Below are 144179 nucleotides of genomic sequence, written 5' to 3' on the forward strand. Positions count from 1 at the left end.
AATTTGAGGTAGTGCAGTCTGGTGCTAAACAACACAGATTTTGGACTTCAAAGTTGTCTCTCTCTTTTGCTTATTTTGGGAGCTTCAAAGCTCTCTGAACTCACATTCATTTTTGAGACAGCTCTTTTGAAACAACTGTACTTTCACCACCAGATATTAATACCTGGGGCTCATCCTCAGATTTTTCCTCTCTTTAACAAGGTGCCAATGTATTTATTGTTTTCCATTTCCAGGGTCACTGCTTTAACAAGAGACTTTTTAAAAAATGCCTCTAATTTTATTGAATGCAAAGACAAGTCATCCCATCTACATTATTTCTTTCATCTTAAAAATTTTCCTCACTCTTGTGAGACTGGTTGATCAAACTTCTTCAATGTCATTTTCCACTAGCCCCACTGTGAGATAATAGAAAATATATGTGTATATTAGTCTCTGCCCCCAGTTCCTGGCACAGGGCTCCTAAAACTCCTGTAAATTCCTAAGTGGTAAAAGCACTAGGAGCATCTTTTACTCTAATGAAGTGACCCTAGGTGGACTTAGTGGTGATTTCTGGATGGGGTCTGGTCACCAGAAAGACCAAGCCATGATTACAAGCCTGGAATTTTCAGCCCCATCCCCCATCCTCCAGAGACAGGAGAGGGGCTGGAAATGGAGTTAGTAATTGATCATGCTTACATGATGAAGCCTGCATAAAATCCCAGTAGTAGGGGTTTCAGAGAGCTTCCAAGTTGGTGAACACATTCACACCAGGAGAGAGATGCACCCCAACTCCAGAAGGACAGAAGCTCCTGGGCTCGGGACTTTCCCAGACCTCACCCTATGTATTTCTTCATCTGGCTGTTCGTCTGTATCCTTTATCATATCCTTTAATAAACTGGTAAATGTAAGTAAGTGCTTCTTTGAGTTCTGTGAACTGCTCTAGCAAGTAATGGAATCCAAGGGGCAGGAGGGCATGAGAACTTCTGATTTGTGGCCAAGTTGGACAAAAGTTGTGGGTAACCTGGGGACCTACTACTTGTGATTGGCATCTGAAGTGGGGAGCAGTCCTGTGGACCGAGTCCTTAACCTGTGGGATATGACGTTATCTCCACATAGATGGTGTCAGAATTGAGTTGAGTTGTAGGACATCCATCTGGTGTCAGAGAATTGCTTGGTGTAGGGAAAAACCTCCACACATTTGGTGACCAGCAGTGTAAAAGGTGAAGTGCTCTGTGTGCATAGTAAAGGAGACACACAAGAACGAATGACATAGTAGGGAAGAACTGGGCTTTTGCCTGCACAGGAGGCGGAAAACTGAAGTTTTTCCGACACACCCTCATATATTGTAAGTTTATGAAAGACTATCTCCTTATCGCCACCCGAGCTAATTCTCAATAGGGTTATAGGCAGGTTCGAGTGACTTTTCTGTTAAGAACTTGCTCCTCAGCATTTTCTTCAGGCCTGTTCCAAATATTTCCTTCCTAGGGCCTTCACAGATTATTTCAGTCAGCACTGATCTCTCCTAGGAGCACGTAAGATCTATTCTCTTTATTATACATTTTGTTTCTTGATTATATTTGAAGCTTCTGTTTATATAAAATGGTCTGTAATAAATGCCAAACTAGTGTATAATGTGTTGCATGACAATACGATCAGGTACACCACATCTTTGATGGGGGGAATAAGAAATTTTTTGTGGAAACAGGACCTTAGAAGACACTTGGGTTTAAACATGTAGAGAGATTGCATAGGGAAAACTACAGAGAAAAGAATGTAGCTTAGGGAACCCAGAAGCACTGCTACCAGGTGCTCAATATATACACCTCAGTTAAGACCCTTCTAGAAGAAGGAACTCTATAAAGCTATGGTCAACATAATGCATTGCGTTTAAATTTCTAGTTTCCAGTTGAGTTGCCTAGTTTCATTTATCTAGCCATTTCCCAGCTTTTCTTCAGCCACCTTTTCAACATTCTAAGTTTCTTTTAAGTTGTTAGAGATTTTATGTTTTTTTCAAGCTACAGACTTTCTTTTAACAGGTACTGCAATAAAAACTGACTAAATAGCTTGAAAGAGTGAATGTTGTTTAGAAAGCATTCTGAAGGCTTTCTTAGTGCATTTATATCCTCTGAGAATTAACATAATTTAGCCTCAAACTTTCAGTATAAACAGTTAAAAATGAAATAGGAAACTACAAAGTCTAATAATATGAGTTCCAGAATGTATGCTTAGTTTGATTTACTATTAAACTCCATTCTTTCTAGAGTTATTAATATTGTGTATAACATCCACTACATGCATTTGATGTAAGAAGAAACTTTATATTCATGAATTTCAAATTACGACTCATTGCAAACCCACAGAATTATAAAGGAAAGAGCCTTGGGTCCAAGCCTTTCTAACTGGTCCACAAATAGCGATATCTTCTTTAATGGTCACTCCACATAAGGTATGGAAATTTAATTATTCCCTAGGGTTTTCTATAGTTCAGGCATCCAGATGATATGCTATAAAATAGCCCATATTGGCTCTTTGCTGCAAATCTTTCTTCCTTGTGATTGAGTTGGTCAGGACTGCCTGTAGATACATTATTTTTCAAATCTAGATATTGTGTAGAAAGTTTGAATACAAAAATGTATAAATATCCTATCAAAATTTTGAAAGATTTAAAGAGCTAGGACTTCCTCATAAAAAATAGAAATAGGTAAAATGCAAAGAGTGCTTTAGGTAGCTAATGATTTATTCTACTTTTAGTACTATCCAAAGAATTTGCATAGGATGCACAGAATGTTGTGGAAATTAAATCAATTTTATAGACCACATAATTATTATTAGCATGCAGTAACAGAGAACATTTTGGTACTTATTCAGTTGATTCTGCTCATTGTCATTTCCCACTGATACTGAAGCCCTTTATGAAAGATACTAAATCATTCAGGAACACTCGGGTCCTGGCACAGAGAATATATGCTGCCCAATAACACCCATTCACAGAATGTTCGGGAGAGTTCTAAGGGAGAAAAATCTTTTCATTAGGTAGCATTTGCATTTAGAATTAAGTAAGTGGATTCTTGGCAATGCTAATGCATTGGCCACTATGCTTGTAACCATAACACGAAGCAACAAACTTGAGCAGAAAAAAGGGTGAATGAATGAAGCAAACTCACCTCTAGGGAGACCATATCCCAATCTGTAACTGTCATGTGGAAGTATTCTTGTTTAGATATCTGGGTACAACAATACACTTTGACTTGAATACTTGTTATTATTTTTTTAACCTACAGAATATTTTATTTGAAGTTAAATTAATTCAGAATGAAAAATACTTTATATGCAAACTAGCCAACTTTGCAAATATTGCACCCAGAAAACTAACAATGATGTTAGTTGTAATTCTGATTTTAATCCCCCAATTTTCATCTCCAAAAACCTGGACAAAACTTTGTCAAGTATAACTTCATGAACTGCTTCTTTTCTGGTCCTTTAGAACGTCTCCCTTTCTTCATTCCCTCAATCTTCAATTATCTTCTGCTTTTCCTTTAAAAACAAAAAATTGGAGAGAAACAAAAAACCCAAAAAATCTACTAAATAAAAAAAATTATTTTTTTGCAAAATAATTAATACTTATTCTTTGAAGATTCATGAAATCAAAAAAAAAAAAAGAAAAAAACAAGTGATACATTAATATATCCCACTACAAGGAGATAAGCATTATCAACAGTTGTTGAATATCTTATACTTTTTTTTTTTGCTGAGGAAGACTGGCCCTGAGCTAACATCCATGCCCGTCTTCCTCTACTTTATATGTGGGACTCCTGCCACAGCATGGCTTACCATGCGGTGCCATGTCTGCATCCAGGATTTGAATCAGTGAACCCTGGGCCACCAAAGTGAAACGTGCACACCTAACTGCTGTGCCACCAGGCCAGCCCTATCTTATAGATTTTTAAAAACTCTCTTTGTGAGTCTCTTCCATAACCCTCATTAATTCCCAAATTGCATTTGTTGCATTTGCAGAGATATTTTTGTCTCTCTGCATTTCTCTGGCTCTAGCGACTGCTGTTTTTAACAGGTAATAAGTACATCTGGGCAATCAATCCTAGGACATAAAGCAGTCAGCTCTCCTTCAGGTATACTCCAAAATGTGCCCACTGCAATTGGTTTTTGCCTCAACATTCTCAATCTGTGTACTAAATCCTTTATACTGGTCCCCTTCTCTGTGTAAGTGGCACTGTTTAACGAGTTCATAGTCAACTTCACCTTTTGGCAGGAAAAGAATAAATTGAGGCTGAGTATAGCATGAAAAAACTCCTAGCCACATGAAGTCATTGATTTTGTGTTACTTCATATGTCACATCACACATTATCAAACATCGCTGCTGGCTGTGGCAGCCCATGGCTGTCATTCAACAATTTCATATCTGCTGTGTGAAAAATTCATGAACTCTTTGCAGTACATTTGCATATCTTTGCTACTGCCATTGCTATTCCCCAAAGTATAAAGTCACATCAACACAAAATATGGCCTGAACCTCTGTGTAAGCCTGTCATTTGAGTGTGAGGGGAAAAAAAGTGTTTTATTCTTTCTTTCATATTTTTAATATTGTGCTATCCAGTTAGTTAGGTCATATTTAAGTAACTTAATTGAGACTTTGGAGAGTAGTAGAGTAAGGTAGACATTAGTGGCAACCAACAGTAGACAACCCATACTGTGGATGGAAAATCACCAGTGTTAAAAATTTGAGTTATGGAAAAGGAGTGTATTACTCTTATTTTTAGTGTGACATAAGTGGCATGGTTGGACAATAATTGAGTGATGCCATCTTTTCCTGATGGTATAAATTCTACCGCATCCTTTTTATTGTTAATTGTGGAGCACAACTGAAGTCTTCAATTTGGAAAAATAGTGCAGTGAGTCATAGAGTTCTAGGAACATATCGTCATTAAAGAGATCACAGATAGTATATTAGGTGAATTAATGAGACAGAGTCATGTGTATTCTATGGAACTCTATTGACTAGTTAGTGTATTGACCCCAACGTATTTGAAGCAAATAATGGAATCTGCATAATTTAAATCATAATTTAGCATTTAAATCCAAGATATCTAACTGAACAAATAAGATCTCATCCATTCCAACATCTAATGGAAGTTGTAGATGACCTAGAGGAAAAAAAATAATAAATTCAAAGTAGCCATTGAAAGAGAGATGAAACCAGCAGATCAGAATGATAACTTTCTGAAAGTTATGAAGCAGAGAGAATGAAGAGAAAGCCCATGCAAAATGAGGAACACAAAATTTAATAGAGAAGAAGAGAAAGAACTCAAGGATCAAACTAGTGGTGAATGGTACAAAATCAGCCATGGGAGACCAACCAGCCAATTAACTGAATAATGGAATGTTGATGTTCTACGAATCTGCATATTCAAAGAAATGGAATAATGTCTTCATTTCTGAAGAAATTTTTTTCATTTGAAATTCTTATTCGGTTGTATGATTTAAGTTAGAGGAATAAAATATGGCATTTTCAGACATAAAAGTTTACCATTAAGAAATCCTGATAGAATTATACATAAATGTTCTTAAGCAAAATGAAAAATAACTCCAAAGACAGGAAGATACACAAGAAATACTGTTGCATACAGAAACATACAAAATTTATAGCTAAGTTAATTCTGAAAAATCTTGTAAATTTAATATTTTTAAACTGGAATTATAATTTTAGATGATTGCAGCAAAATATAGGAGCTAATTTTGAGAGGTTTGAAGAGAAAATATGGAAAGTAAATTGCATTTTGAGTAAAAATAGGTGATAGGCACTTAGCTTTAAAGGAAATCACTAAAGAAACGTGATGCATATCTTGCTACATAATAGTTATTAAAAGAAATATATATGTGTATCACACAAATTTATACATGCATATATAAAAATCTGTACTATAGTTAAGATAGGAAAGGTTTAATTAAACAAAAATTTCAGAAAACATGCAATATATGTGTGAACTCTTTTCTTCTCTCTTCAGTATCTCATACACACATAAAGAAAAGATAATAAAAATCTCAAGGAACTGGGAAGCTTAAAATTCAATAAAGGGAAAACACAATTCAAAGTTCAAAACCAGTGGTGAGTAGGAATTTTATACCTGTCTATCTATCTATCTATCTATCTATCTATCTATCTCCCATCCACACATATCCAGAACTGTATACACTGACTTTTAATCAAATCTACTTATGCGAGAAAGAGAAATGTGAGATTTGTGTGGGTTGGGGGTAAAGCAGGGCTCTCTTTTCTTCATACATACATCCAATTGTGTAAGTTTTGTTTGTACTCATTGGCATTAATTCACGTATTACTTTTATAACAAAAATTAATATCTAATGGGTATAAATGTTATCTATAAATTAAACTTTTTGCTCTGCATTGCTAATAATTTTTATATCTCTTCTACAGTTTGTATAATTTCAAGGATTAATACATTTTTTAAGTTTAGATTATCTTGAAACTCTAGCAATAAATCATAGCAGTAAGGAAAGTGGATTTTTGATGGAGAAAAATCTGAATTTAAATTAGAATATTTCACTTCCTAGTTTTTTAATCTTAGAATTGTTACTTAACCTCTAAATCTCATTTCCTTAATAGAGTTGCTGTGAGGATGAAATCAAATCTCGTCTGTAGAGTTCCTGTTTTACCCACATGAAATGCTCAAATCATGGTGGTGCTGATTAAGATGATACTGAGGATACTGAGGATGTAAGCATCTCATAATTCAAATATCAGAACCAAACTCATGATCTTTTCCCCAAAGCCCATTCTTCATTCTAACTTCAGTATTTCATTCATTTATTTATTTAATATTCCTATAACATTCATTTAATGTTCATTTAATATTTATTAACTGTGGGGCTAGGTTCTGGATACACAAAGTGGATATAGACTACTTTAAAGTGAGTTACAGGCAAGTAAGGAAGATAGATATTGTTAAAGTAAGCATAAATATAAACAAATGGTTACAAATTAGGGTAAATATTGAGAAGAAACAAAATGAGATATCTGGATATGAGAAATTTACACTGGGTGAGCAGGAAACCTATCTCTGAAAAAGCAACATCTAAGCTAATATGTGAAGGATGACAAAAGGACTCTGAGGAGAGAAGGTAGGATTCCAAGCTCTCCTGACAGAGAGGCCAGCATGTCAGAAGTCCTGAAGAGGGAAAGATATGGTCCAATCAAGTCCAGGCTAATATCCCTGGACCTTGTGTATATGACATGAGGTTGGAGAAGCAAAGGCCATAAAATGCAGGGTTTTATTCTAAGTGCAAAGGGAAAGGACCATATGATTTCAATCTGGGCATTATTATGATACTACTAAAGCTGAAAAGAAACAAAGCAACAATGAAAAACTCCGACTGTTATGTGAAGAATTGATTAATGTCATCATCCATCCTAAGGACTAAAAGGACTATTGGAATCTGTGACTTCTTTTCCTTTCCACCTCCACTGTGCTCTTTAAACTCTTATTCTCTCAGTTCTGGTCTGCTGCAATGTGTTCTTAAAGTGTGTTCTTGCCCTCAACATCTCCATTCCTTCCTTCTCCTAACCAAAGCCATCCTGCACCTGGTCCCCAAAATGGTTCTTCTAAGGCAGACTCAGATCTTATTGCCCTGTTCAGAATAGCCCCAGACACTTACAAAAGTTTGGATTCCTCATTATGACGATAACTGTTCTTAATGTGTTCATGTTCTCTCAAGCATTGTCTTCACCACTCGCTTTATTAAATGCTCCAGTCACACTGGGAAATTTGTTACTCCCTGTACACGCCACACAGTTCATGACACGGATAGGAAGCCTTCTTTTAATTCATGTTTTCTGTTCTTCGACTGCTCAAGATCAAATGTGCCCTGTTCTTTAAACTGTAACTTCATTTCTCCATTCTGAAGCAATCTCGCTCTTTTCAATTTTCCCGTAGTACTTATATCTACCTTTCTTAGAACAAATCTGAATTTGTTACATTAAACTCATTTTTGTTTATTTTGGTATTTTGCAAGCAAACATCTTGCACATTCACCTTTGGATCTTCAATGTCTAACATGATGCCTTGAACCTATTTGCTTAACTAATGCTTGTTTAATTAAATATGAAAATTTATTTTATTATAACAATGAATTAACTCTGTGCATGTCCAGCCATAAAAATGTGTTTTATTAGACTACGTATTAAAAACTCATCTTTTTTTATGGCCATTTTTGGAATGTAGGTTGCTTGCAGGCTAAAACTAAGTGTCTCAGGATAAAAGATGGCTAATTTTGAATGTACAATGCAATAAAATATATGAAGTGCTACAAAAGGTTTAAATATATAAAATCTAATACTTTACTATGTAAATTACCATACTTGTTTTAAGTAATATAATTTACAGTATATTTGGTGAAATTTTTCTTACTTGTTTTGAAAATAGGGGCAAAATATCAGTTAGCTTTTTTTCAGGTTACTAGTTTGTTCTCTACTTTCTCTGGGTATCAGGATGTCTGTCAACTTGCTCATTATAATTCACCACATGATCAGCTTGCCTTATCTAATACATAGTCTGCATATGGTGATGATATTTGTGGGAAATGCACTGAAAGAAATTCCATCTCGCCCTCCCACCCTTATGCTACTGAGTCCTTCAAATAACATGATAGCTAGAGCCAAAGAACAATGCACCAGCTGCTCACCCTCAGAAATCCACAGAGAAAAATATTCTAAAATACATTCAACAATATAATCTCGATTTACGTTCAAAATAATCATTATGATAAATAATAATCCCATTACAGGAAAATGTCACAAATGGAGAAACAACAGGCATTCCTCATTTTAGATGGAAATCTATACATTGCACAGTCCCAGGACTTGGGTCAGAAATGTGATAGCTGGCAATGTAGTGTAAATGCCACAGGAAGAGAGAATAGGAACAAAATCTAGAGAACTTGTACCTCAGAAGGTGAGACTAAACTAATTTAGATGTTAGAAGGAAATATAAAATAAAAATATCATAATTCAAAGTATACTTTTTAAGCACAAAATATGAAATAAATTATGCAGGATAAGTAATATGTATAGGAATATCACTTTATTCATTGTGTCATTAGGTCATTCACTCCACAAACTTTTGTGAATTTTTAAATTCTGGGCACCTTGCTAGGTACCTGTGTAACAAATCAAAAGAGAGGTGTATATGCCTCTTTGAGTCTCTTAGTTTAATGTAAAATATACAAAATATCAATTTAATAAAAGGAATATAACAAATTTGGGGGCAAAATAAAAATATTGAATACGTTTGCCCAGAGATTAGGAAGAGAGAGTCAGTGGAAGCCTTCAAGAAATATGACACATTTTACTTGACTCTTTTTTTTATTATTTATTTATTTATCTATTTTTGAGGAAGATTAGCCCTGAGCTAGCATCTGCCACCAATCCTCCTCTTTTTACTGAAGAAGATTGGCCCTGAGCTAACATCTGTGCCCATCTTGCTCTACCTTTTTTATATGAGGGACACTGCCACAGCATGGCTTGATAAGCGGTACATGTGTCAGTGCTGGGGATCCGAACCAGTGAATCCTGGTCTGCTGAAGTCAAGCGTGTGACCTTAATCACTGCACCACCAGGAAGAACTCTTTACCTGACTCTTGAATGATGAATATGAGCTTGTTAAATAGACAAAGGGAGAAGGACATTTCAGACAAAAAAAAATACAAATTTTCAAAGTCATCACAACGTTTGAATGTGGGATAAGTGCTAATAGTTTATTATGTAGAATCAAAGTATATGTTATAATTAAGATTCCCATATTGAGGACAAGCTTCTCAATGAAAATTAGAACAAGTTTCTCTTTTTGTTAAAAAAATACACATGTGTGCATGCACACACACACACACACACGTATGCTATCCCATCATTTGGGCATATATGCATGCCATAACTTACTTTACAGTCATGGAAATATCACTTATTTCTGAGTCTCAGCTACTTTCAAAATGAAAATTATATAATTCTCAATCTCTTCATAGACGTTTTCGGGTATCAGAATTTGAATGGATTTTACCAACTATTAATGGAAATCATCTAATTCTGGAATCTCTCATGAAACGTCTCTGCCTCATATTTAGCCAGTTGTCACGGGCTCTAAAAACTCCAATAACACATTACCTTCTGAGATGTTTTTAGTAACTCTATTACTAAAAACAAAAACAAAAACAAAACCTGTTTGGAAAGACAGTCTCATGTGTGAGCAAGCTTCCCCCCACTCAGCTGCATAAGAATGGGCCTTGGTCCTAGGATGCTTCCTTACCAAGAGCTAAAGAACCCACACAGCCTGTGCTGGGTTTATCACCTTGTATGGCAACATCTTTCCCCGTTTTAGGCTAAATGATTGCCCTCCTGTCTCTTCATAAAGCTCTGTGCATCAGGTGGCACCTGGCCAACCCCACTGCCGAGTCTCTCCTTAGCAGGGAGGTGACAGGGCTCGTTCCATTGTAGCATGAGTGGTGTGAATTGTCCTGCAATGGCTGCCGCAAGAGACCTGTTGGCCATGGAGGAATGACGCTCACCTTTGAAGCTGATCTTGCTGTCTCTTCTTTATGTAAGTAAAGCATTTTTCCATTCAGTGCTTGGCTGTAGGTGTTTTCCTTGGTGACTCTAATAACAAGACACAGTGAACAGAGTGTTTAGAGTCCTCCCCTGGGATTGGTAACTGGTACACGATGTTCTACTCCCTGGGGATTGATAACTGGTGCATGATACTCTGCTTGACAAAAACCTTGTTAGAAATGTTAAAAAAATAAAAACAATTCTAAGTCAAACTGTCTTCCTGTAAATTCCACTTATCATTCATAATTATGCCTACTCTTCACCACCATGACAATTAACTCCAGCTCCACGTTGAATATACAGAAGTAACCTAATTCCTCTTCCACATGGAAGCCCTCTGAATATATTCCTGTGCTCTCCTTGAGTCTTCACACTCAGTGAGTAAGAGTGAAGTCCTATGTTGAAATACCTGATATCAAATCCATTTGCCTGGATGTTCTTAGACAAGTTATTCATTCTCTCTCTTCCTCCTCCTTACTTGTCAAATGGGGATAGTAACATGTACATTACAGAATTTTTATGATGATTGAATGAACTAAAATGTAAGAGTACTTAGGAAAATATCTGGCTTCTAGTATACATTCAGTAAGTGTTGGCTATTATATTAAGAGACTGAAATCTCTTCATTATGTACTATTTTATGGTCATTGCTCTATGAGTTAATGGGCTTAATTTTAGTAACTCCTCAAAAACTGAAAAATATTGTGCACCTATTTATACTTCGTTAATATTATTGATATCGGCCCTGGTATCAGTTCCCCTACGTTAAACCCAGCATATATGGGGTTAAAACCAAAGCACTCATTCCTTGCTTACTCCCTGGCTTCCTGGCTCTAGAATCCACTATCTTCCATGGAGACAAACTGCCAAGGACACCTACGTGCAAATTCCCTTATCATCCTCGTCCCTGTAAGCAGCTTCCCAAGGCCCAATGCAGGCTGGTGGGAAAGATCTAACCAGCAAGGCCACAGATTACACCCCCCCTCCCCCCCCCCCCCCCCCCGCAACTCGCTCCCACCCTACAAGCAGGCACATTCCTTGCAACCTTTAAAACTCCTGGCCTCTCATCTTTTGGAAAGATGAGACAAGATGAGATGAGGTGAAACAAATTTGAGGGCTCACTGTAGACTCCCAGCTGACATTGCCCAAAATAAAAACCCTTTCCTTGCCATAAGCCTGGCATTCCCGTTTTTATTTGGCCCCTCTTGTGTGGCAGGTAAAGAACTTCTGTTTGTGTCCAGTAACGTTATTACCATAAAACCTAGGGAAATTCCAATAGAGTTTAACTGGCTAGTAGCTCTACTCTGTACAACACTCCATCCCCCTTTAATAATGAGGATAGAATAAAATTCTTATTTTCTATAGAGAGAAAGGCAAGGTTCAGAAGAGAAACTATAGCAACATCCTTATGGGGATCAGGGAGTCGTGTGGACTCCTTGTTCGTCTCTCTCAGCTTAACTCACCCCTAGAGTGCCCAACAAATAGTCACAAATCAGCTGAGAGATTACTGGAATTACTGCCACTGTCACGGAAGTCCAGTTAAAGCAGATCACAGTATTGTACCTATATATATTAAACCAAAAAAGAAGGCAATCTAACCAGGAGACGCCCAACACCAGACAAGACTAGATGGATTTGAATTGAGTGGCAGGACCCCTGGAAACAAACCAATTAGCTTTGCAAGATCATCCTTGTCATTTCATTAACCTCACAATAGTATTCTTACATATTGTATGAGAAATTTTCATCTCCATTTTTTGTATTTGGGAAAGATTTTGCCATATTTCTGCTTTATGCATGAGTTTACAGAAGTTGTCTAGGATCCCACAGAGTCAGAATATTACTCCAGTCGTGTCCGACTTGAAAGCAAATTTTCCTTGAAGAGCAATGTGCTTCTTTTTTACTATTGTTGAGCAGGTTCATCATAATCTGTGCTTCGGTGGGCTCATACAGAATGTGAACTGAGTAAATGGTATTTAAGAAACATTCCATGTTCAGAATAATTTGACTGTAAAACTCAATTTAGAACCATAGTCTCACAGAGCATAAAGAGGTTCCCAAGTTATCCTGTAAATGCGCAATACTTATTCTCAGGACCTCCAGCTTTTATTGCTGGGTTGGAGATTTTTAGTATAGTTTTATTTTATTTAACATGTTTTGGATTCCTTTACAATTCTGGGTCATCTCCTCTAAATATTCTTCTTAAATTGTGGCAAAAAGAAATAAAGAGAAGTTCTATCAGCCACCTTATTAGAAATACTACTATTTATTATTAAATAGTATTATTTATTTATTCATTATTTTATTTATTATTATATTATAATTATTTGTTTTTATTAAAAAATAAAAGCTATTAGCTTTTTTTTGCTGCTGAAAAAAACTACTGAATTATATGACCTCTAATGTACCTTAGCAATTAGAATATATATCATTTGTCCACAAGTACAAAAATGGGTTATATTTGCAACACCATCTTATACTCGTCTAGTTAAATTATTTAATTTCTATTGAACGATTTACGTATCTATTGTCTCTCAGCTACTTGCTGTTGGTTCTGTGTGCTGATCATTAACACTAGGCAGAGCTAGGAGGCTGCAAATTGCATTTCTGAGGCTTCTTTGCAAATGGCTTTATTTGAAAGGAATACACTGTTGAAAAGGAACAAACTATTTATAGAAGCAAAAAAGATGGATAATCTCAAAGCATTATGCTAAACGAAAGACAGCAGATTCAAAGGTTACATACAGAAAGATTCCATTTATGAAGTTCTCGAAAAGGCAAAACAATGGAAATGGAGAACAGATTAGTGATTGCTAGGATCTTGGGGCAGGAGTAGAGTTGAATTTAAAGGAACAGCACAAGGGGATTTAAGAGGCAAAGGAACTATCTTCTAAGACAAATGAGAGTCATTCCAAAGGAATAATTTTTTTTTTTGGAGGAAGATTAGCCCTGAGCTAACATGTGCTGCTAATCCTCCTCTTTTTGCTGAGGAAGACTGACCCTGAGCTAACATCCTCACCCATCTTCCTCTACTTTATACTTGGGACGCCTGTCACAGCATGGCTTGCCAAGTGATATTAGATCCGCACCTAGAATTCAAACCTGTGAACCCCAGGCCGTCAAAGCAAGAATGTTCGAACTTAACTGCTGTGCCACCAGGCCAGCCCCTAGAGGAACAGAATTTTAAGGAAGAGTTTTCTGAATTGGTTCTGGAGTTTCTGGAATTGGTGTTCTAATCTGATTAGATTTAAAGATGCTAATGAATCTATTTCCAGTAGGAAAAAGAGCACTGATAGTCCATGGGGTGAACTATTTATATATAGCCATAGAGATACGCAAAACATCTGCATTAGATACTCCTAACCTACCACTTATAAGAAGCAAGAAGCTGGGCAACTTTATATATGATACTTAAGAACATTTTTAGGAAATTAAGAATATAACGACTTTGATTGGTTGCTTCTAACGTCACTGGACAAAGGGGTGAAAGAAAAGGATGAGCTCAGGAATTTGAATTCCCACCTCGAGCACTTAAATACATGATTTAAGAGCTTTTAGGTGTGCCCTTCAGGAGAGTCTTAACTCCTACAGTCACAGAGATGAAATTACTAAAAATCAAATGCAGAACCCCATCCTGTGATTGGCTGAATAATAATGCAAGTTGAATTCTCAGCCTCAGTGGGTATCAACTGTTAAAGTAAGAGCATTGACTGGAAAAGAATAGGATCTTAGAGTTGTGATCAGGATATGTTGAAAGACTCTGACACAGCTGGGGACATGGAGCCCCTAAGATCTGATGAGTCTTATTTGCCAAGAGAAAAGGCCTTCCAGCTCCCAGCAGTACTCCCCAAACACAGGGGCATCAGCCTTTCCACTCACAGTGGTATAGGCTTATCCAACTCCATCTCATGGGAATTAACCCTGCATTGATTGAGGAAACTGAGATAGTGGCTTTCCCTGAGGCAGTCACCATGTAGGACAATGCCAGATCTTCTCAGGACCCACCCCCACCACCCTCCTTTGATTCTAGACCTGTAACTAGACTCAAGTTCTAGTAGGCCCCTAAAGGAAAGGTATAAAGGGTGACCCATGAAGGGGAGGTATGCTACACTCCAAAAGAACTCCTTGAGTTTTCTAGTTTATACAAGCAGAAATCCAGGGAGCATGTGTGGGAATGAACATTAAGGGTATGGGTTGATGGTGGAACGAACATAAAGCTGGTTCAGGCCAAATTTATTGATATGGGTTCACTAAGCAGAGAAATGTTGCAACTCAGGGATCTAGAAAGAGCTCTTAGAGTTTGTTTGTTTGGTTGAAACATGGATCAAAAGATGGTCCACCTTATGCAAACTAGAAATGCTGGACTTTCCTTGGGTTATTATAGAGGAAGAGATTCAAATGCTTAGGGAGACAGGAATGTTAGAGTGGATTAGTCTTTTGAGATCTACTCATTCACATTGGGATAGTCCAGAGGACATAGCTTTCGCCAACTATTTGAGAAATAATTTTGTGAGGAGAGCTCCAGAATCGTTGAAGAGCTCCTTGATTGCTCTTCTCTATAGGCCCAATGTTACAGTGGAAACTGCAGTCACTTAACTGAAAACCTGAATGCTATGGGAGTAATTGGATTCTAGGATGGTAGGGGCCAAGTGAAGGTTGAGTGGCAAGGTGGACACAGATACTGTAACAGACAGCAGAGTCAGAGCAGCAGTCAGAATAGTCTGACTTGTGCAGACCTGTGGCCTGGGTGAGTTAATCACGGTGTTCCTAGAGCGAAAGAGATAGAAAGCCTAAGTTCTTACTTGATCGGTATAAGCAGAAAAGTTCTAGGTCAGGTAAATGAAAGTCTAACTCAAATTATAAAACCAGAGAGTGACTGCCTCTCAATCAATCACCAGACTTGAGTCAGTTGACAGACCCAGTACTCCTTGAGTGAAGGGGAAGGCTGGGTCCCATGGAGGACAGAAACCACTACACTAGCAAAAATTTATACTGCTAATCTTTCTCCCAGCCTTCTCCAAAAGGACCTATGGCCTTTTACCAGGGTAACTGTGCATTGAAGAAAAGGAAATAATAGGAACTTTCAGGGATAACAAACACTGGCTCTGAACCAACACTGATGCCAGGAGACCCAAAATGTCACTGTGGCCCTCCAGGAAGAGAAGAGACTTATGGAGGTCAGGTGATGGAACTTTCACTCAGGTTTATCTCACAGTGTGTCCAGTGAGTCCCCAAACTCATCCTGTGGTTATGTGCCCAGTCCCAGAATGCATAATTGAAACAGAAATACTTAGCAGCTGGAAGAATCCCTACATTGCTTCTCAGGCCTATAGAGTGGTGGGAAAGGCAAAACAGAAGCCATTAGAACTACCTCTACCTAGAAAAATAATAAACCAAGAGCAATACCACATCTCCAGAGGAACTGCAAAGATTAGTGATGCCATCAAGGACTTGAAAGATGCAGAGGTGGTGATTCCCACCATGTCCCCATTTAACTCCTATTTGGCCTGTGCAGAAGACAGATGGATCGTGGAGAATGACAATAGATTATCATAAGCTTAACCAGGTTGTGACTCCAATTGCAGCTGATGTACCAGAGGTGGTTTCATTGCTTGAGCAAATTAACATATCCCCTAGTACTTGGTGTGCAGCTGTTGATCTGGCAAATGCCTTTTTCTCCATCCCTGTCTGTAAGACCCACCAAAAGCAGTTTGTTTTCATCTGGCAAGGCCAGCAATCCACCTTCACTATCCTACCTCAGGGGTGTATCAACTCTCCAGCCCTATGTCATAATTCAGTTTTCAGGGATCTTGATTGCCTTTCCCTTCCAAAAGATATCACACTAGTCTGTTACTTCGATGATATTGTTCTGATTGGACCACGTGAGTAAAAATTAGCAACTATTCTTGACTTTTTGGCAAGACGTTTGTGTGCCAGAGGGTTGGCAATAAAGCTGACTAAAATTCAGGGACCTTCTACCTCAGTGAAATGCCTAGAGGTCCAGTGGTATGGAATATGTCTAGATATCCCTTTTAAGCAAAATTTGTTGCATCTGGTCCCTCCTATAAGCAAGAAAGAGGGGCATACCTCGTGGGCTTATTGGGATTTTCTAGGCAACATATTCCTCATTTAGGTGTGTTTCTCAGGGCCATTTACCAAGTGACCCAAAATTGCTAGTTTTGAGTGGGGCCTAAAATAAGACAAGGTTTTGCAACAGACCCAGGCTGCTGTGCAAGCTGCTCTGTTACTTGGGCCACATGACCCAGCAGATCCAATGGTGCTTTAAGTGTCAATGGCAGATAGGGATCTATCTATAATCAGTTGACAGAGGAATAGAAGACTCAGGTCTGGTATACAGATGGCTCTGCATGATATGAGAGTACCACCCAAATGTGGACAGTTGCAGCACTATAGCCCCTCTGTGGGACATCCCTGAAGGACAATGGTGTGGGGAAATTCCCCCAGTGGGCAGAACTTCAGGCAGTGAACCTGGTTATGCACTCTTGCTTGGAAGAAGAAATGGCAAGACACATAATTATATTTATTAATGGGCTGTGGCCAATGATTTCACTGGATGGTCAGGGACTTGGAAAGAACATTATTGGAAAATTGATGACAAAGAAATTTGGGGAAGAGGTATGTGGATGGACCTTTCTGAATGGACAAAAAATGTGAAGATATTTGTGCCCCTTGTGAATGCACATGAAAGCATAAACTCAACAGAGAAATACTTTAATCAAGTGGGTAGGATGATCTGTTCTATGGAAACCAGTCAGCCTCTTTCCCTAGTCACTCCTGTCATTGCCTAATGGGCTCCTGAACAAAGTGCCCATGGTCATAAAAATGAATGTTATGCATGGGCTCAGCAACATGGACTTCTACTTATCATGGCCGACCTATCTGTAGCCATCACCAAGTGCTCAATCCGCCAGTAGCAGAGACCAACAGAGTCCCCAAAATGGCACAGTTTCCTGGGGTGATCACCCAGCTACGTGGTGACAGATTGATTACATTGGAATGTTTCCATCATGGGAGCAGCAGCATTTTGCCCTTAATGGAATAGACACACTAGATATGGATTTGTCTTATCTCATGCAGTACTCCTGCCCAAACTATCAGCCTTGGGCTTACAGAATACCTATCCATCATCATGGTATTCCACACACCATTGCTTCTGATCAAGAAACTCACTTCACAGCAAAAGAAATGTGGCAAAGGGCCCACATTCATGGAATTCACTGTTCTTACCACGTGCCTACCATCCTAAAGCAGCTGGCTTGATAGAACAGTGGAATGGCCTTTTGAAGACTCAGTTACAACATCAGATAGGTGGCAATACCTTGCAGGGCTGGGACAAGTTTCTCCAGAAAACTGTATATGCTCTGAATCAACGTCCAATGTATAGTGTTTCCATCATAGCCAGGATTCACAGGTCCAGGAATTAAGGGGTGGAAATGGGAGTGATACCACTCACTATTACCTCTAGTGACCCACCAGCAAAATGTTTGCTTCCTTTTCCCATGACTCTATGTTCTACTGGTGCAGAGTTCTTAGTTTCAGAAGGAAGAATTCTTCCACCAGGAGACACAAAGATGATTCCATTGTACTGGAAGTTAAGACTGCCACCCAGCCGCTTTGAACTCCTCATGCCTTTCTTCTTTCTTATTTCTGTCTTTTGGTGTGGGCATGCCTCTCCTTTGCCTGTCACACCATCATATTTTGGAACCACATAAGTAGTTTAGATTTTTGAGATGATGCAGGAATGAGTTAAGACTTTGGGGTTTTTAGGATGGAATTAATGTATTTTGCATTAGAGAAAGACATGGATTTTGGAGGACCAGGGACAGATGCTGGATGTGTCCCCCCAAATTCCCATGTTGAAATCTTAACCTCCAAGGTGATAGTATTAGAACATGGGAGCTTTTGAGAGGTGATTAGATTATGAGGATAGAGACCTCATGGATGAAATTAGTGCTTTTATAAAAAAGGTCCCAAAAGTTCCTAGCCCCTTTCACTATGTGAGGTTGCAGTGAGAAGAAGGCCATCAATAAGGAAGTGAGCCTGTCACCACACACTAAGATAATGGACTCCAAAAGCAAATGCCTTGATTTTGGGCTCCCCATCCTCCAGAACTGTGAGAAATAAATTTCTGTTCTTTATAAACCAGCTGGTTTATGGTATTCTGTGTAGCGGCCCAAACAGATGAATACACACTACTCTACGAATTTGTCAAATTACAATATTAGGCAACAAAAAAATAGTAAATTTTACTGGATGTAAAGGGTAAATAAAAATTAATGGTAAAAATCCAGGTGGCCAGTATATAGCTGTTTACTATAAAAGTCTGTTTAATCTGGTATATGTTTTAAAATGTGTATCATAAAACATTCTCAAGGAAATATGAACAAACATGGAGAGAACAAATGAGAAAGAGATAGAAAGAGAAAGGAGGCAGAGGGAAGGAGGGAGGAGAAGAGAAGAGAGAAAACATTTAGAATATTATTCCAAGGGTGTCAAAGATATTATTCCAAGGGTTATATATCCAAGAGATATATGCATCCTATGTTCACTGAAACATTGTAATAGCCAAGATATAGAAGTAACTTGTGTCCATAGACAGACGAAGGGATAAAGAAGATGTGATATATTTCACACACACACACACACACACACACAATGTAATATTACTCAGCCATAAAAAAGAATGAAATCTTTCCATTTGTGGCAATATGGATAGAGCTAGGGGATGTTATGATAAGTGAAATAAGTCAGAGAGAAAGACAAATATTTATATGTGGAATCTAAAAAATAAAACAAAATATTTAAAAAACAGAACAAAAACAGACTCATAGATACAGGAAACAAACTGGTGGTTATGAGATGGGGGAGCAGATGGGGTGCCTGGCAAAATAGGTGAAGGGGATTAAGAGGTACAAACTTCTAGTTATAAAATAAATAAGTCACAGGCATGTAATGGACAGCATAGGGAACATAGTCAATAATACTGTAATAACTTTGTATGGTGACAGATGGTAACTAGATTTATCATGGTAATCATTTTGTAATATATATAATATTGAATCACTATAATGTATACCTAAAATTAATAGGATATTATGTCTCAACTATACTTCAATAAATAAATAAATAGAAATTTCCCCTTTAAGCTATTAAAAAAAAAACTATAAGATCTACAGAACATTAAATAATTGATTGATGCTGTAGCTGCAAAATGGTGCTTATTTTTCCTAAAATATTTCTGTCTATTTTTACTTCATTTGGGGAATTATTTGTTTAGTTCATCGTGGGATTTGCCACCCAGCTTCTCCATTAAGCCCTCCGGAATTGCTATTGCTGACAAGGATCCCCTCTCCCAAGGTCACTTCTTCTTACCAGGACTAGTTCATTCAATGACTGCTCAACATAGTATAAAAATCTAGTCTCCTCATCCCAATTTGAGATAATTCTGAATGCTCATCCTCACTTCCAACGGACCAGCTGAGATCTTCATTGAGACTACAGCATAATCTGTTTCTTTCCTCTCTGTCCACTTCTGCTTTTGTCCTTTTCTACAGCTGGTGAATACAAGAGCATTCCTAATAAACTTTGTACACACTGATCTAATATCCATCTCAGATTGTACTTTGGTAATCCAGTCTATGACAGTTCCTCTCCCTAAGTTAGGAAAAAGAAAATTACTTCCTTTATAGTGAATTGAATAGTTAAAACTATAGAGCTCCTCCAAAAACAGTGGAAAGAAGAACATTAAGAACATCTGAAAATTATAAACTACTATCATTTTCTGTAAATAAAAAACACAATTATGCAAAACCATCAGCTTAGTTCAGTTCTCAAAATTCCTCTTAGTTCTCAAATGCTTAGTTCAGTTATTGGATAAAAGGAAAAAGATTTAATCAATTCATCCTCAATTGCATTTATGACTTCATCATAATTTCCATCTGAAAGAATTTTTTTTAAATGCAAAATACCAGAGAATCCGTTAGTTGATTGTAGTCCTAAATTTATTTCCTGAGAAAACTCACAAATCATTGAATAAAATTTCTACTCTAGCTAATATATGATATTGAAAATCTGTTTAAATTATAATTTTAATTTTTATCAGTGCATAAAAATATTGGAATTAAAAAAAAAAAACCCAAATCTGAATGAATGATTTAGCTTACCTTAGCAACAATCCCAAGTGTTTGATATTTCTGCTAAGTAGAAAAGGAGATATCCCCCTTCATTGGAGATTGGCTTATTACTGTAGTTGCAATGTAAGTATTTGTATGTGAAGAATTTTAGTCTTGAAAAATATACTGTTTGCGTAATTAAGATATACTAAAATGTCTAATCTTTTTGAATATTCATAATGAATGGAAACAAAATAAAAGTGTTTATATAAAAAGTTAATAGTTTTGATCATGAGTTGAGGTGGGGCAGAGAATAAGGAAGGCAACATAAATAAATTACTTGGGCAGAGAAGAAACAAATTCACAGAGAAAGGTGGTAACACTTGTCAGGAGATAGCTTGGTAACACGTTGTCAGGAGATAGCTTGAGGCAAAATAGGTGAAAATCACAAAGCAGAGACCTGAAGCACAGAAAGGGAAACAAAATTGCAGAGGAGTAGCAAAAGCAAAGGCTTAATAGTTATTCTGAGTGGGACATGTTGACAGTATGCCAAAAGAATTAGGATCTAATCAGTCTGGAGGCCAAAAGACTGTGGAAGAGGCAGAATCAGATAAATGGAGTCTATAAAAAAAGTCAAGGGAACAAACTGATTTTGAAGGGAATATTATGTTCCTGCCAAAATCCCTTGACTCAGAAAAGGAAAGACAGATGATCCCTCCTGTTCCATGACAGTTGGGTCATAATCTCTGTTTTATGCACAGATAAGAATGACACCATTTTTCAGTCAACCATAGAAGATCTAGACACCATCTATCTATCAAGGGAAAAATTGACTATTTACTAAAGAAAAAGTCTTGAAATAGTAATCATGGACTATTTCTTCAGAATTCAAAATATATATATACATATATATAATTAATGCAATAATTCTACATACACAACATAATGTATTGTATATGTGGTTTAAGCAACGTTTCTAAATATTTGAATGAATGATGTGACTTCTTAAGTTTTCAGATGCAATAAAAGCTAACTGACTTCCATCGAACTGTCTCACCTGATGAACCGATGCTTCGTTCACTCAGAACAGCTGACTGATGCCCGTGGTTCACCTTTTCTCAAATAAATCAACACATTTCTGCTCCTATCAATTCATTCTATGCTTACCAATTTTAGTTGTGTTTGTTCCTCAGTTTGTTTACCACAGTAATACCTAATGCTGTAACCATACAGTAAAATTGTATTATTGTAAACATACATGAAGCTGATGGGTGAAATACAAGGCTGTAAAGGAGAGTTGTTTTATAACTAAATATCGTGTCTCATACTTCACTCTATGAGAATCATTTACACAAGGATCCATGAAAACGGTGTTATTATTACTCTCAATGTTAATACAGGAAACATAATAAAATTTTTAAGGAAGTCATCTGTATCTAGTAAAAACCATATTTAGGTCTACCACTTGCTATACTTTGTGATCTTGGGCAGGTTGCTTTAAGTCGCTGAGTCTCTGTTCCCTCAATTAATGAGGATTTTATCTTCTTCATACGATTACAACATTCTCTCTCTTCCTACATGCTCTTCTTACAGGATGACTTGGTCTTCCCCTCATGGAAGGGTGAGTTCAATGACCTCTCCCCTTGAACCTGAGTGGATCTTTGTGATTGCCACAAATATATAGAATGGTGGACATAACAATGTGTAACTTCTAGATTAGATCATAAAAGCTTCCACTGGTTCTTCTGGGGCTCTTGCTTTTGGAACCATATCCCACCCTGTGAAGAAGCCAACACCAGCCCTTGCAAGAAACCCACATAGAGAGTCCACGTATAGTGAAAGGGGGCCTCTGCTCTCAGCCCTGGCTGAGTGCTGAGCCAACAGCCCTCAGCAATTTGACAGCCACGTGCATGAGTTAGTCAGTACCCAGTCAAGCTGCCCCAGATGCTGTGTGGAACAGAGATGGGCCTTCCCTTCCTATCCTTATTCAAACTGAGGCTTCATGGGAATTATTAATGACTATTTTACAGGTCACTAAATTTTGAAGGGGTTTATAATGCAACAAAACTAAACTGAAGCAAAAATAATAGTCTTACCTACTCCAAAGGAATGTTATTAAGATTGACTATAATGATAAAAGTTAAATTTGTAGTACAGAGCTGAGTCCATAGTAAACACAGCTTGTGATCCTATGACAAATACTAAACTTTATTCAGTGCCACAGTATATTCATCCAGAACTTGATTCACTTTGCAAAATAGATTTACAGGCATTTGATTTTCCGCTGACAAAATGTTAAAAAATCATCTCAAGGACTAGCGTTACTCTGATAACAAAACCTGACAAAGACTACAAGGAAATTCCTCATGGTCTAACCACGTGTGATAGTGGATGATTCAGGGCTGGAAAACTTCACCCAGAAACAGACTATACATAATAATGACATAATGGGAAAAAATGACGTTCACTTTGTTATCAGATTTGCTAGGAGATGAAAACAAATTTAAATTTTGCTAATATATATGAAATATTAAAAAAGTTAATCATAACTTTTATTGTTTTTCTAAAAGGAACTTAAAAAAATCAAAAGAATATAATTAAGTGTGTGAGAAATTATCATATCAATTCAGATTCTGTACTTTGCACCCATCTGTCAACACATGTTTTGGTGTATTTGAAGATAGCTTTTGGGGCAAAAAATCTTTCCACCTTCTTCTGTTTTAGAAACCAGTATTCAATTTAATTAAATAAATTTAAAAACTAGATTTTTACTTTTAAATTAAAAATTGCATAACTTTATTATGCTATATAAAACGCATAAATCTTTGAAACCACTGATGGGTTTGCACTGAACTAAATTAGTTTTCTTAAGAAATTCGAACTTGATTAATATGTAATATATTCAATTTTCTTCTTCAAATGTTCCAACCTAGAAAAATACCCCAATTATTTAGATACATGCAGTTTATATAGTCAATTATCATACAAATATGGATAATCTAGTTTCTCTTAAATGTTTCAATGCCTGGTTTTTGCTACTCTTGGCAGCTAATATGAGTACATCACGTAAGCATTAAAAACACTTTAAATACTAATGTAAATTACTCCTAACACTCAGCACAAAACTACTGATGTTTTGTGTTTGAGTCACTTCATTCAAATTCATCATTAATTCTAAGAACCCAAATTTAATGATGTCCACTAAAGAAATGGAAGTCACTATTCCAAAATTTTGTGGGCTAATTTCTCTGTGGGCTGAAGTTGTTTATTAACCAGACTTAGTCAAGAAGGTAGATCCAGAAATACATATATCCAGCATAACTGCTCTTCTTTCTCTTTAAGTAACATGCTGATAGAGACTACTAATCTATTCCTTCCAAATGGGAAGGTCTCTCAGCATTCATACCCTGGGATCGAGTTTTGCATTATCTGCACCTTCCACACAGATTGATTTACCACTTCAACTGATTCAGTTAGCCTATTTACCAGGTGACTATCTTGAATTACATTTATAGCCTTCCTATTAAGTCGAATCTTAACTCTTACAGACTTTTAAAGCACACAGAATTTAAGGATCTCTCAAATTTTTGTCCGGTTTTACATGAAATTTTTCTAATGTAGCTCATCACACTACTCTTTCAAACATCTTTGAAGCATTTAGAAAAAGGATATTTCAAGTTTTTGTAAGAACATGTAAGATTACTAGAGAAAAATGCACATACATACATTCACAAATATATGCACAGACACATATGAACATATATATACATATAAATATAATTTTTATTTATAAGTATAGTTTTACTTCATAGAGCTAAGAGAAATGTGAAGAAAGAAGAGACTCAACATTAACGAGGACCTAATATGAACCATTCAGTGATCATTATACATATCACCTGTTGCCGTATACATTTTACAAGCGAGGATATAAGCCTGAAGGAAATTGTCATCTGTTCAAAGTCACACAGTCAGCAGTTTCCTTGATATTTGACACTATATCTACAGATTTCATATGCTATGATTTTTTTCATAATAGCATAATTTTATGAGAAAAAAATAAGATGAATATGGGGCCAGCCCAGTGGCACAGAGGTTAAGTTCGCATGTTCTGCTACGGCAGCCCAGGGTTTGCTGGTTCGGATCTCAGGTGCGGACACGGCAAGCAATGCTGTGGTAGGTGTCCCACATGTAAAAGTGTCCCACATATGGGCACAGATGTTAGCTCAGAGCTAACGTTCCTCAAAAAAAAAAAAAAAAAAAAAAAAGATGAATAGGAGACCAGCTTTGTATACAGACTCAATACTAACTAAAATATGATCTGAACTAAATTATTTCTCTAATCTCCAAATTGTTCACTAGGAAAATGGGAATTCATAAACACTCCTCCCTCTTTCAAAGAGGATTTTTGGGAGAGAGATTGACATTAAATGTAATCAAATGTGTGAAATGTATATTAAATATACATCTATGTTTAAAAATCTTTACTAATATTAAATCTAAAAATGTTTATATATATACACACACATATATACAATGTATATGTATACATATATTCTCACATATTAAAGTATAGTATTAATATTTACCCATTTTAAGGATTACTGAAAGTACTGTTAAAAAGACTCAATAACTCCAATGGCTGTAAAAGCCTTTAGAAAACACACAAACAAAATTAGGAATAATTAAATAATCTACTCTCTGGCCTCTTTTTGCTGGGGGGGGCGGGGGGAATTAGCCCTGAGCTAACATCAGCCGCCAATCCTCCTCTTTTTGCTGAGGAAGATTGGCCCTGAGCTAACATCCATGCCCATCTTCCTCTACTTTGTATGTGGGACGCCAGCCACAGCACAGCTTGACAAGCAGTGCCTACATCCATACCTGGGATCCGAACTGGCAAACCCCAGACTCTTGAAGCAGAGTTCATGAACTTAACCACTACACCACCAGGCCAGCCCTTACTTTCTTGACTCCTTCCGTGTCCAGCCCTTACTCTCTTGCCTCTTTCTGTGTCCTTTATATGTCTGTGAGTGTGCTAGAACTAAACCAATCAGTTAAGTATCTGATTTTAAATTGGATTGTTCAGTATTTGAGCTATGAGTTTTGGAAAAATTTCAAAATTTACAAATTTTCAAATTAAATGGTCTTTACTTAAGATGATATAATTAATATTGCTTCATTAAATCTGTTTCCACTTACCCTCTGGATTTCTGCAATATCCTGCTATAACATTTCACTCAGATATGAGGGGAAAAAAAACGTATTAGGCAAATCATTTCAGTGCTACAATAGGGCCAATCGAAGGAACTAGAAATTCACGTTAGCTACCTACCAGCCAGGGACTATGCAGAGTATTTTCCCCTAATAAGTAACAAAATTGTTCTCTGTCTTGTTTGCATCATTCTTCTATATTAGTGTACTTTAAAATATAAACTATGTAGTGATTTTATCAAAAATTAATTAAAAGTCCTGACAAGCATATATTAGTAATTCCCCAACAAAATTTAGATACGAAAATTTCTTGATAAGCAAATAACCAATTATTTTTTTAAGATTGTGCTACAGAAAAATTATTTTAAAATGCATTTAGTCTTTATATTTAAATCTAAAATATTCAGTTACATTCTTTTTTAAAAACTCAAATAGAGACTTTAATATTTTCTTTTGAAAATTCAAAATATTTATTCTAGGATTAAATAATCATGAAAAATATCTGACATTTAGAGTGTACTGCAGTATGAATGTCATCACCATGGAAAATATAACTCTTTTAGAATTCACTTATGAGAAACTCATTGCCTTGAACATGATATTCGTTCCATTTGAGGTAAAAATATCTTTTAACAAGTGAAATACTTAAAACAAATAACTCAAAATGCCTCAGACTAAAACGTGTTTAGTATCTTTGGTGGCTAAATGAAGTAGTTTAAAATTGAAAAAATAAGAATTAATATTGTGTTTCTTTACAGTGTTTCATATGTAAGGAACACATGGTTGTAGAAAATAAAAATATTAGTGGAAGTTGTATATCTTTTATATATATATGTGTATGTTACATAAAATCACCAGTACTATCACATTATATACATTACTCAATGAATTTCTTTCTCACTTAATGATACATAATGGCTCAAATTCTTAATTCATAATATCTGAATATGTTACCAAACAACTCATAGTAGGAAAACTAACTTGAGAGATACATTTAAAGATTCCCAGATTATGCTTCTATTCTTACTTTATATTTAGCCTCTTATGTTCATTTATCCATTAATTCAATTTAAAAAATCTTCTTCCTTGCTAGATACCAAGGACAAAATGGTGAAAATGTATAGATTTCACGATGACTTAGAGGAACATACTTTTGAGCTTGTCTCCCTATATTCATACCCCAGTTCTACAATGCTATCTCATGTTGAAAAGATTATTGAACTTTGCTAGCCATCTTATTTCCCATATGTTAAGCAACAAAAATAATAGCGTAGTCAGTTCTCCTCATGATGCAACCTATGCCTCCTAAAAATCAGGACAGTATGGGGGCCAGGGTGGCCCCATGCCGAGTGGTTAAAATTGTGCTCCGTTTTGGGATCCCAGGATTAAGCCAGTTGGGCTCCTGGGTGAGGACATGGCACAGCTCGTCAGGTCATGCTGAGGCAGCATCCCACGTCGCACAACCAGAGGCACTCACAAGAAGAATATTCAACTATATACTGTGGGGGCTTTGGGGAGAAGAAGAAAAAAAGAAGAAGAAGAAGATTGGCAACAGATGTTAGCTCAGGTGCCAAAATAAAAAAAAAACAAATCATAACAGTATGCAAAATCACACAGTAAAAACCATAGAGTTTTTGGAATAAGTGAGGTTAGGACACAACATTCAAAAATCTTTTCAGTGATACATAAAAAATAAAAATGCAAGAAGGTGGTAAAAATGGTAGCACAATTTCACACCTGTTAAATGATTGAAGGACTGCAATAAATGTAGCACTTTATCCTGAAAAAGAACTGAAGTTTGCTGTGGAAGTGGAAGTTGGAAAGATTGCAATTTTTAAGTTGTGCTTATGAGCAATTGTGAACTGGAGGAAGAAAGGTTATTTGAAGGAGAGTTATTGATGCATTTAAAATGTAGGGTAGAACATTGGAAAAGCTGTAGACATCAACTGGGTCTTGGAAGTTGGGAAATTCAATGCAAGGTTTCAAAGTTAGAGGTGTAACTAAAGAAAATGGGAAGCACTGATTTCACTTGAACACTAGAAAGATTATTAGGTACGTGGTGAGAAAAATAGATTAATTTTGAGAATCTGTATAGTAGGAAGTCCTATAAGAGAAATAATATAGAACTAGGTCAGTCATAAAATATGCGATTTGAGTCAAGATGGCCACTGAGTTGATGGATGTAAGTGGAGAGATTTGAACCATGTTTAGGAAAATACAATAGAAAAACTGTGATGGATTATTTACATGAGCTGGAGAAGTAAAAGATGGAGTGAACAATGAGACAGATTTCATGGGCAATTGAGTGGACAGTAAATTAAAATCACACGGAAGGGAACTGACTTGTTGGGAGTGGAAAAACTCAGGGCGATATCTTTTTTAAAGTTCCTTGGGAACCATCCAAATGGAAATTTCCAATATGTGATTAATATATGACTATAAACCAGGAAAGTGTGCTGTGACAGGAGACAGGGTATCAGAGCATGAAGTGCTAGTCAAGAATATCTCAAATGCTGCTACCAGGAAAATTGAGAAAATGACTGAAAACTTCATACCTAACTAGTAATATTGAGATCTTCTTTTTTCTTTTTTTAGAGGAAGACTGGCCCTGAGCTAACATCTGTTGCCAACCTTTGTCTTTTTGCTTGATGAAGATTGTCCCTGAGCTAACATCCATGCCAATCTTCCTCTATGTTGTATATGGGCCGTGGCCACAGCGTGGCTTGACAAGCGGTATGTAGATCTGTGCCCGGGATCTGAACTTGCAAACCCTGGGCTACAGAAGCAGAGCATGTGAACTTAACCACTATGCCACTGCACCAGCCCCAATATTCAGGTCATTTTTGATTCTTGCAAAAATAAAGTTAAATTGGTGGCACAGATCTCAGAGTACACTGAATTTTGTTGTAAGTCAAGGAGACAAGGAGCGTAAACAACTGTCTCAATAGTTATGATTGTGAATGTGGAGAGATATTTAGTTGGAAAGAACATAGGATGAATTTGTTTTGTTGCTGTTTTTTGTTTGTTTAATGGATTAATCTATATCTCTTTAATTGTTAAAGAGAAGGAATCCCTAAAGAGAAAGAATTGACTGTATATGAGAAAGTTTTGTCCATGGTGTGCCAAAGAAGGAAATAAAAAGTGTCGCAAAACACAAATAGAGAAATTACTTCTGACAAGGGAGGTAATACTTCTTTTATAATTGGAGAAAGAATGGAAGGGGCAGATTGACACACATGTATTTCACTGCTACAGTAACAGGAAATTGAATTAGGTCTCTTGTGATTGCCTGACCTAGTGGGGGGAGACATATTGTTAGACAGTAAGGGAGAGGGGGTAGGGAATTTTCTGCTGATTTTAAACAGTTTAGAAGACTCACATATGATCTTTATAATGTCCTATACATTTTTGACTTAAGTCATATATTGCCATGTATGTCTTCAAGAGAGTGCAGAATCATTTTTATTTACATCTCTTTGTAATAGACACAATTTAGAAAAAATGTATACCCTTGAATACCCCGTCTTTTCCTAGATGGTAAGGGGCATTAGACACATTCTGAAAAATAGTACATTAATTTAAAATCTTACAATAATAGGGAGACATAAATCATAAATAAATATTTCAAATAATTGAATATGTGTAACAAATATCAGTCACTTAAAAAAATATTGCTTTATGGTGCCAGCCTGGTGGTGTAGTGGTTGAGTTCGCACCCTCCCCTTGGTGGCCCAGGGTTCTCAGGTTCAGATCCCAGGCACAGACCTATTCACCACTTATAAACCATGCTGTGGTAGCATCCCACATACAAAATAAAGGAAGATTGCCACAGATGATAGCTCAGCAACAGTGTTTCTCAAAGAGAAAGAGGAAGATTGGCAACAGATCTTATCTCAGGGCCAATCTTCCCCACCAAAAACAAAGGAAAATGCTGCTTTGTCTTCCAGGTAATGCAAATACATTTTTCACTACCCCAAGTTAATTGAATATTTTCATTCAATTTCAAACCTATCAAAAGATTGTTATAATAATGGCTGCAAAGATATTTAAAAAGTCAGAGGAACTCAGTTTATTGTAGTGCAATAAACAATAACTTAAGATGAATTCTGAAGGCTGCTGTTAGAGCAGTTTGTAAAACTGTCAAAAATATGTGACAGAAAAAAGATAAATCCTCCTGCCTAAATTGTCTTCTGTGCCCCGTTAGACAAGGTACATGTATTTAGACACTTTCAATGAGTTATCATGGGATCATATCCTACAGTCATGTGTTGTTTGGGAATTCAAGCAGAGGGACCTGATGTACTGAGTATTCCGATTTGGCTAATGAGCAAAATCTCAGGAAGAAAATCTGGTCTATCAGCTCCTTGATTTTGAGAGTGTGACCTAAGCTCATGTATGCCAAGGTCTCTATAATGCCAGGAGGTATTTTGGGGAAATTTGATGCCACAGATACAATTATAATTAATTTGATTTAGCCTTATTAAGTCTTCTAAGTGCTCCTTTCCACGTTTGCCTACGTTAGAATAAACTAGTTCAGATATTTGGTCTGCATGTGAGTGGATGTATATAGAATTTTATACGTGTGTATATGTTATTTATGTATATACATTCCTTCAAGCATTTTCCTCTTTAATCTTTGGTAAAGTTATAAGCTTAAATAAACCAAGATAATTTTACAGCAAGAAATAAATAGTAGAATGATTCTGTATAATTTGGTTCATTTTAGAGATTTGATATTCAATTTCCAGTTTGCCAGAAGTCCTTAGCTACTCTGCAGTAATAAATAAATGATGTCTTAGCAACCCTGCTGAATACTACCTGCCGGCATTATAAATGTTCTTCATATTTTTGTAGTATCAGTAATACTAATATTTCTACTATCACTTTGGAATACCTGGCTATAAAGCTTATATATATAATATAAAATAATATAATAGAAGTAATATAATAGAAATCATACATATGATTGATATATACGTGGTATAAATATGATATATATGATTTCTATAAAATAGAATGTCATAACTGACTTCCTAGCTAAATACCAGATTTCCCAGCCTCCCTTGGAACTACGTATGGCCATGTGACTGAGTTATTGCTAATGAAATGTGGGTAGAAGTAATTAACTCTCAGATTATTTGCTCTGGGCCTCCTCTTCTTTCTTCTTTCCTGGGGTCTGGAATATGTTCATGGTGGTGTCAAAAGGCTTGACTGTGTAGGGCAGCACAATTAAGGAAGATGGTGCAATAAGATTGAAAGACTGAGGCCCTTAATGAGCTGATGAAGCTACAGCTTCACCTTTTCTGAACTAAGTGAGAATAAAGATAAATTTCTGTCCTATTTAAAAATCTATACTTTAGATTCTTTATTAAGGCAACTTAAACTGTACTCTAAATAATACATTTGGTTTCAAGAGAAATATGGGAATAATATATTACCTCAGATAATTTGCAAAGTTCTCTAGGAAATACGAATAGAGGGATCATGCAGAGTGTCTTGTGATGATAGTTTTACGACTTTAGTGTCTTAGAGATTGTCTAAGAACCTTTACATATCTGAGAAAGATGTCTGAGACTCATATATGTATCATATTGCTTTTATTTAGTTTTATTTAGATCTTTTTCAAAGTGACGAGCCAGTATAAGTAAAGAATGTGAGTTTTCAGATAACTTTTGCACAATTTTAATTCTTTTTCCAACAATTTAAAAATTTTTCTATTATAATTGTACAATATTTCTAATACCTAAAAACTATTTCTATTAAAAAAGAGGCATAAATAATAAGTCAATAAAGTAAAATCATAAAAAATGCTCAATTAATAGGTCCGGCCACATGGCAGAGTGGTTAAGTTTGCATGCTCCACTTTGCCGGCCTGGGGTTTCGCCACCTCAGATCCTGGGCACAGACAAGGCACCACTTGTCAGGCCATGTTGAGGTGCCATCCCACATGCCATAACTAGAAGGACCCACAACTAAAAAAAATATATACAACTGCATACTGGGGGTATTTTGGGAGAAAAAAATAAAAAAGAAGATTAGCAACAGTTGTTAGCTCAGGTGCCAATCTTAAAAAAAAAGCTCAATTAAAGCAAAAGAAGACAGAGAAAGAGGAAAGCAGAAACCTACAACTAAAATCGTACTTAATTGTGAGAAACTAGGCTCTCTTCCTGTAAGATTGGGAACAAGGCAAAGATGTCTTTCTCACTCTTCTGTCTAAAATCATACTGCAAATCCCAGCTAATGCAAGAAGACAAGAAAACAAAATAAAAGGAATGCAGATTGGGAAAGAAGAAATAAAACATCCATTGTTCACTGAAGACAGATTGTCTAACTAGAAAATCTCAAAGAATCAGCAAAATAGAGCTCCTAGGGCTAATAAGAGACTATAACAAGGTTGTGAAATGCAAGTCACTATATATTGAAATTAAAATCAAGTATTGTTTACATTAGTACCAAACTAAAGGAAATACTTAGGTTTAAATCTAACAAAATATGTACAAGGAAAACTACGTAACTCCAGTGAAAGTAATCAAAGAAGATCTAAATAAATGAAGAGATGTCCAATGTTAATGGATAGAAAGAATCAATAGTGTTATGCATCAGTTTTTCCCTAACTAATCTGTAGATTTAATGGGATCCCAATGAAAATCCCAGTGGATATCAACCAACTTATTATAACGTTTATATTGAAAAGAAAAAAGAATTGCTATCACAATACTGAAGAAGAAAAAGTCAGTGACTGACTACTCAACTTCAAGACTTACTATAAAACTATAACATCAAAAATGTGTGGTATTAGTGAAAGAATAGACAAACAGATGAATGGAACAGAATAGAGAGGTTAGAAATAGAGCCACACATACATATTCAACTAATCTTTGACAAGGGAGCAAAAGCAACTTAATGAATAAAAGATAGCTTTTCAACAAATGGTAATTTAGTTCATCCAAAAAAATGAGTCTAAACAGACCTTACACATTTAACACACAAAAAAACTCCAAGCGGATCATAGACCTGAATGTAAAATACAAAGCTATAAAACTTCTAGAATATAACTTAGGAGCCTATGTTGGTGACTTTGGATTCCATAATGACTCTTTAGATAAAACAACAAAATCACAATCCATAGAAGAAAAAATTGAAATGTTGAATTTCAGTAAAATTAAAAACTTTTATTCAGTGAAGACACTATTAAGAGAATGAAAAGACAAGTGACAAATTGATGAAAATTTTTGCAAAACACATATCTGGCAAAAGACTAGGATCCAAAATATACAAAGAACTCTAAAAGCTCGGCAATAAGGAAATAAACAACCCAATTAAAAAATGGGCAAAAAATCTGAACACTTTACCATAGAAGACAGACAGAAGGCAAGTATGCATATGAAAAAGTGTTCAAAATACGTCATCATGAAGTCATTTTGAATTAAAACAGCGGGATTTCATTACACATCTATTAAAATCACTAAAATTCAAAAGACTGAAAATATCAATTGCTGGCAAGAACGTAGGGCAAGAGTAACTTGCATTCATCTCTGGTGGTAACGCAAAATGGAACAGCCACTTTGGAAGACAGTTTAATAGTTTCTTACAAAGCTATTTCTTACCATATGATTCAGCAATGGAGATACTAAATATTTATTCAATTAAGTTCACAAATTATCTCCACACAAAAACCTTGAGACACAAATATTTATAGCATCTTTATTCATATTTACCAAAATTTGGAAGCAACCAAGATGTTCTTCAATGGGTGAATGAATAAACAAACTGTGGTAGATCCATTCAATGGAATATTATTCAGCAATATAAAAAATAAGCTAACAAACTATGAAAAGACATGCCTTAAATGCATATTTCTGAGTGACAGAAGCCAGTCTGAAATGTTACATATTCTATGATTCCAACAATATGACATTCTGAGAGGGCGAATATGTCAAGATAGTAAAAAGATCTGTGGTAGCCAGGGGTTCAGGGAGAGGGGAAGATGGATGAATAGGTGGCACACAGGAGATCTCAGGCTGTGAAAATATTCTTTCTGACATCTTAATGGTGGGAACGTGATGATGCACTTGTAAAACCCAAAGAGTAAACACTAATGTAAACTGTGTACTTTAGCTAATAATGATGTATCAATATTGGTTTATCATTTGTAACACATGTTCCACATGAATGCAAGATGTTAATAATATGGAGAACTTTGTGTGGTTGAGGATAGAAGGGGTATCTGGGAATCACTACTTTTTGTGCAATTTTTCTATAAAACTAAAAATATTCTGAAAAATAAAGTACCTGATTTGTAAAATACTAAAATGTTTAAAATATTTTTAATTGATTCCTTCATGTATTTGATAATTTTGGTATTTATATGTATCTTTAAAATAATGATAAGGAAAAGTTAATATTTTCTCTTTCACTCTTCTTGGAAAACTTAATGACCTTTACTTCTCACTGACATAATGACTAAAATACCGCTGTCTTCAATTATTTTTTCCTTTCCCACAATACTAATAAAAGACAATATTAAGCAGAGGAATAGCCATTTCTGAGGTTTTAAAAAAACAGATAGAAGCATACTTAAGGAAGGTAAAACAAGAAGAGATTCAGCTCCAAAATGAAATACCTATAGGATGAGAGTTGGAGGTAAAAACATACAGGTAAAATGAAAATTAAAATGTTGGATGTAATACCTTGCTCTTAATCCAAGGGAATCCTCAGGGAAGAACATTTGATTAATTTTAAAAATATTAGGCATTTACAAATTTTAGAATATGGCATGCAAAAGTAAAATTTCTTCTCTGAAGTGTCCTTATTCCCTCCCACTGATAACGCCTCACTCTGCGCAATTTTTTCCATCTATCTTACCTCCCTTCGACCATGCTCTGCTGTTATTCTCTCTTTCTATATTAACGTCAGAGTCATAGTTCCTTCTGGCTTTATTATTTTCTTGCCTAAAATATTCTAAAATCTGCTATATTCTAAGTCCTTGGTATACATCAGGGTAGAAGAAAAATTGGGGGGTGAGGTGGAATATGAAACTTCTTCTAATACTTTTTTTAATACTTCCCTTGTGATGGGTTGGGGAAGTGAAATGGGAGGAGAATGTCTGTAACATTTGGGTTGAACCGCATCTTTAAAGGTAGTACCAAGGACCTCTGGCTGAAAACGGATGTGTGCAAGAGACATGGAAAATCATTTCCTATGGGTGCAGGCTCAAGGAATGGAAGTTTAAACCAACCTGATTGCCAGTGAAGGGGCCTCCGTGTTTTGAGCCAAAATCCGTGAACAGAGACTGTGTTTGGGTAGTTACCTTTTTAACCATTCTTTAACACTAAAATTTACCCTTATGTGAAAATTTAGATTTCTAACTTCTAGCTGGATATTTCTATATAGAATAAACACTGTCATCTAAAAATTAAATCTGTTCTTCTCTCCATGAACCCTCACATTCTCCCTTTCTTTTCTCTCAACTCAAATATTACTCCTTAGTCATCTTTGCAAGAAGCCAAGATCTATTTATTTATTATTTCTTCATTTTCCTGCTCTTATGTCTAAATTATATATTGGACCAAGAAATACAGTATACTCTGATTTCAAAAAGTGCTTTTTAAAGGGGGCTGGCCCCGTGGCCGAGTGGTTAAGTTCGCGCGCTCCGCTGCAGGCGGCCCAGTGTTTCGTCGGTTCGAATCCTGGGCGCGGACATGGCACTGCTCATCAGACCACGCTGAGGCAGCGTCCCACATGCCACAGCTAGAGGAACCCACAACGAAGAATACACAACTATGTACCGGGGGGCTTTGGGGAGAAAAAGGAAAAAATAAAATCTTTAAAAAAAAAAAAAAAGTGCTTTTTAAAGTTACTGGCAAGGGGACCCAGGGGGAATGACTCTTTCTCATTAAAAATTACCACGTCGTTTTCTTTAATACTTAGTTGAAAGCTCTATTTGGGCAGGAGCCATATCGTCTTTGTTTGCTAATGAATTTCTAGCATCACACACAATGCCTGGCATATTGTGGGACAAAAACCTTTCTGGAAAGAATTATCAAGCTAATTAAACATTACTGAAGAGCAGGAAATAATCTCCATCCCCAACCCAAACCCCTATGGTTAATCTGGGTGATAGATTTAGGAACTCCATCTAAAAAATTCATCATGTTAAAAAGTTACTATTGCTAATGTCTGCAAATGGCATAGAAATTTCCTACTGAGGGTGGAGATCTGCTTTAGATGGTCTTTAGTTTGGTAAAGAACTTTAAATAGCATTTTGATATTGAAAGATAGACCTGAGGTCTAGTTTGGAAAGAACAAAAGGCAGAAGTGCTAATCTGCCCTGCACAGAGTGATAATGAAATGGGGGGCTTGAGGCTGGCCCACAGGGAGAGGTCAGAATGGACTCTAAGAATATCTCGTTTGGAAGAAAGCCAAAATTTAAGGAGGGATGTCCCATAAGAAAGTTCCCATAATAAGAGACAACCGATTGGAAGAATGAGGGTTCTAATTTATATTCTATGTAGTAATACCATTATATTACCCAAAATTCTATCCTACCTTCAGCCGTGTGTTAGCTGTATTTTAGATAATGAAGGACCTGTCAAGCACCCAAAACCTACATCTCTATTACATTGTAAATTTTTGATATAATTTAAATTTTTTACATAATTTAAATAATTATAAATTATATAAAAATTAAAAATTGCATATTTATATATTAAAATTATATGTATTAAAAATATGTCCTATTGACTTATTTATAGCACATGGATCTTTTAAAATCATAAAACAACAAAAGTTATCTGGAAAAATAGAAATTATATATTTAGTAAAAACTAAAATACATTAAAAGTTTATTAAAATTTGCTAACATTTCTTAAAATTTCAGGCAAAAAACTTATTTTATTTAAAGATTCTCTGTGCAAACTGTTCATATTACAGATAATTCTATATTAATTCCTAAACAAAGACCAACTAATATCAAAAATTTACTTTCAGTTTTCAGACAAACCTTTTGACTATTGTAATATAGCTCAGACAAGTTACAAAATGTCTCTACTGTTAGATTATTATAAATTTTATTTATTATAATTACATAAAGCTTTGATTAAATATTGTGATTTTCATGATATATTTATTAAGAATTCAGTTGACCTCTGGTTATTAATATAATATTTCTACAGAAATCCCAAAAAATTCAGTTTCCATTTTAAAGACTGCTATTTAAATTTAAGTATTTTTTTAGAAAACAATCACACATATGAGCCTTATATAATAAATACCATGTAAATTATGATATATAAAATGGTTTCTTCTATTAACTAGATAAAATTGAGTCTACTAACCCCCCAAAGTGTTTTAAAACCAATTATGGCAGTATCCGTCTCTCTGATTACCTGTACATAATGCTAGCTTCATAAAAGTGTACTCCTAAATGTGCAGAAAAAACGTAAAGGAGGATCAAGTAATGTAACAGGAAAAAGTGGAAGAAAAACGGAGCAACTCTAAAACTAAAGGAACTAATTAAAAGTTGTAGGAGAACAAAACGAAGCAGAGAAAAGAAAGTGAGGGCTATATATAGCTTTACAATTGGCCACTTACCCGCCTCTGCAGCATGAGTAATGATTAATTCTGATTGAAGAACAAAGACTACTGGCTTGATGTGCTTAACTAGCTGAATTCCTCAGAGGAAAAAGAACTGACAACTAAAAAGAGACTGATGATTTTAATTTTGAACAATTTGAAGTATAACCAAATTTTAATAGTGGTAAAACTATTAAAATATATATGTTTCTTTTTTGTTTTCATATTAAACATAGTATTTTATTGTCATTAGTGCTTTGAAGCTATGGTATTTACTGATTTCTCAAATTAATCTTATCACAATTAGCCTAAATCCATTAATTGATCGTAAGTAAATGCATATTTCCTGGTCACTGTCATAGACTAACACGTTTTCACAAATACAGTTTTTTTCTGGAATGAATTATGGCAATTTTGGAGATGAACTGTGGCAAAACTTCAAGGAACAGGTATTTTAAGAAGGGATAAACAACAATGAAACTAAAAGACAATCATATGATTGCAAAATGAGGCAGCATCCTAAACAATATAGCATACCCAGTAGAATGTTAAAGAATGATATTTTGTTAGGTAAGAATCACATTTGAAGTTTCTGAAATTATAATGCAACTTGCAATAAATGTCCAAAGAAACTGTAGCTACTAGGGAAAAGAGGACATTGTGATTTCAGATCACTGTCATTATGTATAGATGAGCAAACTTAGCAGTTATTAAATGATCCAACTCACCTAATTATCAACTTTGTTGAATTATTTTTATTGGAAGCATCACAAGCAGTTTGATTTAAGCCAGGATCCTTGTTTAACTTGAATTGTCTTAAAATGTATTTAGTGAAATTCAATATTGGACACAATTTTTTTTGACACATGCTAGACAATATGAATAAAGGCAGTTTTAGATAAACTCTAATTTAAAATAACTAGAACAGACAGACAAAATATTATGGAATTATTTAGATTTGTTTGGTTTACAAATGATAGGAATCATCATTAAACCAATCACTAGATATCTTGCAAAGAAGCTTGGAAAACTCAGAGACATGGCTCAATCAGTTATTTGAACATTTGAGAACATCCATTTGCTTGTATCCTTTCTGCTTTTCTGTGCAATTGGTTAATTCTGTTCTCTCTTTTCATGCTGATTTCCTTTACTCCTCAATCTACATTTAAAAAATATGAGTACGAATATCTTTTTTACCAGGAGAAAGAGAAAGTTCCAAAACTCAATTTGAAACTTAAAATCCTTAGGGATCTCTTTGGTCTATCTTAAGGCAAGTATCCAACTCTAGATCAATCAACCGTGACAAAGGCAAGAGGGCTGTGATTAGCCTGACTGAAATCAGGTACCATCCTAAGACTAATCAACTCTGGTAGCAGTCAATTGACATTGTAAACATGACCATTCTCAGGTTAAGCTTTTTGTTGGAAGGGACAATCATAACAAGAGCTAGAATGAACAGATAGCCAGTCCCATAAGTTTTAATGTATCCTGTATTTACCATATGCCTCAAAATCATACTGTCAACCAAAAATACTAATCATGACAAAATCTTATGATTATTGTGATTATTACTATGGGTTACAGAAAGCAACATGTTACTGGAATAACCTGAGTAAGCTCAGAGAGTTTAAAAAGATTTAGAAAATTCATATTCTGAATATGATAAGAATTAGACACAAAGTTGTATTGAGGCACTAAGAAAAAAATAGCATGTAACTTTATGAATTAATGAATGCTATTTATTGACTTCCAGAACAAGATGGCATAGAGAGGACATAATGAAACCTAACTCCAGAAATGATGAACAGACTATAAAAAAAAATTTATGAATATAAAGCTTTGCTAAAAAAAATTGAGAAGATACATTTTGCAAGAAGCAGAAATTTAGATTCATGTATAAAAAGAACATACAGTCAGAAAAACACAAAAGTCGTTTGGTCCCTCACCCTGCTCCTATGAGACCGGATAGGGAGTTCTGTTCCTGGAAGGTGAAGCAGAAGCCACACTAACTTAAGGTGAGAACTGATACTGCCATAGATGCTCTACATATACAATTTAATAATGATCTTGAACTGGGCCAGAAAGGAGATGCAATCATCACTTTTTTAAACATTGCATAAAATTTAAAAAATGAAAATCGATAAAATAAAAAAATAAAAGTGGGCCTTGGAGTGATGTCAGCATCATGGTGGAGTGAGCTCTCCCAGTGATTTCTCTCCTCCAAGGTACACGAAAATGATATTCATACTCCAACAGAGGACATCCACACAACACAAAAGATGTTTGAGAGACCCACACAGCCATATGTCAGAGGGTGGACAGGTTGGAGCCCCTCTCAGAGGAGGTGTAAGAGGGTAAGAGAAAACTTTGCTCCCTCCCCAATCTGGGACCTCATGTGGCCTCCAAGAGAGAAGGAAGGGGAGAAGGGGTAACCCTTTTGGGGAACATCAAAGATTCCCAAGATCCCTCACAGACTAGGGGACATTCCCCTACTGAAGTGAGAGCTATTGTGGAAGTGGCTTCGTCAAACCAACACCCCAGGAGAGCAGGTAGTGTAGTGAGAGCAGAGCAAGTAAGCCCAAAAGAGCATGCAGAAGAAAGTACCCCTTCCCCATAGCCCCCCAGCACCTGGGATCCTGGCGGAATGAAGAGGCCTCAGACTATGCAGCTCTTGACCCCCACCCAGTGGTGAGAGGTAGTAATAGTGATCAATAAAACCAGGATGCAGAAGAACAGAGCTATGTCCTCCAGCAGTATCAAAAATTATGTTAAATCTCCAGACCAGAGAAAAAATGATGAGTACCCAGAAATCAGTCCTGAAGACACAGAAATATGTAATCAAAATGACACAATTCAAAATAACTATCAGGAAAAAACTCAACAAGTTAAAAGAGAATGTAGAGAAACAATTCAATGAGTTTAGGAGCTACTTCACAAAAGAGATTGAAACCATAAAGAAGAGTCAATCAGAAATATTGGAAAAGAAAGACACAACGGATGAGAGAAAACAAAATATGGATTCCCTGAATGTTCAAGCAGACATCATAGAGGAGTGAATCAGCACAATCGAGGAGAAACATATTGAAATACTCCAGATAGAGGAGGAGAGAGAAATAAGACTAAAAAGAAATGAAGAAAATCTCGGAGAAATATCTGACTCAATTAGGAAAGGCAATATAGGAATTATAGGTATTCAAGAGGGAGAAGAAAAGGAGAATGGAGCAAAAATCTAGTTCAAAGAAATAATAGCAGAGAACTTCCCAAACCTAGGGAAGGGCATGGAAATCCATGTGAATGGGACTATCAGATCTCCTAAACATATCATTGTAAAAAGATTTACAGCAATGTATGTAGTGGTGAAACTGGCAAAAGTCGATGACAAAGAAAAAATACTAAGAGCAGCAAGGCAGAAGAAAATAACCTACAAAGGAACCCCTAGCAAGCTTTGAGTGGATTTCTCAGCAGAAATATTATAGGCTAGGAGAGAATAGAGAGATATATTCAAATCTTCAAAGGACAAAAGCTTTCATCCAAGAATAGTCTTATCCAGTGAAAATATCCTTCAGATATGATGGAGAAATAAAAATTCCCCAAGTAAACAAAAGCTAAGGGAATTCGTAGCCACAAGATTCCCCCTACAAGAAATCCTCAAGAAGGCCCTGGTACGTGAAAAAAAAAAAAAAAAAAAAAAAACAGGGAGAAAGCGGTTACAAAGCCCAAAGTAAGGAGTTAAGCAGGGAGACAAAGTCAGAAAATTGTAGCTATCCATCAGAACAGGTTAGCAACTACTCAATTATAACATTAAAATAAAGGTAAGGAAAACACCAAAAACAAAGATAATCTTGTCATTTTAATCACAAATTCACAACACAAGACAGAATAAGATGTGAAAAAAACATAGAAGGGGAAGAGGATGGGGACTGAATTGGTTTAATGTAAGGAAATAAGAGGCCATTAGAAAATGGACTATTTTGTCTATGAGATTTTGCATACAAACCTCATGTAAACCAATAAACAAAAAAACAGAACAGAGACACAAATAATAAATAAGGAGAAAACAAAGAAATGCAACATAAAAACCTGCATAACTCAATTGGTAGATCAAAATACATGGGGCTAGAAACAAAGGAAATGCAGGAGAAGCAGAAAAAGAGTGATAAAATGGCAGCATTAAGCCCTCATATATTGATAATCACCCTAAATGTAAACGGATTGAATTCTCCCATAAAAAGACACAGAGTGACAAGATGGATTAAAGAATAAGAGCCAATGATATGCTGCCTCCAGGAAACACATCTCAGCTCCAATGACAAACACAGGCTCAGAATGAAGGGATGGAAGATGATACTCCAAGCTAATGACAAACAAAAGGAAGCAGGTGTCACAATACTTATATCAGAAAAAGTAGACTTCAAGATAAGACAGGTAAAGAGAGACAAAGAAGGGCAGTATATAATGCTCACTGGGACACTCCACCAAGAACACATAACACTTATAAATATCTATGCACCCAACACAGGAGCACCAAAGTTCATAAAGAAACTATTAACAAATCTAAAAGGAGATATTAATAATAATAAAATAATATTAGGGGACCTCAATACTCCACTCACATCAATGGATAGATCATCCAGACAGAAAATCAACAAGGAAAGAGTGGAATTAAATGAAAAGCTAGACCAGTTGGACTTAATAGTCGTATATAGAACACTCCATCCAAAAACAGCAGAATGCACATTCTTTTCAAATGTGCACAGAACATTCTGAAGGATAGATCATATGTTGGGAAACAACGCAAGCCTCAATAAATTTAAGAAGATTGAAATAATAATAAGCATCTTTTCCAATCACAATGCTATGAAGCTAGAAATTAATTACAAGAAAAAAAACAAGAAAGGGACAAAGATGTGGAGACTAAACAACACGCTATTGAACAACCAATAGATCATTGAAGAAATTAAAGGAGAAATCAAAAAATATCTGGAGACAAATGAAAATTAAAACCTACCATACCAACTCATATGGGATGCAGCAAAAGCAGCACTAAGAGGGAAATTCATTGCCTAACAAACAAGAAAAATCCCAAATAAGTAATCTCAAACTACACCTAACTGAATTAGAAGAAGAGCAAACAAAGTCCAAAGTCAGCAGAAGGAGAGAAATAATAAAAATCAGAGCAGAAATAAATGAAATTGAAACAAAAAAGGCAGCAGAAAGGATCAATGAAACAAAAAGCTGGCTCTTTGAGAAGATAAACAAAATAGACAAACCCCCAGCCAGACTTACAAAGAAAAAAAGAGAGAAAGCTCAGATAAATAAAATTAGAAATGCAAGAGGAGAAATAACAATGGATACCACAGAAATACAAAGAATTATAAGATAATATTGCAAAAAGCCAAATGCCAACAAAATGGACAACCTAGAAGAAATGGATAAATTCTTAGCCTCTTACAACCTCCCAAAGCTGAATCAAGAAAAAATAGAGAATCTGAATAGACTAATCACAAGAGATTGGAACAGTAAACAAAAGCATCCCAAAAAATAAAAGCCCAGGACCAGATGGCTTCCCTGGAGAATTCTACCAAACTTTCAGACAGGGTTTAAGATCTATCCTTCTCAAGCTTTTCCAAAAAATTATGAAAAATGGAACACTTCCTAACACATTCTATCAGGCCAGCATCACTCTGATCCCAAAGCCTGACAAGGACAGCACAAAAAAGGAGAACTGCAGGCCAATATCGGTGATGAACATAGATGGAAAAATCTTCACCAAAATATTTGCAACCAGAAGACAGCAATGCATCAAAAAGATCATACATCATGATCAAGTGGGATTCATACCAGGGACACAGGGATGGCTCAACATTTGCAAACCAATCACCGTGATACACCACATTAAGAAAATGAGGAATGAAAACCACACGACCATCTCAATAGATGCACAGTAAGCATTTGACAAGATCCAACAGCCATTTATGATAAAAAAACAAAACTCTTAACAAAATGGGAATAGAAGGAAATTACCTCAACATAATAAAGCCCATATATGACAAGCCCACAACCAATATGACACTCAGTGGGGAAAAACTGAACACCATCCTTCTGAGAACAGGAGCAAGACAAGGATGCTCACTATCACCACTTTTATTCAACATAGTACTGGAGGTGCTGGCCAGAGCAATTAGGCAAGAGAAAGGAATAAAAGGACTCCAAATAGGGAGTGGAGAAGTGAAACAATCGTTGTTTGCAGATGACATGATCTTATATATAGAAAACCCAAAAGAACCCATCAGAAAACTATTAGAAATAATTAAAAACTATAGTAAATTTTCAGGGTACAAAATCAACTTACAAAAATCAGTTGCATTTCTATACTCTTAACAATGAACTTACAGAAAGAGAACTCAAGAATATAATTCCATTTACAATAGAACAAACAGAATAAAATATCTAGGAATAAATTTAACCAAGGAGGTTAAGAACTTATACAATGAAAACTATAAGACATTATTGAAAGAAATAGATGATGATGTAAAGAAATGGAGAGAGATTGCATGCCTATGGATTGGAAGGATAAAAATAGTCAAAATGTCCATACTGCACAAAGCAATCTACAGAGTCAGTGCAATCCCAATCAGAATCCCAAACACATGGAAATAGAACAAAGACTCTTAAAATTTATATGGGGCAACCAAAGACTCTGAATTGGTATAGCAATCCAGAGAAAAACGGAACAAAGCAGAAGGCGTCACAATCCCTGACTTCAAAATGTACTACAAAACCATAGTAATCAAAACACATGGTACTAATACAAAAACAGGCACACAAGTCAGTGGAACAGAACTGAAGTCCCAGAAATAAAACCACACATTTACGGACAGCTCATCTTCGACAAAGGTGCCAAGAATATACAATGGAGAAAAGATCGTCTCTTCAATAAATGGTGTTGGGAAATCTGGACAACCACTTGCCAAAGAATGAAAGTAGACCATTATCTCACACCATACACAAAAATAAACTCAAAATGGATCAAAGACTTGAAGGTAAGTCCTGACACCATAAAACTCTTGGAAGATAATATAGTTAGTACACTCTTTGACATCTAACTTAAAAGGATCTTTCGAATACCATGTCTTCTCAGACAAGGGAAACAAAAGAAAAAATAAACAAGTGGGACTTCATCAGACTAAAGAGCTTCTGCAAACAAAATGAAATTAGGATCAAAACAAAAAGACAGCACACCAATTGGGAAAAAATATTTGCAAATCATATATCCAACAAGGGGTTAATCTCCACAATATATAAGGAACACACACAACTGAACAACAAAAAACCAAACAGCCCAATCAAAAAATGGGCAGAGCATATGAAAAAACATTTTTCCAAAGAAGATATGCAGATGGCTAATAAGCACATGAAAAGATGTTCAACATCACTAACTATCAGGAAAATGCAAAGTAAAACTGTGCTAAGATACCATCTTACACCTGTTAAAATGGCTATAATCACTAAGACTAAAACTTACAAATGTTGGAGAGGGTGTGGAGAAGAGGTAACCACTGCTGGGAATGCAAACTAGTGCAGCTACTATGGAAAACAGTATGGAGATTCCTCAAGAAACTAAAAATAGAAATACCACATGACCCAGCTATCCCACTACTGGATATCTACCCAAAAAACTTGAAATCAACAATCCAAAGTGGCATATGTACCCCTATTTTCAGAGCAAATCCCAAATCCTTAAAATTTCTGGCAATCTCCTATATAATTTGGATGACAGTTTCTCTCTGACCTCATCTCCTATGTCTCTCCCTTTCCTGTAAGCCACTGCAGGCTCACTAGAACCTTGCTATTTTTCCAGAAAGCCAAGCATTTTTCGGCTTCAGATGTTTTACATTTTCTGCTCTTTCTTTCAAGAAATATTGTCCCTGATACTTGCATAGTTTGCTTTCTCACCTCAGGTCCTTGCTCAAATATCATTAAAGATTTCCCTCACCACCCTATATTAATCTGCAGCCCCAAATCCCCACCTTCACCTTCTCTATTTACCATACCCAGCTGTATTTTTCTCCATAGTAGTTAAAACCGTATACCGTGTTTTCTCTATTGTGTCTTCCCCATTTGAATGAGCTTTGTGAATTGAGGGACTTTTTTGTTTGTTTGTTTTTCTTTTCATCTTGTTTTGTTTCCCACACTTATATCTCCAGTACCTAAAAGAGTGCCTGATATGCCTCAGGCGCTCAGTAAATATTTGTTTAATAAGTGAAGGAATGAATATATGTGAAATATATATATTTATATGTGTGAATATATGTGAAATGTGTAAATATATGTGAATATGTAAATATACGTGAAAATATAAAAAGTCTAGCAATAGAACAAAACAAAAATATATAAGATTGTTATAAATAAAACTATAACTTTATTAAGATTTTTAAAAGAGCTGCAAGTTTGGAGAGGCATATCATATTTATTATACTGTAAATACTTCAAGTCTCTCCAAATTAATGTATAAATTCAGTGCAAGTCCAATCAAAATTTCAGAGATTATTCATGGAAACGACATACTGATTGTAAAATTCATATAAAAGTTTAATGTACAATTCTAGAAAGAAAAAAGGGTAGGAAATTATCATACCAAATATCAAGACATATTAAAATATCTAGCAATTTAAACAGTGTGATTTGGCAGAGAAAAAGACATATAGATCAAAATCTTGAAAGAGGTTCACGGGCATGTGGGTATTTGGCTTTTTGCAGGTGTGGCAATTTAAAAAGAGACACACAAAGGATAGACTTGTCCATAAAGAGCACTGTGAAAATAGAATTCCAATCTCAAAACATGTATGCAAAAAAATTCCAGATGGTTCAAAAACACATAGTTAAAAGCAAGCTTTAAAATTATTACAGAAAATATTAAAGAGTACTTAAAAAAAAACCTCTAGTGGGAAAAATCTGCTTGAGGAAAGAAAAATAACACAAGGAGAGCCATGAATTTCACTGTATCAAAATTAAACTTTTCAAATATTCTTTATGTCAAAATGCAATGTAAAAAAAGTGAAAAGGCAAATGACAGTCTGAAAGCAAACATTTGCAGCATTTATAATAGAATAAGTTTTCCTATATAAAAACCACAGGTATATTTAGCTACAAGTATCAACATAAACAAAGTATAACAACAATCTTTATACTTAATGGATGTTATGGACTGAATGTCTGTGCCCCACCCTCCAAATTCATGTGTTGAAATCCAATCCCCAAAGAGATGATATTTGGAGGTGGGGCCTTTGGGAGAAAATTAGGTCATGAGGGCCCAGCCCTCTGAATGGGATGAGTGCCCCTTTATAAGATGAGACAGAGAGCTAGCTTGCTCCTTTTCCAAGTGTGAGGATAGAAGAAGTCAGTTGTTTGTAACTCTGAAGAGAGCTCTCACCAGAACGCAACTAGGCTATGACCTTGATCCCAGACTTCCAGCCTCCAAAACTGTGAGAAATAAATTTCTCTTGTTGATAAACCACCCAGTTTGTAGTATTTTGTTATAGGAGCCAAGCCAACTAAGACAATAGAAAAATAGTCAAGGGTATAGAGTAGTTCACGGAATAGAAAATCCAAATCCAAATGCTCAATTAACGTGTAAATAAATGTGACACTTTGATCAACTTTACTTGTACAGAGGAAGATGTCATATTAGCAAGAAGGAAAAACTTAGTAATAACAAGTGTTGGCAAGACTTTGTGGGAAGTTCTTTTTATAGCAGGTGGACGTGTAAATTGGAGCATCCACCTCAGTGGGCAATTTGACCGCCTCTCTTAAAAGCGAAAGTGTGGATGCCATTCACTCTGTCCACAGAGGTACCCATATTCATACATAAGGAGACACAACCATGGAAATCCTGTTTGTAATAGCAAAAGTCAGGAAACCACATAAATAGTTATCACTCAGGAAATAGGTAAAGAAAATGTAGTATAAGTAAATAGTATTTAAACAGAGTAAACTAGATCTATATGCATCAACTTGGAAATAGAAATACATTCAATTATAAGCAGATGTAAATGCATCTATACCTGATATGCTTATGAGTTATGTATGTATTATTTCAATTGTCATGCAAATCAAAAGTCTTTATTTTATATGAAGGTAACATTATAGATTCTTTTTAACTTGGCAGTTTAGTAATTAAATTTATAATAATTATCTGTGGAGACAACAATAGCAGAAGCTGGTCCAAATTTGGTATATGATCTAAATTTGTTAAAGCCATTGAATTCATGTATGACAAATTATATTTCTGTGCTTAAAATTAATTTTCAAATTAGTGATGTGTGGTGGGTTAATAAAAAAAGGTATATCTTAATGTTTAACATAGTATTCCTCTTTTTCCTCCAAAAGTGTTATTAAATTAATGGTGTGTTTTACTTAGAGTTGATGACATTTAAAATCAATGAAATATGAAATTTTCACTTCAAAAGTGGCATAGTGCAAAATGGGAGTAATCATATCAGAGACTCCTAAAGAAAGATTAGAGTTATGCTATTTATGGATGAAGATTTCTAAATATCCTACTACCAATATATTACACTGATGTCCCAGCTTATGGAAAGTTTGGCTTTAAAGTCAATAAGTAAACCTAATACATTGTTCACATTGACTCCTGAAAAATTCGTTCTTTAAGAGCAATACATTAGAAACAAGCATATTTCGTCTTCATAAGCCCAGTGCTACATTATATTTTCCCAGTACTAGAACAGACGGCTCTTTTTTTTTTTTTTTTTAATTTTTTTTCCTATCAGGCTTAAGAAACTTGTAAAAAAGAAAAAAGAAAAATATCACTCATTTAAACACTGAAATCTCCCTCATCCCATTTAGATGTTCCTGCTCTGAGAGGTCTAGGAAATGAAGCTGACACAAGAAACCAGAGGTTCAAATCTTGTAAGCATGGTTTCACTGCATTAAATAAAATTATTCAAATTATTTTTTCTCATTTTGGTTTTTATTATTGTTATATTGTAGATTTATATTTGCTATGGCCAAATGCAGTTAATATGAGAAACTATTCAGACTCCAGACATGGAGAAACATAAAGGAAGATGGCACACTCACTGGAGAAGCTTATCACCTGGTTGAGAAAGCAGTATGCCTGAAACAGCTTGGAAAAACAATCATCAGCACAAAAAACAACAGTTGATGCTTTTTCTACTCCTTCAGAGCTCAAACTCCTTGCTTTTCCTTAGCACACAGCAGTAAAGGCATAGTTTTCACAATTGCAAGCAATATTCTAGGGGAAGAGGTTTTGATATTCCAAGTCCTGAGTTCCTTCCAGAAGCTATGTTGTCTAAACATGGTGGTGGTGGTGGTATATGGGCAATGGGGAATCCTTAACACTCAATTTCTTTATGGTCAAGGAGTAGAGGAAGTATATCTTTAACATCGAAGAAATGAACAACTGACAGACTATGCAATCCCTTTCATTTGCATCCTAAGTTCATCTCCCCATGATTCTGATTTGCTTCACGCAAGACTCTCTACCAAACTCCTCCTCAGAACTTTCTCTAAGGCCGAAATACGTATTCCATGTGCTAAATTCCTAAGTATAGTTTGCTTTGACTTCACAGGATCTTTGCCATGAAGAACTCTCATCCAGGACAACTTGAACCAGTGCTATTCAATTAAATTTAAACCTAATCTTCCTTTTTTTGTTTGCTTGTTTTCCATGCATTGGCTGCCTCCAGCTCAACTGTTTTATTTTTACTTTTTAATATTTTTATTGAGGTATAATTGACATATAACATTATGTTAGTTTCAGATGTACATGAGTTGATATTTATATATATTGTGAAATGATCACCACAATAAATCTAGTTAACATCTGTCACTATACATAGTTACAAAATTTTTTTTCTTGTGATGAGAACATTTTTGTGTATGAGGAAGATTGGCCCTGATCTGTTCCCAATCTTTCTCTTTTGACTTGAGGAAGATTGTCGCTGAGCTAACTTCCATGCCAGTCTTCCTCTATTTTATGTGGCATGCCACCACAACATGGCTTGATGAGTGGTGCTATGTCCACGCCTGGGATCCAAACCCATGAACCTCGGGTCACCGAAGCAGAGCTCATGAACTTAACCACCACACCACTGGGCTGGCTCCATGATGAGAACTTTTAAGATTTACTCTCCTAGCAACTTTCAAATATGCAACACAGTACTATTAACTATAGTCACCATGCTGTACATTACATCTCCGTGACATTTATTTTATAATGGAAGTTAGCGCCCTTTGACTTCTTTTATGCATTTTGCCCACCCCCATCCCCACCCCTGGCAACCACAAATCTGTTCTCTGTATCTATGAGCTTGGTTTTTATTTTTTAGATTCCATATATAGGTGAGGTCATACAGTATTTGTTTTTCTCTGTCTGACTTCTTTCACTTAGAATAATGTCCTTAAGGTCCATTCATGCATTCATGTTGTTGCAAACGGCAAGATTTTATTCTCTTTTAAGGCTGAACAATATTCCCTCATATATATATACACACATATATATATATGGATAAAGAAGACTTGGTGTACATATATATATATATATATATATATATATACACACACATATGAGAGTTATATATAGATAGACATATATATATAGATATTTTTAATTTTTTGAGGAATCACCATACTGTTTTCCATAGTGGTTGCACCAATGTACATTCCCACCAACAGTGCACAAGAGTTCTCTTTTCTCCACATCCTTGCCAACACTTGTTATTTGTTGTCTTTTTGAGACCAACCACTCTAACAGGTGTGAGGTGATATCTCATCGTGGTTTTGATTTGCATTTCACTGATGATTAGAGAAGTTGAGTACATTTTCATGTACCTGCTGGCCATCTGTATGTCTTCTTTGGCAAAATATCTATTCAGATCTTCTGGCCATTTTGTAATTGGATTGTTTTATTGCTATTGAGTTGTATGAGTTCTTTATACATTTTGGATATTGATCCCTTATCAGATATATAATTTGCAAGTACTTTCTCACATTCAGTAGGTTGCCTTTTCATTTTGCTGATGGTTTCTCATCTTGTGTTTTAATGATTCTTCTGCTTGAATGGTTCTTCTTTTCACTCACATATCTGATGATATGGATTCCACAGTACTTTCATAAATTTTCTTTCTACTTCTTCTATGAAGAATATGTCTAAATATACATAACTACATAATCATAATTTTACAAACCTCTTACCAAGTATCTTTTGGACACATTACAAAATCTAATACATTTTCCTTAACTAATTTGAGTCCTCTCTTCTGGTCAACAAAACTGAGAACTTCCCACATGATGTATACACAATTTAATTCCAATATAACTATAAAAAGAAGCACATTTCTGTATTTCCCCATACCCTTCACCTATCTCTTGGAAAGATGTATTTACATTCCAAAAAGTTAAAGTAAAAACGCAGGATACTTTTCATATTCTCAAAGGAACAAAAGTGGGGATTTTCCCCTTTTATTTTCAGAAGGGAAGGATGACAGCTATCTCTTGTCTATAAATGGAGAAAAAACATTATTTTGTGTTCCTCACTTATGATACAGATGTTATATGCATACAACATTTGAATGGGTTTCATCATACTACTCCAGGGGTAAGACTTTGGGTGTGGGGAAATATTTGGTTATTATTTGCTTTTTATGTGAATAATGACAATCTTTCTCTGATTCAGAACATTGCATGTGTGCACATAGGTTGCAATGAATAAATATAAACATTAACAACCCAGTGGTCCTCCCAGTGGGTAAGATCTCCATGGTTCCAAGTTCTACCAAGTGAACCTGGGTCCTGACCACCTGTGACACTGCCCTCTCCCTTTCTCATTCAGCATAGGGCTGGTAGCAGCTTCTTGATTCTAATCTCAGTTCCTAGGTAGCTACCTGACAAATTTTATCACCTGCATAGCCACTTACTATGTTAAATTACTCTGTCCTAAATGTTCTTTTTCATGTTTGAATCTTGATGATACAGCATATCCCTCTCTGATATTCTTTGTACTTCTGTGACTCCTTTTTCAGTCTACTTCCTAGTTATTCCTAAGGCCACCAGAGAGTGGTGTGCTGCATGTGTGCCATACTACTCTATAGGCTGGATTTTACATCATAATCCATGTCTCCAACCTGTAAATGTCAGAGTGCTCCAGCAATTAAGACATAGGGATCACACATCTAAAGTCTTTAAATACCACTTGTATGCCAATGGCATCCACATTATATCTCCAAACTGAACAACTTCAGGTTCATATGCTGTTACTTTCCCCTTGCTTGTGCTATCACAGCAACACTTTTCATAATTCACTGAAAATACCTGATAAGCTCCTTCCTCTGGGCCTTTGCATTTTCTGTTTCCTCTGTGTGACATGTTCTTGCCTATGACTGTTTTTATCATTGACCGGCGTCTACAAAACAGTAGAGGGCTAACTTATTAGCTTGCAAGTAAGGCAACGTCTCAAACCCTTCATGGTTTTTGACGGTTTTGCCAGTGAGGGTGCAATGCTGGCAGAGATACTGCTTAATGGAAGAGAAAAGACGAGGGTCCACATGAGCCATGTTAGAGAATATGAGAGGGCTCTCCAGGATCTGGTAGTGAATTCGATCACTTAAATGGTAGGGGGTTAGGTGAGCCAAATATGCCACCTGTAAATGAATGTTTATAAACTGAGTGACAAGAGGTAAAATTTTAAAAATCTGTCTAAATGACATTTTGGTGATGCTTATTCTCCTCTAGGTGGGAGGAAGGGATGTCATTGTGACACTGGGGCAACAAGCCTGTGTGGTCTCAGCGAAAAAGGCAATATGGCTGTAGCTGCTGAGTAAAGAATTCTCCAGATATGGGAAAAAAAAAAAAAAAAAAAGGTTTGGCAATAAAGAGAGAAGCTTGGAAGGGACTAAAATTGGAAGTATGTTTGGTTGAGCCATGCAGATGGCCACTCAAAACCAAAAGTAGATGCAAACCCTTATTTATTGGCCTGAAACTAGTGTCTCTGTCATCTTATCACTCCATTTCCTCTCTCTGACCCTCAGCTATTTTAAGAATAAAAACATTGAGCATGGCACCGGGGTATTCCTGTCCCCAAAGGGAACCAAAGTCCATAAACACCCATATGAGTACTTTGGGGAGAATTGGGGAGGGAGGGAATCTAAATTTGGGGGCCTGCTGGATACAGGTATCCAAGTCACCATCCTACCTGTAGCACAAGTGAAAGAGTGCCTGAATTCAATAAATGGGATTTCTGCAAGATTCAAAGCAGAGAAGGGAAAATAATGTGACCTTGAAGCTGGGTACCTGAGGGTTACTATAAATGTTCAATAAGAACATAATTATCTTTTGACTTTGTTCTCACCATAGACATAGATGAAAAGAAGTTAATCTTGTCAATTTGCTGTTTTCTTCTTTAACCTGAGAGTTGGCTCAAGAGTCACAAGAATTTATGAATTTGTTTTACAGAAGAAAAGGAATGCCTTCAAGGAATTTATGATCACCAGATAACTGGTCCTCAGCTGCCATTGATACCCAGATGTCAGATTGCTCAGGGGCTCATCTGGAGTGAAAGAAACATGGATCACCCTTTTGTTTCTCCAAAATGCCTCCTGCAAAGCCCTTTAGTTCTATAAAATCCCTGCTTTCTTCTACTCTTAAGGCAGATTTGAGAAAACCTATCCTCTTGGCTTCTCATTTTGGTCAGTCTGGATAAACCTTTCTCCATCTCCAAGTACCGATGCCTCAGTGACTACCTTATTGTGCATCAGGCACATGAACTTAAGATTAACAGGTCCTGTATCAATTCTTGTGAGTCAGCTAGGAGTCTTGTGTTGGTGACTGAATGGCCCCAGTGAGAGTTTGAATAGTTGGTGGTCCCCAGCAGTTCCTCGGTGTCTTTACCTGAGGGATATCCCCTGCCACTCTCCACTTCCTGCCGATATCAGCTGCCCTTGGTTCAACACTTGTTTGGAGTGGAGAAACACATTGTACCTCGGTCTACTTTCAGTTTTGCATTTGCCAGGAGTTGAATTTTGTCCTTGAGTGGATGCCTTTGTGTTGATGTGAATATTTTCAGTTTTTCTTTTGCTGGATGAGTCCCACAACACTCTTGGTCATGAATTCCCTGTCTCTGGATTTGCATTTTGTGTGATTGAAAGGAGGGACCCTCATTTGGGAGAGATCTAGGGATGATTGGACTTCATCTTCTGTTTTTGTCCTGCAGGAGTCAGATTTTTTCTGTGATTTTCTTTGTGTAGGTGCTCTTGTCTTATGTGTGAATCAGCTATGGGGAATATTAGCTTGATCTGCACCCTTAGCCCCCTGGACTACATTCTCCAAAATTGGGTGACTTTTAGCTAAGAGCCCATGAAAAAGGAAAAAGGTGATATTCTTTTATAACATCACATGGCCATAATATTCTTAGACTCTGGAGAAAATGGCCAGATGAGGGATCATTCAGCAACTCTGGGAAATCTGGCTTGAGTATTCTTGGTTTATTGATCCTTATCCTCTGAGAGATGGTCACTATTTTTCCCTGCCTCTATCTTTTCTGTCACTTGTCATAAAAAGGAGAAACTATAGGGCAAGATGCAGGCATTTCTACAAGCCTGTTTCCTGGGATGGTCCTGCGGCAAACTTTGCTGTGGGTTAATATGCACATAAGGTGAAAGCTGTTTCTAAGGGGCATCTTGGAAGTCAAAAAGGCTACAATAATTATGGGCACAGGTCAGTCAGTTAAGAGCCATTAGGCCTCTAGTCACCTCAAGAAGACTGCCATGATAGAATAAGTTGGTCATGGAATAGGGTAAAATGGCACAGGTCACCTGCTAATGTCAAGAAAATGTCCATGCAATGAGGTACTCTATAAAACACACATAATCCCCAACCTCACAGTGCCTCCTTCCTAGGTAGTAGTTTTGCTCTGAGAGATCCAAGGCTTAGCTAAAGCTTTTAACGTACATGTGAGATAAGCGGCATTTTTTTTTGTCTTGCTCTATGTCTTGAGAGCTTGGCTTTATGACCTCTTTGGTTTCTGCCATCTGGAGGATGCACACACTGGTGTGTATTTTGGTAGCCAGTTGATTAGACTGGCGTTCTGAGATTTACTCTCTTTCTCTGGCTTTATAAGCTCTCAGGGGAGTTTTCATGAGGGGTCCCAGTCTGCCAGAGGCCTTTGTCATCTCAATCTTCATTGCTTGTTAGAGCACTACCACCTGTGCAACACAGCCCTTAGCTTTCTTGGACTATTTTTTTTTTTTCTTTTTAAAGATTGGCACCTGGGCTAACAACTGTTGCCAATCTTTTTTTGTTTTTTTGTCTGCTTTATCTCCCCAAACCCCCCCTGTACACAGTTGTATATCTTAGTTGCAGGTCCTTCTAGTTGTGAGATGTGGGATGCCGCCTCAACGTGGCCTGACAAGTGGTGCCATGTCCATGCCCAGGATCCGAACCCTGGGCCGCTGCAGCAGAGCACGTGAACTTAACCACTGGGCCACAGAGCTGGCCCCTGGACTATTTTTGAAAGTGAAATTTCTGGATCTTGTGAGGGATGCTTCTTTTGCACTTTCTTTTGGGGACTCCTCTTTTATATATGGTTAAGCCATAAAAGGCTCATTGCTTTGAGACACTATTAAGAACTTAGTTGCCAATGGCCAGGAAATGGATCCTTAAATTGGAAAAACTTCTAAATTGGGAAAACTTATAAAGAGCTCTCATCATAATTGTTTTATTGGTACCTATGAAAAGACCAAATTAAAAATGAAATGCTAAAAATGATGACTAGCCTCAAGACCCTGACTCAGGTTACAATTAAATTGAAAAAATAATTGTAAAAGTATAAATGTTAAGATTATAATGGTTGGAATGTTTTATATGAAGCTAATTTTATATGAAGAGGTTGTGTCAACTTTGCCTGAGTGTGTTTTGAAAATGGATGTTATGTCTGGCTAGAAATGTTTCCCCTTCCCAATATTATAAGACCAAGACTTGTTGATAAACTCCTAATCAAAGCTATGATAAGAAGTATAAGAGTTGATGGAATTCAATGATTATATCTCTTTTGCATGATTGACTTCTAAATCGTATGGTGGGGATAGACATTGTGTCTCACTGGGGGAAACATTACCCCAGTATTTATATTGTAAAACAGTATGAAAATCTGCCCTTCAGACAATGTTAATTAAGCATACTAAAGGAAACCAATAGGGTTTCCTGAACCATACAACATGAGATTTTTTTCTACCTCCAGATGGTATGGCTAAAATTAAGAGCTCTATTTAATTGGTTTAACCTAAGTGCTTATATAAATTAAATATGGGTTTGTCTACTTTTGGCTTCTTATTACAAAGAAGCCAAAAGATATTTGGTTCTATTAGTAAACATGTCTTTTGTTTTACTAAAAGATTGTACTATGAAATAAGATGTTTCTAGAAATTATAAGAAATATCTATAATTTTGCCAAGTCACTGAATGATAATATAAAATACAGTTTATAATTGCTTACTTCATAGTTTTCACCATAAATTAAGTTTTCTATGGATTAAAAATTCAAATTACCATATGTGATTATAGCTACTAAAATTAGTAGGGGAATTATCTCTGTATTCTAGGAAATTAAGATGTATATTTTCAGTAAAAAGGTATAAGAAATAAAGGTAATTTTGTTTGTTAAAAAAGGTCATAGAAGGTTTATGGAAGAAAAACTCTGAGAAAAGAATTTTGTACATGGTCACATTGGCTAAGACTAAAATGAATTCAGTTAAATGAATGAATTTTAATATCAAAAGTAAGTTGGTGCAAAATTAGAATTTGGATTTTCTTACCAGAAGAGTATGGATTTTATGTTTTATCAAAATAAATTTTATCAGGCCTTTAATCACAGGTGCTAAGTTTTTTCTTACTGCTTTAATTTTCTGCATTTTCCTGAAAATCATTCATTGCCACCATGGTTAAATGGATAACTAAGCATGGTTTCATAGGGATCTATGCAATTGTGTGGGTAAATGTTACTGATATGTGTTTTAAAAATTAAATAACATTCCTAAAATTCTGATCTGTCCTGATTGTTAGTTGTAATTCTAACTCTGCTTATGCAAATATATTTCATCTTCAGTCATATTCATGGAGAGGACTCTGACACTTACTCTAGAATACAGATTTCTGATAAAGCTTTCAGATCATACAACTGAACTGGGAAAGAAATTACAGAACTCTTACAGATAAACTGATGGCTTCATGAAATTGCTGACAAAAGATCAAGAGTTTATTACTTGGGACTAAATGAACTGATGAGGATGATTATAACTTTTATGAACTTTTTGTTTGAAATATTGCTGATTTTTTATTGTTTTGTTTTTTCAGATTTAAGAAAACCTTTTTTGCTTTTCTCTTAAGCTAACTATGGCTTATAGCAGTTTGATAAATTATACTTTTGTAAGCAGAATTAAAACGTTTATCTTTTTCTCCATACCTGATCCCTCCAGAATTTAGAAACTCTTAGTGATTGAATATTCTTATTTTCATGGCAATATAGTTATTTGCATAAGTTTGATAAGAATTTCTTCTCCTTATAACGGGACACAATTTGAAACACTGGTTATACTACCAAAGCTTTGACTTGAATGTGATATTTGAGAGAAATATGCAGACTCAGATATGACCAGTTGGCAAGGAACACAGACTGACTTTATGAAATAAAGCCACTTGGAAATAGTGGCCTGGTACCTTGTTTGCTGAGTTCCCAGAAGACTTACCAGGTGAGTAAAGAAGGTCACTTCCCTGGCAGGTGCAAAGAACTTCAGGATACTTTATGGAACCTTAAGAGAAGAGAAGAATTCACTTAAATCTTTAGGTATTGTAGGTGGAATCTGATGACAAGTCCTTGGTTTGGCCTTGCCTCAAGAGGCCTTTAAAGTTCAATCTGTGATTCCTTATAAAAAGTTCCAGCAAAGCAGACTTTTAAAAAGCCTATGTGATCAACTGCTATTCTTGCTGTACTCACATAAATAATTGGACCAAGCCAGCCAGTTAGTCTTAATTTGGCTATGTTTGGTAAAAATGATTTTGGTGATTGGTGATTTTAGAGAGAAAAATTGTGTTTCAGCAGAAATTATAATACACACTTGTGGGTATTAGATTCTACTTCTGTAAATTCTCTTTGAGGCTATTGTTTTCTATTTGTAAACTGGCTATAATGTTTCCTTGTTGACTTTGACCCCCAAGTTGGGAAAGACAATTGGATTATTAGCATTTCTCAGATTTGGGCAAGAGCAAGTAATCTTTTTAGAGGTTGGACATGTCATCCCAAATTGTATTCAGTGCATGACCATGAAGACCCCTTGATAATTCCAGTTTATAATGTCTAGACTGGTTTTCAGGGCCGTTTTGGATTCTCCAATGGATTAGATCTATTTTTCAGTGACTATTAAAATTTGGGTTGTCTACACTTCTTATCCTTTTCATTGGATATTTGATGATAAAATGTGCTTTTAGATGTTTTACTAAAACTGTTGAATGAGGTACAAAAATTAAAATTCTAACAATGCATAATTCAAAGTGCAAAATATAACCCAGTACCTGAGAATATTTTCAATCTCAAGTTGAAAAATCTCACTCCTCAGTTACCCCATCTTCATTCCCTTTCAGCAGGAAATAGCCAGAATGATCAATGCCTTGCTTCCTACAAGAATGAGGAAGAGAAAAAGGACAGTGGTAATTGAAGCCAGTTACCTGAAGGTTACTGTAAATATTCAATAAGAACATAACCTTTCAACCTTGCTCTCAACACAGACATAGATGAAAAGAAGTTAATCTTGTCAATTTACTGTTTTCTAGTTAAACCTGAGGGGTAATTCAAGGCTTACAAGGATTTATGAGCTTATTTTACAAAAGAAAAAGAATGCCTTCAAGGAATTTATGATCACCAGACAAGTGGCCCTCAGCTGCCATTGATTCCCAGAAGTCAGATTGCCCAGGGCTTATCTGGACTGAAAGAAACATAGATCACTCCTTTGTTTTTCTGAATCACCTCCTGCCAAGCCCCTCAGTTGTATAAAACTCCTTGCTTTCTTCTCTTGTTAAGGCAGATTTGAGAGAGTCTCTGATCCTGCCTTCTCATTTTGGTCAACTTGAACAAACCTTTCTCCAACTCCAAGCACCAGTGTCTCAGTGGTTAGTGTACTGTGCATCGGGCACAGGAACTTTGGATTAAGGAGTTTGGTATCAGCCTTGTGTGTGTAGCTCTTGGGTTTATTCACTATAATATTGTTGAGACTTCCACAGCCGAAAATATGTTTGTGTTCATATTTTACATCACTGCTTTATGAATGTTCATAAGCATCATATGCATCAGCCCATTGAGAAAGAGCCACATATAAAAAAGTGCTGATACCTTTGGGACCTCACAACCCTAAAACGCTTTTGAGTGACAAGTCTCTATGACTAATGATTTTGCTGATTGGAGCCTCTGTTAAAAGGAAGCAGCCATTCTCCAACGGTACCCTTTAAGGTTTTCAGCTTGTTGCTTCTCTATGGTTACCAGCTCCACTCCATTTTACAAAGCAACTATTAGCATGTTAATATGCTTTTGTTAAACCTAACCTTTTAAATCAAGAAAGCTTTGGAACTCTTGAGGAGTTCGGTTCCTAGTTAAAAAATCTTTGTGTGATTTTTTCAGATGTGACCCTAGGCAATTGCTAAGACAAGCCTCATGGGGAAAAGCTACCTTCCCCATACCAGACTTTGTCCATAGCAAAGGTATTATGGCTCTGAAGAGAGTTGCATCAAGGACTCAGGCCCTGCTGGCTTGTCATACTCTTTGCATATTTACATTCCTAACCTTGGCACCTACATTCCAAGATCAGCTTTTCTGAGGCCTTGGGCAGAGGTCTTCTTCAGGCACATCTATGGAGGCCTCTTTGGGGTGAGGAGGGAGTAAGAACCTTGAAGACATTTTTCTCCCACTCTGACTTAGTGATATATTCCAAGAACTCAGTATCTATCAGCATCTTGACATTACATAAAAAGTAGAAGCTATGCTATTAAGAGGAGCTTTATTCCCTACTCCACCACCTAAAACAAATCTCCTATCTCCACTGGAACCTTGATTCACAGAGTTCTCTTAAATGTCTGGGACATGGTTCACTGATAGGTGAGTTAGGCTGAAATCGGATGTGTCCACTGTATTCCTGCTGATGTTCAACCTCAGCACCAGCTGTGCAGAACTGACAAGGCATATAGTCACTCTGCTCAGTGAGCAGAAGTCAAAGCAATTCTGATAGCTGTGATAGATTCTTTCTTTGCTAAAACTTGCTACATTTCTACTGACACAAGCTATTGCCTATAGCCTGACTGTTTGGTATGCCAATTGGAATATAACAGAATGGCAGATTAAATGCATTCATTTTTGGGGGCCACAATCTGTGGAACCAGATCAGACACCAAACCATCGGAGTAACTCATGTAGTGTCTGTGTTAGAGACCCATTCTCTGAGGAGATGGACTGGAATCAAGCTGATAACCAACATTGTGCTGCCCAGATTGCCACCCTTGTTTTTTTGATCTTCATGGCAATGCATTCATTATCATAAAGTGTGCACAAAAGGAAAGAATTCTGTGTTCCTGGAAGAGGGGCTATGACTGCATGGTAGATTTGTGATGCTTACCAAGTTGATCTAGTTGCTCATGGTGAGGGAGGTCAAATAGTACAGAGTTTTGCTTCTGCTCACTCCTGGCAGAACCAAGGTAGAGTCTGTGTACTTGCTAATACATCCTCCTGTACCTGGGTTAATGCCTCAGGCCAAGTAAAAAGGTTAATACAGAAATTAAGGAGAAAATTACCTGGCTTTCTAAGATCAACTCTGATGATTTGTGGGATTTTTAGAACTGATTGGGTCAGGTCATTTTGGGGCATGACTGAAGATAATACTGCAGGTTGGTCACATCTTGCTGCTTGAAGTCCTGTTCATAGTAGCCTCAATTAAATGAGACAAATTGGATGGATTTCATCTCAGCTTCCTTCACAGAGTGGCAGACAGAATAATGTGCTCATCAAAAGTGTGAGACACCAAGATGAGGTATAAACAAGGGGTGGTTGTAGTTGAGAAACAATACTCCATGTGTCTCTCATATTTCTACACATTTCATGAGCAAGGTGCTAACTATACTTTTGTTCCAAATTATCTTTTCCAAGATTTTTTGTATGACAATTAACCTTGGAAGATAGAGATAGTGTCTCCCTTCACAGCAAAGGGCAAATTTGCTTTACTGTCCATTATAATAAAAATAATGTTTACCTCTGGGAAAAAGGATAGCTTTGCTTGAAGCCAATCATAAAAGATTTGAATTTCCTAAGCTCAGAGTTCCTTATTTATAATGTGTCCTTCTGCATGTGCAGGTGCCACCTGGACTTTTTCTCTTTTAGTGGGAATCAGTCCTCTAAGAACTGGTGCATAAATATGTTGAACCTGTGATGACTGCAATTGCTGTGAGTAATAAACTGTCCTTTGTCTCTGACCCGAGATTCTTGTGTCTTCTACTGGAATCCTCGAAACTATGGCAGGCTGATGTGTTAGATTTAAGGAGGGTAAATTGTCATATATTTCACATTTCGTGTCTTGTTCTTCCCTGTGCATATCATGGCTTTCAACATCACCTCTTTGTCTTTCTCTTCTGTTTTTTTTTTTTTAATATTATCCTTTCACTGAATCTATAGCCAACTTATCTAAAATTACTCCCCCATACACCAACAGTTTCCAAGCCCCTTCCCTGATTTTCTTTTCTCAGCACTTGTATCTAGCAATCATACTGTATTTTACTTATTCATATAGTTTATTGTCTCTCACCCAAAGAGAATGTATGCTCTTTGAAAGAATTTGTCTGTTTTCTTCTTTGCTAAATTGCCAGTATCTAGAACTGTGCCTGAAACATAGAAGGAGCCCAATAACATGCTTTGAGTGATTAATAAGATAGCCCAGCAAGGGCTGTTAAAGTTGCTGAGGAGAACAGGGAAATGAATATGTTTGGAGGCAATGGGAGATAAAATGTGCAAGATTGATACATGCCAAATTATAAATGTCTTTGAAAACCAGACAGAGAACTGCAGATTCCTCATCCTGAATTCACCATTTTTTGAGAATGGAACTACCAGTCATAGTTTTATCATTCTAGATAAGCTAGAATAATCTAGAATGACCTAGAATAATCTGTTACCCTTCCACCTCACTTTGGTACAAAAAATCCACAGATCCTATCAATTCCACCACATAAATATCTCAAGAATTATACCCTACCCCCTAAGATTTACTACAAATCCTTATTTTCCATCTCAAGCAGCGAAATACTCTCCTAATTGACTGCTATGATAAAAAGCCTTGACCTTAAACACAATTCTCAATACCAATCTTTGACATTTCTCTCCATGAATCTGGCACAGAATTATTATGACCTTAACAGCACTTCATGATTTAACCCACAGTTAATCTCCAGTCTCATATTTAACCACTGTTTTCTGTCTATGCTTTGCATTCACCAACAAATTTAACATGTTTATTCAAACGTATTGGTCATTCAAATCTCCTTGTGGTTTTCCTTAACCTGGTAGTTCTCTCCTCTTCACCCTCTTGAGTTTGCTATCTACTATTCATTCTTTAAAACTTAACATGAATGCATTCTCCTTTGGAAAGCTGTGCTGAACATCTCCTTCACTTATCCAGAAATATTTATGTTACTCAATATCATCAACAGCCAGATGCTTAAATCTTCCATAGAAATAATTAATTTAAGCTGGAATTGTCTCTTATTCTTTCACACGAGTGCTAGAGCAGAAGACCCTTGAAGAGCAAGAACAACATTTTATGTGTGTATGTGTTTTTAAATGCAGCTGTGATTCTCATACCAGTACCCAGCTCATAGCAGTAACTGAATACAAACAAAGTCAAATTTACTGGTGTAAAGTATTAAGTACAAAACTACAATTAATTTTAACATCAAACATATTTATACTTACGGTCTACCTGAAGTGAGTTTTGTTTTTGTTTTGCTGAGTTTTGTGTAAAATATCAACATGGCAATAATAGAGAAGTCATGATGAATCTGTGAGTTAAATCATAAGAATAAATGAGATTTCTGTGGAAGACAAACTGTGCTCAGTGTGCTCATTCTCTGTTCTCAGTCTTGTTTTCTTTACATAATTTATCACTATCTGAAAGTATCCTATTAGTTAGTCTTTTTTCATGTTTATTGTTTCTCTTCTACCACAAGAATGAACGCTTCAGGAGAGCAAAGATCTGTCTGGGTCACTGATATATCCTCCATGCCTGGAAGTGTGCCTGTCACTTAAAAGACACCAATTAAATATTGGTGTTATTTTTCCAGTTACTTTATCATGCCTTAAGAAGAATTTGAGTTGATACATGATATTGATAATCATAGAGAGTCTGATATTAATTATGAAGATTTTTAAGGATTCAGCAAGCTTTTTCTTCCGTCTGTTAAGACAGGGTAAGCTTTAAATAGCCAGTACACATTTTCTTATTCTTTCTAGAAAACTGAGGTTGAAACCTCTTTTAAAAGCATGGGCTATTTATAGCCTTCCTAGAACTCTGCTGAATGAAAAGTTAAACATGCATTTTGTTCTTATAAATGGCATGTTAACATGTAGAAAATTTTAAATGGTGGGTGTTTTTCATGGCACCCCAGTGATTCTAAATATGAATTATTTAAAATGTTGAAGAATTAGGCACCGGCAGTGAGAAGATTGGAGACCTTGAAGGATAAAATATAAAGGTTGTAGCAATATGCTAATTTATACAGCCTCTTCTGATAACACTTCATCTACTCACACTTCCTTCACGTATGCTCGGTGGAAGGGATATTTAGTAGCAACATGCTATCAAATTTTTAACAGCAAACACACTATGGAAAAAAGAAAGAGCCATGATTTGTATCATTTACCAATTTTTGTGGTGAAAATACCACCACCATAGTTGATTTCAAACTATTGGTTCACAAAATTCCTGAAGACTTGCCAGTTTTCCTGAGTCATTAGGAGATGGCTCAGGAACAACTGATTATGTTTGACTAACAGGGTCAGAGGAAATTAAGCCTATAAAATTTTGTTAAAAATTTATGTAAAACAAAAAGAATCATGTTTTACTAGGGATTTACCCTTACCTGTCTAGAAAGATGGTCACATGTGAAATAATTGTAAGATTTTGCTACCCAAACATCATGAATCTTTTACAAGATTGACATTTCAAAAGTGTCATGGCAACAGGGAGGATGAGTTCTAATAGTTTTAACCAAATGATGATTAAATAAGTAAATTCTATATTGTCCTTTGTTTCCTGAAATTGGATAGAACATCATGGAATGGAAAGAACCAGTAGTTAAGAGACTTAATTTAAATTCTAGTTTTACTCTGTGAATACCTGATGGTTAAACTTGGTCCAAGTCACCTAAAATTGTATAACTAGGTATTCTTAATAAATTTTTTTTATGTACTTGACTGAGAATTTTGAACTACATGCTCTGAAAATTCATTTACATACAAAAGTTTAATGACTCTCTGGATACTTCACTTACTGAAAGGAAATTAAGAACATGGGGGAATAGAGTCCAAAATATTTTTATTAAGGAGATAACCGTACAGATTAGAGCATTGTTAGAGTTGGAAAATCATATGAGATATAAAATTTACAGTAAATATTAAAAATCAAACTTTTTTAAAAGAGGAAAGATAATCCAGGATCCATTCTTTTTATACGGACATGCTACTATATTCAAAAATCAACTGTCTCATATTACATTAGAAACAACCTATTGTTCTATAATAATAATTTCACAACATGAAAGTGTTATATATAAAGAGATATAGATATCTGTATGTACAGTCATGTGCCACATAACAACATTTTGGTCAAGGATGGACCTCATATATGACAGTGGTCTCATAAAATTTGTACCATATAGCCTCAGTGTGTAGTAGGCTATATCGTCTAAGTTCATGTAAGTACACTCTATGATGTTTGCACAAAGTCAAAATCACCTAACGCACATTTCTTAGATCAAATCCCTGTCATTAAATGACATGTGACTGTATCTGTGATATAAAATATCTTTAAAAGAATCTTAATCGTTCCTTTCAAAAGCATTCTAATTATGCTAGAATTTATCTCATTTGATATTTTTATTGGTCAGTATAGAAGTTGGTTTTAAGTAACTTATTTATGTTTTAGTAACAGTACTCCAGAAATTAAGGTTTTTTTCTCCTTTATTGAGCCTTTATCCAAGGAGTAATATTCTCCATAAAGTTATTTAATAAAGATTCAATTCTCCCCACCCTTTGTGTAGAAGGGTAAACAGCAAATCCTCTACACATGAAAGTAGAGACTGCATGAAGAGGCTGTTTTGTGAGAAATGCTCAGAGAATAAAAGAAAACAGATGGCCAAGAGTTAGGTAAAGAAGTGAGTTGATTGAGAGCAATATTTAAAAGTTAATGTGCAAAATAAAATAAAATGTGTATTGAATCATATACAATAGGGCGAGCTGGTTTCATGGATTCTGCTTTCAAGCGGGTTTTTCTGATTGGAACTCTGTTAGCAACTTGACTTTCATCAGGAAAGCAACTGGTGCCTTTTAAAACAAGTATTTGTTAAACTGTAACTCATTTAAGAATGAAAAAGAAGAATGTTTTTCTTTTTGCTTCAAAAATATATGTGGGATTTGTAGGCCACCAAATGTGTCACTTACGTCTGTTTTATTAAAGCAATAGTATGCCAATAAGAAAACTATATTAAGAAGAATTTTAAAAAGGATTTTTCTTCATTAAAATTGTAACTTGAATACTTTAGAGGGCAAAAAAAAATTGCAGTAGTTTTCTCTGCTTGCTCTGTGCAGTGATATTAAGAAAAAGATAAAAGAGTGCAGCATTTCCTGACTTCAATCTATTTAAAGTGAAAAATATCAAGAACTCAAAAGGTTCCTACCTGCTATGATGACATCATGTAATTTGATATCATAATAATTTTTATGCAAATACTGGTGATTTGAGTAACATCAATAAAATTATTGTAATCTACTCATATACACATATAAGAAAATCTATATATTAGAAGGAAGCAAGTACAGATTATTCTGTGTTAAGAACAAATTGTCTTCAAGATAATTTCCATAAATATAACATGTATTCAAATGCATGATATTATTACTTTGAAATACATTTTTAACCATCTGTATTAATCACAGAAATCACCAGAAATAAAAAAACAAGCACAATTATATCAATACTCAGAAATTAAGTTCCAATTAATTTTGAATACATTTGTAGGAGCAATGGTACAGCAGGAAGATTAGTATTAATACGTATAAATTCTCCTCTTTAATTAAGGAATCTTTAGGGTAGATATAGAAGTAGCAAAAATGAAGGGCATAACAAGGGCAGCACACTTGATCCTGGCCAAGCTTTGAACATAAATCTAGCCTGAAGAAGCCTAAGTCTAATTTGTGCCAGCGATGTATGTAACTGAATGTCAATAACTGAAGGTAATACTGCCTATTGAGATCAATCAAATAATTGAAGAGGCACAGACTTCTAATGCTCCTAATTGAAGAAAAACTAAAATTTTCTAAGAGTTGTTCAGTAATTTTTCTTTAAATCATTTTATAACTACTTACAGAATATATTCAGTGACAGCATTCTTATTTTTTTTGTCGTTTTTAATGTAGCCAAGGTCCTTTCTAGTCAACATGATTGTGACTGGCCAGCCAATGATTGTTACTTTCCCTTTAATAGACTGGAATTTCTTGTTCCCAGAATCTTTGAATAAAGCTGTTCCTTAATATGGTCAATTTCAATATTCATTTTTATAATAAACATCTTTTCTACTAGCATTTCCCAGTGGAAATATAATATGAGCCACATATGTAATTTAAAATTTTCTGGTAGTCATATTAAAAACAGCAGAAAGAACAGGTTACATCAATATTAATAATATATTTTATTTACCTGAAAATATCCAAAGTGTTTTTAATTCTACTTATAATCTATAAAACAAATTGTTAATAAGATATATTATTCTTTTTTTATAAATCTTCAAAATCAGGTATGTATTTTATACCTACAATACATCTCAAATAAAATGTGAAATTTTCAACAGTTCAGAGGAAATTTAATCCCACCAAACAATAAAGTTGTTTAATAGAAAAAGAATTATACAACACTTTAGCTTTTAAATCTAAATTTAATTAATTAAAATAAAAAATTCATTCCCTCAGTCCCCCAGCCACATTTCAAGTACTCAACCATCACATGTGACTAGTGACTACCCTATTGGGTATCTCACCTCTGTACAATAATGTGAAAATAGAATTTGAAAGAACAAAACACGCAAAGAGAGAATACATATCTACACATATTTACAGTTTTTTTTCTGATCTACACAAGTTAAATTTTATTCAACTACTTAATGAAAAGTCAGCATACAATCTCTAGAGAGTCATCGTATAATCTGGATTATTTTGTTTACTCTTGAATTTGTAAAAAAATTCTTTTTAGTTTTACATATTTAAATTAAATTTTTATGAGCTACCCTGATGGCCTAGTGGTTAAAGTTCGGCACTTTCACTGCTTCCGCTGCCCGGGTTTATTTCCCATTTCATGGAACCATACCATCCGTCTGTCAGTTGTCATGTTGTGGTGGCAGCTCACATAGAAGAACTAGAATGGCTCACAACTAGGATTTACAACCATGTACTTGGTCTTTGGGGAGGAAAAAATAAATAAATTTTATGGTAGAAAGCTGCCATTTTTATACCTAACATTATTAAACAAAAGTTAAAGCATAGTGTCTATCTTCATAATAAGGCTAGATATCTAATTATGAAGAAGAAATAAACAACAACTTTATTTAAATTAAGTACTTAGTAATAGATATTAAAAATACAATTATAATTTTTATTGAATTGATGGCAAATGTGATCATAAATTAACCATTTAAACTTTTTTCAGATGTAAGTAAATGAGAACATCTATTAATATTATACTTAAATAAAAGAAACATTATATGGGTATAGGAGGCAAGAATAGGATCTAAGTTATATATGTACATAAGAAACATAAGAACAATATTGAGTAACTAATTAGAATTGCTTTTACAGTGAAATTGAAAATGAGACAGTCCGTAATTTTAGTTGCTGTCAGTTGCTGTGGGTGGTGAAGTGAAGACTCATAGACTTGGTTAGTCAGAATCGGCCCCAACTGCCACACTGTAATTCTACCATAAATTACATTCTCACAGCCTCCTGAAACTGCTCCATTTTCTGTCTGAGCTACATTCTTTCAGAGTGTAGTGCAGATACTACAGCTGGCTCCTTGCCCTGGATGCTGACCAGTTTGCCTCTGTGACATTAACCTGGTGCCTGAGAGTCTGAGTGTCAAGAAGGTTGACTCATTTACAGTTTTCCATTATGTAGCTCTAACATTTTATGTTGTTTCCTAAATAATAGATGCTGTATAGCTGGCCTAGCCATGGTAAAAATGCAGCTAGTCTCCTCAGTGGCTGTGTAACAATGTTCTTCACCATAACCACCCAGATATATGAATATATTTTTTCTTTATTTCCTGATTTTTTGTTTAACTTATGCCTTAGTAGAAGGCTGAAACTTCCACAATTGTAACGAGGCCCCCTTTTCTTCCCCATTTTGTCAGGATTTGAGCATGTGAGCAGGAAGGTATTCTACTTTGATATGTTATCATATATGGCAATTTATATAAATTAAATCCAGTATATAAGATTATTGTGTATAAAACAGAAAACTATGAAAAGAGCAATTATTCTATGAACATAACTGATATTCTTTTTTCCTATAGTGTATTAGTTAAGAAATGGTTATAGGACATGACAGGGGTTTTGACTAAACATTATATCAGAAATTTGGATCTGGAAGCTTGTGTATTTATCTGTTTGTGTCCGTGTCAAATAACTTTTAATTAGTCCAAAGGAAAAATAAAATTAACCAAACAACTACAGAATAGAAAATATATCATGAAAGAAAAAAAAAACAAAAGTGATTTTGTTCTGTTTTCATTTTAACCACGGAAATAACCACATTTGGAAAGCTGAGCTAAGGATGTCTACATGTGTATTCGCTACTTGAACTTTATTTGCCCTAATTAATCCTGAAAACAAGGCATGTAAGTGTTAAGAAAAGCTTGATTTGACAACCGATTATACATAATTGTTGTTGTTATGTTGATCAGGAAAAAGAAAGGATTAAGAATTCAAGGAACATCAAATTTTAAGGCTAACTTTTGAAAATAAAAATACATATTTTGTTGTCCAATCAGGATGCATATGTACGTGTATATATATATATATATATATGAGAAATATAACTCTATGTTTCTTTAGCAAAAATATAATAGTGTTGAGTTGATGATTTTTAAAATTTCTATAAATAATGTGACATAAGGTGGACAGAATATTTAAGAATTTCTTCTTCGGTAATTCAACTAGGAGTTGACATATCTCTAAGTATGCTCGCCTTTAGTCATTACCTCTTGTCACCATCTGAAAATGTGCCTGAATACAAGAAGCTATTTTTCAACAAGACATTCAGCTATCAACACTTATTCTATTGTAATTCAAGTTCCTTTGTCTTTTAAGGAAATTGCCATTGAATTATAGTCCTAGACCATCTCTAATAGCACAGTTACTAAAACCGATTTTTCATACATATTCATAACTAAAACCATAAAAACCATTGCAGATTTCAAAATGATGCATCAATCAATGCCATAGATTCCTGCTTAGCAACTCAAAAAAGGGAAAGCGTAGTCTAGTATTTTCTTTGTAAAATACTTACTGTGCATTTTTATGCAAAACATTATCAAAAAACAATTTGTCTTATGCATATATATATATCGCTATCACAAATGTACATAAGGTTGAGAAATAAGCAAAATGCTAAAAGAAAGAACTCTTTATGCAGCTCTCTGCCCTTCAAAGTCAATACTCTTCGAGGCAAGTAATAGAGTTCTGAATGGAAAAACTAATACAGCCCTAAGCTAGAATATTGTTGAACTTGATTTGGCCCAAAATAGTAGGTAGAAATGTAATTTTGCCGTGTTCCATATCTTCTCATGATCCCTTGGTAACAGATTTTTCTCCTCTATCAACACTAAAACCTGAACCTAATGCAGAAAATTGTAGATTAAAGAGTCTTGTGTTGAAACCCTATGGAAGAAATTGCTTCATACAAAATTGTTTACTTTCCCAAATAGAGGAAAAAATAAACTGAAAATCCAGCATAATAACAACAATAAAGAAATATACAGCACTATGAAAAAGAGAAGGATATAAGTGTTCAACAATTAAACCTTAATCTTATCAGTAACACTAATGAAATATCTGTTGCAGTAACCCAATCATCTTATTAAATAACACTTTGAAAGTTCTTAGTTTTGATTTTTACATCATATTATGTATTCAATCATGAAAAAAATTCAAAAATCACTTTAATAAACAAAGCAATATCAATACTAAAAATACTTTTAAGTCTTTATGAATTATTTGTAATAACTTTCTTCTCTCATAAACTATGTATACGTTTCATTATGGTAGGCATAAAAATTATTAAGAATTCAAGAAACATTTCATTTTAGAGTTAACAGAATAATCTCAAAAAAGACAATAATTCCTACTCATCATAGAAAGGCATATGGGAATGCATGCAATTTATGGTGCTAAACATCTAAATTCCTTCAACTTTCTTCCATGCAAACATTCCTAGTTTAAATACCTTACTTTTCCTTGATGGTTATAGATTTCCTTTCTTGCTCAACTAAAGAGTCTTTCCAAGGCTAACTTTTCTAGCTTGTGTTTTTACCCACGTTCCTTTTCCATCTGCTCCATTGGCCTATGAAAACTTCAAACCTCCTATAATTTAAAACGAAGCATCAATTATTATTATCACCACCACCACTGCCCTCAAGAATAACAAACCTGCACCTCCATTCTACCTTGTCATCTAAAGGCAGTACTCTAGAAGCCAGCTCTTTATTTTCATCTACCTGGAATGCCTTCCATCCTGCCATTCTTCAAGGCTCATTCGAAATACAATCTCTCTTATTTGGTCATATGCTCTTTCATAAAGGATGTTCAGACTAATCATAGCACTCTACAAATGCATGTCTAGCTCATTTTTATATTGCTAATATCTCAAATATATTTACAATGTCTACTACATAGATCAACAAGCATTGGAGTTGGCAATAGTTTTAGAAATTATCCCATATTCACTTTACAGATGCTCAATCCTTTCTTCTTTGCTATCATCGAAATATCTCTGAATTTCAAGCATAAATAAGAGTGTTAAATACCTCAAAAAATGTAAAGTAGTGTGATCAGTGGAGCTATTACATCATTTTTTCTATAATTATTTTCTTTTTCTTTTTTTTTAAAAGCTATTTCTTTTTCTTTTTGGCCCTGAGTTAACATCTGCTTCCAATATTTTTTTCTTCTCTTCTTCCCAAAGCCCCCCAGTACATAGTTGTATATTCTAGTTATAGGTCCCTCTAGTTCTGCTATGTGGGGTGCCACCTCAGCATGGCTTGATGGGCTGTGCTAGGTCCGTGCCCAGGATCTGAATCGGCAAAACCCTGGGCCACCAAAGTGGAGTGCGTGAACTTAATCACTCAGCCATGGGGCCGACTCCCTGTCAATAATTATTTTCAATTGCTTATTCAAAATTGTTCTGAAGGGATGTTCCATGTTAAAATGGCATTTGACTCACTGTTGGAAAAAAAGTTTCTTATGGTATAACTCCAATACAATTTTTTTCTTCCATATTATAGTCATTAATCTTCAAATGACATTTGGATAGTTAGAATGAAAAGTTAGACACTAGTAGATATGAAGTTTGCTAATGATGTTAGGTAATATCATATGGTGATTAAAAAGAGTAATTATAGTATTTATGAGGTAAATTCCTATCTGTTCAGCAGTATCAGTGTTTACATATCAAATCCATTTAAAATGTAACCAACTATCTGCTGTGATGTACAACAAAATTGTGTGTAGCTATGCACAGCTGTGCATACATACAATCTGCACATACATAAACATCAAATGCTGAGAAGTGCCATTAGATGTTTGTTTTTTCTCCCTGAGAAATTTCAGCTCAACAGATTCTTAGACAAATATATTTCATACATATGCCTTTTCTGCATATACAATATGTAGTAGGTTTAGGTGAAATGAGTGCTGAAAGTAAAAACATCCCAGGAGAATTGAACTCACACCTGGAGGAATCTCTGTGAAGTTGAGTAAAGGCCAAGATTTGAAAGGAATGATTCATTCTAATGAAGAGGCCATAGTGTCTGAATACAAAGCATATTTATAGTAGTTTTCAGATTTGTGCCAGGTTTTTAAATTTAATATTGCAGTTCTAATGTGCAATGGCTACAAATTGTGAAGATGTTTACATTAATTTATAAATGAATAAAATGTCATTTTGTTTTTTGAATTTTTAAGCCATCATACCTAGTTTTATTGTGTTCCATTTACTTATTTCCATACTTGTAACTTGTCCAAACTGTTTATTAAATTCAATATTTTCCATTATGATGACCATTCTAAACATTCCAAATTCCTTTGACTGAGGATTTAAAATTAATCTCTCTCTTCTCTTTCTCTGCCCCATCTCTGCCTCTCTCTATCTGTGCCTATCTGTCTGTCTATCTACCTCTCTCTCTGTCTCTTTCTTCTCTCTCCCTCCCCCTCTAAGGACACATAAAGCTATTTGTCTTCAGTTGTAAGTGGTAAATATAGTTTTAGTACTAGGAACACTAAAGACTTATTATGTAGAATTGTAAGAGGCTAGTATTGTTTCATATCTCTACACCTCTTCAAAATAATTTGGGCAATAGTGAGAAAACAATATTGCTGAAGAATTACAAAGACATAAATTATTTATCTATCTACCAACTCAACTGCAGAAACAGAGAAAGTAGATATCCTGATATCCACCTGACAAGAACTGTGCAAGGTCTGAGATTCTATCCCGAGAGGGAATAAGCTAGTTTGTTCCTGCTCATGGACATTGGGAGGCAAGGGCATGATACTCGTGGGTTAGAGACAAAAGACTTTATAAGTCACAGCAAGAGCAGTAGCTGGAGCTTCATAGTGGTTTGTACCACTTCCACCTGTCCCGCAAGTTCCACAGAAGTGATGCAAAGGGCCCTTTAAAGACGCTTGCAGATGCAATAGCCAGTGTTAAATGAGAAGCGTGAGCTGCTTTTATATAAGTGGAAGCAAACCTCCTCTTTTTCTGGGTTGGAGTTGAGAGGTGCTCATCTCTCAAGATGTGTTATTCACTGTAAACACAACCATGAGAAATGTTCTGGGTAAAAGTAGTCTTGCTATGTCAGCAAAAAACATGAAGAGGTACTCAGCCCATGGCAGTTGCCTCTCCGAATCCTTCCTTACCAATTTGTATTAGATTTTAATAAAACTTAGAATCTACAAATTCTTATACTTCATAATCATGAAACTTGAGACAAATTTGGGTCTTTCAACTTGCATGAAAGAAGTTAAGAAACTCTAAGGAACATAGCACTCAAACTATTCTAGAGATGATTCACCGTTATTGAGGTACTAAGAATTGAGCATAATTTTTAGCCTAAGTTAGAAGAGAAAAATGCTAAGGACGTTCTGAGAGGTCATTACCAGGAAGAGCTTTGTTAGTAACATTGTGAATTCAATGAAAATAAATGTTTTCAAAATGCCTAGTACATTGTAACACATAATGCTGTAGGCCATGGTCAGACGATGATTAAAGCTACAGTTTGTTAAATAATTTTTTTAAGTTGTTATAAAAATCTGAGGTATAAATAAATATTTTTTGTGTGCTTGTCCTTTAGAAAGGTAAGGAGTAAAGGCGTTTGTCTTTTTAATAGTCTATTATTGCAGTCTAATTCATTAGAAATATGTGTGTGCATATGTGTTTTTTTCTAAACTAATACTATTTTATTCTCTTACTGAAGAGTTTAAACAGCTGAAAGTTACCTTAAGGCAGCACTATTTTCTTATGCCATTTTCTACCAAGACAATAAAGCAGAGAAAATTAACTTTATTCAACACTTCTGTCTTTAAAAAGATAATGATTTCATCTAGTTAAAGCTGTCCTGGGCTACTTAGTTTATTTCAGGAAGAAATTGCCTGCTCACTCATGATAAGATAATTTGTCACCTTGGAAATTAAATTACCCACCCCTGTTTACCTTGAGGAGTTGTGCTACATAATACCCACTTGCTCCATTACTGCCTTTATATCAGAATGTGCTCAATTGTACAAGAACACGTGTTGTATAACAAAGACTGTAAAGGAAACAAGTAGAAGACAAGTCCTGCTCCCTAATCTAAATAGAACTTGATAGATATATAGGGAGAGTTTAATGAATCTCAAAAGAATTATCCATTTGATGTTAGGATCTCCTATGAATTAACGTATGTCTTAAAGGGAAAAAAACCCAGTTTATTCCACAACATCTTGGCTGAAGTTTAGTTTAAAGCAACATTTTCCAAATATTTATTTTTGGCTTTTTGTAACATTAAATAGAAATAGAGCCATAGGAATTGTTTTATTGAATGGACATATTGATGATATAGCTGTAAATACCTCCAATTAAAAAAATGCTTCTTGATTCTCTCTGAAGTTTTATAAAATGTTGAAAACTTTAATTTTTCCTCATTTCCTTACAATATATTTTTTCTTTAATTTCATTTTGCAAGGCATGATAAACATCTTTCATAGATGATGTCACTCTAAAATTTGTTGCAGAAATAGATTTAAAGAGAATAACCTTTTAAGTAAAAGTGTTTTTTAATGGAAATAGTTGAAGATGTCTAATGGCCTAAATAAGCAGAAAGTTTAGCAAATTAAGAAGTTAGCAGAGCTCTTTCATCCTTTTTCTCTTAGTATTAATGTTTTCTAGAGGATGGATAATCTCTGTGTGATGCTCAGGTGATGAGAGTCAAGTGTGTTACTGACTAAAGGATTAAGACTGAACTCTCAGTCCATTTTTGATATAATATTCTGAGCTGAAGTGTGTCCTTTCACAATTCATATGTTGAAGTCCTAAACTTCAGTACCTTAGAATGAGAGCTTATCTGGAAATAGGGTTGTTACAGATATAATTATTTAAGTTAAGATGAAGTCATACCGGAGTAGGATGAGTAGCTAATCCAATCTGACTGATGTCCTTCTGAAAAGGGGAAATTTGGACACAGATATGCATACAGGAAGAATGTTATATGATATGCCTAATAAGCCAAAGAATGTCAAAGATTGCCAACAAACCACCAGAAACTAGGAGAGAGGCATGGAACAGATTCTCCCTCACAGCTACAGAAGGAACCAACCCTGCCAACACTTTGGTCTCGGACTTTGAGCCTCTGGGACTGTGAGACAATAAATTTCTGTTGTTAAAGCCACCCAGTTTGTAATACTTTGTTACAGCTGTGCTGGATAACTAGTAAAAGTAGTAATTGCTTTCTCTTTTGGGGGAAAAAAATATAATGTCATATTTGCTTATCCTTTTCTAGGTTTATAGTGTTTCCCATACGTTGTTACACCTGATCCTCAGAATGATCTTTTGAGATCTTCAGATTGAGTATTCTTCTCCTTATTCCACACATGATGAAATCACCACTCTGACAATTTAAAAGAACTGCCAAATTAGAAGAGCTAATAAAAAATGCAAGCAGGACTTGAAACTAGGTTGTTAACTCAAATACTGTGTTATTTCTTAAATCAAGCAGGCAACATATGTTTTTTAATATAACTGTAATTTATGTGATAATTTTTTGCCTAGATCAGAGGGAAACTCTGATGGTATACCTAGTGTTCCTTCTAAGAAGATAACTAATAGGATAGAATAAGGTAATGTGGATGTTTAATCATCTTGGCAACTATTCTTCTCTATTTAGATTAAAAACCAGCACTCTAATTAAAAGTAATTTTCAATATATCTCACATTCTGTGAAAGGAAAAAGTAAAGAATCAGAGGGTCTGAGTGACTTTCCCCTCAGCTGTTACATTTCACTTTCTAATCAATGTAGTAGAAAAACATTTAAACAGTAAACACGAGTTTCCTGCTAAGAGAAAACCTCTCTGCAGGCTGGAAAATCAGGTTTAGAAATGCAAGGCTGTGACAACGCTCTTGTCTGTGGTAAATTCCGAAAAGGGAACGCTCCCTGTGAAGACCATTCTTAGCAGATGGTTGGACTTTCCTTATGGCCACTTATTGTATTCATTTTGTTTTTTTCCCAAAATGGCCCCAGAGTATCCTGCATAAATAAATATTTCCATATGTGATGTAAAAATATTCTACCTGCAGAAATTCCAAGAATTCATGTTGGTAGTTCCTTTTGCACCCAGGAACGTAATCATAATTTTTTATTTTTCCTACATCAGAATGGAAGACATGACTCCTGCTATTTATTTGGCTTGACTGTTTCCTATTTTATTCATTAATTTGAAGTATGCTTTTCTGAACTTCTTCAACAACATCAATAACTTAAAGCCTTGAAAATAAGCCTACTCAACTGAAAAAGCATGTTTTTTCTTAGTTCGCCAGTTAATAAAGTTTTTTTCAAAAATTTTATAAATAATTATTAACAGTATTATATACTTCCAAACACTTGCAGTATGTCTAAATTGCCTCAATTCATGAATATAAATATTAATAAGAAGTTTCACAGATTATCTTTATTATTATTAATCTTATATAATTTAAAATAAGAATGAAAGCCAAATTCTTCAGATATTTTTCAAAACTTTCCACAATCCTTCTGCTCATTTTGATAATCAAAACTTCTTCTATATATTAACAAACTCTCAGAAGAACATGGTGGATTTGTAGATTTTACTTTAATATCAAATTATTAATTCTTAATGATCTAATGGGTGATTTTTTCACCTATAATTTACCAAAATTTTTTTATTTTTTCTATTTTGCTTCTATATTAAAATGTTTTAATACTATTGATATCACCAAAATTAAAAGATTAAAATTGTAAACTTAAAACTCATTCAATATTACATTACTAGAAAATGATGAATAAATAGTAAATGTTATTTAAATGTATTGCATTTCTATTTTAATAACTCCTTATCCATATTTTAATATAGTAAAATACTTGAACAGTTTTGGAAAATACCATCTGACTTACACATATCATAAAAATATCATTTTATTATTTTAAAATATGTGTGAAAACTATAAAAGAGCATTAGGAAAAACAAAGAAATAGAAATAGTTTGTAATTACCATATCAATCTTTTAGAATAAAGCATATAATTCAAAATTAATTGATGATGTTTGAAAAAGATTTATTTTCTAATTGTTTTAGAAAAACACCTTGAGTATATTTTTAAAGCATCAATTTGCTTTGAAAACTATCTCTTTAACTAGGAAAACTGTATCCTTAAATCTTTCCTCTATCAGTATAATTCCACATTTACAGTGGTGTTGTGAATAATGGAGTTAAGTAAGTTAGCAGAATGTAAATGTAATTTACATTGTAATATCTTTCAGTGCCCTCAATTTTAGCATGTTCTTATTCCAAAACTTTGAGGTATTGGAAATTTATATATTTCTATAATTACTTTGAGATCACTTTTTAAAAACATGTTGTAGAGTTGGAATATATTATTTCTAAATGTATAAAAATTTGAGTTTATAATTTTATATATTTTCATGATTTTTAAAAATTTTTCTAATTGCAATATTTCTTCAAAATTAAGAATCTGACAAGTTTCTTATGTGCATAAATCCCTTATTACATTATGATTAATCTTTTAATAATTTCTGATAGCTTTATATGACTGCCTAGAGGATAAATAAAAAGAAAAGAAAAGGAAGTATTTAGTCTTTAAGAGCTAATAATTTACATGATATCGCAACAACGTCTAATGTCTATTCAATGTCTACCATTGCCAAGAACTATCCTAAATGTTTATGTAAATCATCTCACTTAATCCTCATATTAATGCTATGAGATAGGTACTATTATAGTCATCATTTTACAGATGAGGACATTGAAGAACCAGTGTTAACTGACTTCTCAAGATTTATACTATTAAATTAGAATCGGGATTTGAACTCTTACATAATGATCCCACAGCCTAGTCTCTTAAATACAAACGTGAATACAAATCTAAGAAAAGCCTCAAGTTAAGCACAACTGTCAAAATGTTTCAATGGAATAACTATTGAACACGTGGCAGATTTTTCTTTTTGTAGGTTGTCTTATAAAAGCTGTTCCTTGAGAAGGATTTGAGAGGAAGGTTAATACAGACGCAAAGAATAATTTAAAAATTACAGATTGACACACGATGGCCATGTTAGCACTCACTGCTTTTTGTAACTAGAACATACAGTCTGAAAATGGTAGAAGTAAGAATCCAGAACATTAAATGTTGGTTGTAGTCAAATTGTGTTCTGCTTAAGCGAACAGAAAAGAGAATGAAGTTAATCATAAGTAAAATGAGAAGCCATTTGAAAAATTTTACAAAGAAATGAATAGTTTTTGAGTTGTCTTAAATCTCTGTATTTATTATATTGCATAAGAAAAATGAAAATTAAAAAGGCACAAACTGAGACATAAAAACTATTAAGCATCTCAGTGATGGGATCCACTTGGACCCACCAATGTGGTTTGAAGATTGTTTTAAGATGAAAACCTGTGAACAAACAGCAGCCACAGGAAATGATCTTATCTAAACATCTTTTGCTAACTTAAACAAAGCCTCCCCAAAATACAGCCATCATAAATCCCTTCTGTAGGAGGTTTACAGCCAGAAAGGAGACAGACCACTGGCACCCGGATGAGAAATTGCACATACAAAACTTTCCATACCTTCTATTGTTTCCCCCTACTTGTTTCTCACTAGTTTCTCACCAACTGGTTTTATTTGAAGTCTTAACTCCCTTACTATCAAGATAATATGTAAACCCTTAACTCTAGCTATCCAGGGAGCCGCACTTTGTGCGCTCACATGGATGTGAATAAACTTCATGTTTTATCCTGTTAATATGTCTTTTGAATTTTTACAGTTAATTCGCAGGGCCCCAATCACAGAACCTAAGTTAGCAGAGTGATAAGTTTCTATCTCCCGCTAACATCAGCTATATGGAAATTAAGGGATAAATATTAGTTTTTTTTTGCCATTCTTCTGAGTAAAATGCATTGATTCTCATTTTACACAGAATAGTATATTTTGTAGAAGGAGCAAAAGGAAGTTTCTTCCTCCTGAAAAATGTTCTCCCTGGCAATTAAGTAAATAGAATAGTGAAGAAAGAAAGAAAGTTTATGTAACCTTGGAAACTGTGTTTCCAAAACGAATGATTTTTTTTTTCTTCATGTTTGTAGTCTACGTGAATGAACAGAAGCTCAAATCTTTCACTAATTTTAGGGAATTTATATTCAGCTTCTTGCATTCTTCCCCACTTCATATCTAACTTCCTGAAAGTTATCTCCACTAGTGAGGTCTCATTCCTCATCTTCCTATCACTCCTCCACCCACTGCATTCTGCCCTCTGCTCCCAACTAAAGCACTAAAAATGCCATTGCCATGGTTCACAGAAATCCTGCTCTTGCTTCCAAGTCCAATTAATCTTTTGAGTGCATTTTTTGACCTTTTCTATTTTTCATTTAAAAAGTGATAAATACATTCCCAAAGTGTCTTTAATAAAGAAATAAAATAAAATCTGAACAATTCATGTCCACTCCTCTTTGCATATTTTTACAACAATTTGACTTTAACTGTTTAAATACCTTCTAAATATTTTATTTTCCTTTGACTTGATTGATGGATGTTTTCACTTTATTGTTATTACAGTGTTCCTGCACATACATGTGTTCAGTTTTTCCATGAACAACTCTATTCTCTTTTCTCGTCCAGACTAAACTCCTTTTGCTCTTCTATTTTATTTCATTTACATTATATGATTTATTTCACTGCTTTTGATTTGATTTTTGTTATTCTGTATGGGACGCTCCCTTTTCCTTACAATTCCACAGACCAACCTTCCACAACCTTCTTTCCCATCAAGTCTCAACTTCCATGTATATTCTCAGAACTCTTAAATGCCATTCCCAATCCAGAAATGTCTGCATAGCTTCAGACATATATCCAACTGCCATAGCATCTACACTCAGATATTCCACAAGCCCTAGGAACTCAGTATGTACAATCCTAAGCTCATATGTCCTTAGACAACCAAACCTGCCTTTTTCACGATCACAGTGGAAGACACCAGGATGTACTTGATTGCCTGAACCGGACATTTTTACTCCTCCTTCTCTCTCTTATCATTTCAATACAAGAAATTGCCAATCCTGATCTATCTATCAGTATTTTTGGATTCAACCACTTTTCATCATAGCTACAACCACTACATAGTACACACTTTTTATTTTGAGGAAGATTAACCCTGAGCTAACATCTGCTGCCAATCCTCCTCTTTTTGCTGAGGAAGATGGGCCCTGAGCCAACATCCATGCCCATCTTCCTCCACTTTATATGTGAGAGGCCTGTCACAACATGGCTTGACAAGAGGTGCTAAGTCCACGCCAAACCCTGGGTTGCCAAAGCAGAACACGTGAACTTAATCGCTACACCACCAGGCTGGTCCCCATAGTGCAAACTTTTAATTAATTCCTGCAACATATTCTTCACAAAATCTTAACTAGAATAATATATTACATATATGCAAGTTGAATAATGCTACTCCTCTATATATAGTGGCTGGCTCTGGACATACAATAAAATTTAGCTCTTGATCCTGACATATAGAGTCTAAAAGATCAGACCATTCTTCTCCTTTAAGTCTCGTTTAGAGCTGTGTGTCTCAGAAACAGTGCAGCACAGTGTGGTTCGGAGGCTGTTCCCAGCGGACAAACTGCCCGCGATGAATGACTACTTCACCTGTTTCCCAATGTGCCTAACATGAGCATAACAATAGCACCTACCTTATGATGCCCGATTCACTGAAAGCCCTCAATAAATATTACATGCTATTACCTATCAGTTCCTGAAATATTTTTTATCTTTTACCTTTCTTATGTGATCTTTTTATTCTTCAGCAAATAACGTTTTCAAATTTACAGTGTGGTGTGCACTGGGCTAAGAAACCATGATATAACAATAGGTGAACAGCCCTGTCCCAAAGAACACACAGCCCAGACTGGAAAAGAAACGACTTTTAAAAATATATAATTACACAAAGGTTTACTTAATTATGCAAAGGCTTATTTAATGACTGCTGTAGTAAGCTTACTAAAGAAAAATATTCAATGAAATCTGTTACAAAGGAACCTGACCTAGGGAGTGAAACATACCCTGAGATCTAAAGCGTGAGCAAGAGTTAGCCAGAGGAGTGAGCATTAAAGCACAGAGAATTTATAAGAGAGTAAAATATTTAGATTTCCCATCCTGATCCCAAACTCTAATTGTCTGCATTTGCCTAGTCCTTTTTGTTTTTTTTAAAAAAACAGGTTCTTTATTTCTCAACCCCTGAGCAATTTTTTATGAGCTAGTCCATTATTCTCAATGGTATTCATGTTTCCTTTCAGTCCAGCCTTGACCTCATCTCCTTTTATGACGTTATGCTTTCTCAGCAAGAAGACTTTTATTTTTTCCTTGATCATCATGGAGAAAAAACTTAAATTACCTCAATTCCATCTTCAGATCTCTGGGATAGTCTTTTCCTCCTATCATGGAGAGAATCATACTCTCATTTTTGAATAAGTTGATATCACACTTAAGTTGTTGATAGCATTCTGTCCTAAAACTTCCTGGATATTGTTCTCTCCTGCTCTTTTTTTTCTATATATCACACTGTTGATTTTTCAGTCGGTTATGGAAAGTGTGGACTGGATAATGGCAGTGGGCGTTCAAATCATACTCCACCACTTACTGGTTGTGTTTTTATGGACAAATTCTTAAACTTTTTGTGCCTCAATTTTATGATGTGCAAAAATGGACTAATAATCATATCTCTTTGTGCTTTGTATTTGTTTGAGGGTGAAATGAGATTACATATTAGCTGGCACATAATCATAATGAGTAGTTAATAACATATTATTGTTTTCGTTAGCTTCTCTTCTTCTGATATAAAATATCAGATTCTAGGGCCAGCCCCGTGGCCGAGTGGTTAAATTCATGCACTCCACTTTGGTGGCCCAGGCTTTTGCTGGTTTGCATCCTGGGTGCGGACATGGCACCCCTCACTGGGCCATGTTGAGGCGGCATCCCACACGCCACAACTAAAAGTATGCAACTATCTACTAGGGGGGATTTGGGTAGAAAAAGCAAAGAAAAAAAAGGAAAGAGAAAAAAATAAAATAAAATATCGATTCTAAAATGTATGAATTCTAAAGCCTATTTTATTCTTTAGTTTATATTCATATATTGTAACAAGGTAGGATTTTCTGTCACCTGTCAATTCTTATCTCTGGTAGGAGGGCTTTTCTTCAAGCCTAATAAAATTCTATGAGAAGCACTCATTTTTTGCAGAGATAACAAGTGTTTACCTTATAGATGCTCCACTCTGGGGAAATCCAAAAATCTTCTCACAGAGAACACTCTAAGGATCCACCATTGCTTTCCTTGGATAGAGGCAAGTTGAGGGTCTCTGGAGCTGTGATCAAATAGCTCCTAGTGAATCACTTAGTGGTTATTAGAGTCTAGTGATTTAAAACGTAGACATCTTTTTAGAGATGAGAAAGCTGAAGCTAAGAATGATTTAAAAATGTATGGAAAGTTAGACAAGCGACTGAGTCAGTCTCTCTGATTACTAAGCCCATGAGTATATGATAAGGGAACAAATTAGAGAGTGATAATGTTTATTTGCTTATATAAATATTGTCCATGTTAGAACAGTTTTGTTAACAGATGACTGCCTTGGACTTTATCTTCAAAGTTATTAATACTTTTAAAGGATTGGTTATTCAGGATTTACATCTCTTTTACATTAATCAATAATAACATTCTGAAATAATTATCAAAAGCAGAATACTCAACCTAAAAACAATTAACCCAGAATTGCTTTTTTTTTTACATTAATGTGTAGTATGTTATAGTTCAAAGAAAACATCCCAAAACATTAGTGTTATGAATGATTGTAAGCTGTAGGAAAATAAAGAATATGCTATTATTGCAGTTGCATTTGGGAAAGTATTTAAAATTTCATAGTTAAACACAATAATAAATTTTATATTGTTATCAAGTAGGACATTTTATAGTAAACAATTACAAATATGTTTATTAAAGCTTTTGAGTCTTTGTCAAGATCTTTGTGTTATTTCAAAGAGGCTATGTTATCTTCCACCTCCAAGTGGAAGCCACCAATTTTTTAAGTGTTATTCTGTTATATACATTTCCAGAGGAACTCTCTACTTTGGAATATTCAGAATGAAAATCTCGTTTACTTTGTAAGTATTTATTTTCTGTTCAGACACATTTTTGTCATTGTCCAGCCGATTTGGTTTCTCATAGCTCTCTGTTTTCTCCACCTGGATGCTGTCTATATTTCAAACATGGAGAACAGTTTGATCTGCACACAGACATTTAATTATCAGTTATTCAGCAAGAATCCATATGAGTTGTGAGACCTTGAGCAAATGACACAACCTCTCCTTAGGCTCCCCCTTATGTAAACCAGTGACAGTAATAGAATCTAACTTCTAAATTTGTTGTGAGGACTAAATGTGTTCATTAAATCAAAGAATTGTGCAGTACCTGTTAAACACTTTCTTGGTGAATGCTAGTTATTAGAGTGTTTCTGCTTTACAGAAGTGGATTTTCTTATTTTATGGTAATTTGAGCTATTAAAAATGATTACCCTATACATGCAGCTAACGGCCCTTATCACCTTGCTTTGGAATACTATTTTTCCCAGAACTCAAGAATCCATTATGGGCTACCCCTTCTTCCTACGCTTAACTTAGAATCTTAAAATACAGGAACAGCAGAGGTAAATGAGCACTCTTTTAAGTGAAGAACTTCATTTTTAGTTAGTTATTGCCCTCAGTACATTAATCTGAGATTGCAAACCCACGAAGGGGAAATGCTCTTTTAATCCCCCTTCTGTCAAGGGTTTAATTTGCTTCTGTTTTATGCGGATGGTCAACTCCTTCTTCCTTCTAGTAAATGAAAATTCTGTGTAAACTCTGGCATATCATCAATCCTCATCTGGGCCTATCTGTGTCTTTATTTCTGTGTACAGAGGTAAAGTTTTAAAAAATATGTCACAGAAGAGGTTTCAAGCTAAATGCCATTTTCACTTGGGAGTCTAATTGGCTTTATTGTTCTATGGTAAAATAATATTACTTATGTTTTCAAGCTTCTGATGATATAATGAGTAGTAGCTTTGTCACTTCAAATTTATGGTGTGGCTTTTGACAAGGACATGTTTAAAATACTTTATTTTCAGTAGAGTTAAACTGCATTTTCTTTTTCATGTTTTTATATCATTAGAATTTAAACATCTATAAAGAGCATCCTCATGCAGCAGCCTTCTATTTCTGGAAAATAGGTTATTTCATCTCTTAAGATCCCAAGATGAGAGTTCACTCTCATGCCATCTGGCAAGATAATAAGATAACATCTAAAATCAATACTTTAATATGATCCTGGCTAAAAACTAACCTCAATGAGAATTAATGGCATATGGCTGAAGCGTAAGAAAAAAAAGGAGGCTAATGTTACTTTTAAAAAATGCACAAAGAAAATAACTTAGCGCATTTTTTTAGAAGGAGGAAAACAAAGTATAAACAGATTGTGATTGTTTTCAACTAGTAGAAAAATTGCCGTTTGCATATGGTGAAGTTATTTTTATAAAAAGTTTTTCTCAAATATATTTTATGTTTAGTTTTCAAAGGTCTAATTTTTTAAATCAAAGAATAAAGCAATATTTTAATTAATAAGAATTAAGTTAATGACAAAATGAGACAATAAGCATGTGCAAAAATTCCATGCTTGGGGTAAACAAGGTAATTCAAGCTTAAAAAAAGGTACTGTAAAAACAAAGAAAAAAGAACAAAGATCATAGAAATTATAAGTAACACAGATCCTGTATTTGTATTTCTGTTCCATTTATGCATATATTTTCAACTGAAATGAGAAAAACAAGAGTGTGTTTAGATGAATTCTTTAACTATCGATCTTAATCTCCAAACATAGCACGTGTTCGTTGGGGATGGGGATGTGAGTGGAACTGATATTTTGCTCAATCACTTTATAGTTGAGAATAAGATCTCTATGATGTCAATCCTTTGACATTTGTTGAGTTTGTTTTATGATCCAGTGTGTTGTCACTATTCTAAAATGATCTCTTTGTAAATGAAAAGTGTCTTCTTAAGCTATTTACTATGCATTTTATGCTTTTACATGAGACCTATCTTATTATTTTTGTTATTCAGATTGTTGATATCCTTAGTGATTTTTTTAATACACTTCATTTCTTAGTGGAATTTTAGGTTGACAGCAAAATTGAGCAGAATGTACAGAGATTACCCTTGTACCTCCTACTGCCACATATGCATAGTCTCCCTCATTATCAACATCCCCCACCAGAGCGGTGCATTTGTTCCTAGTGTTCCTATTGTTAAACTTGCATTGACACACCATTGTCACCCAGAGTCCGTGTTTTAATTAGGGTTCACTCTTGGTGTTTCACAGTCTATGTATTCAGACAAATTTATATGACATGCTTCCACCATTATAGTATCATACAGAGCAGTTTCACTGCCCTAAAAATCTTTGCTCTTTCTATTCATCCCTCTCTCCCTGCTAACTCCTGGCAACTATAGATCTTTTTACTGTCTCCATAATTTTCCATTTTCCAATGTCGTATTGTTGGAATCATACAGTTATGTAGTCTTTTCAGATTGGCCTCTTTCACTTAGTAATAGGCATTTAAGATTCCTCTAATGTCTTTTCATGACTTGACAGCTCATTTTTCTTAGTGCTGAATGGTATTCTATTGTATGGACTCACCACAGTTTATCTATCCACTTACATACTGAAGGACATCTTGGCTACTTCCAGGTTTTGGCAATTATGAATAATCCTGCTATAAACATCCATGTGCAGGTGTTTGTCTGGCTATAAGTTTTAAACTCCTTTGGATAAATACCAAGGAGTATCATTGCTGGATCACATGGTAAGAGTTTGCTTATTTTTGTAAGAAACTACTAAACTGTTTTCCAACGTGGATGTACCGTTTTGCATTCCCACCAGCCACGAATGAGAGAAAGCTCTTGTTGCTCCATATCCTCATGAGCATTTGGTGTTGTCAGTGTTCTGGAGTTTGGTTATTTAATAGGTGCTTAATGATATCTCATTTGCTATTTTCATTTGCCTTTCCTCCCAATGGCATATGATGTGGAGCATCTTTTCATATGTTTATCTGCCATCTGTACTTCTTCTTTGGTGAGGTGTCTGTTATGATCTTTGGCCCATTTTTTTATCTGGTTGTTTGTTTTCTTATTGTTGAGTTTTAAGTGTACATTGTAAACTTTGGATAACAGTCCTTTATCAGATGTGTCTTTGCAAATATTTTCTCCTCATCTGTAGCTTGTCTTTTTGTTTTGTTGGTATCTAATTTTTTTTATACATTGTTGATTTGATTTGCTAATATTTTGTTGAGTGTTTCTGGATTTATCTTTATGAAAGCTATTGGTCTGTAGTTTTCTTGTAATGTCTTTGTCTGCTTTTGATATGAGGAGAATACTGGCCTCACAGAATGAGTCAGGAAGTATTCTCTCTGCTTTAATTTTTTGAAAGAGATTGTAGCAAATTGGTGTAATTTCTTCCTTAAATGTCTGGAACATTTTACTAGTGAACCCATCTGAGCCTGGTACTTTCTGTTTTGGAAAGTTATTAATTATTAATTCAATTTATTTAATAGATATAGGCCTATTCAGTTTGTTTATTTCTTCTCATGTGAATTTTGCCAGATTGTGTTTTTCAACGAATTGGTACATTTTATCCAGATTATTAAATTTGTGGGCATAAAGTTGTTCATATTTAGTGATTTTTTTAAATCTACTTGAACATAACTTGAAGAGTATGTCTTTTTTTAAGAATTGTGACTTTGTTTAAATCTTGAATTTCTGTTAATTTTTGATTTATATATTTTAATCTATATTATTAGTCCATACAAGTTTAGAATTATCTTATGTTTGTGTTGACATGATCTTTTTATTATGTAATAATCCTCCATATTTATAGTAATTATGTTATCTTAAAGTTTGTTTTGTCTCATGATAATGTCTCAGCATTCCAGGGTTGATATTTGCTTGATATAATTTTTTTCTATCATGTTACTTGCATAATTTCAGTATCCTCTAGTTTTAAAGGTGTTTCTTAATAGTTTGTAACTATTTTTGTTTGTTTTGATTTTATCCATTGAAGATTTTTGTTTTTGAGCTATAACCTTCCACATACATTTATTATAGTGACATAAATTTGGATGTAAACATATAATGCTAGTCTGTCTTTCCTATTTGCCCCACTTATTATCTTTTACATTATATTAATTTTTTAAAGTTTCTTTTCTTTCTTTATCAACTTGCGGTTCTGGAAATTTTAACATGCATACTTAATGTTTTCATTTATGGTTAATATATGTGTTCTCTTTGAACATAAAGATCTCAGAGCATTTTAACACAAATTAAGATCTTTTAAAAATTATATGCTATTGTTTTCAAATATTTAAATTCTCACTTCTTTTACTGCACTCCGTGAAACATCTTTTTGTTGTTTTATGAAATAAGTGTTGGAGAGATTTAGCTACATATTTGTCACTTTCTTTGGTCTTGTTGCAGACTGAAGGTTTGTGTACCCCCACCCCCAATCATATGTTCAAATGTTCAAATCCTAAACTACAATGTGATGATACTAGAAGGGAGGACCTTTGGGAGATGACTAACTGATTAGAAAATAAATTATAAGAAAGGAAGAGGATCTGATATGCAAAAGAGTCTAAGTACCTTCTTGAAGGAAAGGAAGCAGCATTCTGCACTTGATCATTGGGAGTCAAAGTTAGGAGACATGTATTGGTGAGGGTGTTGACTCAGAGCATAAAAGCGTGTCAAGATTCCTGGGTGTCAAATTACCTGAAAGCAATGGGGGTCTAAGCTGTTGAACTAGTCTCAGGATGAGGAGTTCAAGGTCTTTGGAGGGTAACTACCATATTTCTTGCAGGAGGCTGATGCCAGAAGCTTTTCCAGAAGACCTAGTGCATTGCTTGAGTTATAAGCGGAGAGGCTAACTGCTACGGACTGAATGTTTGTGCCCTCCAAAATTCACGGTGAAATCCTAACCCCCACTGTGATGGTATTAGGATGCAGGGCCTTTGCCAGGTGATTAGGTCACAAGTGTGAAACCCTCATGAGTGGGATTAATGACCTTATAAAAGAGACCCCAAATAATTCTCTTGTCCCTTTTACCATGTGAGGACACAGGGAGAAGACAGATGTCTATAAACCAGGAGGCAGGCCCTCACCAGATAGTCAATCTGCTGGTACCTTGAAGCTGGGCTTTCTAGCCTCCAGAACCGTGAAAAATAAATGTTTGTTGTTTAAGCCACCCAACCTATGGTAGTTTGTTATAGCAGCCAGAACAGATTAATACAGGTGTTTATTTCTTTTTGCATCCTGGACTTTTCAGCCAGTATTTTGTTCCTCTTGTGAGATTCTGCCAATAGCAAAGACTTTTTTTTTTTTCTGAAACCACATTTTCCTTTCTATAGATTTCTAGGTTAACATCTTTATCTCTCAGCCCATTAATGACACCGCTCTACTGTCTTCTGGCTTTAACTGCTGTTAGCAAGATAGCTTTTGGTCTGGTTGTTGATTCTTCAAAGGCAATTCAGTTTTTCTGACTATTTCTCATTGACTGTTTCCTTTGATGTTTTTGTTTTCTCTGGTGATCTGCACTTTCGCTATGTTGTGTCTCAGCCTGGATTTCTTTTTCCTGATACTGCTTGGAATTTTGTTGAAATTCTTCATTTTGTGGATTGGTGCCTTTCTTAAGTTTTGGGATATATTTAGTCAATACCGCTTTACATATCGTCACTGTCACATTCTCTCTCATTTTCCTTCTGAAAGTGAAATAAAATATATGTTGGATAGTTTTCTATTCATTTTCCTCAATAGCTTATCTGTTTAAATTATTTGAGAACTGAAACTAAGGTTTATTTTTCAAAAGAAAATTTGCCTTCACTTTTCAAAAAGAAATTTACCTGAAAGAACTGTTATTCTGTAACCACATTACAGTAAACCTTTCATATAGATAATGGGAGTGTAAATTGGGGCTACTAACTCTTGTGAGATATACAAAAATAAGTCTTCTCAGAAGAGGCTTTCCTTGCTCTTACATAAAATATCCCCGTGTGTTCTCAGCTTTATAATTGGAGGTTCCCCAATACACTTAGGTATATCCTGAACTTGGTCTTGTTTTGCCCTGGGTTCATAATTATATATTTGATATTTAAGTCCATTTGAGAACAAAGAGTAGAATATTCTTGTTTCAAAATATTTTAAAGTATGCACATATTGTTATAATGAAAACATATTTGTATTCTAATATTAAATTTGGATTAAAAATTTGTTCCTAAAAAATGTAATTTTTTTCAGTCAACTCAATAAAAGGATAACTTGTCTCTCTATTTCAAAAACTTCCTTCTGTTTCCATGCATTATTGCATTAATGACAACGGAGTGTAACCTGGTGTGAAGATTATACTATATGCTTGGAGCCCTCAGGTTAATGATATGATTAGATTGTCATGTTGGAAAAATCATGTTGGCTGCAGTGTGACATTTGTTGAAATGATACAGTAATAGAGGTAGCAGTTGAATACCTCTGGCTGAGTGGTTATGCTAGGCCAGAGGTTCTCAAACTTAAGAGTGTGACAGAACCGCCTGGAGCCTTGGTAAATCCCTGATTGCTGGGCTCCACCCCCCAGAATTCTGATACAGTAGGTCTGAGAAGAGACCTTTGAAGTTGCAATTTTAACAAGTTCCCAAAGTTCGTTGCTGTTCTTTGTGGTAGAATATAGTAATGTGCTGGAAACTAACCTTAACCTAACCTAACTGAGGAATGTTGAAGAATGTGACTAACGTTGCACTGTCAGGTAAATGCACTGTCAGGGGCAACCATAGGAGGTACTGAAAAAGAATTATATAAAACAGGATATCAAAGTAAGCTTCATGCATCTACTGATACAAATTGAATAAATTCTGACTGTTTGTTGAAAGTTTAACAGTAGCTTTAATTCCAGATGAAAAGTAGTGAAAATCCATTATGACTTTATGGTCACTAGTGGGCTACCTATATAAGTGCACTGTGATTTCTTTTATCAATAAGAAACTTAGTTAATTCTATATTTATGAATTGTCATGTTCCCTTGGGTCTTGATCTCTTGTTTCCCCTGCAAACTCCATAGAATATCACATCAGGAAAGAGATTTTCCCACCTCTTCTCTTGCTGTCTTCTCTCCTGCCTGTGCTGTGTCTCTCCTGTCTTTTTCTGTTTCTTTTCTCTGCATCCCCCGTCCTTTTCTGCCTCAACACTACAGTTCACCTCTTGCATTGGTTCTGGTTACCCTTGGAGATGTAGTAACAGTGCCCCAGTGTGCTGGCTTCACAGGAGTCAGGCAAGAAAAACGATAATGCCCTTCACTAACCTGTCTCCAGGGAGAATATAAATGCATTCCTTAACTCTCCAAAGCACAAGTTACATAGTTACTATGGCTTTATTGAACACTTGGTGCTAAAAGGCAGGAAGAGTACTACGAAGAGGAAACCTAACATCTAAACGTATAAGGTAAATACACAAACCCTCAGAGCTTGGGGCAAAATCGTCTGCAGAAATCCCTTACTTTGAGTTCCTAGTCCAATTCTAGGCTAATTCACTGCCTCAAGTTTTGTCTTCTCTATCTACTCTTTCCAGAAGAATGTCTCCAGTTTTCTGCCCATTTTACACTGGTCTGATTTTCCATTTTAGATATATGTGTGTCCTCTTTGACAGACAAGCCTTGACGATTGTAATGATTGTATGGGAGTAAAAAAAAGAAAGGCAAAAATTAAAGATGACTCTGGCACATCAGAGATGTATTTCCTATGAAAGGGCGTGTTCCAAGGTTTGGGGAGGAGCCCTAGCAATGTGTCTATAAGTTTGGGTAACATTCACAAAACATAAGATATTCTAACGATGATTGGTTAAATACACCATCACTTTCCACTCTCCTTTTTTTTATTCTATGAGATTTCCTCTTATGCATGGTGGTGTTGAAATGACTATAGGCCTTTTTTTTTTTTTTGGTGAGGGGTTCCAGCTTGGGGGAAATTGAATAGGAGGTACATTTAGTTCGAATATAGCCTAATGCTACTTATATTTATCACTGGCAGTCCCCATGTAGAAAAGACTTCTAGGGATGTTCCATCCCCTCCCCCTCCACCGTGCCAAGTCACCCAGCATTGCGCCATAAGGTGCACAGAAGTACGAACTTGTCAAAAATAAATATGTTTGAGATGAATAGAGTCAGAAGGCAGTCAGTGGAAAAGTCTTGCAATCATCAGAAAAATGTGAAGATGTATATAGTCCTCACAAATGAATAGCCAAATTTGAAGTTTTCACCTGTCAGGGATATACTTGGTAGTGTAATGAATGGATTTAAAATTTAACATATATATATATTTTTAATTAGAATCATGTGAAATTGGATTTTCTTTTCTTTTTTAGAATTCCTGTTGTTCCTGTGTTTTTAGGGAACAAACTGATAGCAGTACTGTAGAAATAAATGAAGACTACTCAGATGAGAGGGAGCATGGGCTATTTATTCAGAGATTGCTATAGCAAGGGAGTCAGCCACCACCCTTGAGTTTGGCAGACCCTCAAAGGCAGGCAGGGAGTGGGAAAGCTTTACAGTGGGAAAAAGAGGCATGGAGAAACTGTAGGCAGGCTGAACAGAAGCAGGGTATCCTTCATGATTAATTAGGGGTACATAGTTGGCTTTCTCCAGTTGGTCCTCTGTTGAAAAAGGGGGCAAAAATTAGAGGACCTGTCAGTCAGGAATCAGGACCCAGTTGTTTGGGGCCAAATGATATAGGGGTTATTGTTTAGCTTCCTAGACCCCTTCCCAGGGATAGTAATTTGACTTCCTGGTCTGGTTACTGTAGATAGTAGGTTGGCTTCCTGGGCTGGTTACTGCAGATTATGGGTCAGAGTTCTATTTACATATTTATATATAGAGAGAGAGAGAGCCTGGCTATTGTCATTTGGTATATTAAACCTCTCAAAACTATAAAGAATATTTATGTCTGAGTCCAGGATCCCCTGTTTTGTGCATCCAAAAATATTTGAATACATCTGTATCTGATGCATCTTTCCCAGATGACAGCTGCCATTTTTGGATCGTGTTTGTGGTATTTATCAACTTTTTAAAATTTGTAATTTGTTGTGATTACTTTCTCATTGCAAAAAAATACTATCTTTTATATCCAATGTTTATATTCATAATTTTGTATACTATTTCCTAATAAGCCCAACCCCCAAAAATAAAAGCCTCAGATCCAATTTTTTGGATCTATTTCTGATCAAAGATTCTCACCTGTACAACAAGGCGATTAGAGATATTTATCTTTATGTGAATGACTGAGAGAGAAAGAAATTGGGGATCTGAATTCACCATTTTGATTTGAGCACATGTCAGGTACTTTTTTGAGCAGAAGAGTCTGGATATCTATTAAGACACCTGGTCCCAAATGGGATTCACATTAGGAAATAGTGCAGATAGAAGAGAACTGGCCTTGGCCTAGGACCAAGATTTGAAGTTTGTCAACATTCAGAAGTTTGGTTGAGGAAAAAATTCATTTAAAAAGAGAGATGAGGTTGGTGAAAAAGCACTTTACCTTTCTCTGTCTCGCCTGAATTCACCTTTGGAGTAAAGTGCTCCTTTGTTTGAATCAAACATTTCAATGGGTCTTCTCTGTACAAAGTTAAAATCAAGATCCTATTCAGGAATGTTGAATAGGGTTCTAACTGCTCTGCATAATAATATAAAAAGATTTTTTTATTGTGTGCCTGGTAATAGGTAACATCTTTCAAATGTGATTGCCTTTAGGAGCTTTTCCCCCTTGATATAGATTTGTACTTCACTGCCTGTGTAAATTGTTATTAGAAGCAATTGTACTCTCTCCAGGAGATCATGAGCAAATACATAGGAAATGGAGCTTATCTTGAGCGTATATTATTGGGGCACATAAGCATTGACCAGACTGGTAATGTCAAACCACTCCAGACTTTTCTACTGTATTCCTTACATGACACTCCAGATTGAATAATTCAGGCTTTGCAAAATGCACTGTTGTCGGCATTCTCTTTTAGTGAGGGTTTCTTTTCCCCCTGAAAGAAATGACCATTCCACCTGTCAAGAAAGACACAATTACAATTCAAGACTATGATGCCTTGATGGGAGAATCACTTGGTAATGACACAGTGTATATGAGAATAGAAGCATTTGGTAATGAAGTAGGATATAAAAGGAGACTACAAACAGATTTAGGGGTTTGAGGAAAGTTTCTCAGAGGAACTGAATTCCAAACTGAGGGTTTAGTTTAACAAGGAAAAAGATGGGTTAAGAGTGTGTGAGCAACATTCCTAGCAGAGGCAATAGTACATACACAATTCCACAGGCAAGTGTTATTACAGGGCTGTGCAAATGAGGATAAGGACAATGAATCTGAATCATAGAATTGGAAAAGGTACTATCAAAAACTGCAGCTGCCAAGCAGAGCAGGGCTAATATCAGAGAATCTCTGTAGGGATGTGGCATGCTAAATTTGAGTATTGAAATGTCTCATTATAATTTCCTTTATTTTATTTTTGATAACAATGTTTAAATTACCTTGATATATGGAAGATTATATTCAAAGACTGTGATAATTTTGTCAAAAGTTTTATTTGGTGTCAAATGAAAAACAAATCAGTGAGTACTCAAGGAAAGACTTTATCTGAAGAGATTATTGCAAGGGTGGGGTGGTAGGGTGAGGGACTATTGCAATAAGAAGAATGCATTGAATTAGATCTTAGAACATCTCAAAGCTAAGGCAAAAAGGGCCTTTTTAAATAGGGAGGAATTGAACAAGATTAGAAAGAATGGGTGTGGGGAAGTGGGATGAAAGCGTGATGTGATCAGACAGTTGATGGGGGATGTTTTGCCCTGAGGTCAGTTTATGTTGTGGAGGGACTGTTAAGGAAGGATTGTACGCTAGCTCAGGGTTGGAGGCAGAGGGTCAAAGTTCTGGAATCTGGAGGGAGGAGAGTAACTTAACCAAAGTTTAGTCAAGTCCAAGCCACAGGTATTTTATCCAGATTGGTCAGTGGGTCCAAACAATTCAACTAATCATTTATGAGGCAAAGACTAGTAATTTCGAGGTTCTATGTCTAGCCTTCTCATAGCTAAACAAGGAAAGTATTCTTGAGTCTTATCTAAGTCATATGGGGAAGAATTGTCCTTTGCTGTAATCTATTTCTGGAAAACAAAGGTGAGGAGATTTCTGTAACTGTAATGTTTTCCAGGATCACAGAGCTTGAGTAAAGTTTAACTCTGTCACTGTCATGTTGGTGGAGGTGGGTAGAAGTGATGCGGGGTCGGTGAGCCGAGGCAGGAGTGCTCTTTTATTTAGAGAATAGTGTGGAATAGCATGGGGACAGGACCCATGGGCAGGCAGAGCTGGTGCATGGGGACAAGACCCACGGGCAGTCAGAGCTCCTGCTGCTGCCCCGAGTTGAGGGTTAGGGCTAATTTTATGAGGCATGGGTATGTGAGTCATTTCTTTACAAGATAAAGGAAAGAACATGAAAAACAAGTTAAAATGGTACCAGTGCAGGTGGGGTCTGGTCATTGGGTGATCCCATGACTTTTAGACAAGAATCAAATCGGATTAAGTAAAGGTTAGAAAGGTTAGAAGCCACCATCCTAAATCAGTTACATGAGACTGCCAGACAGCAACCAACTTAAGTTCTTGCCTCTGGTATTAAGAGTTTCCAGAGATAAGGCCATCCCCCTTCTTCCTGGCACAGAGAGGGAGGCATCTTTACAGACAGAGGTTTCCCTTAGAAATGTAAATCTTTCCCAACAAAGGGACAAGCAAGCAAATTCCACTCCTTGGAGCCTGCTTCTCATCTGTAGTTTTAAAAGTAACCAGCCTAAAAGTCCTCATCATAAACCATTTTAAAATTAAGCAGCCTAAAAATCCTCATCAGAAGGAGACAGAAAAATGTGAACAATGAAAACAGATTTTTACAAGGGCCCAAATTGGAAACTCCTATGTTTAGGTGACACACCAGGGCTGTGAATTTCAGAGAAATAATAGACTAAATGACTCAGCAGAGTCAAAGGACAAATTTACTGGTAGTGTGGGATTCTACAATATAAAAAGAATGATTCTACAAAATGAACAGAACTGTTTGGAAATGTAACCCTAAAGTAAAGTTGTGTTTAACAGGAAAAAAAAGATGAAGTCTAATATTTCATAGGTAAAACAAATATGGTCTATGAAAAGGAGCAGTCTAAGAGCATGAGAATGGTTTTCTGAATGAAGACAAGTATGTTGAATGGCTTATCTAATTAGACATTGAGTTTGTCAGATGTGTCTGTCAGGATAGGCGAGGATAAACTGAGATAGTCCACAGGCCCAGTATTAGTGACTTTAAATAATGTGGGGACCTGGAATTGACCACTCCAAGATATGTCTCTTTGGTATGAGGATTATTTGAGGCTGATTGCTTTTGATAAAGTGGGACAGGGAAGGAGGCTCTTAGGATTGGAACTTGCTTGCCCTTTGTTAGGAGACATTTACATTGTAAAGGAACTCTCCATCTGTAAAGATATCTCTAGAAACTCTTAATCAATGGGGAAAGCAAGGACTTAAATCTGCATTTGTTTATTATGCTTGTCTGGTAACCTCCTGTAACTGACTTCCCTCTCCCTCCCAATGTTGGCATTTCCCTCAGGATTAAGCATCTTTCCTTAGGCTAGGAACTGATTGCTGCGCTCACCTGTGACCACCCAGCTCAAGACAATAGACTTGCCTCCTGCTGTGTCCATCAAGCGCTGTGCCGACAGGGGAATCTTGTGAGTATTGTGGGAGGGACATTACAATCATATGTGAAACACCCTGTTTAGGGGTTTATAACAACTCTGTGCACCCCACTTCTTCGGTGCCCTTTCTTCCTTCGAGAAGAAAGGCCCCGAGCCATGGTCCTCATAAAGCTTTGTTTAATTTTCTCTTGCTATTCTGTCTCATGTGAATTTAATTCGTTCTCTGGCCAGACGAACCCACATTTAGGTAGAGGAAAAGTCTTCCTCGTCTCCAATAATAAACGTTTATTTCCTGCTCATGTTGTGCTTATGATGACTTAGCAGGAGGGTTCTGTCCATATATCCACCCAGGTACACAGGCTAATGGAGCAGCAGCCATCAACAAACTTTTTGGCTAGTGGGTAAGAGAGGAATATTCTAGCTCAGAGGTGACACAAATCACTTCAGTGTATACATTTTGGGTTTTCAAATGGCCCCATCACACATAAGAGAACCAAAAGTACAATTCTACAAAGAAGGAAGAGAGCTGGAGATATTTGGTGAACAGCATTAATGTCTACTAAAGTGCACCAAATGTTCAGCTTACTCTCCTTCCTGCAGTCAGAACGTAAGCAAATCACTTTTGTAGTGAGAGAAGCCATTTCTGTCTTTGTCAGGACATCAAGCTCAAAGCAGTTTATAATCTCTCTATAATATATGATTGTTTCCATTTTAGGAGGTGATGTCCAGAAGTCTCTAACTTAAATCAGAAAGGCTTATTTTGATCCAAAGACCTGTGCACCAAAATAAGCATTCTGCTGGCACTCATCTGATACATGGAGCTAAAACAGGGAGAGAATGTCCACAATATACATTCAGAAAGGAGAATAAAGAGAGACACAGGCAACAAATGTTCTTTGCTGATCTCATTGGGCAGAAATTATTAGTGCTCCTCTGTGAGAGGAGCATCACAGTCCATTGCTTTCCATAGTCCTAGACTGCTCTCTGGAGAAAATTCTCCTTTTTTCCATTCTCCTGCTTGGCCACATCAGGAGAGGAAATTAGATAATATGCCTTCCTGCATGTTGAGCAGCTGTGTCATGCCTGCAGAAATTTAGCAGTGCAAGGATCATGTTAAGCCTCAAACAGTCACAACTGTTTTTAGTCCAGGCCAGCACTATCCAATAAAATATAATGTGGGCTGCTTAAGCAATTTTACAATATTACAAATTTTTTAAACTTTAAAAGAAAACAGTGAAATTAATTTCAATAATCTATTTCATTTAACCCAAATACATAAAATACTATAGTTCACATTTAGTCAATATAAGATAATTACTATGAGATATTTTAAGCATCTCATATTTAGAGATATTTTATTTTCTTCTTTTGTTTTTTTTGGTGAGGAAAATTAGCCCTGAGCTAACACCTGCCTCCAATCCTCCTCTTTTTGCATAGTAAGATTGGCCCTGAGCTAAGATCTGTGCCTGTCTTCCCTACTTTCTATGTGGGACACCTGCTACAGCATGGCTTGATAAGCCATGCAAAGGTCTGTGCCCTGGATGCAAACCGTGAAGCCTGGGACCGCCAAAGTGGAGTGTGTGAACTTAACCACTATGCCAAAGGGCCAGCCCCTCTTGTTTTTTTATACTAAGTCTTCGAAGTCAGTGTATATTTTACACTTATAGCACATCTCAATTCTGATGCTAAATTTTGAATGGCTAATAAAAGGAAATGTAACCCTTCCAAACAATAAAGTTGTGCTTAACAGAAAAATATTTAACATTCATCAGAATTTAAATTTAAATTAATCAAAATAAAATTAAAAATATATTTCTTCAGTCACGCTAATAATATTTCAAATAATAGCTGCAAATGGCTGGTGGCTACCATATTTGAAAACATACATTCAGGCCCATGGTTTCTTTGATATTACAACTTTATCAAAATCTTTAGTGTTCTTACTTATTTGAGTTATTCATTTTGAGGTTCTGATAGTCACATTCACAGCCCATGGTTAAACATGCTTTCCTCTCACTTATTTCCCTTGGCTTAAATTTGTCTTATCTAAGAAATTATGCCCCTACTTTTTTTTCACTGGGTCATTTTGTCCAAGGGAAAAGGTTTGCAACATGGCACCTCAATCCTCTTAGACACTTTAACAACACTCGTGGCAGCCACAATTCTCATTTGAGTCTTGTAGCAAGGATGTATTCTAATTAGCTTTTATTACTTAAAGATATTCTTAGTTTTGTCTTTTACAAGTTGGTGATAAGAAACAGCTGCCTCTTCCAACTCTACAAATATTTGAATTTCTGTATTCTTTTTATCTTCTTTCCTTCTGCTTGCTACCACGCATTATTTTTTGAGACCGTATCTTTCTTGTAGTAATTTGTCAACGATAGCCAACACACACTGCTAGCATTTTGTTTCCCGATTGCTTTTCTAGATCTATAAGTTCATAAAATACATTTCCTATCATATTTATATCAGGTGAGAATTTAAGAATTTTGCCACTGCATAATATGGATTGCCACCCTTCCAGCTCACCATAACAGAGTTTCTCACTACCTGCAGCCAGCTCATAAGCCAATACTTCATATATTAATTCAACTGTCTTCTTTTCTACATTACATAACCATTTCTACATTACTCAGTGGCAGAATAGCATAACTTATTCTGCAATTCTCAACACACCCATATCTTAATGGCTTAAAACAACAAAGGTTTATATTTCACTTATGCTACTAGTCCTTGACTAGTCTGTTCCTGAATTCTATTTTTTCTAACCATTTATGAACCTAGGGTGAAGCAGTAATCACCATCTCAAATATTGCCTGTTGCCATCCAGTGGGAAAGAATACCCTAGCGGATCTCAAACCAGCAATTAAACTCTCTAACTAGGAAGTGACATAGATCATGTCTGCTCCCAAATCTTCAGTTAGAATAAGGAGCCTAACATGTAATCCTAACATGTGCCCAGAAGGAGGAGAGCCAGAAATACTTGATGATTAACATTAATGACAATCACGGAATTTATGGTAACAGAATTCAGGAAAGAGAAGGAAAGTATAAGATAGACATCTATGACCTCAATTATAACGGGAAAGTGATTAGGAGGATAGACATTAGTGGAATAGACTGGACAAGATGAGCTTCAAAAGCATGATGGTCTTTTCCTTAAAAGTAAAGAAGTAAAGATTTCGAAGTAGCATTGTATAACGAAGATAATGCTGACTCCTTCTTTGCCTCCACACGCTCCCAGCCTGGTTATTCTGATGGTGTGGGTGAATAAGTACTCTTTACTAAAGAGGGCCTCTAATGTAAGTAACATCTTTAGGGGATTTCTAAGATTCAATTAGGAAAGAATATGGAGACATTTTTATGCTACAAGCTTTATTAAGTTATTTGCAATAGAAAGGAAGTTTCAAAAGGCATAATGGGGTGGAGTTTGGGGAAAGGGCATAAGTGCAATAATTTAAGCTGTGGAAGGAAGAATACACAGGTCACTGTATTTTTGTTCAGTGCTTAAGGATAAGAAATATAGATGAAATCAGCCAATTCTAGGGTTCCAAATAATATTGGTGGAAAGAAAGTAAACAAGTTATAAAGTTCACAAAAAGTCATACAAAGTTCTTGACTATGGTTCCTGACTCCCTTAAGGACCAAAGTGCAGACTCCCAGTATCAATCTCTTGTATTATGTTAGGGTGCACATAACTCAAACTCTCCCTTTTTGTAAGCCCACTAAAGGCTTAATGATCTCATGCATCACACTGAACTCATCCATCAAGGAATCATTTTCTATCAAGTAGGCACCAGAATTCAGTCAATATTTCATGACAATTCAAGGGTAACCTCCATCAGGAAGCTTTCTCAGACTTCACCAGCCTGAGAACCATGACCCTCTATGGGTCTGCAGGTATATGGGCCTCCATAACTGGTGCCCTGCTTCTACTTGTGCTGTTCAGTCTGCTTTCAATACTGCAGCCATATTAAAACAGAAGTCGGAATGCCACATCTCTACTCAAAACTCATGGTGGCTCCCATTTTAATTCAAGTAAATGCCCAAGGCCTTACAATGGCCCTCAAATTTTTACATCATCTCATCTCCTTTTATTCTTCCTCTCCCTTGTTCATTCTGCTTCAGTTACCATGACTGCCTTATTTTTCAATATATTCACTAGGTGGGCTCATGTCTTAGGGACTTTGCCCTGGGTTTTTCCTAGTCCTGAAATACTCTCTCCTGAGATATCTATATAACTAAGTACATCATGCTCTTCAAGTCTTTGCTAAAACCATCCTTATCAAATAAATCTTACAGATACAGTTTAAATTGCCAACCTTACAATCTGGACACTCTTACTCTGTCCTATTTCTTCCTGTTGTGCTTATCAACTTCTCACATACAAGATAATTATCTCCTTTTATTGTGTTAACATTTTATTGTCTGTTTTTTCTTCCTATGATGGAAACTCCTTGAAGGCAGTTATTTATTTTTGCGCTTTTTTCTTCACTGATATATCTGAGGAAACTGTAAGAGTGGTAGGCTTTTCTGTGGAATGAATTATGCTATTTTAAACACCTGTTTACTTTTTTGTCTTCCCAACCAGACTTGATCTAGGAACAAGATTTAAACGTCATTTACCTTAGTTTTCAGCTAATGGGCCAAAGATCAGGAGACAAATGATGCCAAGAAGACTTGAATTGGTGTGTAAAGTACATGACACACTTACCATTTTGCATATTTGGAAAAGAGATTTTTATGAAGTATAATATTTTTAAAGTAATGCACTAATTTCTACCTTTTAGTAAAATTGAAACCTAACCCAGTTTTATAAACCTGAAAGTGTAATTTATCTTTTATTTCAGACAGAGATGGTACACAAGAGACAACACAACTGAACTGCCCCATTTACCTTCAGTTATCTACATGTGCAAGACAGGTTGTATTTGTCAAATTACCTGCACAAAATCGTAATCCTACCGTAATTAATTTGTTTTCATTGTTTTGTGTACCTGCTCAAGAGTATAACATAATGTGTACTAGAAACATTTTCAGAAAATCCCAATACAGATACCTAATTTAATCACATATATATTCTGAGTGAATACTGTTTTCTTCCTTCCTTCCTTCTTTTCCTTCTTCTTTCCTTTCTTCCCTCCTTCCTTCCTCCCTTCCTTTCTTTTCTCCTTCCTTTCATTCTTCCTTCCTTCCTTCTTTCTTTCTTTCTTTCCCTCTCTCTCTTTTTTTCTCTTTTAATCCATACAAACAGGGTCAATTGATTTTTGATAAAGAAAAAAATTCAATAGAAAGAATAGTCTTTTAAATAAATGATCCTGGAATAGCTGGACTTTCATATGCAAAAAAGGTGAAATTCAACCTATATCTCAAACTTATACCTCAAACTTTATACAAAATTAATTCAAATAGGATTATAGGGGCTGGCCCGGTGGCGCAGCAGTTAAGTGAGCATGTTCCACTTCGGCAGCCCAGGGTTCGCTGGTTCGGATCCCGGGTGCAGACATGGCACTGCTTGGCACACCATGCTGTGGTAGGCATCCCACAGATAAAGTAGATGAAGATGGGCACGGATGTTAGATCAGGGCCAGGCTTCCTCAGCAAAAAGAGGAGGACTGGCAGTAGTTAGCTCAAGGCTAATCTTCCTTGAAAAAAAAAATAGGATTATAAACCTAAATTTAGAATACAAAATTATGAAACTGTTATCAGAAAATACACTAGAAAATCTTTGTGATGTTGGGTTAAGCAAAGTGTTTTTAGATACAACAGCTAAAAGATGCTGCATATAAAATAAAAATTGAGAAATTGCTCTGTGAAAGACTGTTAAGAGAATTAAAATATTAAAACACAGACTAGGAAGAAATATTTGCAAATCATCTATCTTAAAATGGCTTGTATCTAGAATATACAAAGAACTCTTAAAACTCAACAGTAAGACAATAAAATAACCAAATAATTGTCAGAAGATTTGACCAGAAACTTCACCAAAGATAAATAGGTGGCAAATAAGCATATAAAAAGATTCTCAATATCATTAGCCATTAAGGAAACAAATTACAACCATATTAATATAACACTACATAACCTTTAGAATGAGGGAGGAAAAACTGACAATACCAAGTACTAAGTGCAGAAAAGAATTCAGAATTGGAAATCTCATATATAACTGGTCAATATACAAAATTATCCAGCCATTATGAAAAAGAATGTGGTAGTTTTCTATAAAGTTAAACATAACTTACTATGCATTCTACTCATCTCACTCCTAGATATTTATCCAAGGGAAATAAAATCTACGTTCACATAGATACTTGGATGTATGTAACAGTTTTATTCAAAACACCAACAACTGAAAATACCTGAAATGCCCCTCACTTGAGGAATGGATAAACAAATGGGGGCACAGTCCTAATGAAATGCTACCCAGCAATTGAAAAAAAACAAGCTACTGATACACAAAATAAATTATCCATAGTCATAGATTGCAAGAGTTTTTCAGAAAACATACGAATGACTTTTAAATCTCTTCATGGGGTCGAGGATATCTTTTAAGATGCTCATCTGGAAATAGAATTGTGTAACTTCAATTAATGAGTATAAAAGGTTACTATACACTCAACATTTTATAACTCTTTGGTGAAGTAATGATTCTTTTAATCCATGACTTAAAAAAACAGAAGTAGATATCGAAATTTTTGGAATTCTTCAGACCAGAGAATGCTCTTTCCTTACATAATGGATGATAGGTGCTTAGAGAGAGCTACCTCAATCAGGAAATTCATATTAATTTGGAAACCTATATGGATCTAAGCTAAAGATATTTCTCAACTAGAGGATTGATTAGCATTCCACTTTAAATCAGTCTCATATTTATTTGAATAGTGCAAGAGCGTACCCAAAATTTAATTCTGTCTATAAAATTAAACAATAGTGCGTAGCTAAGGACACAAACTAAGCACCCCACCCATGTTACAATCAGAAGTTGCTGATACCTGTGGTATCTCCAACTGTCATCAATACAATCAACCACCATAATAGTAATAACATCCACTCTTAAAAGCCCCTAAATCTCTTCCCTCTTAGACATAGAATTACTCACTTGTGTCCTCATCACTAGAACAGGAGAAGGAAACATCCAACGTCTACCAGGTACCAGGTTCTGTGTAAGAGAGATTAACATTATCTGATGTAATCTACATAACAACTTTATGCAGTAAATTTATTCTCTATTGTTAAAATGTGGAAATTCAGGTTCAGAGAGTTTAGCTTATCTAAAGCCACACAGCTATTAAGTGTTGGAGCTTAAAATCTACATGGTATTTTGCTCATATCTCAGAGACAATCACGCTCCAACTTCCAAACTCTGAGGAATATATGCATAATGTCTCAGCAAATAGATTTTGTTAATTTTATGTAACCCAGTGGGGAAGGGCAGCAGAATGGTGTTATGTAAGTTTCTGACAATCTAAGTATGAATTTATAATGAGAAAGTCAGTTTAGCACTTTTTAGCTAAACTCAACTGGCAAAATTTAGGATAGCCTATCTAATTTACAGAAATATTACATATATACATAAATATATTTTTCAAGATAGAACACTTTCAAACACTAATTTCAAGCCAACTATTTTTCAGTTCATTGGATGAATTTCAATGAAAAGTTTGGGTAATTATAAGTAATTAACACTAAAACTATCTTATTTAATTTTAGAGAGTATTCTATTTTTTAAATCTTGTTTCACCACATATTGCTGATGTCTGTCTCTTTTTCATAGTGAGAGACTGAACTGGCTGCCAAGACAAAGAAGAAGAGAGATTACAGAAAGAAAAAAAGTCTTTATAGTCTTATAAACAGCATTTATAAGCCTGAATTTTAACATTACAATGGAGTAATTACCTATTGGGAATGGAAAGGAGTAATAAAATATGTCAAGTGATAACTCTAAGCTATTACATCTCCTTTTAAGAGTTTATACAGTCTGGTTTAGCTAGTCTAATTTTAACTATTCACAAGTGAAGGCTAAATCAGCCTCTACTTGCAGAATCAAGGCCATTTAAGAAGGCTATTTGAATTGGGGCACAGTATGACATCTAATATCTCTGGGTCCACCACACAGTTGAGATATTTTCATTCACCATGCTTACATTTAGCTCTTTTCATAAGAAAAGTGAGAGAGGGGAGATTCCAGCATGGATAGAAAAGATCCTCTCCCATAAGGGTCACAATTTTTTAATAAAACAATATTTGGTGAGAATTATGTACCAGGAACTTTAACAATTGTGCTAAATACATTATCTTATTTAAAATTTACATAAACTTTACAGGTATGTGCTTTTTAACAGGAATTATGATTTATTGTTCATGACACATTAAACATTAAAACATTGCTTTACAAACAATCAAGGTTTACAACAGGCATTTGAAAACTGGCTATTCCAAGTTTTTATTGATATGAGTCAAATCATTTCTCATATCATGTTTTCTATAATCTCTCTGCCATCTATACTGTAGTGCCTGGGCTCCGAATGTACAAGCCAAGGGATGCAATCCTGAGTATGTTTCTGTCCATTTGGTCCAGTGTGCTGAGAGATGAGGTGGGGGTGTTTAAAGTCTTTAAACACTTTAAGAATTCTCCAGGGACTTCTGAATAGATAATATTTGCTCCATAGGGTTTCTTTGGATGGTCTGTACCTTGTCAGAAGAGGTATACAGTGTTCTGAAGCAATTCTTCCTAGCATTCCTTCACTGGCCTGTGGATCTGAAAACTGCCCTTGATCATCCTCTTGACATTCACCTATTTCTTCTTCCTCATGAGAGTCCACACCATTGACAGTTAAATTCCTTGTGCCATTTGGAGCAGCTAGGTGGCACTGAATAAAAGAACTGAAAACTTGAACAGCATGTTGGGTAAAAAAGTCTTTATAGAAATGTTTATCATGTTGGATCAGTTAGCCAGGACTCCAGCGTTTTGCCATATGCTTCCAGGTATATGCCATGTCATCTTTATCAAGACTTCTTCCAATGCAGCACTTCACCCAAAAGAACAAGTGAGGTGTGTGGCAGTTAACAAAGGAGGAGAAAAGTTCATTTGGAACGGCAATTAAACATTTCAAGGAAATACTGTTAACAGATTGCTGATGATGCTGGAGATCCCTACAACTTCAGAATCTTCTATTTCCATTTCATTGATCGTATTCAGTAATCTTTCAATGAAGTGTGTTAATCAATTTGTGATCCTTCACGGCGGAAGATAGGTCCATGAAGAGAAGTAAACTGGGCAAGGCACTGCAAAGAATCTTGTGCCATATCTAAATCTTTTTTTCCACATACTGTGAGAAAAAGCTTCATAACTTTGCTGTCCAGAATAGTCACCCACCAGGATTCTGTTGGCTTTAACAGTACATTTTGTGAAGATTCAAACATAGCCAAATAACGTCTGCCCAAACTTGGAAGAAGAAAGTTCGAGCTAGAGACTTGATTGGCATTGTCTGGCCACAGACCAGTTGGGTGAGCAGTGTAGGGTAAGTCACAGAGAGACTGAAGAAAAAATCCAGAGATGGGGAACGAGACATATAGGTTTACTGGGAATTACTTACCCGGATGTCCAGTGGTGGCCAGCTGGATGGAAATGTGCACCCGCTACCAGGCGTAGGGAGGGGGTTGCTTATACAGGCAGGGGACGCAAAGGCTATATGCTTTCCAAGACGGGCTGTCCATGGGACGACTAGTGTTTCCAGGAACAGTAGTTCACAGGAGCCGCTCCATGTTCCTTTAAGACATCATGTTCTTTGAGTGAGACAAGGTAGGATCCGGGCTGGCCAGGCCCTGCATCATTACAAATCCAAGCGGCTGGGCGTCCTGCCCAGAAGGGAGCCAAAAGGACACACGGTTGTAATGGGCTTGTGGGATTTTGCTGAGAAAGCAAAGCCCAGGCTGACCAGCAGCGCAAGGTGAAACTGAAATACCAAAGCCATCTGAGCACCGAGGTTTTCCCTCCTGATGAACTCCGGCAGACCTTCAACAGCGAACGTGAAGATTTCACGAAGGTTTTCTTCCTGAAAGAAAGACGTTTTATAGTTACCGGTTACTGTGGAATTCCGTGCTCAGTCCATAGTTGCTAGTTTTACTTGCACTTGAGATAGTCACTAAATAGTGCCGTTAGAACGGAACAGGCCGTGGCTGCACAGTGGGTTTGCCACTACTTATCAACTGACTCACTTCATGAAAAAGGCTTTTGCAGTCAATGTATTTATCTAACGATCGTCGTTTTACAATTGGCGCTACTGCTGATAGAATCTCTTCCCAAACATAATCTTGGTGGTTTACCTTTGCAAGACATAGTTTAAAGGGAATGTTGGCAGTGACTAGATGCTCACTTTTTCCAAAAGCATCCACTCAGCCAACTCTTTGCATTACAGCTGGGGCAGTGCGAAAGAGGACATGGTCCACTTAATTCATTTGTGTTCTTTTTCTTTATGCAGTGACCTTGCTCTAGCACCACAAAGAGGTTAGCTCCTCTCAGCAGACACCTGAGGCAGGTGGCAACGAATCACTGATCACAATTTTCACAAATTTGCCTCACTTCTCTTCAGCTGTTACTTCCAAAGCGTGAAATACCAAAATACGCGTGAAAACTGCAAATGGTCATTAGGATTTCCTAAATGGTAAGAATACGAGCTCTGCGCGTTGGCGTTATTACTAACCACGAAGGGTGGTGCCATCACAACCTCGGCCGCGTTCTCCAGCCGAGCGCTCCCTCAGGAAGGCCGCAGCGTCGCAGATGGGATGGTCTCTTTTCAGTGACGCGCCCTGCGCTGCATTATGGGAGCGGGCGCCGGCCGGCCAATCACCGCAGCCTCCGAGGAGCGCCCACCCGCGTCGACGCCGGCGTCGGACCTCCCGCCCGCGCCTGGTCCGGGAGGTGGGGAAGGAGACTGTGTGAGGTGCGTGGGTTCTAGGTCCTGCTCCCGGCCAGGTGCTGACGGTTGGCCCAGGCGATGGCCGGTATGTCCTACTTTAATGCACTTTATTTCTAAGGAAGTTGAAGATTAGATCAATGAAATGATTTGCCTTGTGGAGTCCGTGTTAGAACCTGAATTCAAGCCTGAGATATGTTTGACTCCAGGCCCTGGGTTCCTGGACTTCTCTTTCTCAAATACAGTCCGCCTCACCTATGGACACGTTTTAACATAAGATTTTGAAAATTTTCTTCGAATGCCTCTTTTACATTTAGCCGTGTTTTCCAACTGTGTAAGTTTCTGATTTCACAGCCACAGGGTATTTTAAAGATTAGCAATAACTCCGCACATAATTGTTAATTGGATGAATGAATCGCTTCCAGGCCCATCATTTTACTGATGAGGCAGCTAGTCGCCATAAAGAAATGAAAATTATACTCCACATTCACACGGTTCGTTATGGAAGCCAAATTTAGAACCTAAATCTCTTGCCTCGACTGACTCTATTCCAGTTAATTTTATTAATGAACAACAAAAAGGTGACACAAATAGAGATAAATATAATAAACAAAGCATGTTGCTTAGTTAAAAACTAATGATTGTATAAAGTAAGTGTGATTTGGAAATTGGATGACATATCTCTACTTTGACTTCGAAAAGTGCTTCACAGATTATGACATTAGGAGAGACAGAATAAGATGATTGCTATGGCTTTAGTGAGGTAACCTGATCTAAGCTACTTGTGGCTACAGGAGACAACCCCAGGGGTACCAACAGATGAGGCGACTGGCTACCTAGGCACTACTTGGTCATCCCAAGGGCTGAGAGGGTTAGTCTCTCAGCACACCTGCAACCAGGCTGGTAGAGATTCAGCATGCTTTTTGTATAAGCATACTGTTTATTAAAATGTTAAAATTCTCCTACTCCAGTAGGTAACTAGCCAGTTCCCAAAATGCTCTGGTTACCCCTCCTACTAAACACTTCTCTCTAGTCCCAAATCTCTAAATTGCCCTATCGTACAGAAACAAAAGGTAAATAAATCCTAGGCAGCAGGATGCCTCCAGGAATCCATTTCCTTGTCAGTCCTCTGCCTTGACCCAGCACTGTGTCCTGACACACTGGTTAGACAATGCACTCTTAGAAAATTTAATTATTTAATTTTTTTCCTGGAAAATTTTGATTAATTACTTATTTAATTCCTATTAGGCATTCTAAGATACTGAAACGTTACTTGAAGTTATTAGCTAACCATTTAATATCTCAATAATACAGTAATAGTTATAAAATATAATGAATAACATTTTTAAATCAAGTATTACAATAGAATTTCTACATGTGCAATCGGTGGTGGGAAGTAAAATATATTGTTTTAAACTATAGGCTATAGAGCTAGACAGATCTAGATTTGGATATTGCTTCTATACTTAGCTAACTCTATGGAGGATGAAAGGCCTCTGAGATTCCATTGCTTTATTTATGGTATGGAGATGATAATCTTTTTTTTCAAAGATTGGCCTCTGAGTTAACATCTGTTACCCATCTTCCTCTTTTTGTTTTCATTCTTCCTCTTCCCAAAGCCCCCCTTACATAGTTGTGTATTCTAGTTGTAGGTCCTTCTGTCTCTGTTATGTGGGATGCCTCCTCAGCATGGCCTGATGAGCGGCACTAGGTCTGTGCCCAGGATCTGAACCAGGGAAACCCTGGGCTGCCAAAGTGGAGTGTGCAAACTTAACCACTCAGCCATGTGGCTGGCCTCGGGATAATCTTAAATGCCCCTTTCTTCACCCCTACCCCCATGTCAGCCAATGGATCCTGCCCCAGTGGATTACTATATGATACCTAACATTTTAAATCTGAATAGAATCTTACCATGCATTTTCCCTTTATTTTTGACTTAATTTTTTTTCCCAGCATTTAAAATTCCTCTCAATGGAAGTGTAATATTATAGGTGTCTCTCTGGGAAAATTCAGCTGATAGTATTCTTTAGAGAACATTTCAGAAGAAACTTCATGATCTTTAAAAGCTCAGATTCCTCAGAATGCGAGCTTGATGTATTTTGCAGACAAAGTATTTTACTCTCCTTTAAATCAAATCCTTTGTGCTAAATAAAAAGGGGCAGAAAATTATGCTTGTTAGAATAGATGTGGATAGTCTCCTATTGCAATCGTTCTTGTGGATGCTTTCCATGGATGGTTGTTCTGCATAATGTTGGGGTAAAACTAGTAATATTGTATCCAATAGGGAAAATGATAAATAGATTGTTTTACATTGTTACGTCACCTATTTCTCTATTTATTTTTTGAGGAAGATTAGCCCTGACCTAACATCTGCTGCCAATCCTTTTCTTTTTGCTGAGGAAGACTGGCCCTGAGCTAAGATCCATGCCCATCTTCCTCTACTTTATATGTGGGGTGCCTGCCACAGCATGGCTTGACAAGTGGTGCATAGGTTTGCACCTGGGATCCAAAGGGGCAAACCCTGGGCCACCAAAGTGGGTTGTGCAAACTTAACCACTGCGCCACAGGGCCATCCCCCACCTATTTCTATAAATATCAATAATAATATGTAAGGCTGGTAAATTTGTGGGGGAAAAGCTGACATTCATGAGATGTCTCTTTTTATTTAAAATTATGTTAACATAAACCATAGAAAAAGACATGAAGTTTTTGTTATTAAGATGTTTTTGCTTTAAATGTTATATGGTCAAAAATTCTGTAGTCTCTCAATAAAGTATGATAAATATTTGGTATTTTCAGAGTATGAGCTGATAAAATTGTGTACACACTAGAAAAAGTGATTTAAATTTAAAAAGTATGTCTTTAATTAAAGAATTAAAAATCACAAACAGGAAGACAAAAAGCAGAAAGAGCAGAGATGGCGACATTAACTGTATAGATGAGAAAAGATTAAAATAGTAGAGACTTTATTAAAGGAAAAGAAATAATACAAAACTGTAAAAGGAATTTTTTAAATCATTTTTAAATGGACTTTAGGAGAAGTTTAATGCAGCTTTAAAATCTACACTTGATTTGGGTTAAATAAAACCAAAACTGAAATTTTCTTAAAGTTTCAACATTCTGGAACTCAAGAAAAAGTATCAACTGAAATGTTTTCAAGCACATTTCTAAGAGAAAACTGTGTGATTCATGGTTAATTAATGAACAGTTAAGATTCTTATTATTGTTTTGTAATGACTTATGCAAATAAACAAGATATAATCTTCCTTCAATTTTTCCCTTATATCCTTAACATATTTTAGCACTTTTCATACTAAATGTTGTTCTTGTTCTGAAAAAATAAATATGCATAGTTTTGTGTTGTTGAATGTCATATGTTTTGCATGCATACTTAACCAAAATTAGATATTTTACTTTTGTTTTTATTTGAAATAAATTATTTGGACAAATAAATTTAGCTATAAAAGACAACTTAAAAACTAACTAGAGGTGCTGGCCAGGTGGTGTAGTGGATAAGTTTGCACTCTGCTTTGGCACTTTGTGGGTTTGGATCCCGGGTGCAGACCTACACACCACTTATCAAGCCATGCTGTGGCAGTGTCTGTCCCACATACAAAATAGAGGAAGTTTGGCACAGATGCTAGTTCAAGGACAATCTTCCTCAAGCAAAAAGAGGAGGATTGGCAACAGATGTTAGCTCCAATCTTCTTCACCAAAAAAACAAACAAAAAAAACACAAAAAAACTGGAGTGAAATATTTCAGTTATATTGTGTATATTTTTTCAATATTTTAAAGACTATGTGCTGCTAAAATAGTGTTTAGGTGATGTATATATTTTGAAAAGATATTATGTATTAAAAACCCTCACCAAAACTCCAGTAATGTGCAGATGTTTCACTTATTTCTTTCTAATTATTAATCTATGTGTGTAATATGTAGGAGATTTTTGTTTTTTTTATACACAGTTGTGATCATCCTACATAAAAGATTATATATCTTGTTTCCATTAATAGACATTTCTCTTTACATCAACAACGATTTCTTTACTAATTTATATTTCTTCCAAATGTCATTATAAAATTCTATATACATATATTGACATGTTAGAATTCTTTGATAGTTAACAAACAAAACCCAAACTTGTTTAAGCCAGTATAAAGAAAATCGTTAGCTTATGACCATCATTTATAGGCACAAACAATATTTTCATTGTCCTTTGTGGTGTCAGTCTCATCTACAGGTTCTTCCATTGACCCATCAACTTGTCACAGATGGCTGTGACTAAAGTGGATGCCTGGGTACCTAATATAATGAATAACCCCAAATGAATCATAAACTTAAGTGTAAAACTAGAAAACATTTAGAAAAAAATATGAGACAAACTTAGGAATCTAGGGATAGAGAAAGGAGTTCTTAGACTTATCAAAGCATGATTCATAAAAGGAATAATTGTAATAATGGTGCCTTATCAAAATTAAAAACTTTGGCTCTGAGGAAGATGCTATTAAGAGCATAAAGAGACAAGCCACGCACTGGAAGAAAATTTTTGCAAACCACTTATCCAACAAAGGACTGGTATCTAGAATATATAGAACTCTCAACTCAACAGTCAAAACATAAAGAATGAAAGGGAGGAGAACCCAATTAGAAAATAGGCAAAAGATATTTCACTGAAAAGAATATAGATGGTAAATAACCAAATGAAAAGATGTTCAAGATCATTAGCCAATAAGGAAATGCGAACTAAAAGCACAATGAGATATTACTACACACCTTACAGAAAGGCTAAAATATAAAATAATGACAACACTCAGTGCTGACAAGGATGCAGAGAAACTTGATCATTCATACATTGCTGGTGAAAATGTAAAAAATGGTACAGCCTCTCTGAAAAACAGTTTGGCAGTTTCTTACGAAACTGAACATGTTACTACTATACAAACCAGCAGTTATATTCTTGGGCATTAATGACAGAGAAATGAAAATTTATGTTCAACCAAAAGCTTGTATATAAATGTTTATAGTAGCTTCAGTTTTAAGAGCCAAAAACTAGAACGAACCCAGATATCCTTCAACAGGTGAATGTTTAAACGATCCTAGTACGTCTATACCATGAAATACTACTAAGCAATAAAGATGGACTGTTGACACACTCAACAACTTGGATAAATCTTCAGGGAATTATGCCAAGTGGAAAAGCCAATCTCAAAAGGTTACAAACTTTATGATTGAATTTGTGTAACATTCTCAGAGGGACAAAATTATAGAAATGGAAAACATATTCATTAGTGGTTGCCAGGGGTCAGGGATGGCATGAGAGGGCTAGGGTAAGCAGTTATGTGGGGGTGATTATGAAAGGACATCAATAAGGAGTCTTATAATGGAACTGATCAGTAGCTTATCTATATCCATGTCAATTTCTTGGTTGTGATGTTTTACGGTAGTTTGGCAAGATGTTACCATTGGGGGAAATTAGACAAAAGGTGCACAGTGTTCTGGACTGAATGTGTATGTCCCTTCCAAAATTTATATGTTGAAACCCTTACCCAGTGAGATGGTATTAGGAATTGAGGCCTTAGGAGGCAATTAGCCTTCTATGTTCTATGAGGTCATCAGGGTGGAGCCAACATAAATGAGGTTACTGCCTTTGTAAGAGTCATGAGAGAGCTTGTCCTCTCTCTGCTCTCTGCTATGGGGGGATACAACCAGAAGTTGACAGTCTGCAACCCAGCAGAGCGTTCTCACCAGATCTCAACCGTGCTGGCAGCCTGATCTTGGATTTCCAGCTGGCAGAACTGTGAGAAATATCTGTTGTTTATAAGCACTCAGTCTTTGATACGTTGTTATTGCTGACTAAGACTTGAGATTTCCTTCTGTATTTCCTATAACTGAATCTATAATTATCTCATAAAAAACGTTTAATTAAAAATTGATGCTTCTGTACCACACCTCATATCCTTAAGCTATAATCACATTCCATACTTTCTAGTGGAAAAAGTAAAAGACTTCCTTCTCTTGAAGCCCTTGCAATTATCTTTCAGAATTACATTGGCTCCAGATGGCTTCTTGGTTCATCCCTGAATGAACCAATTATTGGTTCAGGGATGAACAGAATATGCTGATTAGTTTAAGCCAGTCAGGATTTACTCCTTGAGAGGGAGTGGCACCTATTCCTTATAAACTATAATGATAAGAAATAGGGAGAGATGGTTTTTAGGAGAATGAATTTTGAAACAAATACAGACAAACAGCAGGTGCATACTGACACCCTAATGCATTTACTTAATATCCTATATTTAAACCTATAGATGTTTTCTAATATTGCCCTATTATAAAAGTGTCACTATAAATACTATTATGTACCCTTTTATTTTTCCATTTTCAGGATTATATATTTTGGAAAGAATCCTACAATTGATAATACTGTGCCAAATATTCCACATTAAGTGAATTTTGATTGATTGATTGATTCATGAGATAAATTTGTACTGCAGAAACCAAAATGAGCAAACCTTTAAGGAAAAAAGAAGAGCCATCTGCTCACAGTGTAATGCAGGTACTTGCAATAGGGTAATTCTAGGTTTTTAAGTGAATAGACTGGAAGAGAGCTGGTTCTAATAATGCAGTAAATGATTGACACCAAAACTGAGTCTATGTCTAGGAAGCTTAGAGGTTAGTCAGACTAAAGGAAGCATATTTTCCAAAGAGAATAGCTGGGCCAAGGTCATGGAGAGAACATGGTAAAATGGAAGGTTGAGCTGCCTGGAACTTAGATTTGGGAATTATAGAATGGGAGATGGGGTTGAAAGATAGGGAAAAGGGAAAATCAAGTTGGATAAGTAATTGAACAGCAATATTAAAGTAAATGAAGTGCCCTGAAAACGTATTAATCAGTTTGAATTTAAGTAAGGACAAGGAAATGCTATTACAATGGTTTTAAGCAGAGGAGTGACATCGTCAAAATTGCTTTGTGGCTGAATGAGGAGAATGTATCAAGAGGGATAGGACTGGAGGCTGAAGGACAAAATAGAAAGTAATTGTGAAAATTCAGGTAGCTATCATGTTAAACTAAGCTAAAGTGGCAGCCCTGGGCAGTGGAGATTGGAGAGAAAGTTTAGAAGGCAGAATGAATTGCGCTTAGCTACTGTTTAGAAGATGAGACCTAGGAAAAGGGAATAAAAAAGCATGATTGATAAATTTCTAAAATCTTTTCCAAAAGACCATTGACTTTTCATTATCATTCGGGACTTTTATTTTAAAAAGCGTTTAAAATGGCATCTCATTGTTGGCTTAATTTGCATTTCCTTGTTCTGACACTGATAGAACATCAGAGAACATAGAGACAGAACATTTTCCAATATGTCTATCACTTGTTTTTTACTCCTTTGTAACATGAAATCCGTTGCTTGTTTATCAGTGAGTTCTGAGAAGGAGTAGGATTATATAATCTTATATTTTTAAAGATACCTATTTTCTATGAAATTACCTATGACTGTTTTCCCAATACTATATTATTTGTCTTCTAAATTTGTATTTTCTTTTTGATTAATTTCTTAGATAATCAAATTAATCTATTTCAGATGTTATTGATCATATCTAACTGAAGAAAGTCCTTAAAAGTTTAGTTTGTGTTAACTCTTTAATGCACACAATCAGAAAATATTTATTGACCACCCGTTGTGTGCCTGGAACTGTGCTAGTCCTTTAGAAAGACTTGCTTTACTCCTAAGTAAGAAGTCTTATGCATAAAGTACTCCATCATTCCTCTATCATAGCAATATTAATAATCGTTTCATCTTGACATTTAGTGCATTTAATTAAAATAATCACTTTAAATTTCTAACCACTACTCCAAGTAAATGGAAAGCTAGTAGTAAAACAGCTTTTATTCACTCAACAACTAGTTATTGTGCTAGAATTATAGTTCATATCTAAAACCACGTATGCTTATTTCAATATTTTAAATCATTTCCAGTGCTAACCAAGATTTCACCAACATAATGATTCATATCCGTGACATCAAATTTTGATTTATCTCCTGGTGAAACAGAAAACAACTTTCAGTGAGACTTGTGTGTCTGAGAATTCTTTTGCCTTCATAAATGTTTGTGAAACTAATTGTTGGTACAAGTCTTGATTAAAAAATGTTAAATTCAGATTGCTGTGGATGTTGCTCTGATTTGGTAGCACTTATGTTCTTTGGTTGCCAAAAAAAGACTCAGATTCAGCTAATTCAAGTAAACATAAAAGAGGATTTATATGAAGGATAGTAAAGTAGTTAATGCTGAACAGTAAAGTCTGAGGACAGACAGATCAAGGCAACACTGGGGCTGACAGCAGGAGTTCAGGGCATTCTCAGCAGGGTGCAGCCTTAAAATAATATAATTCAGTAAACCCTCAGCATCTCCATTATAGAGTAATATTTACAGGAGTGAATATTATCTGTGTGTCAGGGGCTTGAGATATTTTGATTGAGCCAGTCTGCATCACCTACTGCCTCTCCCCGTTGCCATAGAGATTGGGATTGGTTCCCAGGAGAAGGGGTAATAGGCAAGCAAAAACAATAGAAATCGTTCTACAAACCCTACCTGTCTAAAGTCTTAGGCAAGCACTAACCCACTCCTTTTTCTATATACACAATTCCTAAAATGTTCTTGTTTTACACAATGTACCTGCCACACATGCAACTGAAAATAATCTTATTTCATTTATAGTATGAGAAAACCAAAAGTGATTTTTGGCTACTGCTTCTGAAGATGATACCTGTGTTCTCTGGGTTCTGTCTATTCCTCCTGTTGTTCTCTCCTCCTGTTGTCAGGATCTCAATATTCTGTGATCTGTGGACTAAACCAACACACTCTATATTCAATAGTGGATAAAAGCAAGAGAAAGAAAAGAAATATATATAATAGAGTAAGCAATGCTGTGAATGATCATGGGAAATAAACTTATTACTGATTTTTTTTCTAATTTCTATTTCATATAATTTTATCTTTGGCCAGAATATTCTCACGTCATATTTCTTTATTTTTTATCTTGTGACTTGAACTAAGTTATCTGTCCCTTGATGTTTGAGCCTCCAGGGGTCTTATTACATTGTCTTAGTTAATATTTATTATCAGGCCTGTTAGTACATGGAGACATCCTAGACTATTCCTTGGATTTCACCCATATTTCAGTAACAATATCTCTACTTCTCCTTGGTTATCAGGTTAGTCATTCTAGCAAAATATGTAGCTCTCTTCCATCGCCAGCAGCCTTGAGAAGCTAGGTAGAAATATTGCTTTACTGGATTAAAAAAAAAATCTGGAACATGATAGACCACCATCCTACGGCACAGAAAACAAGATTTTGAGATGTAATATTAGGTGTGAAAATGAGAAGTACCAAAACCTTATTCTACCCTTTATTTTCTGGATTCATCTGTTCATAGATTTAGCATTCTGGCTGAGGAAAGGAGAGCAACATATATTTGTCATGGGTTTAGATTATAAACATCATTTGACAGAAAAGCCAACCTGACTTCATGGGATGTTGTCTCTCTCCTGGAGCTAGAGCTGAATATGCATTAAATTTTTATAAAGCCTGTTGTTTCTGTCATTGGAGCAGTAAAATTAATGGTTATCAACAGTGCATTTTCTTTTATATCAAGTAAATTTCTTAGTTAGAGACAGTACATGCAGAATAGCATGATAATTTATGAGGCATTTAGTTAATCCAGGTTGGAGGTCCCTGGCCAAGCATGATTAGTCTGAAAACAAAAACTCCACATCTAGAATAAATTTCTGTCTGATAAAGAAAAATCTTCACCACAACTCCCACATATGGAAGGGTTCTAGTGTAAGCATTTTGAAGCCAGCATGTACTTGGCTGTTCACCTGAAATATGGAGCCATATTGAGAAATCATGCTTAATTATTTTTGCTAGTAATTGTACATTGATAAGTGTGACTAAGTTACCTTGAGAAGAGGAAAACTCTTTTTTAAAGTTCCTCCCCACCATCATGCACATTTTAATCATGAGCTCATTATATAAGTTTTGGGCTACCTGGGAAAGAAGATAGCTGACATCTAAAAGTTAATCTGGTATACCTGATTAGTAAAGTATTTTTCTAAAGGGACAGACATACTTTTATGTTCTGGGCTCACTCCCAGAGGAGCAACTATAGGCCTCTTCCAAAAATTTCTTTTGATCAATTATCTATTTGCTCAAATTATTTGACTTTTTATTTGATCATAACAACATTCATTTGTAATCTACACAAACCACCTGGGCACAGCTCAATGGATTTTCACAAACTGGACACGTTGGCTCAAGCAGCACTGAGATCAGTAAATATAGTATTACACATACTGCAGAAGGCCCCCAATATTTTTCTTTTAGTTTCTGTACCCACAAGAGTAACAACTCCTGATTTTTATTACCACAGATTGGGTTTGCATGGTTTTAAATTTTATGTAAATAGAATCAAATAGTAGTTTGTCTTTTGTGCCTGGCTTCTTCAGCTCGACATTATATTTGTGAGATTCATCCATATTGTTGTGTTTAGTGACCAGTGATTTAATCCTTTTTACTTCAAGTTATCCAACCAAACCATTACCGATTGCCCAAGAGTCAACATAGATTGTTATTCCAGGCATCATTCCTTCTACACTTAGTGGATGTAGAGTTCAAAGTTCTGCCTCTTATGAGGATTTCCCTTCTCTACTCATGGTCAGGGCCACTCTTAAGAGAGAAAGTCAAAGTTGTCTATTTCTCAATAGTGCTAACTTACAGAATAGAAATATGTATATATTTGTATTATATTTGCAATTTTTAATGCTTGATCCTACAGTTATTAGTAATGGCTTATAGTTTGAGGTTGAAGGAGGGGAGGCCCTCTTCCAGTAGATAATATCCTGAGGGTGTGATAAACCTATTCGTATAACTCACTTGTACCTTCAGGGCCTGCTAGGGACTGTTTCATATATGCTCTTGCCACACAATGGTGCAGTACTTCTGGTCATGCCCAAGTTTATGGTTAGGCAGATCAAAAAGCACTGAGAGGGGCTGGCCCCGTGGCCAAGTGGTTAAGTTCGCGCGCTCTGCTGCAGGTGGCCCAGTGTTTCGTTGGTTCTAATCCTGGGCGCGGACATGGCACTGCTCATCAAGCCACGCTGAGGCAGTGTCCCACATGCCACAACTGGAGGGACCCACAACGAAGTATATACAACTATGTACCGGGGGGCTTTGTGGAGAAAAAGGAAAAAATAAAATCTTTAAAAAAAAAAGCACTGAGAACATGATGCAAGCTTATATCGTTTGGTTACAAGTCTACATATGCAATTTTCCCTGAGAGAAAAGTATTCTTTTTGCTTTGTTTTATTTTTAAAAATTAGAATATTCATTGTTAAAGGTGTTTTTTAAAAAACATCCAAATCTCAGAATTACCTGCTAATGACACTCTTATCAATGTGTTCCATATGATACTGATCTTCCCTCAGCACTTTCAGCAGCATTGGATCTGTTAGATCATGAAGAAAGTGTAATAGACCTGCTGACTTTTTAGTCTTGACCATCTCAATTGCTTTGTCTTTCTCGGAACTCCAGTAAATAGTAAAAGATTTTTAAATAGAGTAAATGGTAAGAGTTGGACAACTCTTTTGGATGTAGGGTTTAAGGAACAACACATCCTTCACTTTGGAGAGAAAATGCAGGTGTGTTGTGATCAGCAGAATTCCCACAAGTCATATACATGTCCTATATAATCTCCATTAGCATGGATGAAATTTGTGAATATGAGAAAGGTAATTCTGTGACGAAAAGGTGGGTCTCATGTAGTTACAAGAGCCATTTAAAAGTAGAAGGGAGTCAAAAGATAAAAATAAAAAAAAAAATAAAAGTAGAGAGTTTTCTCTGGCAACATGCAGAGAGACACGTCTCAGAGATGCTCACCTGCTGGCCTGAAGGAAAGCAATAGCCAGATTGTGAACTGCCTATGGGGGGCCATATGGCAAAGAACTGCAGGTGGCCTCTAGGATCCAATAATGATAACTGACTGACATCTAGCAAGAAAACAGGGACATCGATCATACAGTATCAAGATGATTTCTGCTGAAAACCAGTGAGCTTGGAAGAGGACCCAGAGCCTCCGAAGAGTATCACAGCACTGTCCGGACACCTTCATTTCAGTCTGGTGAGATCTCAAGCAGAAGATCCAGAAAAGCTGTTCACCGATGCCTGACCCATGGAAACTGTCAGTTAATAAATTTCTGTTTTTTTAAGCTTCTGGGTTTGTGCCGGTTTATCACACAGCAACAGAAAACTAGTATACATGCTCTGGACCAGTGAGAGTACTTACATTTTCAAGAAATCTATTTTCCTTTCTTCTCATGTGTGTTTTTATTGTGGCACAAAGGTAATTTGCTAATCCTGCCTTCACTTTGAGTTATTCACAATGAGTAAGTGTCTAGCTTGGCATTGTACTGCCTGGAGCCAAATCCCCCTCAGCTTTTTCTTAGCTGTGACTGGGGGCAAGTTACTTAACAGCCCTGTGACTCTTTCTCCTCAATTATAGCATGAAGAATATAATATTAACTCTTTCATAGGGTTCATGTTGAGAATTAACTGAGTATATTAACACATGTAAACAATGAATGTTAGTTACTGTTATTGTTATTATTCTAGCTTTAGATCCTATCAACATGAGATCAACAATGTAGTGGAATAGTATGAAATCCTACAGGTTGATGAATCAGGTAAGGTTGCTGAAAACTGTATTATGGCCCAGAACTGGAGGGTATATATCCCAGAGGCAGAATATCCCAGAGGCAGTTCCAGCCAGGTGCAAGCAAGCTACTCTGCTTTAATTTGTGTTGCAATGAAAGTGTAATCGCCGGGTCAATAAAAGCATACCGGTTGCCAAGGCATAAATGTGTGTGCTCTAAAAAGCAGAATACGTCTGGATAACAGGCACAGTTGGACTTATTAAATGATAAGTTTACAGTAATTGATTATTAAAGATTTATTAGTCCTTTATAGTAATCAAAGTAGTCGAGAGAATAAGGATATGCTATGAATCACAGGACAGGCACCTTTCAAGTTTTTGAAGTTTACACAAATCTTCAACTCCCTCAGGGATAGAAAATAGAAAAAATTTGTTTTTCTTATTATGAACATGTGTGTCCATTCTATCATAAATTGACTAGACTCCAAAAGTGAAGTAGCCAAAGTGGAAGTTCTGCTGTAGGCCAAAAATCCCATTCCACTTACGCACTCAGAAATTGATAAAAATATCACATTGGTTTCCCAAACTCAGTGCAATTAATGGGAAGCAAATTCTGTTAGAATTTAAATTATCGCCTTTCTACTCACAATGCCCATTAGGTATAGTGAACTTCATTTAAATTCTCTTTCCCAGGAATTAGTATTAGCTTGAGGCTTAGATCCAATTGACCTTTTAGAGTTTTCTCTTTATAATTACATGGGATAAAGCATCTGATTTTTTAGGAGAAGGATACAAGGAAGACTAAAGGAAGGCTAAAAATCTGCACGCGTGTTTTCTTAAGCCTGTTTTTTTTTCAATTCTTATTGTTTTTTATTTGGCTTTCTTAAAGCTTTCTGGGCTCCTATTTATTTGGCAAATTTTCATTTATGAATTGTTAGAATCTAAAGATTCTGTGACAGTGACTATTATGAGTACTCAAATTAGGCCTTTTTGATATTTGAGGAAAAGTCTGAAGGAGGTAAGGGAGTAAGCTACATGGGTAACTGTGGATATAACTGTCTGGACAGAGGAGATAGCTTATGCAAAGGTCCTGAGGCTTGTTCAAGGAACAGCAGCAAGACCAAGGTGGCTTCACTGGAAGAAAAAGTAGAATAATAGTAAGAGATGAGATCAGACCTATAAAAAGGGCCCAGATTGCATTGGACCTTTCAGCCTTTTTAAAGCCTTTACTTTTATGCTGAGTAATAGGAGAAGCCAAACAGTGGTTTTGAAGGTACGTTTGACATAGTCAAACATATGTTAATTGCATCAAACTGGCTGTTTTATGTAGAATAGATTGTGGAGAGAAAGAGAAGTAATTTAAGAGGTGGTTGCCTGCAGTCCACACTTGAGGTACCTAGGATTCCTTTGGTTTTAAGCAACAGAATCCAACCTAATCAAAAACAAATTTAAGATAAATTTATTTAAAATAAAATAAATTTATGTATATAGGTAAATATGTATAAGGTATATTATATATGTATAATTGTATAGGGTTTATTGAGTAACGCCCTGGAGTAGCTCAAAGATTTAAAGAACAGATTATTCAAGTCAAATGTTGCAAAAGACAGAGATCAGGCAGTTTTGGAGACTTCCCCAGCAGGAGTTTCCAATACTCTTCTCTGTGGTGCACTGTAAAATAAAGAACATTCCAGCCTTGAGTGTCCACTCGTGACTGAAATTGTTGAAAGTGAAAAAAGCCATGGCTCAGCTTGGGTCAAGAATACTCCTCAAATCTGCCACTGAGGACAGAAATGCTAGTGACTGTCATTGGCCCATCCTCAATTACATCTCACCATTTTGGCTCAGCAAGTAGGGTTTGCTTGCTAAGGAAGAGATAGAAATCATGGCAAGCAAAGTAAAATCATATCATATCGTATTGTATACATAGTTATGTAATTATTGTACAGATGACAAATTTAAGAGCAAAGGTATTTCTACTTTTAAACATGCTTATAAAATTATATATGTAATTATCATAATTTACATAGGAACATTTTAAAATTAATTTTCTTATTTAAAATAAGTGAATCTGAGTATTGACAAAAGAATTCTCTCACTACTAGTTTATTGCTTGTGAATCTACTGTGTTTGCTCTGTTTTATTTTGGGGAACATCATTTTTTTGTGTATAATATTTATCAGCTGCCTTCCTCATGTTTTAACATTCTTTTTCATGATTTCTATCACTTTCATTTTTTTCTATAGTGTTCATGTTTCTCAAATTTCTCAAAGTTTAGATTCCTACATATGCATTATTACAAAGGATCCCATTTCTTGTTTACTCCTTCCAACAACATTAGTTCAACTATTGGCTGATATTTCTCTTCACAGCTGTATTCTATGATGGTGAAATAATGAGTAAATATCTGTTAGGTTATTTTTCTATCTTATAGTACATGTATTTATGGCGGAATAATAACAACTAATATCAAACTTCAACACGTGATCCTCAAGACACATTTTTGTTTATTCGTACTTGAATAAAAAGACATTGATCTGGTACTAGAAAACAAACATGGTATCTAGATTGTGCATGGTCACTTGCAATCAATATTGGTGCCAATAGAATCCCAGTAGGTATTCATAAATCACTAGCTTGCTTTCTAGAAAACCTACTTATGGAGGCAATAGAGCACATTTTTGGTCATTGACAGTTTCCTTAGCTAGTGCCACCAGTATTGGATTTTTATTATATTCTCCCAGATTCTCTTTATGGCAAGTTTTTATTTTTTGGTCTCAGGATTGACAAATTTATTTTTCCTATTTATAGAATTTTCTAGGAATTATAAACATAAATTTGGAGAATGGGTTTTAAAAACTTTCCCATAAATTGTTTTTATTTCTCTTGAGGGAGTTTTCCTATTATACCATGGAAAGAAATCGAGAGTTGTAAAATCTGTTCAATCTGTTGGTCAAATGGTGTAGTAAATGCCCTACAGACTTAAGTGGTAAAACCACTGGGTTAACCTCTAGAAACGGATATCATTCTTTCTCCCCAAGTACAAGTAGAAAAACATGGAAAAATAAACCAAAGATCATATGTTGAATACAAGAAACAGATAGTATTAGTATTCATTTGGAAACCAGAAGGACAGAAGCAAGTATATGGGGCAGTGTTTTAGGCATGAAGAAAGTAGGCAAGTCAGGACTTGAGGAACCAGGGTCCCAAAGAGTAAGGAAACAGACTTAGGTGAGCCCAGCATCCTGTGGCAGTTTCCCTCACCATATTTACCAGTTAAACATGACGTGGGACCGAGTGGCTAAAAGGTTGAGCAAGAAGTAGTACCCAGGGACCAAGAAACTTAGTTGAACTTTCAGCACCCTCATAGGACTGAGACAAACAGTGATCATGACTACTGGCACAGCCAGCACTTGAAAAGCCATGATTTTCAAGAGAAAGGAAGTACGATGAGTCCAAATCTCTGCACTTTTTCCTCCAGACATTATGCAATTCATAAGCATCCAGTAAGGTAAGAATCAGTAAACAACCATAAGATGGCACATGGGCCTGGTTAGATAAAAATTAGAGGTCAAGCCAAGGAGGAGAAGTCTTATTAAAATATCCCAAGTAGAGCCCTGAGAAGCACAGTAGGAGCAATTGCAAGTAAGAAATAGATCAACTTTCAAAACAGTTTTATTTCAGACTGAAGTAGGAGGTATGTTACTACTCTAATTGCTTATCACAAGAAAAAGTAAATAACTCTGGAAGATGGCAGTTTAGCTGAGCTTCAGGTTGACTATACAATTTTTCATACATGATGCCTATCATACAATAAAGCAATTTTCAGGAATGCTAGGAGATGGGACCAAATTTATAAAATATAAAAAATAGACTTGCAGGTAATCTAGATCTTAGGGCTATCAGAGACTTATTTTAAAATAATTGTGGTTAATATATAAAGAAAATAAAGTCAAGACATTATATTTTATGACAGAACTTAAAAAAAGAATCAAGTGATGCTTTTAAAACTGAAAAAAATAGTATCCATAATTAAAAGCTGAAGAAAAGCTTAATAACAGATTAGAAGCAGCAGAGAAGAGAATTATAGTATGCAAAGGTATAATGATGGAAAATTTTCTGATGGAGGCCATGGATGGAAAATACAGAACAGGCCCCAGCCCCGTGGCGCAACGGTTAAGTTCACACATTCCACTTCAAATCAAAGAAGATATTTCCAATATGTTTACATGAAAGGACACATAACAAGATCACTCAAAGAATGTATAGAAATGGAATATGCTTCAGCAATTAAAAAGAATTAAATTCTGATAAATTCAATAATGAGAATCAATCTCACAAACATAATGCTAGTCAAAAGAATCGAACATAACACATCTTTATAGTACGTTCATGTCAATATAATTACAGTTATATAAGTTTTAATAACAAGCAATATTATTTATCTTAGGAGTCCCCAGTGCGATTGTCTTGGTCAGGAAGTTGGGTAGTGACTATAAGGGGACACGAGGGTGGATTCTGGAAAGCTGGAAGTGTTCTCTATCTTGATCCATATGTGGTGATTATATAAATATCTTCACTTAGTATGCAGTCACTGAGCTATATAGTTAAGATTTATTTTATTTTTTATATGTATATTCTACTTGAATAAGCAAGTTCCTTAAAAGTGGCCATGGAGCACCATGCAAACTTTAAGATGAAATGATGTACATTTTACAGAATGTTGCCAAGAAATTTTTAGTTTGAAAAAAAAGTCATGTATAAATGTATAATAAAACCTATTTTGTATAAAAGGGAGTTTTGTACATGCATGCATAAGTGTAAGTAAATGCAGTGGTAATGACTGAAAAGATGCGTAATAAAAATGCTAACAGTCTTTTTTTTCTGGGGAAGTGAGTGCAAGTAAAGAAAGGTGAAAGAAGATTTCAAGTTTCTCAGAATTTATTTTTTATGTTTTTGATTTTTTAAATGTATTTAATCTTTTATGGAACTGTTTTAATGTATGACTTGTATATTGAAAAGGGGTTGGGGTAAATATTCAACAAAATTATCATGCTGTTATGGCAGGACCTTTGCCACTGTTTGTGAATCAAAATGCTGAGAAGGTAGGATACAGAGACAGATTAGATTGATATCTAAAAAGAAATCGTGGAAAGCATGATTTAATGTCCAGGGTAATGTCTCAGTAGCAGTGAATATTCACTGATTAGGAAATAATCATCATCAACCCACTTTGGGCTCACCTGACACTAGAGCCTACAACTCTGTTTTTTGAACTATATTTTCTTTTTACTAATATTTTTCTAAGTTTCACTATTGAAATCAATAGAATCAACATTCTGGATTTTTCTAAGTAGTCGATTGCATTGAAAAGGCTAATATATGGGCTGGCCCGGTGGTATAGTGGTTAAGTTTGTGGACTCCACTTCAGTGTCCTGGGGCTCACAGCTTCAGATCCTGGGTGCAGACGGACCTACACACCACTCCTCAGGCTATGCTGTGGCAGTGTCGCACATACAAAGTGGAGGAAGGTTGGCACAGATGTTAGCTCAGTGACAATCTTCTTCAAGCAAAAAGAAGAAGATTGGCAGCAGATGTTAGCTCAGGGTCAAACTTCCTCACCAAAAAAAAAAAAAGTAATATATGGTTAGATTTGTAAGCAAAATAATGTTCTAAACCAAAATTTCCTGATTAACTCCTTTTGATTTTAAATTTCAACTTCATTCCCATGATTCTGACCATAAAAATTACAGACACGCCAAATTAATAATACACCCCATCAAATGGTTATTACTTTACTTTCCCCAGCTTCATGGCTGCAGAGCTATTTCAGGATTTAGTATTCTTAATCACTTTTATTGATAAAAACATGTATATTTAGTCTAAGTGCTCTAAAACAATACAAGTATTTTTTTAAAATAAATATTTTAATTCATTGATTATTATTATTAAATTTTACTCTACATAGTTACTTGAAATTCAGATTGCATCAGGCAATCGATGTATAGGTAATTTCACTTATACCAACCACTTGTTTCCTTTGGGCTAGAAATGATACATAGTAGAAATATTATTAAAATTTTAAACCTTATGTTTCTTAAAGTAGTTAATTGTTATTTGCCTTGGTATTTGATCAGCTTATTTGTGATCAGCCGTGTGGATCTGGATTATCTTAAGGTCACAGTATAAAACACAATTTTAAAAATAATTGGTAATGCCCATTGTTAATATTGGCCATTGTAATCTTGCAGATTATTTATTGCATCAAAAGTTTAAATCAGAGTCCACTAACTGGCTACCAGTTTCATTAGAAACTTGCTGAGTTTCTAATATGTAATTTATTTGTAAGTGACCTCATTAGGAAATATATTAAAATAGTATCTATGTCAACATTTTACTCTATAGTTAAAATATAAAGAGTAAGAATATTTTTTTATATAACTTTATGACTTGGCTTTATTTTACTGAATATGTAACAGAGCTCTGCAGCTTGATTCAAATTCTTTAGTTAAATGGTCACAGGTTAAGATTCACTATGTGAACTTTGTTTCATGGTAAATTTTTAATGTCTATTGTCAACATGTTCTTAGAAATAGGAGAGGCAATTTGAAGTAATTAGAGATGATGTTAAATAATTTTCTGAGAAAAAAGTCAATCTAATCTTATATTTTATATATCTTTCTGTTTCTCTATTTAATTGGTTCTTAAATGAAATGCATATGTTTGGTCATAAAAATGTTTTATTATTAAATATATACATATTACATAATAAATACATACATATATACATAATAAAAACGTATAAGAATAAATATTTTTGTAATTCCTTTAATGCTAAAGAGAATAGTAAGCACAAAGGATACTAATAAAAAATGACATATTATGGGGCCAACCCGGTGGTGTATGGGTTAAGTTCACGTGTTCCACTTCAGTGGCCCTGAGTTCACTGGTTTGGATCCTGGGCACAGACCTAGCACCGCCTGTCAAGCCATGCTGTGGCAGCGTCCCACATAAAATAGAGGAAGATTGGCACAGATGTTAACTCAGTGACAATCTTCCTATAGCAGAAAGAGGAACACTGGCAACAGATGTTAGCTCAGGACCAGTCTTCCTCACACACACACAAAAAGATATGCAAGAGATTATTTACTATAAAATAGCAAACAATTTGATGTGATGCAAGCTTATAACTACATGACTGCATGATAGTTCTCAAATTACAGTGCTAGTAAGCTAAAATACAGCTATTACGTGAAACTCCACATAATGCTGAATTATTGTAATACATGTTTTGTGGTATGCCTATATTTCTTTAACTGGGTTTATTTATTTATTTTTTTAACGGGAGAGAACGTGCACAAATTCTTAAATCCATTAGTTTTTTAAAATTTTATTCAGGTCACATTGGTTTATAACATTGTGTAAATTTCAGGTGTCCATCATTATATTTCTGCTTCTGTATATACTGCATCATGGAGTTTTATATTTATGTTTTAGAATTTTGAGTAAATTTGATATTATATTGAGTTATTCATATATACTAACAGAACAGCAGCAGTCTAAGATAATATACTTAATATCTTTCCATGTGAAATACTGATTACAACATTCCTTAATTTAAAAAGATATGAGAAAAATACAATGTGATTTCACTTATATGTGTAATCTAAAAAAACAAAACCAGCAAAACAAAACAAAGAGACTCATAGATTCAGAGAACAACCTGGTGATTGCCAGAGGGGAGAGGAGTGGAGGGATTGGTGAAATAGGCAAAGAGGTGCAAATTTCTAGTCATAAAATAAATAAATCATGAGATGCAATTTAAAGCCTAGGGGATATGGTCAACAATAATTGTAATAACTTTTTATGGTGACAGGTGGTAACTAGACATAGCATTATGATCATTTCGTGTATAAAAATATTGAAATCACTATGTTGTACACCTGAAGTTGATATAATATTGTATGTCAATTATATTTTAATAAAAATAAAGAAGATATGGAGAGTTACTTTCCCAAATAGTCATTATTACTAATCTGAAATTTGAAGTTTAGCTCATTTAACCAAGTTCAAGAAGTATTGTCCTATTACAAATATGTGTGTGTGTGTATAAATATGTCTATGTGTTTGTATAGCTTCCTTAAAAATAAAGTAGGAAAAATATGAAAATCTCTCAAGAACAAAGTACATGCATAAAGATGAAATGTTTATTAAAGCAGAAAGAACTCAATTATTACGTTATCTTAAGAATTTTAAAGGGAATCGCTTAAATTAGGAACAACTTATATCTCCACATGCACTCCATAAGCATATGGTGTAGGAATATGTACATTAAGAGAAATATTTGTTTCATTTTTTAATTCCCATTGTTACTACAAATTAGACAGTATTATTTAACTGGTTTTAAAGTTTAATACCAAATATTTTATTCAAAAACAATCACAATTTTGAGTCCCTTAGTGGACCCTGTATTAGTTATTTATCACTGAGTAGCAAGTTATTCCAAAATTTAACAGCTTAAAACAAGAAGCATTTATTATCTCACATTGTTTGTGGACAAGGAATCTGGTGCATCTTAGTCGAGTACATCTAGCTTGAGACCTCTCATGATGTTGGCCAGGTCTGCAGCCATTGGAAGATTGGCAATAGCTGGAGAATTTGCTTCCAAAATCACTCACATGGTTGTTGGCAATGTGTCTGTTCCTTGCAGGCTTTTGGACCGAGGACCTCACTTCCTCACTTCCTCACTGTGCCACCTGGGCTTCTCCATAGCCTGAGATCTATTCACAGAATGACAGCTTGTTTTCCCTAGCATGAACGATCCAAGAGAGATTTAGAGAACTCCCAGTTTGGAAACCACAGTCTTTCTTAGCCTAATCTTGTTAATGATATAACATTACATCTGCAATTTTCTTTTCATTAGAAGTGTGTAAGTCAGTCCTGGGTACACTTGATGAGAGATTACCCAAGGCCGTAAATACCAGCAGGCAAAGAACACTGGGGACCTTCTCAGAGACTACTTACTATAGACTCTCATTTGTCTCTCAATCTCTAGGATTTTAACATTTCTTTAAAGGTTAGAAAAATTGCATGTTTCTCTTGGCCTTAAGTATCTGAATGTGTAATTTACTGGCCTTCAAATATTGTAAGAGAAATTTAGCAATAAAATTTTGGGTGACATCCATTTCTCAAGAAAAATCTTATGTAGTCTCTATAATATTTCTCTGCACTGTGGGGGAGATTCTAAAATTTATACTTTTGAACACTGCATCAATTTTAATTATTATCTCAATACAGTTTTGATTTTTGACACCATTTCCTATAATTTTTATGGCCTTTTGGCCTACTTTCACTACATTTTACCATTTGAAGTGACTAAAAAACCTTATTTTTTTCTAGACTTAAAATCATATTCTGTTTTATAGAGTGAAGTATGTATAAATCCCTTAGCTATCATTTTTGGAATGCCAATCTTATATTTAATGAAAATACTTTCCAGATTCTGACATTAGGTGCACTGTCAGGATAGTTTGTACTGATGTACTTGACATATTTTTTTTTCTTTTTGTTTATAGGTAATTAGTAAGTATTTTGGAGTGCTATTTCAGACAATATTTTGAACAATAACTATTTCTTTATACTTTGTAAAAGTTATTTCCTTCACCAGAAAGCAAAAGGAAAATCAGTGTTTAGTGTACATTTGTCCTTGTGTGCTATAAAAATCAGGAAGTTCTGAATCTATTCATTCTCACCCCCTAAATATCTCTATTAATATGATTTAACTATTCACATTTAATTTGTTAAAGTGTCAATATTATATATTTGACCTCTAATGAGTTAATTAACCTCTTAATATTTTAATTAGTAATAACATCAGCTGTGCTTTAGTAAGTGCATAAAAAAAGTACTTCATTTTGCAGTAACACATTTTCTCATGAAATAAAAGGATATTACTGAAGAGAAAGCTGTATATGTGTCTATACTCTCATCTTAATTCATGGTGGTGTTTCTCTTTCTCCACTAGTGTCAAAACATTATAGTGACATCCCTGACATATCCATTCCCCCTGAGGTCGACTGTGCGAGAGGCTGATCTCACATCATACACAGGAGAAGCCACAGCAGAAAAGGTTTAAAATATATGTTAAGAAAAACATGGTTTATTTTTGTACTCTGGGAAGATTTTTAAAAATGTGTATAAACATATGCATCTTGACACAATTTGAACATTATGCCTTCTCATTATGTTTAGTTTGTTTAATTAAACCTGCTACTGACATATGTTAAAATGAGGTTTCAGAATGCCATTCCATTTTCAATAATTTTTGAAGAGAGACTCAATGGCATTCTGGCTTGTTACCTGGCCAGAGAAGCACGAAACATAAGTATATTGTCAGGAAAAACAGCTCATGTAGGGTAACCGCTGGGGTACATGCTCCCATTAACCTACCAGAGGGGAAATAAACCTAACTCTGAAAAAGTGGTAGAATTGTCAAGATAATGCTTTATCAGTGAAAAATTATGAAGCTTAAGTCACAGATATGAAGATACCATACAAAAAACCTAACCAATCGTGTAAAAGTATTCTATATCACTCCAAATATTTTACTCATGCTATACTTAGATCTGTGGTTAAAAAAATCTTCCTGACAATTTGATTGTGGCCAAAAAATAAGAAAAGAAAAATACATTAAAAGTGTTTTGTGCAAAATGTAGCACACTCAAAAATTACTTTTAATGGTATAACGTACCAAATAATGTTTTTCCTCAATTTATGCTTATAGTTTATAATTGCTTAATATTTATAGTGGAGAAAAAAGAAATATTTGGTGAATTGCCTACTCTGTGCCAGACAATAGGGCAGATGCCATTTTCTAATAACATCTACATGAAAACTTTATATCACTGCTGTCTTAGCCTGTTTCCCAAAGCAGGAAATTGAGACTCACAGAGAAAATGTAAGCTGACAAGGATGAAATATGTAATAGGTGAGTCGGTTGATATTTAATTCTCCATTGAGCTTTAATGGAGGTTATAGACTACTTCTGTAAAGAGAAGTTATAATCACTTCTATAGAGGTGTCAAATAGAGGTATGGGCCACTTCTATACATTTCCTTTCAAACGTTTACTTATTCCTACCATAGAATTCCCCACACTGCAATGAAAAATCTGTTATTTATCTTTTGTGTTTTGTAAGTGTTATGAAAAGTCTCTATTGCCCAACTTACCGTAATTGTTTGGTATATCGTTAACTTCATTATTAGTATAAACAATGAACATTGCAGTAAGTCACAGGAGCCAAAGGAGTTTACAGAGAGTTTGGGGAAAGATGGCAAGGGGGTGGCTGGGAAGAGGACTTAAGTTCATCAGGTTGGTTATAAGAGTCACCCCAAACATATAAAATGTTATTTAAGCAATATCACCAGCTGCCCTCAATGGTCACATGAATTTGGAATAACAACAAAGACTAAAAGTATAGTAATGCATTATATCTTTTATATTATCAGTGATTACAATATTTTTGAATTGGTTCAGTTACCATAGTTTCCTTTTCTAGATATTGATTCTAAAAGCTCACAGTAAGTACTTAAGTTTTAAGTGTAAGTAACATATCTGTTTATTGTAATGCTCAACACCTCAAAACCCATACCATATATTATTTGCTGTATATTTGGACAGTAACTTGGTAGTATGACTTGTTGTCCTCCAGTGGGTTCCAGTTGACTTTCTTTTTCCTTGTTGAGAAAAGAAACATATATTTCTTCACAATATTATGAAGATCTTCCAGAATCTGACTTTAGTGTATCTAGTCAATGCGATTTATTCTATTGTACATTTTTAAAAATAGAATTTTGTCCATTATATTCTTGTTCTAAATTAGAAGGATTACTTTAAGGATTATTTCAAAGCTGTCATTCTTTTCATTGTGTTCCTTGCTTGGGTCCTCTATTTTTTGTAACCCACATATTCTGCTTTCCAGTTTTATCTCTTTATGAAAAGAGTCCTTTAGAAGTTAATTACTTCAGCCTTACATGTCTGAAGATATCTTGACTTGTTCTCACATATTTGATTATTTTGGCTGGGTATTGACTTTTAAGTTCAAAATAATTTTCTTTTAGTTGCTTAGTTCATTGTTTTTCTAACATTTGATTTGTCTGATAACAGATCTGAAGCCACTCTAATTCTTATTACTCTTGTATATATATTTTTCCCATCTCTGAGAGATGTGAGGATTTTCTGAAAATTCAGCAATGTGTAGAAAATATTGGTCTCATTTAATTCATCTTGCTTAATACCAGCCGGTCTTTTGTACAAAAGATTCAAATCTTTCTATAACTTGGAAAATATTCTTTTATTGTTTGTTTGATGATTTTTCTAACCTACCTTTATCACTTCTCTCTCTGTAACTTCTTTTAACTAAGTTAGATATTATTTATAGCTTTGTTCTCTATTACTTTTATATTGTTTCTATTGGGCCATTTACTTGTCTTTTTGCTCAACATTCTTGGAGATATATTTAATCTCTCAGGCTTTCTCCTGCTATTTTTAGTACGATATATATATTTTTAATTGTTAAATATTTATGAAACTTATTATGACATTATTCAATTGATAAATATATCAAAATGATCTCTTGAAATATTGAAAACAATAAAAAAAGGTTTGCTTTTTCCTTTATAGAAGGAAATTTCCTTTCTATACCACACTACAAAGAAAAATTTTATGTGAGATTTGCCAGTGAAAAAGGGATTGTGTGGGCAAAAGTTTTCCGAACTATTACATCATTATATCCCCTTTATAGATATTCACAATTGATATTATAATATTAAATGTGAAAAGTAGTTCAGTAAAGAATCCATCTGTTGTGGTTAATAAATCTTTTGGAAAAATTATTTGATACTGGATCATTTTTCAATGCTTGTTAATATTTCTGATCTACTGGACAGAACAGCTTGAATAATGTTCCCCCCCAAATAATAGTTGTAGAAGGTGCATTGAAATCTAAGTAAAATTGTTTTGCAAGAGTGTAAGTATGATATTGTAAAAGGAAATAATAAGAAAAAGTATTCTGGAATTAAAGGTTTTATTTTTTAAAGTGTTAGTTAAGCTTTGTCATACTTTCTGGAAGCATTTAGAAAAGCAGTTTTATCCCATGTTTTAAGACATAGAACTTTGTTTCCTTTCTTGGCAGTGGAATATATTTAACATATTTCAGAATAAACAATAAGATTATGACCTTATTTGACAGAGATATTAAATATTAAGTTTGAGTCACTTTGTGTCACTGAAAACTTAATAAAAGAGAGAGTTCAGGTCAGTAATTCTCAGAAAGACAAGCATAGGTGTGACTTATGAGAGAGAATTAAGGATAAACGGAAGGCACCTCCTTGAAAGAGTTGATTTTGTCAGTTAAAAAATAACGCAAGTAATCAGCAAGTCTAGTGTGCAGCATTCACTCTTTTTCATGAAATAGACCTCTGCAGTCATTCACTATCAATAGGCAATAATCTGTTTAGAATAAAAGATAAGATCAAGTTTAGTCATATGTGTTGAGTTTTGAATAATGCAAACAAGTTACCCTAATTGCCTCATAAATCATTTCAATGAACATGCAATAGAGTAGTCAAAGCAATGAGCATTTGCATTTTTGAAGACCATATTTGTCCTTCAGAAAAACAAGTATGCTAGCATGTTGGATCGTACACTTTCACCTATTTTTCCTGATGAGATTTTGAATTTTATGCAAGGTTTGCACCTGTACATTTTATGAACTAAATATAGATAGTAGGTTTAGAAAGCTAAAGTTGATTCCATTGTTTATTACTATTATTGTAAAAATTTATATTTGTGTATATATCTATGAATATATATATGTATTCAACAATTCAAATGATTTTTATTCTCTTACATATGTTATGAAAGCAACAAAAGCAAAGTATTTGAAATATTTATTGTTATCATTTGTTATTCACATTTCAATTGAAAGCCTTAGTGTACAGAATAAGAAAGAATCATAGGATATGAATATAACACTATTGCCCTGAATTTTATATCCACTCACCTGCTTAATATAAGCTTTAATTTTTTCAAGCCACTTCTCTTTCTGTCTCTCTCTTTCTCTCTAATAGCTCTGAATTTTCTGAATTTAGGACATGTACAATTGATAACATCTAACAATTAATTGTTTTTTGCTGGGTAGCCATTATGAAATGGTTGAAACTGCCTGTGCATATATGAAATTAGTTATATTTTCATAGTTTTTCACTTCAATTAATTTATATCGAGTTTTTATAACATAATTTTGGATTTAATTGCTTTCAAATGTCTTATAGAAGATGACATTCTGGTCATTCAAACAAATGATATTGGGTATTCCTAAAGGATGGGAAAAAGCAGCAGAATGTAATTTGATATATCAGTAAAGAAAATACATGCCAATGGATAATAACTACAATTCCATATTTATTTGCAGAGCAATGTGGTTTACAGAACTTAGAAAGGAAGATACCAAGAAGTAGTGAAATCATAGTATGTTTCGTTACTGATATTCTTCTAAGGTGATTGGACAGAACATGCCAGGTGATAAAACTGAAGGAGAAAAGGTTGAGAAATCCCCTGAAAACTTTTGAAAGAAATTTTGAAACGTTAGCTTGATATGAGACATCTTGACAGTGCATCATTAAGGCATTGCATCAGTTCTTATTTGGCAGTATTATTGTTATTTTTGTGGCCCTACGTGCAAGAGTGATGCATCTTTCAGTTAAGAGTGTCTTGATCAAGTATGGTAGTGATTATACATTGCATTTCTAAGAGCTTCCTTCTATTGCTTCCACCATGTAAATATTTTTGGCATAATAAATTTTTAAATCTAACATTGATTCAATATTTTCTAGTTAATTTTGCCTGTGTCCCAAATAATGAATTACTTAAAGTGAAATACCATGTCTAGTCACACTTTATAAAGAAAATAATTTTAACCGTGTACATAGGCATAAAAGAAATTAGGATATATATAATAGAGATTTAATATAATCTGTGTTTTCACTTCGTTAAGTTAACATCTGTTAAGTAGAGCCCAGGGTGTCAGATCATGAGCCATGTTCAGCAAAAGACTACTAGGGAATTGAAATGGAGAAGTTTATTCCTCACAGGTTCTGGGGAAGTATACCCCATGCCTCGAGGGGCCACCTACGGGGGAAGTCAAAGCAGGGTGCAGAGAGAGCCATAGGACCTGGGGCACATACGTTTATTAGGGTGCCAGGGTGGAGTGCTTTGGAGTTTCCTGAATAAGTGGATTGGTCACCTCAAACCAAATAGTGGAGTTTTGGTAAGCTTGGGGAGAGGGGGTCTTTTCTAAGGGGAGCACAAAGGAAAAGCCCTGGGCCTGTGGAGGAGAGCGCTTATCATAAGGGCAGTTGGAGAGTCATATCAGGAACTTAAATTTGCTTGTAACTGTGCAGGCTGTTATGTAGGGCATGCGCTTGCATGAGGGACTGCTGTCAGTTTAGCCATCCTCCCCGCTCCCCGCCTCAAACAGCTTGGCCACACATAATGAACACTAAGGCAGCAATATTGCATTATGGAGTACTTTAGCTAAATCTCAACATCTATCTCCTATTTATTTGCAGAAATGTGAGGTTGAGAAAGTTATATGTTGAACTTACTTTCTTTTCCTCTATATCCAAATGGTAGCAGTCAGTTCAATCTAACAACCAATGACCATGGGCTAGTTTTTAAAGTGACATAGTAAAATTTTCATTTTAGTATCTTTTCACTATTTGAAAACAATCTGTACCAGTGTTAAATTGAGCATGCAATCATCAGCAATGATTAGGGGAAAGGAATAATACCAATAAAAGGAGAGGAATCTCAGGCAAGTTTTAGAAAAAAATAATCAATGATAGATTTAATAATGTATAGAGAAAACTATGATATTTTTTAATGTATGAAATACTTATTATGTTTAATCCAAAAACTAAAAATATTTGTCACAGTCTATAGACTTTTGTCTCAGATGCTTAACAAATCTGGAAAATGAATCATAAACAAACACATTTCCTGTTGGTTAAATGAAACAATGGCTGGATTTAGGCTTAGAAGGCTTCGGTCTTAGCCATTTTTTGTTATATTTCATTTTACCTTTCCTTCTACCTGAGATCTCAACACTATGTTGAAAAAATAAAGAAAACACTGCCGACCTCGCAAAGGCTATTGTCAAGATCAAAATAGAGCATCATATGCAAAGGGGCTTTGTAAACTTTATCAAATGACAACAAGAGAGAAGTGTACTTGTGACAACAATGAGGATGCCAATGCAGTTGCTGTTGCTGCCACCAGGTTAAGTGGTGTATTGCCAGCATTACTCATTAGTACATTCATTCATTTAATAAATATATGTTGATCTAGTATTGTGCTAAATTCTGGCCATATTAGGGTGAACAAAAGAGATAACATCTTTGCCTTCATGGTGCCCACTCTTTTAGATGATGGCAATGACTGAATGGGAGGAGGGAGATGGTGTTAGAAGGCATCAAGACAAATTAACCTTAAAACTCCAGATGAAGTATGGCAGAAAGGGGAAACGTGTATGTGGGATGCCTTGAAATGGGACTGAATGGCTGGAGGATAAGGAGAAAGAATGAGAGGCAGACAAGGTTCAGATATTCTTAAGAGCTAGCCTAAGTAATTAGGATTTTTATCCATAGGACAGTGGAGAGCCACTGAAGGATTTTAAGCAGAAGATTCATATCGTGTAATTTGCATTTTAAAAAAACCACAAAACTTCGCATGGCTTACTGATTTTAATAAGTTGTTTGTCACTACCAGACTAAACTGGGTTTTTCCAATACAAAATAAAAGTCAAAAAAAGCTTTGGTGTCAATAAAGGGTAATTGAAAAGAACAGCCATGCCACTGAAATAAGGATTCAAATTTATCAAAGGAAACCCAAAGCTTATTTTTGAAAATATGTCCGATTACATAAATGGAACATTGTCTATATGCCTTACCCTAATTTTAAATGGCTATGAGAATATCCAATGGACAAGATTAGGAAAAGCAGTTGGAACTCCCTTCTTTATTTTTATATGTATTTTATTTATTCTTATTTATCACAGAAATAAATTTAAATTTTATTACCTTCTCTTTTTAAATGACTAAGTTAAATGGTCATGTTATAATATCCTAAAGATGCTTCAGACTCTGTTTTATGGGGTGATTTATAAAAGACCCAGGGCCATCTCAGGCATTTGAAAGTATCCTGAAATGTTTATTAATGGCCTCATAAACTATGCTCATCCTGTTTTGCTGCTGAATACTTGGTGGTTGGAAAAAAGACGCTCAGTTCATTACCAGATAAAATCAGAAAATATTCTAAAAGCATATACCTTACTTATTTCTGACAAATATAAAACTATATGCTTTAAATCATCAATAAAGATTAATGTACAAAGAGCTTACTAAAAATCACCTGACTCTGGGACTGAGAAGCCATTATTTATTTATTTTTTTGGTGAGGAAGATTGGCCCTGAGCTAGCATTTGTGCCAATCTTCCTCTACTTTGTATTTGGGATGCCACCACAGCATGGCTTGATGAGTGGTGTGTGGATCTGCGCTGGGGATCCGAACCCGCAAGCCCTGGGCTGCCAAAGCCAAGTGCATGAACTTAACGACTATGCCACCTGGCTGGCCCCCAAGAAGTCATTATTTTTATATCCATAGGTTAAGATAATTATTAAAGGCAATCAGTGGCTATTTTCAAATATGTTTTCAGCATTTGTTTATTTAGAAAGTAAAAATATGTTTTGAGCATTTGTTTATTTAGAAAGTAAAAATGTGTTTTGAGCATTTGTTTATTTAGAAAGTAAAAATTCGTTTATTTAGAAAGTAAAAAAGTTTATATTATCATCTTCTTCTTTCAATAAGATGATACATGATAGATATAATTAGAATCTTAGGAGATTCAGAAACACCATAAAAATAGTGATATGTTAGAGTTCTTATAAGTGATTTCTATTTTCAATGACTAATTTCTAATTTACGGATTTTGAACACAGTAAAATAGAGAAAAGTGTAGGAAGAGCAATAACCAATATTGCTTTTTTTGGGGTAGATAAAATCTATCCAATTGTCATAATCAATATATATTCTAAGTTTAGTAATATCATAGTTAATATATATTCTAAATTTTCTGAGCAAATGTTTCCAAGAATCCTACCAGGTATTTGCATATTATTAAGCTATCTGGCATAATGAAATTATATTTCAAATGTTCAGCCTGAAATATCTGAAACTATTAGCTTGAAAATTAGACTGATTCATAATGCTTATAAGCACAGGCTTTTAGTACTTAAGAAAAAAGGTAAGAAACCTGTAAAGCTCCCAAATTGGAAAAACATAAATGGTTCAAGAATCCTCCTGTCCATTTAGACACTTAAAATTCATGAAGCATACACAAGTAGCTCAGATTTTTTAAAAAATCTGTTCTCTTCAATTACTTCTAGTTTTGCTCATTAAAGTAATCTAGAAATCATTTTACTTGTCTACCTAAAGACCAAGGGGCATAATTATAAAAGTAACATTCACTATTTCTATTCAAAAAAACTGTCTTAAATTAGATGAAATAGAGATCTTTTTCAAGTAAAATATAAGAAAAACTGTGTGTGATACATGACACAAAACCAAAAAAATTAGATTTTAAAGACTAAAAGATTAATAAAAGTGCATAATTGAGCCAAAAATAAATATTATTTTTCCCCAGTGGAAAAATAAGTATTCCCAAAATATAACTGAGTACAATAATTTCTTGTTAGACTATTTTAGATATCTTTCCAGAGTATTTTGTTTTATTTTACTTTGTGGCTGCGCTCAGACTCTTTCATGCGTGTTTGGCCACTTACCTCTTGTTTATTCTTCCCTTTTTCCTCCCTGTGTACAATGCACATCAGAGAATGCATGTAGTAACTCAAAATGATGGTTTTGAGGAAGCTGTGCTGGGCCATATTTTATGGGAAGGTGATGGAATAACTAATGTGGGCAAGATATATAGAAATCCCTGCAGGGGAAGGAGACTAGCACAAGCACTGAAAGCAATATTGTTGGAGTACAGAAGGAGTGTGTAATGAGACAAGGTGGGAAATATAGGCTAGGGCCAGGCCGTGCAAGGCCTAAACACTAGTCTATGAACAATGAACAATGCATTTTAAGTATAGCATTTAGGGTGACTGGATCAAAATTGTGATTTATAAGGTCCCATTCTTGGGGAAAGCATACCTTTTGGAGACTATGAAGCTATGTTTGGAAAAGGAGATAAGAATGGAAATTATCTATCTGGGAGAGAGATATTAATGATTTGAGAGGGAGACAGAGAGAAGTCGGTATATTTGAGGCATATTGGAGGTTATAAGACCAGGATTTTCCAATGAAACAGAGCTTGTTGCAAGGAAGAGAAGGCTACTACATGATACTTATTAGCTTTCTGATTGTGGTCCTCCATAGACGGTAATAACTACGGGGATTCTAAAATTGATGTTTTTAAGTCAAAACACTATTAGTAGCTTCCAACTCTTATATGTAACTGGTCGCTCAACATCTACTCTTAGCTGTCTCACGGTTACTTTGAATTCATTAAATGTAATACCGATTTCATGACCTTTCACCCCATAAGTATCCCCTTCTTAGTAGGTGTTCCCTGTTTTCGTACAGTATTTGCTCACTAACTGCATCCCTCTTGACTGACTTCACTTCTAGTTGTAGTGTGTGAAGAGAAGTGGGAAGTGGGGAGAAGAGAAAATTCTTCTCTTTTGCTCTTAAAGTACTCAAGGGCACTTAGCCTTAGGTACATCTATTGGATGAGGCAAAAGGGAACGGGAGGTCACCTGGGTCATGATGGGTATGATGCATAGGAGTGAACAGTAAGGTGCTGAAACTTAATCTGCTTTTATGGGCATTATGAAATTTCAATTTTGAATCTTTTTTTCAGTAAAATTACTAGGGGATCATTGAAAGATTCTCATGGTATGATATTTCATGTATTACTATGTTAAGTCTTTTCAGTTAGTTAATGATTTTGGTCTTTTCAATTAGTTAATAATTTTACTAAAATCGAATTTCAAGTAGATCCTATTTGTCCTAAAAAGATATCCCTAAAACAATAAATTACTCAGAGTCTAGATCTGGGTTTGATTTATCCTATCATCTTAATACGAAGATTGATTTTAATATATAAACAGTGAAAAGCCACAAATGAGACTCCAGTGACTCAAGTGAAGTTGATAAATGCCGTAACATCTGCACTAATGATAACTGTGTTGGATGGTGTGTGGTAAACATAGCATTAATACTTCATGAGTTCAATATATAAGGTAAGTTTCAATGTAAAGTTAGGAATTAGATTTTGGAAAATAGGAAGGTTTTTATTATTAAAAGATGTTTACTAGCACACGATTTTCCTAGTGAACATATGGTAAGAATGGAACAGAGTGAAGATTTAAAGCCACTGTTGAATTGACAATTTCCTATAAAATAAGCCTTGATGCATATCAGGGTAAAGAAAAACCTCTTTATTCTGAAAACTAATTAAAAGCCCTTTGGTTTTTAGCATTTTAAAAAATTTGTTTTGAATTTGAAAACCTTTAAAAGGGGGTATAACATTGAGGATGCTTTCAGCAGGAAACGTGGGCTCTAAAATGTTGAGGAACATTAGTGTAGACAGAAAGACTATAGAGACAGAGCCAGCATCAGAAACAGGATAGCTTTGCGGAAGACAAGGTTTAAGAATGCATGTGAGTTTAAGGCTGTTTCCACTAATCACTTTAGTCACACAGTCATTCAAGACAGACAACCAGTTTGACTGGCTTTTTGACCTTATGATGTTTGACCAAATTGATTCAACAATTCAATTGAAATGGCAGGATCACAAATGCTATCTATAATTTCAAGTGAATGGACAGCATTCATTGTGTGCAGAGGCTGTGTATAATGCAATAATTATTTTAAACCTTTTCTCCTCTCCTAAACCTGCTAATCCTGCTCTTCCCCCTTCACTCTCAAGATAACCTTGCTTCCTACTTCAGAGACAAAATGTACAAAAAAATTCTATTAATACATGCTACTTGCACAAATTTTAACTGCCAGTTGTGGTCTCTTTTGACAAATATCCCTGACTTTCAGAGATTTCAACATGCTTATAAACTGATAGCTTTATTTTTTGTTATTGTTATTCCTTTCATTTGAAATATGAAATGTGGATTTCACTCAGCAGAATGTTCTTTTGAGGAAAATACTCCAAGATTTCAAACATTTCTCCACTAGAACAAATTTTTCTTCTCTGAATCCAGTTCTCTTCTGGACTATATTTCTTTTTACTAATTAAACATTTCTCCTGTAGTTTTTTTAAATCTCTGACATAGTGATTCTATGACTATAGAATGGTATTACTAATTCTGTTTATTCTAATTTTTTAACAGAAAATAGAAAGACCAGAAAAGACAAAAAATTAAAAAAGAAAAATTATTTTGTAATTTCCTCATGCTAGGTTTCTTAGCATACACTTTAGCACCTATGTGAAGAATAAGGTTAAAAATATAATAGGAACTCTTATGGATAAAACTTCTAAAATGCTAACTTATGGCCCTAAGACTCTTGTTTCAGTACAGAAAGTAGGCTACAATTCCCAGTTGCTTTACAGAATAAATTGGTAACTAATTCCACATTTGTGTGATTTCAGCATGATTTGGATTCATTCAGGAAAATACATTTTCCTTATTCTTGATAGAAAGTAATACGCAAGGAAGCCTATTTGAATATAATGTATTAGACATTGTAATAGGATGGTTACAATCTGTAACCTTAGAAATAAAATTGTAGCTGCAGTCATAGCATCTTTGTTCTCTGGAAAGCCAGCCAATTCTTGAATAAAGGGAACAATGGTGTTCATCAGATCATGCTAACAACACAAAATGACGTGGCCTGTTCTATGAAAGTCTCTCTATAGAATTCACCTAGGCAATCAAAGATATATTTATTTTGCATTTGAAAATGTTCATATTTTAATGAGAATGTCTCATGAAAGTCATGGAAAGTGAATACAAAAATGTTCACTGCCTGCGTATTTGAATAAATCATACTATTCAATTAGTGGAGAAAAAATAGATCCATCAATTTTGATTTAATCTCCTCCTTGTGTTTTTCAGAAGAATAACATAAATAAAAACAGTAGAATTATTCACGAACTACCAAATTAAAAAAAGAACTCCAACCATAAACCAAAGCAAAACATAAAAATAGAACACAATGGTAAATTTGCCTAAATAACAGCCAGTTGTATTCCGTGCTTCACATTTTAAAAGACGTTAGTGAGGTTTATTTACTAAGGTGGGAAAGAAAAAAAAATTCCCTTTGCCTATCTTTCCTTCAAACCCAGGCAGTTCTCTTTATTTCTGGCCACGGACAAAAGAATGGCGTCCTTACCAGTAGCCTTCTGCCAGGAAAACACTAAGGAGCCCAGAATTAGTACTTGGGGCCATGATATTTGGCTCTACCTCCACCCGTTAGTCTCTGGGAATTAATTTACTTTTCTCTCCCCCTTCCTGATGTGTAAATGAAGAACAAAAATGCCCAGCTATATGATTCAAAGATACAGTAAAATATATATGAAAGTCTTTTTTATAAAATGAAAAACATCAAAGTCACATAAGATAATCATAACAATATGCTTTCTAAACTGAGATACAAAAAAGATGTTCTTGAAGAACACCTTGAAGTTGGGTTGAACATGCCTATTTCCAGCTGTTTATCTGTTACTGTTCAGTACTGTTTCAGAACTATTCACCCAACAAATGCACAAGCAATGTTACTACACATAGAACTGAAACATTTTCCCCTTGTGCGTTAGTAAACATTGTTTTCCTCCATACAAAGGGGATTACAAGTCAGTGTTTGATAATATTTATCATCTATGAACTATACTTATTTCTTTCACAAAATGTATATTTTCTTATTTCTTTAGTAAAAGGGAATAAAGATTTCTGTCTAAGGAAGGAAGGCATTTGTTTGTAATTAACTGTAAAATCCTAGGAGTCAGAGACACCCAAGTTAGAGTAATGTCTCTACCTCTTACTAACTTTAAGCAATGAGGGGGTTACTGAACTGCTGCAAGGCTCAGTTATGCCATAAAATGGTGATAATACTACCTACCATGGAAGGTCGTGAAGATTAAATACAAAAATGTATATAAAATTTTGGCACAAGGGCCAACAGGGGTGAAACATATAAAACTGGCAATTATTAGTATTATAATCTAGTTTCTGATATTTCACAACAGCTATCAAGTTTAGTCAACTTAGATAAATTTCCTAGCCATTAATATATAAAATGAAATATTGATTGGGTAAATGTATGATGGCCCCTTCTAGCTTCATGAATCCAAGAACCTCTTCTAAACCAAGATATTTTATAGTAGTGACCACCTACTTCAATTAGAGAAGGGGCTTTGTCTCCATTTAATTCGTGAAGGAGACTCCTCGGAAGTATTAATCACTTATGTCAGTTCATCTTTAGAGCAGGGGTCCACAAACTTTTTCTGTAAAGGGCTCCATCGTTATTATTTTAGGCTTTGCAGGTCGTAAGGTCTCTGTTTCAACTAGTCAACTGTCCTGTTGTAGTACAAAAAAGCAGTAGACATTATGTAAACCAATGTTTAATAAAATTTTATTTATTGACACATTTGAATTTTGTATAATTTTAACATGATGCTAAATGTTATTCTTTTGATTTTTCTTCAATCACTTAAAAATATAAAAATCATTCTTAGATCACTGGCTGTATAAAACAGGCAGTGGGCTGGATTTGACCCACGCCATAGAGCACTAAAGGGCTGTTGAGACTAAATCACAGGTTTTAAAAGTGAAGTTCTTTGCCTCATAAGAAAATTTCTAATTAATTGACTTCATTAAAAAAATTCTTTATCATAGAATATAAATATCTGTGGTACGTGTTTCTTGAATTATATTATGACTGCTTACATAGCAGATGAAAGACCAAAAAGTAGTTGGAAATTTGTATTCTTCACTAAATTACAAAACAAATCAATACTGCTTTCTCTTGAGGGGTAGCACCATTTTCAACAAAGCAAATTAAAAAAAGTGAAACATTTTTATTGCCTCTCCGTGTACATAGATGATGACTGTGGGGTCTGTTCAGTACGCAGCCACACATCGTTACACACTGAGACACTGTTAATAATGCATACCCAAACTGCAGCGGGACCAAAATATTTGTAGACCTTGGGAAACCAGCACAAACTGCTCTTTGTGTAAGAATCATGAAAAGAAAAACAAACTTCCTGATGACATGGTTAGCAAATTGTCTTCAGAATTAAAGAAAAAAGGGAGAATGTAGTTTTTCAAATCAAAAGGCAAAATTCAGTATTAATTAGTGAGTGGGGTATGAGGCACATGGGAATATTTTGTGCAGTGGCTTACTTACCTTGACCTATTTAATTAAGAAGGAAAAGCTTTAGAAAGTATTTACAAATTAGTGGATCATTTTCTTTTGTCACTTTTTTGAGGTGGTTTTATGGTTGTTGCCTTTTTTTTCTTATGTTTGTAAGGAGTTATAAAGAAAAACTCCCTCTAGGAGGAAGGTTCTTTATCCTACGTTGAAACAGTGTTGATATAATCCACAGAGCAGGACAGTGACAAAGAGAGTTCAAATTTAGCCTTTCCTTTGCATTTTCCTTTCATTTAGACCAATTATATGTTCTCATATCTGTGATGGGAAATCAAATCAAATTCATGATATTGTGTAGCAATGTTAGAATTATCA

The 144179-nt window shown here is 35.2% G+C and overlaps 2 long non-coding RNA genes and 1 pseudogene across 3 annotated transcripts; 1 reads left to right on the forward strand and 2 right to left on the reverse strand.

Annotated features, from left to right (window-relative positions):
* Positions 1 to 2701: 2701 nt before the first annotated feature.
* On the reverse strand, positions 2702 to 106532 carry LOC103552256 (uncharacterized). The gene is made up of 8 exons (XR_011537164.1): positions 106435 to 106532; positions 105697 to 105786; positions 105328 to 105500; positions 102831 to 102890; positions 58127 to 58229; positions 57304 to 57366; positions 10571 to 10658; positions 2702 to 3513 (listed from the first exon to the last, which is right to left on the reverse strand). It is a non-coding gene; the product is annotated as an uncharacterized lncRNA (long non-coding RNA).
* Positions 104066 to 105277, reverse strand: LOC139073316 (exportin-4 pseudogene; annotated as a pseudogene).
* An 81-nt stretch (positions 106533 to 106613) lies between the features above and the next one.
* Positions 106614 to 114804, forward strand: LOC103552254 (uncharacterized). 2 transcript variants are annotated; one of them, XR_011537163.1, is made up of 3 exons: positions 106614 to 106735; positions 113034 to 113204; positions 114624 to 114804. It is a non-coding gene; the product is annotated as an uncharacterized lncRNA (long non-coding RNA). The 2 variants fall into 2 exon arrangements; XR_545211.2 differs by lacking the exon at positions 106614 to 106735 and adding an exon at positions 112268 to 112445.
* The last annotated feature ends 29375 nt before the right edge of the window (positions 114805 to 144179 follow it).

This window comes from Equus przewalskii, chromosome 2 (assembly GCF_037783145.1).
Source record: "Equus przewalskii isolate Varuska chromosome 2, EquPr2, whole genome shotgun sequence".
In the NCBI taxonomy this organism is placed as follows: domain Eukaryota; kingdom Metazoa; phylum Chordata; class Mammalia; order Perissodactyla; family Equidae; genus Equus; species Equus przewalskii.